The sequence below is a fragment of the Myxocyprinus asiaticus genome, chromosome 31, assembly GCF_019703515.2.
Source record: "Myxocyprinus asiaticus isolate MX2 ecotype Aquarium Trade chromosome 31, UBuf_Myxa_2, whole genome shotgun sequence".
NCBI classification, from domain to species: Eukaryota; Metazoa; Chordata; class Actinopteri; order Cypriniformes; family Catostomidae; genus Myxocyprinus; species Myxocyprinus asiaticus.
In genome coordinates, this window is record NC_059374.1 from 2,957,730 (window position 1) to 3,101,908 (window position 144,179).

A 144,179-nucleotide genomic window follows, 5' to 3' on the forward strand; every position below is an offset into this window, starting at 1 on the left:
ACTCGGTATGGACAAAAGTGTCCATAGTGTTTAATTCGGACATTTATTTAAAGGTTGCCTTGAGCATATGGCTGAACCCAAAGTTATGTATTAAAAAGTCCCCCTTCTGCTGGTCAGAGTGGATTGTGAGGGAGGTTAATACACTCGGTGACCTATATGAGAGTGGAGTGTTGAGATCCTTTGATAATATGGTTAAACATTTTGGTATTCCCAGATCTCAGTTCTTTAGGTATTTACAGCTGTGGCACCTGCTTTGTACTATTTTTGGGAGTAGCATACACCCCTCTAAAACGGCAGACACTCAGGGAGTGGTGATTACTGCTTTTGAAAAAGGTCATGAGGCATCAGTGTATTACTCCCTGCTAATTCAGAGTCTGGGGGACGGAGCTATAACTTCCCTCAAGAGATTATGGGAGAAAGATTTAAACTTGGTATTGGAGGAGGGAGTGTGGGCTAGGATTCTAAAAAACTAGAGATGCAAGGATGCGCCTTATGCAATTTATGATTTTACATAGATTCTATTGGACTCCCTCTAGATTGTATAGGCTTGGTCTTAAAGACACACCCATCTGCTGGCGATGCAAATCAGAAGATGGGGACAGAACCCATGTTTTTTGGTGTTGTGTTAAGATCCAAGAATTTTGGTTGAGGGTTCAGAGTTTTATGTGTGACATATTGGTGCACTCAAATTTCATTGTGCCCCATACTCTGTATTTTAGGCGACGGGGCGGTCATTGATGTAGGGGATAAATTGTAATGAACTCAGACTGGAGATTGGGTTAGAATCCATTTTGCAGAAGAGTTTAATGAACAAATCCAAATCAGAAGTCTCAGATGTGGTCAGTATAACAGGCAGAGGTTGATAACAGGCAAACAATCCAATCAGACAAACAATATAGAAGGGGTAATCCAGGAATGTAATTCCAATAAACAGGCAGAAGATCATAACATGAGGCAAGACGAGAATACACTGGTAAAACGCTCGGTAAGGCAGGTGAACTGGCAATACTTCACAATGTGCGTATGGAAGCACATGGCTTTTAAAACTACAAACAGGAAGTAACTGTAGCAGGAACAGAGTGGAGTCAATATTCGGGAGAGGGCTCCCTCTGGTGGTGGGATGAATGAGTCTCTGGTTTTGGCCTTACAGAATCTTCCCTCTACGAACACCTCCCGGTGTTCTTCTCCTATGGCGTCCCTTTGGTCTAGGTGCTGGGTGATTGGGGTGTGTTAGATGGAACTTGTGGGTCAATGAGGGGTCTAAGATGTCTCTGGTGGCTACCCATGATCTCTCCTCTGGTCCATATCCCTCCCAGTCCACCAAATATTGCATCTGGCCCCTTCTCCTTCTTGAGTCTAGGATTTCTCTGACCAGGTATGCTGGAGCTCCATCAATCTCCAAAGGCAGTGGAAGTTCCATTTCCGTGGTTTCAGGGTCAGAAGCAGGGTGGACCGGTTTTAACAAAGATACATGAAAGGAAGGAGAGATACGGTAGTTAGCAGGAAGCTCCAGCATGTAAGTCACAGGATTAATTTGTCTTAGGATACGAAATGGACCTAAGTACCTGGGGCTGAGCTTCCTGCAGGGTAGCTGCAGTCGAAGATCCCTTGAAAACAACCAGACCTTCTGGCCTTGCTGGTAGTTGGGGTGGGGACCTCCCCTACGGTCAGCTTGAATTCGTTGAGCCCGGATGGCACATTGGAGCCTGATATGAGCGCTGTCCCACACCCTCTCACTTCTCCTGACACAATCATCCACTGCTGGTACCATTGACGGTTCACCTGTCCAAGGGAACCTGGGTGGTTGGTAGCCCAGAACACATTGGAAGGGAGTGAGTCCTGTGGAGGAATGGGTGAGGGAATTCTGGGCATACTCGGCCCATGGAAGAAAATAACTCATTATTTCCTGTTTACGGCTGCAGTACGATCTGAGATAGTGACCAGTCTTCTGATTGAGTCTCTCCACCTGTCCATTAGCCTGTGGGTGGTAGCCTGAGGTGAGACTGACTTTAATGTCTTGCTGTTTGCAGAATGCCTGCCATACTCGTGAAGTAAACTGGGGACCCGGTCTGACACAATGTCCTCTGGTATTCCGTAAACTCTGAAAACATGATGAAACAAGGTGTTAGCGGTTTCCATGGCTGTAGGGAGACCTTTAAGGGGAACCAGACGACATGACTTGGAAAATCTGTCTATAATAACCAAAACAGTAGTGAAACCATTAGAACTAGGTAGATCCGTGACAAAATCCACAGATAGATGGGACCATGGTCTCTGAGGAATGGGGAGTGGTTCAAGTAGTCCAGCAGGGAGTTCTCTGGGGTTATTTGACTGTGCACAGATGGAGCAAGACTTGACAAAGTTAGGAACATCTTGAGTTAAACTTGGCCACCAGAATGAATTATGTACTAGCAGTATAGTTTGTTGGATACCTGGGTGTCCAGTGCTGAGAGACATATGGACCCACTGGGTGATGCGTTGTCTGAGAGTACGTGGTATGTATTGTTTGGTAGGAGGACATGCTGTTGGGGTTGGATCTGTTTGTTGTTCACGCTGAATCTCTTCCATGATGTCCCATTGGATGGGGGCGATAATGACGGATGGTGGTATAATGGAGTCTTAGTGACTTGGGGCGTGTGAAGGGTCATACCTCCTGGAGAGGGCGTCTGCTTTGCTGTTTTTGCTGCTGGGTCGATACATGACTGTGAACTGAAATCTTGAGAAGAATAATGACCATCGTGCTTGTCTTGGGTTCAGATGTTTCGCACTCTTAATGTATTCTAAATTCTTGTGGTCTGTTATTACCTGGAATGGGTGAGCCGCCCCCTCCAGCCAGTGTCTCCACTCTTCTAATGCCACTTTGATGGAGAGAAGCTCTTTGTTGCCCACATCATAGTTCTACTCTGCAGTGGTCAGCTTTATGGAAAAGAAGGCACTTGGATACATTCTGCCTGGTGTGCCATGTCTTAACAGCTCCTATTCCACAGTCAGAAGCATCAACTTCTATAATGAATGGAAGGTTAGGGTCAGGGTGTTTGAGAATAGGGGCTGTTGTGAACTTGGTCTTGAGTGCTTTTCCAGTGAGTAGGGTCATAGTAAACGAACACTTAGTCCTTTCCAGACGAAAAACCTCAGGCTGATTGGTGAAACATATCTGACATTGGCGCAAAAACCCCTTGCATTTATCAGCTGAACCATCAGATTTGTCTGGTATGGCAAATCTTACTGATTCCGTTCTGTTCAGTGGAAGAGATTGAATATAATGAGTCATATGTTCGTTAGCAGCACGCAGACTGGCGAGTTGAGTTTGGAATCCTTGTAACACTTCATTCTGGTAGTTAAAGGCTGCTTGAATCTGTGACATTTCCGCTGGATTCAGATCTGGCTAAGTATATTGTAATGAACTCAGACTGGAGATTGAGTTAGAATCCATTTTGCAGAAGAATTTAATGAACAAATCCAAATTAGAAGTCTCAAACATGGTCAGTATAACAGGCAGAGGTTGATAACAGGCAAACAATCTAATCAGGCAAACAATACAGAAGGGGTAATCCAGGAACATAATTCCAATAAACAGGCAGAAGATCATAACATGAGGCAAGATGAGAATACACTGGTAAAACGCTCGGTAAGGCAGGTGAACTGGCTATACTTCGCAATGTGCATATGGAAGCACATGGCTTTTAAACCTACAAACAGGAAGTAACTGTAGAAGGAACAAAGTGGAGTCAATATTCATGAGGGCTCCCTCTGGTGGTGGGATGAGTGAGTCTCTGGTTGTGGCCTTACATAAATGCATAAAGAAGGTCCTGACCAGTGTTATGATCGGCAGACAGGTCATCCTTAGGGCATGGAAGTCGGCTGGAGCGCCCTTGTTTTGTGAGTGGTACGTGGAGATGGGCAGGGTAGTGGCATTTTAAGAGTTGTCATATAGAAGACTAGGCAACATAGATTTGTTCATGAAGAAATGGGGCAGCTATTTAGCATGCTCTCAGTGCGGACCAGTGTGGTCAATGTAATCCAATTCCCGAACAAATTAATCTTATGAGTCGTTCTTTTGAATCTACAGTGCGAAACAGTGCAAAACATGGATCAGTATAATCCAATACCCAAACAAATTAATCTTATGAGTCGTTCTTTTGAATCTACAGTGCGAAACAGTGCAAAACATGGATCAGTGTAATCCAATACCCAAACAAATTAATCTTATGAGTCGTTCTTTTGAATCTACAGTGCGAAACAGTGCAAAACATGGATCAGTGTAATCCAATACCCAAACAAATTAATCTTATGAGTCGTTCTTTTGAATCTTCAGCACAAAACATACAGCGTAATCAGTGTAATCCAATTCCCAAACAAATTAATCTTATGAGTCGTTATTTTGAATCTACAGTGTGAAACATTCAGCACAATCAGTGTAATCCAATTTCCAAGCAATTGAAACTTATGAGTCGTTCTTTTGAATCTACAGTGCAAAACATACAGTATGATAAGTGCTGTGCGGATCCAGAACAAATTAATCTTATGAATCAGTTCTTTAGAACCAACAGCGTGAAACATATAGAGAGTCCAGTGAATTCCAGTTCCCAAACAAATTAATCTTATGAGCTGTTCTTTTTAATCTACAGCTCAAAAACCTTCAGCTCGATCAGTAGCTACGTTTACATGGACACGTTTTGTTTTAATCGGAATGAAATTATTACGATCGATGATTCCGAACGTACTGTTTACATGAACTCCACATAAAGTGATCGGATTGTTGTAAATATTTATATGTATCAAGCATCAGATCGGATCTGCTATTGTGATGTGTGTACACTGCACGATTATACAGCATTCTCTCGCCGTTAGAAGGGGCAGTCACACTTGACTTTGAGCACACAAAATTCTTTCAGACTTCTCTACAAATGAGGATATGATGTAATGCGCGATGGCTTGTAGTTTTAATAATCAATAGTCCTCAGACCGCACTCTGCTTATGCTGCTGCCTATCTAGATGACACATTACAGTAATGACTGGCAGTGGCATATGCAGCATCTGTGGGCTGTTCTGAGATCGCTGCGATGGGCGGGACGGCAAACCCCAAGAAATGCGCAATTGGACAGGTGAAGTTAAGGTATCTGGGGTTCCACTTGGGTCAAGGGCAGGTACGTCCCCAAATTAATAAGCCTGCAGCGGTTGCAGCCTGCCCGAGTCCCAAGAGATAAAAGGAGGTGAGACAGTTCCTGGGGCTGGCTGGCTACTATAGAAGGTTTGTGCCTAATTATTTGGACATCACCAGCCCACTGACTGATCTCACAAGAAAGGGAGCCCCAGACCCGGTCCAGTGGACGAAGCAGTGTCAACAGGCTTTTATGCAGGTGAAAGTGGCGAAACTGTGCTTTGTGGCGAGCCATTGTTACATGCTACTGATTTTTCTCTCCCTTTTGTTGTACAGACTGACATGTCGGACAGGGAGTTGGGAGCCGTGTTGTCCCAGCTGGTCGAGGGGGAGGAGCACCCGGTGCTGTACATCAGCCGGAAGCTTTCGGCGAGAAAGGTAAGGTACAGCACCGTTGAGAAGGAGTGTCTGGGCATCAAGTGGATGGTCCTCACCCTTCGGTACTACCTCCTGGGATGGGCTTTTACCCTCTGTTCGGACCATGCCCCGCTCCAGTGGCTCCATCGCATGAAGGATACCAATGCGCGGATCACCCGTTGGTATCTGGCTCTTCAGCCTTTTAAGTTCGAGGTGGTCCACAGGCCGGGGCACAGATGGCTGTTGCGGAGTACTGGGCAGACCGGATGGCTCCCTGGCCTGATTTGGGCAGAAGGCGTGTGTGGTGGTGGGGGCATGGTTGAGCGCCGGCTTGTGAATGGAGAGTGAGATCAGGAGATGAGAATGGTAAGGATCATCACCTGACAATGCTTGTCTCCAACAGCTGTTTGTCATTACAGTGAGAGATGAGACGGGTGAGCCAGATGCCAGTGAAAGGGGAGAGAGCTGAGCTTCCAGCGTATGATTGAACCAGAAACGAGTTCTGCTGAAAAGCAAACGTTGAGTGTGTGTTAAATACTGAAAAGTATAAAAATAAAATTACCTTTTGAGTTGGATTTCGCCGTCTCCCGCCTCCTCTCTGCACCCCATCACAAACTTTGTTACAAATAGTTATATCCTTAACAACAAAATTGAGTAGATTTTATTTCAGTCATTTTTAAATAATTCTAATGCAAAAAACTGTCAAAAACCCAAGTGGTTGCTAAGCTGTTACAAGGTGATTGCTAAGCGTTAAGTGTTTTGGTGTTACTTGGTGGTTGCTCTGTGATTTCAAGTGGTTGCTAACGTATTTGTAAGTGGTTTGTAGGTTTATGGCAATCAGGGGCAGACCATAATAAGCAATACCTTGCCCATAGCAATCACAGGATAGACCATAATTACAGTGCAAAGCTCATAACAACCATAAGATCTCCCATAATAATCAATATCTACCATATAGAAACCAGAGAACATTCCATATTTATCAATACAGAGGTCTATAGCATGCACAAAATAAATGCTGCACATCAAATGAAATGACCTTAATTACTATTTCATCAATCTGTGGCCTTTACAAAGCAGATTTGCAGAGCAAGATGTGTGAATTAGCCTTTGATTCAAAGCAATGTCACAACCCTGTCTGTGGTAATTCTCACAATTTGTCACTGTATATATATATATATATAATTCAACTATTTAATAAAATCAATAATGGAAAAACAAAGTATTTTTTACAGGGTACCATGACACCTTGTCCCCCCTCCATAAATTACATAAATCCATAAAGTCAAGTTTCAGTAATTTTACATTAATTTCTTTATCACGAACAGGAAAAATCTGTAAAATATTACTTCACATTTTATGTAAAAGTACTAAACTATTTTTTGAGAGCATTTTCTATAATTTGGAGAAATTAATAAAACAAATTGAGAAGTGGGTATTCACTCTGTTTTTTGATATGCTGCTTCATTCATGTGCTATCTGCAGCCGGAACTCATTTACACTTGCGCCAAAAGTAAGATATGCCCAATATCAGCATTCTTTTGTCTGTATTCTGAGCATTGAGAATCTGGCACCCTTTTATACATTCATTTTTGCAGTAGATTTAGTCATAAAATACAACAACAGAAAACCTACTGTCTCCATGTCCTAATATTCATGTTCATCTGTCAGGCTTTATGTCCTGGTTTATATAATTATACTGTTGTTATATCTACAGTACAAAGGACAGCATTCAGATCAAAGCTGGCCATAAAACTATATTGTTGAGAAACAGCCTTGGCACAGTCTACCTGTCATTGACTATGTGAATTATTCAAAGAAGATAATGGCAAGAAAGAATCAGATCAGTGACGTTCCGACACATAGATCCATATATATAGCAGTATACAGGGACTCTGATGTTATTCAGCTAAAGCATTTAGGATGAAGGCAATGCTGATTGTTTTTGTGCTTCTGTCCAGAAGCCCGATATTCGCTCAGGATACCAGAGGTTTGAACTCCAACATAACAGAACCGGTTGTTTCTGAATCTGGTAGAACAGACACCTCTCTTCAGAATGAGGTCAACGGACTGACTTGTCCCTTGAACCTGTGTGCTGCACTGCTGAAGGAACAGGGGACAAATGAGGAAAAATTAAAGGCCACAGAGACACGACTGGTGGCACTTGAAACCAGTCTACAAGAGCTGATGACCAGACTTGCAATTAGTGAAGGTCAGATTGAGCAACTCAAAAGGGTAAACAGAGGTGAGATTGATGGTTTAGAAGACCCCTATTCATAAATACTACATAGGAGAAGTTGTGTTAACGAAGTACATTTTTATTTTGCCCTTCAGACAAACCAAAAGTTGCATTTTCAGCAGCAGTAGGAGGACATGGTTACATTGGACCATTTAACACACATACAACATTGGTTTACAAGAATGTCTTCATTAATATTGGTGGTGCCTACAACAATGCTACAGGTATTGTTAATCCTCACTCTTCACATGACTGAAAATAATATCAACTCACCTTTAGAATTGTTAAATGGAGAGCTATCTTACTCTTTAACAGGTATTTTCACAGCACCGGTAAAAGGAGTGTACTATTTCAGTATCTTCTATCATTGTGCAGTTCAGCATGCAACAACATTATCTATGTATAGAAATGGGCAGCTAGCAGCAACAACACATAATGATGCGGGTGAAGGTGTTCAAGAGAACGGAGGCATCGGACTCACGCTTCTGTTAGAGAGAGGGGAGCATGTCTATATTGTGCTCGGGGCAAACACATGGATCTGGGATGGAGTAAATATCAACACTGTATTCACTGGCTTTCTTCTAAATGAACTGTAAACTAAAAGACACTGAGAGCAACACAACAGTTATAGAGGGTTTACTCTACATGTTAACCATATAAAGCCTGACAGTTTTTTTTTTTAGCTTATTTATGGAACCAACAGACAAAAATATCAAAATTAAAAACATGCTTTTTTATATATTTGATCTTGTAGTATCATATTTGATACATCAGGCTTTATTCATTTATATTAAATTCTTACTATGTCAATTTAATTTGCAATAACAAAATGTGTCAACCCCACTTGAGTGAATGCCATTATTTTTTGAATGCTAATAAATAAAGACATTGATCCTCAAAAAACTGTGGCCACAACCATTAATGGTGACAATGCGGTATCTGTACACTGTAAAAAATGTCTGTAATTTTAACGGTAAAAGACTGTAAAAATGCTAATTGGTAAACGGGCAGTTACCTGGTAAAAAGTACAATATATTTAAAAAGATACAGTACAATGTTGCAAAAATTTCATTTTTTACATGTATAAAGTATGATTAATGGTAGAACTGATAAGACAACCAATGCAACGATAGGACAGAACTAATAAACAAGATAACAAAACAATAAACAAATGAACCAATGAAAAGACAAGACTAATTAAACCAAAGACAAACAACATTTTACGGTTTACTACTTTAAACATCACACTTCAGAAGCTTATTCTTCAGTGACTTCACTCTTGCAGTTCACTGAGAGCCAAGGTGCATGAATCAATTCTGAAAAACCTCAAAGGTGTATTTAGCTCTTTGAGGTACTCAATGCAATGTTAAGCGCATAAATCAGACCAAAGAGTAAGGCATTTGGCAGATCATCAGCATCATCAAGCACAATTTGCTCTTCCACCACAACAGATATGCTCCTTATGTTTGGCTTGGAGTTTACTGTTGCCACATCATCTTCATACCAACTTTGAGCCCCTTCGTTCAGGTTTCCTCCTGATCTGTCTCGTATATACACAACAAATTGTTCTAAATAGGCAAAAAAATCATATTTATCCTACTCATTTTGTTCCCATGTTTGTGACCAACAGCGTGGGGAAAACAATGGCAGTGAATGGAACAAAAACCCATGAAACGATAAAAAAAAATGTCAATAATTGCTTTTGATCCATGCCAAGTCTCAGGAAACATTTATACTGGTATGAAGTCAGCACAAATAGTGCCAAATTGGACTTTCGCTGACATTTACATATATTTTTCAGGGTTTGTTCAACAGATGATGTGAGACTGATGTCTGACTGGTGAGTAAACAACAAGTATTCCAACTACTGTTTTACTTTTGTCATGCATTAAAATCTTTCTCTTTTAGGTGGTGTGAATAAGGTATATGCTTCATTTGTGTATGACATGATTATTGACTAACAATTGTATGAACACATTAAATATATACTCTATATTGAGTTATTTTATGTTTATTACAATGTTATAATTATCTCATACCTTATCACTTTAAAGATGGAACTTTGGCTGAGGTAAGCAAACAGCAGTATTACTTTATAAAGCTTTATGTAAATAAATATATTATTCTTTTTGCTTAAAAAACAAAAAAACAAAAAAACAAAAAACAAAAACAAACAAACAGCAACACTTCTGGGCCATAGGAAATGAACGGGAAATACTAAAATAGTATTTTTATTTTATTTTTCAAATAAAAATCAATAAATCAGGCATAATGCAGAACACAACCACACATAAATGAAGCAGTGAGACTATAAAACATCCACAATGTATAATGTTTTTTAGTGTCAGTAGAAAGGTCTCTTTAGTGTCCTAAGTTTTTATAACTGTGACCTTAATTACCTACCATCTGTAAGTTGTTGGTGTCTTAACGACCGTTCCACAGGTGCATGTGAATTAATTGTTTATGGTTCATTGAATAAGCATGGAAAACATTTTAAACCCTTTACAATAAAGATCTGTAAAGTTATTTGGATTTTTACAAAATTATCTTTAAAATACAGTGTCCTGAAAAAGAGACATTTCTTTTTTTACTGAGTTTATGATGACACAGTGTTGTTAAAGATAGGCCTGCACTTTACGAGTTTCGCTGTAATCAGTGGAATGGTTACAAAAATGAAATGTGTTACATTTGTTTTGGTTTGTTTAGAAATCTTATTATGTGTAGGACCAGTTACTGGGCAAATAAACTCTGGCAGCTGTAAACCTTAACTGTGTTTGAAAAAGTGGCCTACTTTATGGGTATTACCATGTGTGTGAACATAACCTGCTACAGGTGAAATGTAATGCTGTGTTGCTCTACTACAGGTAAACTCCAAGAATATTTGCAGTTTTTTACATTGTGACAATAGCTGTACTGCCATAACCAAATAACTATCTACTGGTTATTGTTTTAAAGAAAAGTTTAGTTCATACATTATTAAGCTCTACAATACAATTTCTGACACAGACACTATTCATGAAAATAAAACTTTACTTAAAATAATACACAAAAATACAAATAAAAGTGCTTGACAATGTAAAATTAAATTTGATCCTAAAAACAGTTTAAAAACTTTAAATTATGAGTGAAAGAACATCATCTTTTTTGCTTGGCCCTCAGTTTTTCCAGTGTTTTCTGTAAAAAAAAAAATAAAATAAAAAAAAAAAAGAGAGAAAAGATGTCCATCACTAATCTTATATTGATATATCTTATATTAAATCTTACAGCCAAAGTAGCAATTCACATGAAAACATTTTTAAAAATGTGAAGCATACAGAATAATCAGGACAACAGGGCAAATACTTCAGCGAAGAAAAAAGCTGATAATATCAAAGTGAAAAAAGATAAGGTCATATCCATGCTGGATGAATTTCACAAGGAACGTGACCTATTTCACCCCAAAATAAAATAAATTATATTTTCTGCACAAATTCTCATTACTGTAATGGGACAGGATGATTTATTACTATTTGAGCATGCACATCAGCACAAATTATATTCAGTACAACAAATACTAACATGTTATAAATACTGTATGTGTGAATAATACTGTAAAAAGTGCTTAATTGTCATGACAATAATGTCACAATGCAAACAAATCTTAATGGATCTAAAAAGGCTTCATTCTATATAAAATATTTCTTTCTTTCGATTTTGTGGGGAAACAGATGTAAGCCAGTATGATCACTGTATTATCAACAGTGTGTGGCAACAGGAAATGCTCCATCATCATTCATCTCACCCTCTGGAAGTCTTTGGCTTTCTCTCGGTTTTTTGCGTACGCCTCCTGACGACCGTAAAACTCCTTCCGCTGTTTGACTTCCTCTAACTGATTGTACAACCTGCAAACAAGACAGGACATTTCAATATTTTTCAAAAGGAATCTCGATATTTTTCAGCCTTTTGACGATATTCAATATACAGTGATGAGCCAAAACATTATGACCACCTGCATAATATGCTGTTGGTCCTCCAAGGCATGGACTCTACAAGACCCCTGAAGTTATCCTGTGGTATCTGGCACCAAGACATTAGCAGCAGATCTTTCAAGTACTGTAAGTTGCGAGGTGGAGCCACCATGGATCAAACTTGTTGGTCAGGCACATCCCACAGATGCTCAATCGGACTGAGATCTGGGGAATTTGGAGGCCAGAGCAACACCTTGAACTCTTCATCATGTTCTTCAAACCATTCCCGAACAATGTGTGCAGTGTGGCAGGGTACATTATCCTGAAAGAGGCCACTGCCATCAGGGAATACCATTGCCATGAAGAGGTGTACCTGGTCTGCAACAATGTTTAGGTAGGTGGCATGTGTCAAATTGACATCCACATGAATGGCCGGACCCAGGGTTTCCCAGCAGAACACTGCCCAGAGCATCACACTCCCTCCACCGGCTTGTCATCTTCCCACAGTACATCCTGGTGCCATCACTTACCCAGGTAAACGGCGTACATGTACACAGCCATCCACGTGATGTAAAAGAAAACAGGACTCATCGGACCAGGCGACCTTCTTCCACTGCTCCAGTACAGTTCTGATGTTTGTGTGCCCATTGTTGGCACTTTTGATGGTGGACAGGGGTCATCATGGGCTATCTGACAGGTCTGCGGCTATGCAGCCCCATACACAGCAGGGTGTGATGCACTGTGTGTTGTGACACATTCCTCCCGTAACCATTAACATTTTCTGTGACTTGTGCCACAGTAGACCTTCTGTCAATTCAGACCAGATGGGATAGCCTTCGTTGCCCTTTCACACTGATGAGCCTTGGGCGCCCAACACCGTGTCACCGGTTTGGGGTTGGTCCCTCCTCAGACCACTGTCGGTAGGTACTCCCCACCGCTGACCGGGAGCACCCCACAAGCCTTACCATTTCAGAGATGCTCTGACCCAGTCATCTGGCCATAACAGTTTGGCCCTTGCCAAAATCACTCGGGTCTTTACTCCTGCATTCAACACACTGACTACGAGAACTGATTGTTCGCTTACCATCTAATCTTCCCAGACCTTGACATGTGACCTTGTTAGGAGATGATCAATGTTATTCACGTCACCTGTGAATGGTCATAATGTTTTGGCTCATCTCAATATGTATTTGCAATTGGGTGATTTATTTTTCCCAATCAGAGGAACCATCATTTCAACCAACCAGCCATTGTTGCCTAGTAGTTTTAAAATGTATTGTAAAGTAAAATACAGCAAAACCCAAGTTGATAAGAACACAAAGTGTGAGGACACAAACAAATTATTAAATCAGAATCATGAATTCACTGAATCAGTTGAACAGATTCACAGAAATGATCTGAATTTATCAACTTTAACACCATTCCTGCTACTGAAATTTAAAAAAAAAGAAAAAAAAAGGTCTTAAACACTCATTTTTGCGAGATAAGTACTGAAATCACAGTCTTTACTGTGAAACTAAACAGCTATATAAAATGCACAACGTTGCTTAATTTTAATATCAGCAGCACATTCATCACTAATATAAAATATTTGATGCATCACCTAGCCCTACTTGTATTATATTATATTTGTACCAGTTATTTTGTGAAAACAGCTTTACCTCTCTGTGCGCTGGTACATCTCTGTCTCATCCAATCGTCTCTGCTCAGGTGTGCAAATCTTGACCTCAACAACACTCTTCAATCTACAAACTGGCAGTGAAACAAAGGATTGCTTGATTTATGCATTCATTTCCAATCAGCCTAATCATGGGGGGCTTTTCCTTCACTATAAATGCTCCAAGCTGTAGACTCCTTATGTATGCGTTTACCCGTTTCTGATTTCTGGACGGCACATCCTGTCAAAGTGGGTTTGGACACATTCTGCACGACCCTTGTGATTTTTCCGGACTCTGCTCTTTTAGCTTTGACCTCTGCAGCCCTGCGCGCTGACCTCTGAGCAAGATGATGTTGTCGCCGCAGTAACGCCTCCTGCAGTTGAGCGGTTGGAGACTGAAACTCCAGCTGCATCACTACAGCACAAACCATGACATTACACAAGACATTCACACTACAGAAACTGATCTCTCTCTCTCTGCATTGATTTGGGGCTTTCTTAACTTAGCATCTCATGCACAATCATTGGTAGCTCTGGTTACTATGGAGATCATTACAAAACACAGAACTAAAAACTTCTTTAATGGTCTTTTGTAAATTACTGTTCACTAAAAGTGTGAATAATAGCATGTGTGCTGGGGGTTTAAGCCTATGATTTTGTTATGAACACTACTTTAAAAGGCTTTAGTTTATCAGTGTTTCTAACCTGCATGAGGACATGGCAGTTCTGGGTCCTTTGACTGATTGTTGCCCTCCACTGTAGCGGTCGACACTTTGCCCTAACACACAAAAGTGTGAGTGAGATGTGATTAATGTATGAATATAAAACGATTGACATTTTATAACGACATATAAATGACAATAACGTTTTGAGTCAAGAATATTAAGTTTTCTCAGAGTTACACCAAATGACCTAAACAAAATGTGCCTTTTCATAAATGTCAAAATATTGATATTTAATATAGAAAAAAATTATATATATATTATATATATAAATAAATAAAAAGTCACACAGTCATGAGGGTCTAAAGAGGTCCTCTTTTTTTTTTTTTTTTTTTTTTTTTTACAACAAAATACATTTCAAATATAAATCATATTTTAAATAAAATAGTTTCATTGCTTATAATATAATAATAAAATATTATTCTGCACCAATCATGCCAACATATCTTTTTTTTTTTTTTACCCCATAAAAAATATAAAAATGACTGAGGTGTATTCCAGTAATTGTTTTGTGTGAATTGCATTTGTAATGTATTTTTGAATAATTTAAAACATATGGACAAAAAAAAAAAAAAAATCACATCATTGTTCCAACTACAAAAGTTGCCATGGTAAAATTTTACTACAGGAACCATATTTTAACCATGATATTCATTGTAAAATCACAGTAATAAAACAGGTTAACCAAAACTATGGTTATAAAAAAATCAATCCCTAAACATTTTCTACTTTACTATAGTAACACCACCGTTAATTTGTGGTAGAAGTATGGTTTTTAAACCATGGTGTCCATTAGAGGTAGACCGATATATCTGTGCCGATAGCTGCTTTCTGGAACTATCAGTTATCTGCAAAAATCTATGTCGATAGTTACCGTCATTTCAAAATAAGAGTCCCTGGTGTGTTTCAGGCTTATTATTAAAAGCCCCGCGTTATGTTCCAAATCTTTTTTCTGGTTTTTATTGGGATTTTGGTTGAACAAAAAACTGCATCTGGGATTTTATTCATTTTGGACTCGGCCTTTGACCGCCATAGTAAAGAGAGAATTTATAAATATTTTTTTACATTTTAAAAAACTATTGGCTGATTAATCAGTTATCAGACTTTCCCACCACCTTAGTTATTGGCAAAATCCACTATCGGTCGACCTCTAATTTCCACAAATAAATTAATAAATAACATGCTCTTATGAAAATTAACAATGGCTTCACTATAGTAACCATGTACCATTATTTTGCGGTAAGAACCATGGTTTTAAAAACGAGAGAGAGCGCAAAATTATTTCAGGAAATAACATTTTCTTCCTGACCCCTAAGGGGCTCTGTAACTGTTTAATAAAAGCTAAAATGTGATTAAGAAATTGTGAAAAACTTAAATGCCAACCAGTTACTTTGCTTTATACATTTTTACTTAAAATCATGAAGTAAAAAAAAATAGTTAATGTCCATGTTAGTTGTCAACAGCAATCAGTTTCCACGCAGACACTAACACAGTGTCCTAACCAGACACGACACACGATGAGCAACAGGGCTTTCTATTTTTTAAATGGTTTCCATTTCTGGGACGTTGCGCCAGGCAGCACTGTCAACAAATGGGTCTAAAATGATTCTTATCGCAGTATATTAAAGCTGGCATCTCACTAGCTGGTTCACAACAACTTGATTTTGGCCGAGGGTGTCTCACACCTACCAAATGTTGTGCTTGAGGTCTCGCTCTCTTCGGCAGGAGCTCTCACTCACTCACAGACTCACACACACACTCACTCACTCACACACTGTTTCAGAATGGCAGAGGGGAGACATACCGGCTCATTCCGCTTTCCTGTCATGTGAAGATCAGTGAAATAACAACAGCAGTACCACATGAACAAACAATTGTACAGACTGAATAAGGATTCATTCATAACGTAACTTTGCCATGTGTATGTGTGTGATTGTGTATTTATCCCCTCGGGGCTTACAATAGAGAGCGTTATGGAGCTTATCTGAAAAAATTAGTTGCGTTCAATGAACACACTGTTTTGTCTGTAATTGCTCAATTATCTACAATTTATTGTTAATTATCCTTATTTTAGTGTTTTAATATCACTGTGTCGCATCACACCTGGTGTGGACAGACAGATTGCTTGTCACTGGAATCTTATTGTGTCGCATCTGGTTAGGACAACGTGTAAGAGACTCACCACACTGTAATCAGATTCTCCTTCCAGTTCTTTTATTGGCCTATTTTCTTCAGTCTGTCTGTCTGCACACTCCTCTGTGATAGTGATGTCAGGATCTTGTAGTGTTGACTCTGGTAAACTGATAAATGAGATTGTAGACTCCTCTAGAATGCCCTTTACATCACCATCCTGCTGATGAGAGCAACAACTCAAAATAAGACAAACTTTACAAATTACCGTGCACAGGGAAATGAGGAAAAGCTTGTTAGAGCTGAAATTAAACTCAATGTCCTTTTTTAGTGGGTTTTCACTTTTCCATAAACATATGTGTTCAAACTTTTTTTAATTTTTTTTTTATTGCTCACCCCTAGTAACCAGAACTGTACCTGCACTCTTTCCCAAAGCCTGGCCAGTGTGTTTTCTTCAACAGCTGACTGGTGCACTGGTGTCTCAGTGCTGACCGAGTCTGGTTCTGAGCTCACTTCCTTTGAGGGTGACTGGGGTTTGAGTGTAGGGCTTTCTTCCTGTGGCATGCAGCTGAAGTCCATAGCAGTGGGAGGAGCCACAATGTCTGACTGACAGAGGGACTCATGGGTCAGAGAGAGCTGCTCCATTGATATGTGCAGGTCTGGTTGAGACTCCATCAGTGTTTCCGCTCGGAGATGCTGGAAAGATGCGTCTAGACCGAATGATGTCAAAGAAGGGTCTGAGGGTTCCAGCCAATCAGAAGCAAAGGCATCAGGGGCACAGACACTCATATTTGTGCCACACATTTCTGCTTGTAGAGGCATGTGAACACCCACTGAACACTCCATAGTTTCATTATGAGTGACCTCAGTGGGCAGAGGAAGAAACAAATCTGAGGCATCACCTAAGGAGACAGACGTAAGAGAAAAAAAAACATCAAGTTTCATACAGCACAAGCAAGTTCCATAAAATAATAAAGCTATAACTAGATTCAGATTTCCTGCAGAAAATAGCAGTGCTTGCAAGGCAGTACAAGAAAAATAGAGTAGGTTTTAGGCTTTGGTTTGCTGTAAATGATATGCTGCAGAGCTGCTTTGCCGTTGTTGTGACACTCAGGATGCGTTTGTTTTCTGTCAGCTGCATTCAGGAAATAGATACGGTGCAGTGTAAAGATGACTACAAATTATTAAATATGCAAGAAAGACCAATCACAATTCAGTATGCAAAGATTCAAATGACATAACTGGTGGTTAGATTTAAAATGGCAAACAAAGTCAATGGGAGACATTAAAATAAATATAAAAAGACTTAAAAAAAAAAACTACAAAGTATACAAAGAAAAGCACACCAGAGACTGAAATCTTTAAGATAGCATTTTAAGCTGACTTGATCACAGACAATTGTGAAGCAACAGTGGCAACAAAAAGAAACAAAAGAAACATTAACACAAAAAAGCAGCAATGAAAAGAAACAATAAGCGAATACAAGAAACGGCGTACCAACACAGAAGCAGAAATGAAAATAAACTATGCACTAACAAAGCAGCAGAAATAGAAAGAAATTAAGCAGCACTAACGAGAAAGCAGCAACAAAAATTAGCAATGCACTAGCAAAGCAGCAACAAATAGAAAGGAAGCAGCACTGACGAACAAGCAACAAAAATGAACAAAGCAGCACTAATGAAGCAGCAATTCAAAAAGCTTAAACAAGCAGCAAATACAAGAAACGACATACTAATGCAGAAGCAGCAACAAAAAAATATGAAGCAGCACTAACAAGGAAGCACCAATAAAATAAGCAATGCACAAACGCACTAACAAAGAAGCAACAAATAGAAAGGAAAAAGTATTGATGAACAAGCAACAAAGAAAAAGCATCATTTAAAAGAAAAGCAGCAATGAAAAAAAAGCTCAAACAAGCAGCAAATACAAAAAAATGGAATACCAGCACTGAAGCAGCAACGAAAAGAAAAAGCACTAACAAGCAGCAAATAAAAGAAATGGAATACTAATGCAGAAGCAGCAACAAGAAGAAATTAAGAACCACTAAAGCAGAAATGAAAATAAATGAAGCAGCACTAACAAAGCAGCAGCAACAAAAATAACGAAGAGGTACTTAAAGCAATGTAAAGAAATGAAGCAGCAATAAAGCATCAGCAACGAAAAGACACTATCGAATCAGCAGAGTAACAAAGCAGCAGAAACAAAAAGAAAATATAGCCGCAAGTGTCAATCATCAACGGCCAATTGACCTTATTCACAGTAGTACCAAGATGAAAATGTGTGTCAGGGACAGACTTACAGTTTCTTCAATGGGTTGTGCTGTTGTTTAAAGCATTTTGGATCATTATGCGGACAAAACATTGAAAAAATAATCTTTCCAACAAAAAAAAAAAAAATCAGTAGTCAAGAAACTCCACAAAGCACAAGTTGTGAATATTAAATGTGACCAAAAACCTTTAAATGGCTTCATACTGTGCATGCAGTGTATATCACAGCCTTGTTTTCATTCCCATCAAAAATCAAATATACCGCTACTGTGAATAAGGTCTATGGCTAATACAGGCTATTTTGTCTGATTTTTCTGATTCACAATGACTGGCTGTGGCTAGATGTTATTTCTGTTATCATTTATGCACACACTAACAGATTACGCACAGCAGAGTAAAGGGAACTCTTTGACAGGTTTAAAGACTCAAGGATTACCTATCTTGTGTCTCCCACTAGTGGACAAAATTAGTACTACATCCTGAATTATCCTTTAGTGTTGAACTACCTGATCATCATTGTGTTGCTGAAAACAGAAATTGGTGAAATTTGTCACATCATCAGACTTTCCTGGTGAGCATGACTTCTTTCGGCTGCTCCCGTTTGGGGTCGCCACAGCAGACCATCCGCAATCCACATATTTGACAGGTTTTACGCCAGATGCCCTTCTGGTGAGCATGACTAAAATGACCAGATTTGACAGAACAGATCCTGTGGATGCCGTGGACACATTTGTTTTGGTGTCAAATTTTTTATCACTGTTCAAAAACAGTATTTTCTCAAGTTATAGTGACTTCTAGCATCATAAACTAATCAAATGTTGTACATGACGGGCTGATCCAACCCAGAAAGCAATAAAACGTATACCCGGGCCTTAACTCAAACCCTAACAGCCTTCAGAGGTCTGATGGCATATTCACTGTTCTCTTACAAAGACATTCATTTTTTATTTTATGTCAATTTAATATTTAAACCACCTCAGCTGCAAGTTTAAAGTTAATTCATAACTGAGATTTAAATCAGAGTTTAAAGGAATGGAGCAACAGGATTAAAGTTAATTCAGATTTACTGTGAAATTTAAATCAGGATGAAAACAATTATTTAAATGTAACCCTGATTATCTTTTTAAAAAGTTTAAAGTTTGGTGCAACAGAATTATCAGATAACCCTTGATTTAATCTAAATTTAAGATTAATCCTGGTTGGTGCAACCCACACTTAGTCTACCTTTAGTTACTCTTTGAAGACCATTTGAATGATTTATAGTTATATGGCTCTAGTCATTATAGACCATGCCCCAAAACATATTTGCTTATATCTTCAGAACGATATGATGTATCAAAATTATTTTGATAACTTTTTGTCAGGAATAATGTATACCATGTTTCGTGAGAATCGCAAACGGCCTAGGATGAGTCCGAAAAAGTAGGTTTTTCGTATAAATAGAATTTGGAGAAAACGTTTCTTGCGCAAATGGAAATTCAAGTGATTATGATTTGGGGGCACTGGTGGATTCAGAGAAGCTACATTTTTTTTTTATTGTAGCCTATACGGTTCTGGAGTTATGAGCAAAAACACAAATTAGCTAATTGTAGCGCCAACGTGTGGCCGATTGTCACAAAATGTTATATGCGGCTTTGTGTAGATGCCCTGCTTGTTTATAGTAATTTCCATAAACCTTGGTCATTCCCAATTCGAGTTATAAGGTGCTGAAATTTGATTGGCCGTTGGCGGCCATTTTTGTTAATTTGTCGAATCTATTTTTTAAGAATGTTAGCATTTGAACCAAATCAGATGTTTATTTAAATTGAACTGTCACTCAAACGGCTGCAAAGTGTCCCCAAGGTGTGGAACTGTACGAAACTTTGCTGACATCTTCTAAACATCCTGTTGACTATGTGTACTGAGTTTGCGTTGAGTAGATTTTGATCAATTACTCAAATCACGTTAAACCGAAGGAATTGTATCGTTAATATCTTCGGAACTATGTGACGTATCAAAATTGGTGTGACATGTTTTCTCAGGAGGGTTTGTAGATGATCTATACAATTTTTCGTGCCGAACGGACAAACGGTCTAGGTGGAGTCCAAAAAAGCATTTTTTGCAAAAAATTCAAAATGGCGGAAAACAATTATAGACGGAAATGAAATTGATATAGACGTGCTTGACTCAAGGGATCAGAGGAAAAACATATTTTGATTCTAGCCCTTACGGTTGCAGAGATAAGAGCCAAAACGTAAAAGTGTTTATTATAGCGCCACCTAGGGTCAGATGGGTGTGCGTTTGTGCGCCTGAGTAGTGGGGGGAGGGGGGGGATTTGGGACCATCCAGCCAAGTTTGGTGTCTCGACGACTTATGGTCTCTGATGCCCAGACACTTTTAGGGCAGAAAGAAGAAAATCAGTACAAATACAATGGGGTTCCAGCAGCTTCGCCTCCTAATGATGCAGCACATAAGCAACGCACTAACGAAGCAGCAAAGAAAAGAAACGACACACTAGCAAAGCAGCAACGAATAGAAAGCAGCACTGACGAACAAGCAACGAAAAGAAACAAAAATGCACTAACAAAAAGGAACAAAGACTACAAAGAAAGATCTGAGAAATTGCCTGAGAAATAGCAATGCACCGCTTTTCAGAAGCGGTTTTTCTGCTTTCACGTACCATGTGGGGCCTCACTAAAAGCATTCCTGTCCCCTTCTGGGTGCTGTAGGGCAGGTGATATCGTTTCTGATGGCACCATCTCATAAGCCCCCTCTGGACTTAAGTTCAGATTTGGGCCTCCACCACCTACACTAGAGATGGTGCTAACTTCTGCAGATAAAGCAAAGATAATGACAAGTCTTGAGGAATGACACATACAACCACTGTTACATACAAAACACATTCCACATGCCATAGTTTATTACCCGTGTTATGAATCTGCAGAGTAGTTTCCTCCAGTTCATCAGCGAGTGCGCTACTTTCATCAAGTACCTGAGATGAATCAATATTTGAAGCTATGCCAATCAACTGGCTCAAAACGTGGACTGCGACACTTGAATTTGATTCGTTGCTGTTATTGGGATGTGGGGAGGCTGAATTATTTGAGATTTGACTGACACTGCTCTGAGGGCCAATCGAATTCTGCCTCACACTCAAAATCGAAGAGGACTGTGATGATTCGTTTGTGAGGCAACCAATCAGGTGGCTAAAATTGGAGGCTTGCTCCTGGTTGCTACACATTGAGGACGATGCACTAGATGGTTCCACAGTCAGCTGGTTCCGTGTGGACACTTGGACTTGATAGGACCGTCTGATGGATAACTGATCTGAGAGGCGCTCCATAATCCGGTTTACTGCCTCATTCCACCCCTGAAATGATAAAGCAAAGATGTTACCATGGAATTGTCAAGGACAATTAAATAAATATTAAAAACAGTTGCAAGAACATTACCTGTGTTCTGCTACTTGGATCATTTCTCACTAAATTTCTAGAGGAAGAAGAGGAGGATGAGTCAATGTCTGGAAGGGGCTGTAAAGGCAGGAAGTCACCTAAAAATAATGAAAGAAACAGTTGAAATTGTTGTTTCACACTCAGGGTGCTTTCAAACTAGAGCTTTTGGTGCAAAACCAAGTCTGTTTAATTGGTTGGTGTGAAAGTTGTTTGTGCCCACCCGAATTGGTTCACAATTGGTATGAATAAAAGGCGGTCGAGGACGAGAAGCGCCACACTGCATCACAGGTAGGACATGGCATGACTATCAAACACAGGGCACGTCAATGCGGTTCAGGTGACAGACAGTACACACAAAAGTTACCACGGTTTTTCCCTTCTTCAAGAATGAACAAGGTGACATTGAGGAGTTTGCAGGTTAGTGAACGAAACTGGTGTAAATGCACAAACTGACTACACATTGTGTAGGCTATATGAAAGAAACATATGTACACAATATATCATCCAGTGATGGCTAGAGTAAATAATATATGCCCTTTGATAATGATTTGGGTAGAATTTAATGGAAAACTATGCGAGTTGTGCTCAGTGGCGCGGCAGAAATTTGAGCAGCCTCCGGAGTCATAGCTGGACGCTGTGACGGGTGAAGAGCGGCGGCGTGTGTACATCTTGTGGCTCTATTTTTCAAAACAATGTGGGCTGAATTCACTAAACAGTTGCACCACTTTCAGGCATGGTATTTCAGTCTTATTCACTAAACACCCACAATGTAGTTTAAGCAGACGCAATCAGTGCTGAAATTGTGCGGCTTCGAGTATTTAAGCATTCATTTGTATGTAAAATAGGCTTATTATAGAATGTGCTTCATTCACAAAAAATGCCCGGTGCAATTTACATTGCAATATTACTGCCAGATGAAAGCAGGCAGTAAAATGTATCTCATTTAAGAATTGTTTGTGTACATTTTCAATCGATCACATCAGCAATAATTCCTAAAATGATGGAGTATTATATTTTCAAATATTCTGTGTAGTCAAGCGCACTATCGGCATGTCTGGATCATAGTAGACAGAAGTGACGTTCAGTCCTGCCGAAGTGTGTCAGAAAATGGTGGTCTGCTGCATCCTCCTCTGTATTATATTAGGTCGACCGATATATTGGATTTACAGATTAATCGAGGCCGAAAGTTGCGTTTAACTACCATTTCATTTATTAATTTATATTATAAATTTGAAAAACTATCGGCCGATTAATAGGCTATCAGCCTGTTTTCCCACCTTAGTTATCGGTATCGGCAAAACCCACTATCGGTCAACCTCTACTCTATATAGCGCTCAAAACAGGACAGCAAGATTGCAAAAAACTGTTGCTTTTACTGGCCGCAAATTATTCTTAGTAAATTCCCCCCGGTGTATTTTAATATTTCTGGACTGCCCCTATTCACTTAATGTTTCCAGGCTTTCTATTACCTATATCTAATACTCCTGGTATTTCCAGGTTTTCCATGACTGTGGTAACTCTGATTGAATGCAATTCAATCTAACTAGCGGAAACGAACTGCTATTTATGATGTAAAATTGTTATGGATCATGATATAAAAATTTGAATGGATCAACTGGCCAGTGATGTATTTAAATTGCCAATTTTTACTAACTACAACCCCAATTCCGAAAAAGTTGAGACAGTACGGAAAATGCTAATAAAAACAAAAAAGGAGTATGTTAATTATATTCACCCTGTGCTATTTTGAAAGTACTGCAACAACACATTATTTGATGTTTTACAGTGAATTCGCGAACGCGGAAGTGTGAAAAGGGTCCATTTGTCTTTGGGGAACATTGCTCTCAAAGCGTAGGATTATTTGTGGACCCATCCATTAAAACTTGCAAATGTAACTAGAATTAAAAGCAACAAACGTACCTTTCATCAACTCCGGTGAACAGCTAACTAAAAGAGCAGTCACATTAACCTTTGCACAGTGAAATTCTTCACCTGCAAAATGTCTCCATGCTAAGGTAAATGTGAGTGTGCATTTAAGGAGCTAGAGCTCAAAGGGGCTTTTTGAGGAAATGGTCTGACCTGAGTGCTCTGTGCTGGACACATCTACAGCAGAGTTCAGTGAGCTTCTGTGCTCAGCTGCGTCTCCATGATGCAGTGAAGACTGATTTACTTCTACACCCTGTTGAAGGACACTGGACCAGGATGGAGACCCAGAACTCGTGCTGCCCGCCGCACCTGGACAGAGCAGAGGAGACTGTGTGTGCGGTTTCTGCACACTTATAACACATCTTTGCTGCATATTGTGGGTATGCTGCATATTTACCTGAGTGCCTTCCTACAGTTCTGAGAGAAACATCCAGATCTCTAGTGTATTTATCAATGATCTGCTGGACCGAATCCCTCATTTCCTGTGACGTGTTACCAGTCACATGACAGGAAGTGGATTTGGGTGATGGGCTGCACACAGAGCTCTCTATTCCACTAACAGGCTCCATACAGATCAGAGAGACATCTGTAAAATAGAGACAGAGAGTGTGTCCCGCTGAATATCCCACATGAGTGTGGTCACAGTTGTTGTAGATCTTACTCTGTGGCATCTCAGTGTGTTTTTCAATTTATTGAAGATATTTTTACCACTCATGTTTCACGGTGACTTCATTAGCTTGGATAGTTCCAAAGAGAAAAAAGGGTCCATAAAATGTAGTCAATCCGATTAATGTGCATAATCAAACCTGGCGCATCATGATCAGCGCGAAACGTGTAAAAACAATGACGTACTAGGTTTCTAAATGTCTCCAACACATGTCCAGATATTCTAGAATAAATGCTGAAGACAGTCTATGAAAAAGACATGGATTACGGAGGACCATTACAGACGTGTGCCAAAGGATGTGATGTGTCACTGGGACTATGAAAGGAAGCACTAAAACACCTGTAACAGTGTGATTGGGCTCGTGTTCACTTGTTGAGTAGCTTCCTGTTGAGATGGTTGTAGAGGACAAATAGTCTGGATCAACTGATGGGTCAGACGGCAAACCCATGCCAAACCGCTAGAGCAAATAACAAAAAACAACAATCAGAATATTGCAAGTTTTTTTTACATTTAATCATGTGCAAGATATGAATAAAAGATATCATCAATGCAATTTTCACTAGATAAAATGCTATTTCGTGATGTCAGTAATATGGTTTGCACTAGTAAAAAAACATTCATCCTTAATAAAAAAAAAAGAAAAAAAAAAAAGTATAGTAATAACTTGCGAAAATAACCATTACGTCTCATTCAACTAGTAAAAACAAGATCTGTAACTCCATTTTCACTAGTAGAATTTCACAATTATCTGTCTCACTGCTGTGTAATTGTGTGAACAATTATAGAATGATATCTATAATTTTGTACTAATTGAAATTCCAATTTCACATATCAGCAATTTTACTAGTAAAAATAATAATTTTGTATATGAATAATTAGTTACTTGTGCAAATATCCATTCCTGAGGTCAACAATTGAACTACAACTAGTAAAAATGCTAATTTTTAATTTTATCTGGAAATAGATTTCAGATAGCATTAAATTAAAGAGTAAACTAAACTTTCTTACCAATTACAATCACATGACAGATACCAGAAATGAGCATTTTTACTAGTAAGAAGTACATTGCTGACATGTGAAATTGGAATTTCAACGTAAGAAATGATATATATCTGTAAATGCATTTTGAACAGGAGTGAATGACAGATCATTGTGAGATTCTACTAGTGAAAATTCAGTTCCATACATCAAGAATTACACCATTACGTCATTTACCTCATCAATGCTTTTACTAGTACAAATTACTTGGATCAAAAATCAACATTTCACTAGTAACAATTCCCTTCCTGATATGAAGACTTTGCACTTTAAGTAGTGAAAACTGAATCGTTGATATGAACATAATGAAATGTCGAAAGGGCTTGTGATACATAGGAAAGTGTAAGTATTTACAACACAAATTCAAACACACTCTGAAATCATCGTCAGAGCTCAGTTCAAGTGTAGAGACCTTCATGAACATACATGAATACTAATGAAACATGTACTTCAGGCACTAAACACTTTCATCACTGCTCAGACATGCACAAACGCACGACAAATGACACGCACGACAAACGACACACACGACAAATGACACGCACACACGCACGCACGCACGCACGCACACACACACACACACACACACACACAGCTTCTCTAGCATAATCACTGGTGTGGCATATTGACCTCACACTCAGATTTGGCTAGTTTTCATCACTGATCCAAAAAAACTATGGATCTCAGAAGGAACGAGACACTGAAGCTATGTTAGGTTCAATGAGTTTGAAGTCTTACCTCTTGCTGGTGGTTTATGCTGGAAAGACCTGAGAACAGGATGAGAAGTGTTAGCAGCTTAATTAACATACAGAAATATTAAACGTAACAATAAGCAGACTCACAGGGTATATTCACACAGTAAGTGTCAATAACGTGACACTCATTTGTTTTGTCCAGATCAAGTAAGTTATTCAAAAATACATTCAAATCCAATTCACACAACCATTACTTACATCTCTACTATGATGAACATGCATTCATTTTGATATTTTATCTTGGGCTTAAATTAAAAAAATAATAATAAATGTCTTAGTGGTATAGCCGTCTGAAGACAGTAAAAATAAATAAATAAAAGTGGTCTCATTAAAAGCTGAAATTCTTAAAATAAACATAAGAAGTTTGGAATAATCTTATTATAATATTGTTAGAAACAATATTGTTTAAGCATGATTCATATTTGAAAAATTGTGTGCACCAAGTCAGTCGTGTGGTGTAACTGACACGCAGAAGGCCATTCTGTTGTTATGTGACAAGAAAGCCAAAAAACAGAGGAGCCCTTTAGAACCTCATGACTGTGAAGTTTAATAAAAAAAAGATACTTTTTTTTTGTTGTTACATTTTCAGGTAAAATGGAGTAACCCTAAGAACACTTCTTGATATTAGTAAGAGAAAACAAAAACATGTTTGAAATCAGGAAAAATGGTTAAGAAATGAAAACAATGAAAGTATTATCACCTTTTACTCGTCATTAAATATTTTATTGTAGTAAATGTATGAAATCAACATGGACACAAAATGTACATTTCTAAGAATGTGATCCATGTGTTTAAACTATTTTAAAAGATTGCTAACTTTTATCATCTCAAAAACCTTATCTGTCAACGAACCATTTCCAAACAGGTGTGACTTCTAAAATGATTCAGTTCATTCAACACTTTACAGGAACAGATCAAAAAGCCTACTGTCTGTGTGAACAGGTCAATCCACTTCAATACCACAATACCTCTATTTTCTGCCATTTCTCTTAACAGCAGTTGTGTAAACATAAGGGCTGTCAATCAATACATTAAAAAAAAAAAAAAATCTAACTCATGGCATGATATGCCGACTGATTAATCCAATCTCAATTAATTGCATATTAATTTGCTGGAAAAGGTCCCCAAATATAGATAATTCACTATTTAATAATAATAATCAAAATAAATAATATGCTAGTGTTCCATCTCTACACATGCATCAGACTGAAACTTTTGGTGTGGTCTCACTGTGGTTGTATCATGTCAAGTAAAGTCATTTTTATCTGTACAGCGCTTTGACACATATCATTTTAAAGCAGCTTTACAGAAAATTATGCTGTAATGTCTTAACCCTCCAATAGTCATTTTGGACAAAAATAATTTCCAAAATAAAGTTTCCTTTATCTGAGCGGTACAAGACTTGGTGACTTTTCCTCCATTTGCCACCTGAAGGAAAAAAAAAAAAATATATATATATATATAATAATAATAATAATAATTGGGCTTGATTCAATAAGACTAAGTGGTCGTAAAAATAAAAAGCAACACATTTGGTATTCAAATTGACCGACCATTGAAAATGAATGGGAAAGACCAAAAAAGAGCAAATTACAATCAAGAAATCAGCCACAATGCAGAAAAAACAGACAGAAATTACAGGGTGAGACTCTAAACCATCCTCAGCACAAAACATACACACCCTCTCACACACTTACACAAAAACAAGTATGAACTGGTGAGATTTTAACACAATTAGGGCTGCCCCCGAACAAAGATTTTCCTAGTCGACTTGTATTTGTTAGTTTAAGCCATTAGTCGACTAGTTGTCGCATGTTTATGATATTCATACGATATGCAATTACTTAAATATATATACAGTATGTTGGAGGGCATCAGAAAATGGTTTGAGTTCCAGGGCTGAGAAAGAATGTTATAAGTAATATTGCTAACACTGTTCTACATTACAGAGAAATACTAAACCGTAATAATGAGCCTTTAAAATATACATTTTACAAGCGCATGTATGAAGTGAGCCACAGCGACACCGGCAAAAGCGGTAATGATTCTGAATGTGTCAGAAAACCAGCAAGGAGACTGTCTGAACATTGTTAATTTATAGAGAGAAATGCACATTAGGACTGTGCCGACAGACGATGATCTCGGGGATCGACGATGGTCAGAGTGATCACCAATAGCTGATGCCTTTGACCATGTCAAGATGATATTTGGCTCGTTTTCCCATTAAATTATTATTAGGCTATTATCAAATTAATATTACAAATAATTTGCCCGTAGACACACAGACACGCGCTTGAAGAAACACTTTATTATATTAAGAACAGATGACAGAAAAGCCGTCTATGCGCGTGTATGTTTGTACTGCGCCGTGCAGTCTCGTGAAACACGCTTGTGAACGGTTCTCACTCTCTTTGTTTGTCTTCTGAATTATTTTTTTGCAAGAACGTCTATGAGCGCTGCAAATGACCTCAGGAGGTGTTTTGAGTTCAGTTCACTTTATTTCCACAGAGCAGTTCATTGTGAACGCAACTCTGCAGCCTATATATCTGTGATTAAAACATAAAATAATACAAAAACACGTTCACCTCCAACCATGATTTATATTTCAGTGATTATTATCATCATTATAATTATGTTTACATTTAGAATTGTTTTTATGTCTTCATTTGTGTAATTTACACAAATTTCTCTACCGACCGGTAGAGAATGCACAGATGAAGTAGGTTCTTTGCCAAAGAGATGTTGCCCTTCACAACTGTTGTAAAGCCATCTTTCAAAAAGTTGAACACCACACATTTTAATTGCACTTAATTTTTTTCCAGTTTCATTTGAATTTTTAGTTAAAATAAATAAAGTTCAAAGTTTGAAATCAAGGTGTCTTGCTTTATTGTGTAGGCTTAACCCTAAACCTTCTTAACGCAAATTATCCCATAGTACAACCTAGTGTCCAACCAGCGGTGTTTGTCGGTTTCCTGTGGAGTTTTTTTTTTTTTTCTGCAACCAACTGACCAATCAAAACTTGGTCGACCAAGACTCTTCTCATCGACTAACGTTTGGTCGACTATCAGGGGGCAGCCCTAAACACAATGCTCGTTTACATTTGTAAAAAAAAAAAAAAGAAAATCAGCCATAATACTTAAACACTCAGAAATGAAACTGATAACAGCAATCTGACACACACACATACAAAATACATTTACTTTTCTGTTTTATACTCTAATTGAATTTTCATTTCTTGATGTTAATTTTCTTGACATTATTACCCATTTACTTTGAGTTATTAAATTATGTTTGAAATTATTGGTAGAGTAATGCTTATTCTGTGTCTTCTCTTTGTAACACCATGGTCAGGTTTGATTGCAAGCAAAATGACATTAACTGCAAAAACTGACACTTCAAATCAATTTTAAAATGCTAAACTTTGACAAATAATAAATCATGTCTGATGTCTAAATATATATCCAAATGCATATCTTGTGATAAATTATAAAATTAGATTCAAACAAACCATCAGACTAGTATGTGAATATAGCCATCTACTGGCTGTTACTGGCGTGACATGGTTTTCAGGTCATGTTATTTATATTTTGTTCACCAGATGGCAGCAATCTGCCTCCAATTTATGTCACATTCTCATATTTTCTTTGTTTCAACTTATAGAAGTGTAGGTTCTCAATTGTATTTTTTTTTTTGCAAAAATTTGCTTATTTGTATTAGCGATGTGTAGAACGACTAATTTCACTGACGTTTAAAAGAAATGTTTAAGTCGACTAGTCTAAAAAAACAAAAAACAAATAACCTTCAAAAAGTCAAAAAAATTTGTTTAGCTAGCAGCATCAGAACCGTTTAGTCGACTAGTCTCGCATATCCCTAATTTTGATATGCAAATTAATGGTACAATTTAGAAATTTACATGTAAATAAGATCAAAATAGCATAAAATCCCAAAAGAAATGCATAGTTTTATTGTTCTTTCTTCAGGGAAGAAGAAATGACTGAATGCCAAAGGGAGGTGCCCTTTTCCAATACCATAGGAGGATTAAATGTCCACGTTTCACTGGTTTTCGGAGTCTCTAGTCATAAACGCAGCGTTTTTTAGGATGCTGTGTCCATTTAAATGTAGTTTGAAACTTAAAAAAATATAAAATGTCTGGAGACCCCTGCACTTGTCTTTAAACAGCTGTAATTTGCTGCCTGTACAGCTGGAGCTGCGATGACTGCCCCCTGCTGACTGACACCCAAAAACACAGAGGTTGCTTCATTGGTGAAAAACAAAACAAAGCACTTCTTTTTACAGTGGCATGACAAATTGCGTTAATTTTCAACGCATTATTTCTTATATAATTAATAGTACTGAAATAATGCATTAAAACAACAGCCTTTGCAAAAATATATATATTCAACATCAACAAACGGGTTGCCTGAACAACTAGTCAACTAATCGGTCTATCGGCAGCCCTGTATGACTTGTTTCTTCAGGGGCGTTTACATAAGATGCACTCTTCTGTATAAAAACAGCTAGATGGCTAGTAGCTACTGCAACAGAACGGAACAGAATGCAGAGGTTTCAAGATACGTCTATAGAAGTAATCAACCATCGTGACCTTGAACCTTAGTGATTAACAGGACAGTATAAAGCGAAGCATGCATTTATGTTAAAGTATGGTAATGATGTGAAAGACATTAGTTCTGTACAAACAGCACATATCAACTGATCTACCTCTCAAAATTCAGTTCAGAGTCACTTGTTCATAGCTGAGCTCTATGTGAACAGAAGCGTGTTTAGCACTCCAAACATGACTATTATAACAAACATCTGATCAAGAGGTCTGAACCGTAAGAAAACATGTAGCTACTGTCAATATTTGTAGGTTTCTTACTTTGTGTGTCTGCAGAATGGAGCAGCAGTGCTTCTCTCCAGGACATTCTGCTGACCCTGCCCATGACCTCTGACCTTTCACTCACACTGTGACTGGCTTCAGAGCTGACAGCAGGCAGTGACACACTGCTGGAGTCACTCACATCTGAAAGAGCCAATCACACATCACAGACAGGTCATGTGTCATCAGAACACCTACAGATTTACTCATAATTGTCTGCTTGTCTGAATAACTAATTTTTTTTAGGGTTTAAAAGCAGAAATGTGAAGCTTATAATTTAATAAAATCGCTTACATTAATTCTTCTGTTAAAAATGATGTATTATTTGAGCTGTAGAGTTGTTTAAATCATTGTATTTATGCAATTGTGTCATCATGGCAACGAAGTTGTAAAATTGTCTCTAAGTTTACACAGAAAAGGACAGTAAGCGATTTTATAATAATACAATTATGTTATCACGCATACTGTTTATGTCTTGTGGCTATACTTTTGAAACAGTGAGTATTTTAACATTTGCGGATTGGTCCCATTCATTTCCATTGTAAGTGCCTCACTGGAACCCAGCTTTTTTTCAACCACGGTGACCCCGCGTCCACATGCGTGTACGTTGCATATTGTGAAGCCAAAATACAACGCATAATTTAAATGAATTTAAACTGACTGAATACTGTTCACAACAATTTAGACTGTTATTTAAAGGGTTAAACTTCTGATGCACCGAGTCATTTGACAACAGCATGACGTCGATTTCCGTGAAGCGCTTCTACGGGTGCAGTGGCAACAAAAGTGTCTCTGGTTAGAAACCTCAACGTTTTTCCATTGAAACCTGTTTAGTTGTAAAGAGTAGTGTTTCTAGTAATGTTTAATATGCTGCTTTAAAAACGTCATTTATTTTTCATGCGTCAGCATGCTGATAAACATGATGTCCACATATGTGTATCGTGGGACATTATTGAAAAAAAAAGTTATTTTTAACAACTTTCCACATGAACAAATCTGTGGGTTATTTCAATTAATTTAAAAAAAAATATATAGCAAAATTTATATTATCACTGTACAATATGGTTCCATTCATTAAGATTAGTAAATGCATTCCTATATTTACTGTATATTATTTACTGTATATTTTCACAAAAACTGGAAAATGTTGCTTTCAGAGGCTTTATATGGAGTTAGGATGAAAATAAGGTGCATTTCAAACTGTTCTGAGACCAGTGCAGACAGACAGCACACTGGAGGTTAAGTCATTCACTAAATAGGGAGCAAGGGAGCATCCTATAGCTCTCTATGCAGCTAAGTGCATTCAATCCAAATATCCTATTTAAAGTTCAGTTTCAGGCTGCAGATGATGTTTGGATCACTCAACATGTTTGACAGACATGGGACAATGATAATCAGTACATAGATTCAGAATTTATAATGTATCATTTTATTTTAACATGGTTGGCAGTGATTGGATGATGCTGGCCATTAATTTGAATCAGAATTAATTATTCAGCTTTATAGAAAATCAGCTGTAATGTCTGTAACGTCTCAAAACATGAATAACTAACAGTCCTGTAAACAAACAAATTGATTAAAATAATCTGGCTTTCTATAGCTTGGTATTATGTACAATTTCACAACTTAAGTCCTTAGGAAAACTATTTGCTCTACAAAATAATTATAATTATTTGACATGTTTATTAGGTGCTACTAGTTACAAATCAAAAAAGGAAATGGAAAATTCACATAGCAGTCACGCTCGGGTCTCAGGAGGATAAAGAAGTGACAAGTGAGTGATGAGTCGATATTAATTTTTTGGTAATCAATATTATGCCACAAAAGTTGTCAATTGAACTTAACTTGTATTGAACCCGGAAATTCCTTAAATGATTTAATAAAGCTTTACATATCAACAAATAATGAAAGTCATATTCGTTCATTTATTATTATAATGTGGAATTGCTCCAACATGTCTCACAACACATGAAATGACCCGCATTAGGACAGCATCAGTTGTTATGAGTTATAGCACCAATACTGCACACCTGAGTGTACCGGACATGAAAATCATGTATTCGAGCCAATCTGTTGAACCTAACATCAGTTTGTGTACCTGCATCCAGGCTGATGTTGATAGGAGTGTCCACTTCCTGTATAGCACTGAGTTCATGCTGTTCCATCTGCCGTAGAAACGCCAGACGAGTGGGTGGACGAGACACTGGCGGCTTCACTCTCCCACGATGCACTAGGGCCTGGTCATATACACTGCCTTGAAGATAATCAAGCAGTATTAGTGTGCGAGTGCATGTATGAGTCTTTCAGAAAATTACTTTAAGCATCAGTTTACCATTTGTGTTAGGCAGAGAGGTGGTCGTGGTATCATTGCTCTGGTGGGGTGTGATGGGGGGTTTGGTGTGACCGTCAGACTCCTCAATGGCTTTCAGCAAAGTGTTCAGAGTCAACTGATCTGACTGAACACCACTAGTGCTCGACACTGGATCCTGAGATAAACATGTACTATTTAATGGATAGTTTACACACAAATGGTCATCATTACAGGAAAAAAAAAAAAAAAGAGGGAAACTGCATGCACATCCAACATTTCTTCAACAGGTGCCAGATCAAAGCAAAAAGGCAAAGCAAGGCATTAAAATATAATAGATCTGCACACTATTCTACTATTGCCCTTTATTGATTAAAAACAACAGCAACATTGATCAAACTGATCATGTTCAGGCACACAACAAAGCGCTGACCTAACAAAATGATTGAGAAAGAGTGCTGTTAGGAGATTTGACATCACATGTCAGGAGGCATGCCAAACAACAAAACGGGTTAAATCTGAAAATAATAAAGTCGGTTGTTCTTTTCAATACTCCCCTTCATGTAAAGGCTTAAAGAAAATTGTCAACAAACTCTAGTAAATTTTAAAATCGGATCCCCTTCTCAGTGATGTTTTTAAAGTCACCTAGATTTTTGTCAGGTCCCTTTAATTTGAAAAAAACAATCTTTAAACTCCTAGATTTACTGGCATTGAACATGCTAAATCACCAAGAAGAGGGGGTAATGTTACTAAACTTTTACTAAAAAGGCAGATTATATTTACATACTTGCAGAGGCAAGAAAAAGAATGTGAACCCTTTGGAATGAGCTGCTTTTCTGCATTAATTGGTCAAATTGTGATCTCATCTTCGAGTCAAAAGCATAGACAAACACAATGTGCTTAAGCTAACAACACACAAACAATTATAATCATCATGACTTTATTGAAAACATCCCATTAAACATTCACAGTGCTGTGGAAAAAGTAAGTGAATCTCTAGGATTTAATAACTGGTCGATCCTCCTTTGGCAGCAATAACCTCAACCGAGTGTTTCTGGTAGCTGCGGATTAGACCTGCACAACATTCAGAAGGAATTTTGGACCATTCTTCCTTACAGAACTGCTTCAGTTCAGCCATATTCTTAGGATGTCTGGTGTGAACGGCTCTCGAGGTCATTCCACAGCATCTCTATTGGGTTAAGATCTGGGCTCTGACTAGGACACTCCAAAAGGTGGATTTTCTTTTTTTTAAGCCATTCTGTAGTGGATTTTCTTCAATGTTTAGGGTCATTGTCCTGCTCCATCACCCAACTTCTACTGAGCTTCAGCTGGTGCACAGCCACCCTGACATTATCCTGTAGGATATCTTGATAAACTTGGAAATTCATTCTTCCCTCGATGATGGCAAATGGTCCAGGCCCAAAGCAACAAAGCAGCCCCAAATCATGATGTCCTGCCATGAACACCATGCCTGTTTAATGATTTCCGTATAGTAAACTCATGAACAGAGATGTTAACCAGTTCCAATGATTCCTTCAAGTCTTTATCTGTCACTCTAGGGTTATTTTTTACATCATTGATCATTCTGCGGTGTGCCCTTTGAGTCATCTTGGCTGGATGGTCACTTCTAGGGAGAGTAGCCACAGTACTTAATTATCTCCGTTTATAGACAGTTTGTCTAACTGTGGACAGATGAACACCGAAGCTCTTCTAGATAACTTTGTAACCCTTTCCAGCTTTATTCAAAGCAACAATTCTTGATCGTAGGTCTTCTGAGATCTCTTTTTTGCAATGCATGGTCCACGTCAGCAGATGCTTCTTGTGAATAGCAAACTGAAAATGTTTGAGTGCTTTTTATAAGTCAAAGTATCTGTAACCCACACCTCAATCTTGTTTCATTAATTGGTTGCCAGGTTTGCCGACTCCTGACTCTAATTAGCATTTGTTGATGTCATTAGCCTAGGGGTTTTTTCCAACCTATACTGTGAATGTTTAAATGATGTATTCAATACGTACAATAATTTGTACATTATTAGTTAAAACAGATTGTGTTTGTTTATTATTGTAACTTAGATGAAGATCAAAGGAGATTTTAAGACAAATTTATACATAAATGTAAGTAATTCCAAAGGGTTCAAATACCTTTTCTTGCCACTGTAATACTGTCTCCTAATGGTCTTAACATTTATCCATTCTTGTGAATGACTAACATTTTGGGGTATGTTTATTATTGTATTTGTATGACACTGATCATTGGTCTGTCATTAGCTACTTAGTCTCCTAAAGGTTTTAACTTGAATTTTGACTGCCTCATTCCAGTGATTTACTGATGTTTTTGGGCAATGTCTGTAATTGTATGACTTTGATGTGTATTTTGTTAAGGCTCAGTATATTATTGTTTATTTTCTCTTAATTGTTCCTATTAAGTGATCATGGCATAATTGATCCTGGTCACCAAACGGTGAGAATGATGTGACTGGTTGTGACTAAGAATGGGTAAATATATAAATTTTCCGATACATCGCAATCTTCGTTTGAACGATCTGGATACTGATTCTTAAATCCCATTAAAATATAATAGATCTGCACACTATTCTACTATTGCCCTTTATTGATTAAAAACAAAAGCAACATTGATCAAACTGATCATGTTCAGGCACACAACAAAGCGCTGACCTAACAAAAGATCACTTTTTCTCTATGTGCAACCCTCTAATACAATGAGCGGAAATCACTTGCATTTGCAACCAAATTTTGCACTGAGACTAAAAAAAATATATATTTGGGAACTGTCTGGTAAATTTTTTTATTTCGCTCACCAGTGATTGTGTATTATAGTGGTGGATTACTCAGCAGCGAGATCTTTTCATTGCGTGTTGAGAGTAAAAGTTGTTCCGTGTCCAAAGACAAGATCCACGCAACCTATTTGTCATTGAATGTCTCTTTTAATACTGTTCTGTTCTTTACAGTTAGTTGTTGATCAAAAACAACAAAACAAATATTTAATTCTAATTGCGCATGGCACAGATGAGAGAAACATTCGAGTCCTCTCTTGTTAATATGTGCTCATTTACAGACACTCTTTATAGAAATGCTGATTTTCTTCAAGAGACAGTAACAGTTTTTACCACGTGTTCAACAAATCAATGTAAATACTTGTAAATAGTACAAATTATGCAATTCAACAAACATGTAACAAAATATATTGTAGGCAATACAACGTAACATATATTTATTGATTAAATACATTGATTTGTTCATTTTTAAAAAGTTAGTGACCAAAATGATGAAAAACAAATAAAATATAATTAGTAAAAATAATATTGTCGTAATGTACCCAGTTAGAAGGTCCCATGTATAATTAACAGCAATAGATGGCAAGCAATAGGGACATTAACTGAAAAATACCCATATGAAAGTTGCTGTTGTTTTTAATCAATCAATAAAGTGAATACTCTCTCTTCATTTACATCACTAAACCTCACATCGTTCCAAACCTGCATGACATTTCAACACAAAAGGAGATGATTAGCAGAATGTTTATGCTGTTCTTTTCCATACGATAAAAATGGAGACAGACACTGTCGAGTTTCAAAAAGAACAAAAGGCACCATAAATAGTCGAGATGCATTGCACCAGTTTTGACGTCAATGAGAGCAGGGATGCGCACCCCTGACCAGAGTATTGATCAATTGGGGGGGAAAACATTTTAAATGCAGAACTGATTTTATCAATACAAATCATAACATTTCATTTTGAATATTGTGAATGCCTCTTTTTTACGGTACCCCTTTTATATATATATAAAAAACCAACAACAACTTGCTTCAGCCCCGTGCACATTCTTAATTCTCTAAACAACAAAGAACTTTTTGATTTCATCATTGATAGAGAAGTCAAAAAAAGATATTGATAATCAAAAAAATTTAATCGGAAGATAATGTTTTACATTCAGTCATTTAGCAAGATACTGTCGAAGACAATATGACAAGAAAAAACAATACTGCACCACATTAATGCACTTAGGAAATCTTTAAAACGTAGCTATATCCACAACATACACTGCCTGGCCAAAAAAAAGTCACTGTTTGGATATAAATAAGCAGACTCTTAAGAGCCTATGATTGGATCATTATTGCAGTGATTCATATGTTTCAGCTGGCAACAACTCTTTTAACCCTAACTGATACAGTGTGTAGCTTCTCATTTCTTAAACCACCATGTTGGAAGATGTATCCCGTGGTCGTGGAAAAGATGTTACTGTGTTTCAGAAGGGGCAAATTATTGGCCTGCATCAAGCAAAGAAAACATCTAAGGAGAATTGGGTTAAGAACTGTCCAACGCATTATTAAAACCTGGAAGGATAGTGGTGAACCATCAGCTTCGCGGAAGAAATGCGGTCAGAAAAAAAATCTTGAATGATCGTGATCGGAGATCACTAAAATGCTTGAAGTCACATCATAAAAAAAAATAAAAAAAAATCGACAGTAGAACTCACGACTATGTTTAATAGTGAAAGTAAGAGCATTTCCACACGCACAATGCGACGAGAACTTACAGGATTGAGACTAAACAGCTGTGTGGCCACAAGAAAACCATTTGTTAGTGAAGCTAATCAGAAAAAAAACTACTTCAATGTGCTAGGGAGCATAAAGATTGGACTGTGGAGCAATGGAAAAAGGTCATGTGGTGGGCGCATCAGAGTAATAAGGGAAGTGCATGAAGCGATGTACCAGTCATGCATAGTGCCCACTGTACAAGCCTCTGGAGGCAGTGTTATGATCTGGGGTTGGTTCAATTGGTCAGGTCTAGGCACAGCAACGTTATGCGGCAATAAAATGAAGTCAGCTGACTACCTGAATGTACTGAATGACCAGGTTATCCCATCAATGGATATTTTATTCCCTGACGGGACAGGCATATTCTAGGACGACAATGACAAGATTTCACAAATTGTGAAAGTGCGTTTCAGAGAGCATGAGGAATCATTTTCACACATGAACTGGCCACCACAGAGTCCTGACCTTAACCCCACTGAAAGTCTTTGGGATGTGCTGGAGAAGACTTTAGGGAGTGGCTCGACTCTCCCGTCATCAATACAAGATCTCGGCTAAAATTTAAGCAACTCTGGATGGAAATAAATGTTGTGACATTGCATAAGGTTGTCGAAACAGTGCCATGAAGAATGTGTGCCGTAACCAAAGCTAAAGGTGGTCCAACGAAATATTAGAGTATGCGACTTTTTTTTGGCCAGGCAGTGTACACGTATTATTTATGTGAATGAAGCGAAATAAACAAGTGAAATTAAGTTGACCTTTATATCGGTTTTACCAATTAATCGGTGCCGATAGAAGCTTTTTGGAACTATTGGTTACCAGCAAAAATCGGCTGAAAGTTGCCAATAGTTTTTTCATCATTTCAAAATAAGAGTCCCTTGTGTGTTTCGGGCTTGTTTATACTTAAAAGTCCTGCGTTATGCACCAAACCTAACTTTTTCTGGTTACTATTAGGATTTTGTTTTGATCATTTTGGACTCTTTGTCTTTGCCCTTCATAGTAAAGAAAAATAATTTGACATTCTATAAATCGATTTTATAAAAACTATCAGCTGATTAATCCATTATCGGCCTTTCCCACCACCTTCGTTATCGGTATCTGCAAAATCCGCTATCGGTCGACCTCTAAAGTGAACTTCAAGTAATGCAGTAGTTAGAATGCGTAGCTTGCATTGTGAATACGCCTTTTCCATAAAAACCACATCTAAAATCTAAACCATGAAGAATCCACAACATAGTAACTCCTAAAAAGTAGCTAATACTTCAGTATACTTATATGCTATAATTTCAGGACCTCACATTTCTAAAAGAGTTTGTTATTTATGTTGATAAATCATTAATAGGTTTGATACATGATTAAATAATTGTTTACATATATTTCAAAATGTTGGAATATCTGGTTAAAGTCTAGGCTGTTGCAGTTTGACACATTTTTGTCATAAGTTACCAACTAAAATTATTTGCCAACTTAGAGTAAAATGTATCAAAATTTATGAATATGACAAGATGAAATATTGACAAAATGTAGAATTTATAATAAAATTCTGACTAAAATATCTGTATAAAAATTGTGAATAATGACTACATTTGGACCTGTACCTCACACAAAGCTATCGAGTGACATTGATTACTTTAGGATACTTATTTTAGGATTTATTTTTGTAGCTCGACAAGCATGATGACAAAAAAAAAAAAAAAAGAAAATGGCTGAATGGAAAAGAGCTTCATGATCCTTCTACTAAATATCTCATTTTGAGTTCCACAGACAAAAAGACAGTGATATGGTTTTGGAACAACATGATGGTGAGTAAATGATGAAAAGTTTTTCCTTTTTTGGATGAAGTATCCTTCTTCCTACAGTACAACGGACTTCATCAGACTATGTTTACCTGGACATGTCCTGTTCTGAGCAGTGCCTGTAGGGTGTCTCTCTGTCTCCTCATGTGCTGTCTCACCAGCTCTTGTCTGTCTGCCTGCCTGGACATTTGTTCTCTTTCGGTCACCGCCAGGACTGAGCCAGTCGGATCAGAGGATGGCACCGACATGGACCTGCTGGTGTCAGCAGACTGCACGACTACACGTGGCGCCTGATGCTGCCGGCTGCGCAGAAGTTCCAGAACCACAGCAGGGGAAGGCAGAGGAATCTGACCCGGCTCAGAAGCACTGAACACACGAGTATCACACGGTGAGCCATCAGACAAGACTGAGGGGCGAGTCAAATCAGATCCATTGGGTTCTGGTAGGCTAACAAAAGGCAGCTGTAAAAACAAGCACTGGGATTACCTCAGAGGTGGAGGTTCTGCCCTGTCACATGACAGCACTCCTTAATACATTGGGAGCCACAACAATAACGGAATGTTGTGGCTGATCGGTGTATACGAGTGACCCGTCTCACCCAGCTGGTAGTAACAGATTGCAAGTAATCTGGATTATGTAATGATTATAAAATCAAGTAATTGTAATTGGATTACATTACATTTTGTAATGTGCCTAATCCGATTATAGTTACCATTTTACTGATTACATGATTACATACTTGATTACATTACCAATCAGCCAATAGCTATTGTGTAATTTACAGATTATGCACCTTAAATCAGAAGTGAGTAACATTTTCAGTGTTAAAATACTTTCTTCTATCCCATTCCCATCTTAATATGCAAAGACAGCCATAAGTAAGCCATTTATAAGAATTTTCTTAAACTATAAACGGTGTCGTTATGAAATTTCATCTGTTGTTTTGAGCGACCCGTCTTTGAGACAATAGCATTATAAATTTTTCATAACATCTGCGTTTTACTTAGTGACTGAAAAAGCAAGTTTCTGTTTGATTTTATGTTTACTAATGTTTAAAGGAGTGTTACCTGTTACTTAATATGTTTAAAATCAATGATTAGATTTATCAAAATATGCAATGAGTATTCCAAAAGTAATCTGATTAGATTACTGTAAAGTATAATCTAAAATTACATTACTGATTACAATTTAAATAGTACAATTTGTAACAAGTACCAGATTACATTTCAAAAGTAACTTACCCAGCACTGCTTCTAACGCCTCTGGTTGAAGCCTTGATGCAAGTCATGTGACTAATAATTGATTACTAACCTGTGACTGAGTTACAGGAGGAGTTGAGCTAGTGTCTCTTGTGGGAGCGAGGCCTGACCGGTGATCAGGTGGTGTTGTGTCTTTAGCAAGGTGTAAAGGGCAAACAGTCTCTAAGGCAACAGATGAGGGTTGTAGTATTTGTGGAACTGTTGCGCTTCTTATGGCATATCGTAATTTCAGAGTATGTTGATATTCCTCCAGTCGCCGACGAGCATCCTCAACACACTTCTTATGACGCCTATGAAAAAAACAAACTATAACAATGTCTAACAAACTTGAGAGCCTTAAAACACCAGCTCTGTTCTTAAACCTAGTAAGCTCGTCAACTGGTCTACAGAGGCAGCTGTCTTTTAAGGCAGCATTCCATAGAAGCGACTCATTCAACATAGGCTGCATCACATATAGTGAGTCACAACTGATTTCAATAGAGTTTGATGTTAGCATGTTGTTAAGCTAACAATGCCAATAAATACTCTGAAGTTTAAATACACAACACACTCAAATATGGGGTAATATCGGTAAATAACTATATTTATAGTGAATACTTTCAATGAGCTTGTCGCAATGCAAGAATCTTATATGGCTGCACCATACCTGTTGGAAAAGCCTTCATGTCTATGATGCCAAAAAATGCTGTCTAGAAGGGCAGCTTAACTGGTTTTGGAAAAGAACTATATAGCACACTATATGCACTTCAGAGTCATTGATGATTTCCACACACACAAACACACCTGTTCTGCTCCAAGAGCCGCTGCTGGTACTGATGGAGTCTCTGGGTGCGCAGGTCATCGGGCGTAACCTTTATACAGGAAACAAGAGCTGATGAGTTTTCTGCCATGATCAACTTCTTACTCATGAAAATCAGTTTTGAAAAGAATAACCGATGACAGACTGTTGAAATATTCAAATTAAATGCACAACCAACTTGGTTATGCGTTCCAAAATTGCTGTTTTGTAGATCTACTTCCTTATGCTGCGTTCACGTCGAGTTGGAATTACTGTGATTACGTGATGGCAACTCAGGAATTCTACTCAAGAGCTGTTCACGTACTTAGACTCAAGCCCCATACACCGCCAGCGACACGTGGCGACAGACACAATATAATTTATTTTCTTAGAGCGACTTCCGACGACATGAGCTACAGCTGGCGACAAGTTGTGGCCGTGGTGAGTTTAACTTTATGCAAATGACGTGTGACATTTGGAAGCAACTACTAATGAGAGAAGACAGCGGAGCTCACGTCATCCATCTCCTGTGAGATACTGGAGTTGAGTGCAGGCAAGACGGAGAAATTAAGTTACTGTGAGCCATTTCACTGTTTTATATGATTTGTCTGTAACCACATACATGTTGGCATAAGATGCATGCAAGAAACTGTCTGCGTTCTAAATAAGTTTGATTCATGCATTGATATATACGCCAAAACAGCACCAACCCACATCTCAGAATAGCATGATATTCTTCTCACCACAATTGTACAGAGCGGTTATCTGAGTTACCATAGACTTTGTCAGTTCAAACCAGTCTGGCCATTCTCTGTTGACCTCTCTCATCAACAAGGCATTTCCATCCACAGAACTGCCACTCACTGGATGTTTTTTGATGAAATACTATTACAATTAAAAAAATAAAATAAATAAATGCAAAAAAGTTCAGAACTTCTTAAACTACTTCAAAGAGATCATCAAAAAATCCTTCACGTGCAGCAATGACAGCTTTGCAGATCCTTGGCATTCTAACTGAGTTTGTCCAGATACTCAGGTGACATTTCACCCCACACTTCCTGTAGCACTTGCCATAGATGTGGCTGTCTTGTCGGGCACTTCTCATGCACCTTACAGTCTAGCTGATCCCACAAAAGCTCAATGGGGTTAAGATCCAGAACACTCTTTTCCAATTATCTGTTGTCCAATGTCTGTTTCTTTGCCCACTCTAACCTTTTCCTTTTCAAAAGTGGCTTTTTCTTTGCAATTCTTCCCATAAGGCCTGCACCCCTGAGTCTTCTCTTTACTGTTGTACATGAAACTGGTGTTGAGCGGGTAGAATTCAATGAAGCTGTCAGCTGAGGACATGTGAGGTGTCTATTTCTCAAACTAGAGACTCTGATGTACTTATCCTCTTGTTTAGTTGTACATCTGGCCTTCTACATCTCTTTCTGACCTTGTTAGAGCCAGTTGTCTTTTGTCTTTGAAGACTGTAGTGTACACCTTTGTATGAAATCTTCAGTTTTTTGGCAATTTCAGTATTGTATAGCCTTCATTCCTCAAAACAATGATTGACTGATGAATTTCTAGAGAAAGTTTTTTCTTTTTTGCCATTTTTGACCTAATATTGACCTTAAGACATGCCAGTCTATAGCATACTGTGGCAACTCAAAAACAAACACAAAAACAATGTTAAGCTTCATTTAACGAACCAAATAGCTTTCAACTGTGTTTGATATAATGACAAGTGATTTTCTAGTACCAATTGATCAATTTAACATGATTACTCAAGGATAAGGTGTTGGAGTGATGGCTGCTGTCTAGATTTGATCAAAAATAACTTTTTTTCAAATAGTGATGGTGCTGTTTTTTACATCAGTAATGTCCTGACTATACTTTGTGATCAGTTGAATACCACTTTGGTGCATTAAAGTACCAATTTCTTCCAAAACAGCAAAATCTGTACATTATCCCAAACTTTTGGCAGCCAGTGTGTGTGTGTGTGTATACATGTATATATACACACACACACACTGGCTGCCAAAAGTTTGGTACACACACACACACACACACACCAGTATATAACCTATATATGAGCCTAATAAGCTATATCATCAACATTAATATAATATTAAAACTTAAATCTGTGAATCAATGAAGTCAGCAAATGCACAACGGAGCTTGAGTTCTAGATAGAGTGCGTAAACGGACGCGAGCCCTTTTTTACAGTCGTTTGTTGATGTTCATGTTCACGTATATACTCTCCTGTGAGTGAGTTTGTGAAAGGATTGAGATTGTAAGTTCAGTCGGGTACGAATGGACGTGTAGTTCTTACACCTAGTCATGGTGTGTTTGGCTTGAGTTGCGCACTAAATGTGTATCTTGTGAATACGCCGTTACCACAACCACAACAAAGACAGCTGTAACTGGGTACAAACTGTTTTAAGATTTGTCCACTTCAAATAATTTCAGACATTAGGCTCGTAGTGTCACAGCAGCGGAGCGCCACCTAATGAAAGACTTTAAACTTTTCCGGTTATGTACAGATTTAAAGGGACATAACTGTCCGGTCTGAAAATTTTAATAAGCAAATGCATGTATGAATGCATTCTTCAGTGTGTCTGAAATCAACATGCAAGGACACAGATATGAGAAGCACGCACATTAGAAGCTCCCTTACAGGTACTGCACCAAAATAACTCAGAATTCTGCAATAAACATCACGATTCCACTATGAAAAGCAAGTATAATTTAGAGAAACCATGCGCTGGTTTTAAATGCTCTCTTTTTACTTTTCTGCGTTTTATTATCATTCAGTAAAACACTGATCAGAGACCCTCCCCTCGAAATCTGAACACAAGTGGTCAAAAGAGACGACCTGAGGCCTATACCATCAAGCAAGTTGAACAAACAGGGTTGCAGGATTTGTTTTGAGTTGACAAAACCAAACCAATCAGGCTTAATTGGTACCACAAATCTGCTCATTAACTTCCTCTGTCAACTCAGGCTTTGATCCTGAGTTTAAGATCCAGGGCGCCGACTGCAAGTCGTGTAGTGTACGCTGTGCTTGCAGGCCAAAGTATAGTTCGTTCGTCAGTGTTGCTGATTGCTCCCTGCACAGTATGCGTGACACAAATCTCATCATTAGCATAGTCCGCGCGGCCCAGATTTCATCGACATGTGGAGTCCTCGTCAGTGCACATCGGTGCATGCGCTTGCTGTTTACTGTACTAAAAGATTATCACAAAACAGTTGTAGTGCGCATAAGTCGAATGCAAAAGTGAAAAACGAAGTATACCCGGGCCTTAAGGGGGACAGAGCTAGAGCACATGCGTTACTATGCGTTGTCTAGTGTGCACGTTCCTCCATCTTTATAACTTTTCCATGTGGATCTACAAGATGTTTTTCTTAAGGTGTCTGTTGAACCAAGTGTCGATAAACCTGATCTTCGGCACAGTCCAAGTTTGTAAAACTCAACTGCAAACTCAACACAGGCTTTGACTCCGGTACTTCAGAATGACCAGAGACAACATTTGAGATGTTATGTGATGATATCGGTCAGCTAGTTAGTCAAGATACGAGCAAGTTATTTAATCACATGTCTTTTTTAATGCTCATCTAGGAATTATTCGGTAAATGCATTTCCATCATGGTTTATAAGCATATCCCAAAATTTGCACAAAAATGCAAATGGGCACCCAGCAACTGATGCATCCCAGTGCTGTGTTACTAAATATCAGCACTCTTGGAACACTGCTCGTCTAATCAGATTTGAGGACCAGGACAAACACGCACCTCTGGAGTGGGCTCAGGAAGAGCTCCAACCTCTTGAAGCCCAGAATGTCTCTGTGCGGCTTCCTCCAGCGTTTGTCTCTGCAGTTGAGTGTCTCTCAAGCGCAGCTCCAGATCACGCCGTTTCTCCTCCAGCTCCTCCAGTAGAGCGAGCTGCTCCTGCTGCTGTCTTAAGAGCGACACCTCCTGTAAAGGAAGTGAAATGCAGGGCATTACAGAAGGAGTTGGCGCAACCGCACAAAGTCAAGGAACCAAAAATGGAATGCATCTGAGCTCAGTTCAAGTGTAGATGCCATCATGGAATACATGTCTGTGTTTCACAAACACTTCAAGAACAGTAGAATTACATCATAGCTCAGCATCAGCCCAAGATCATAAACCCAGCACTGCGTTTGCATCCCTCAAACATTAATGCAGGCAGTGATACCAAACTTACATGTGTTTGTTGGCTCATGTCTGTCTTGGTCTCAGAAGATGTGGGCTTTACATGAGCTTGTTCCACTGGCAGCAGCACCGTTCCTGCCACTATGGGTTCATCGCTAACCTCAGGACCTGACAAAATATGATTGAAGGGAGAAATGATCTTGCATTTCAAATGCAGTCATACTAGAGCGAGTGCTTTGGACAGAAAGAGTAAAAATGGTCTTACCTTTGTCAGCGTGCGTTACGCTGGGCGTCCGCTCGTCTACTTCACCTGCTCGCTCGTGTTCCTGGCTGCTTAAAGATCCTGTTTCAATACTCAAAACATCTGGGACAGCGTCTTCTTCAGATGTCGTTGTTGTAGCAGTTCTCTGCCGCTGACTGGCAGCATCTCTTTGGCTCCTGATGCGGTCAAGCAGTCTTCTCAGAGCATGTCTACCTGGATCTCCTACAGAAGATTCTAAAAAATAATATTCAAGATGTTTTATTCCAAGCACATTTATCTACCACTTACAAGCACCATGGAAACAGTCACCACAGTATCTAATAACCCCTTTTCACCAAAATGGTGCAGCTGCTCAGCTGAGGATCTGAACCGGCCCGTGTTTCTACTGACTTGATAGGTACACAATGACATGACTGACTATGTTACTACATAACTAGTTCTTTCAGTTAGTCAGACTCTCACTTACGCTTTGGCAAACATTTAATGTTACTTGAATTGGTGATATTTTAGTGCATTTCTATCTTTATTTTGTGGAAGCATTTTATTGTTACATATTGATTTGTTTTCTTTCCTAAGAAAGAAATAAGTGCATTTTGATGGGAAAAGGAGTATATATAGAGTCAAATTTAAGCACTTTCAAAATCTGCGATTAACTACATAAAGTTAAAGACTTTCCTTCTTCAGCAGAACAGAAGTGAAGATTTTTATAAGCACATTTCAGCCCTGTTTGTCCATACAATGAAAGTGAATGGGTGCTGTGAGGCTGCTGGCTGTTTGACGGTCCAAAAGTCATATTTAGGCAGCATAAAAGTAATCCACATGACTCCAGTCGATCACTTAATGTCTTCTGAAGCAAACCGATAGGTTGGTGTAAAAAATAAATAGATTATTAAAACTTTATTAAAGGAATACTCCGCATTTGTAGCATAATATTGATTACCACAAAAATGTTTTGAATTGTCCCTTCTTTTCTTTAAAAAAAAGCAAAAATCTGGGTTAAAGCGAGGCACTTCCATTGTAAGTGAATGGGGAATTTTTTTGTGTGTTAAAATACTGTTTCAAAAATATAGCCAGAAGATGTAAACATGATTTTAGTGAGAGAAAATTTCTTACTAACCTAGTAAGGTTACTTACTATTTGGAATGCCCAAATCCCAATGTGCTCTAAGTCCTCGTGGTTGCGTAGTGATTTGCCTCAGTCCAGGTGGCGGAGGACGAATCCCAGTTGCCTCCGCGTCTGAGATAGTCAACCCACGCATCTTATCACGTGGCTTGTTGAGTGCGTTGCCACGGAGACATAGCGTGTGTGGAGGCTTCATGCCACCCACCGCGGCAACCACGCTCAACTCACAACGCGCCCCACCGAGAACGAACCACACTACAGTGATCACGAGGAGGTTACCCCACGTGACTCTACCCTCCCTAGCAACCGGGCCAATTTGGTTGCTTAGGAGAACTGGCTGGAGTCACTCAGCATGCCCTGGGATTCAAACTCGCGACTCCAGGTGTGGTAGTCAGCGTCTTTTACCACTGATCTACCCAGGCCCCCCTAACCTAGTAAGGTTTTAGTTATAGCCCATTTTACAACTTTGTTGCCATGACGATGTAATGTCAACAAAACCTAAAACAACTGTAAAAATTACGATTTAAACAACTTTACAGCTCAAATAATCCACAAGTTTTAACAGAAGAATTAATGCAAGTGCTTTTATAAAGTATAAGCTTCACATTTCTGTCTTTAAACCCTCCAAAAATTGGCTACATTCACTTTCATTGTAAGTGTCTCACTGTAACCATGATATTTGCTTTTTTTTTTTTTTTTAAAAGGAGGGACGAGTCAAAATACATTTTTGTGGTAATAAACATTACGCTACAAATGCTGTAGATTGAGCTTAACTTGTATTGAACCCGGAATATTCCTTTAATAAAGAATCTATTTATTTATTAATTGATCAACTGGAGTCATGTTACTTTTATGCTGCCTAAATATGACTTTTGGAATGTCAAACAGCCATCAGCCTGATGACACAGATGATAGCACAGATGCAATAAAGAAACGCATCCTCTCTTGTTATGCGCTCGCTGACTGATGCCGGTAGTCTTAAAGAGACAGTACCGATTTAGCATGTGTTCTACAAATCAATGTATATACTTGTAAACAGTACAAATTACACATGTAGACAACACAAATGTAACAAAATACTGTATATGCACAATATATGCAATTTCAAGATATTTATTGATGGAATGCACTGCATTTGAAAAAGTTTCAAAAGCTAAAATGTGACCAATATCGTTGGTAAAATTAATATTTTCTAATTGTACCTAGAAGGGTTAACTAGAAGGTAAAAAGGTTCCCTGTATCCTTAACAGCATTAGCTGAGAGAGAATTTATTTCATATTAAGCAAAATGGACATTGTTACCGGAATACGCCCATATGAATCGATATCGAATTGAAATCGGAATCGAAAGCATGTAAATCGGATTATAATCGAATCAGCAAATCTGTATCAATACCCAGCCCTAATGGAATACATCACATCCAGTCAGATGATCACATACGGTCTTGGTCGCACGAGTTGAAATATTTAAAATCTAAAAGCTAAAATCGGATCGGAACTCCACGCTTCCCTTACTTGTCTGACTTAGACTATCGTCCATTGTTTGTTGGATGCAGTGAAATCATCACTGTAATAATCGTCATCATAATCTTACTCAGGATTTACCTTAACCTTATCACAGGCTGCTTTGACGTCAGCCAATCACCAGCACAAAGCTGGTGTTAAAGGGGTCTGATTGGCTGCCCACCTGGTGTTTCAGTCTCTGGGGTATCAGGAGTGTCCCCTGTCTCAGCTGCAGGTGTACATTCAGGGTCAAGGGTCACATCCAGGTCCGCATCACAACTAGCAGCAGAGGGAAGAGGCTCTGGTACCAGCTGAAGAACCAAGTCACCTTTGACCTCTGGAGGAGATCAGAAGATGAAATCACAGTCAATGAAGAACGGCAATGCTGAAAAGTCCTTTGACACCTCATCACATCCTGAGGGAACTAAACTGAAGAGCTGTTAAAGGCAAAGCATGTCATTATTACGGCGCCACCCTTAATGCAAGTCTATGGGATTTTTCACCTGTTTTATTGTCCAACAGGCAAAATTGCAAGTCTGATTGCAGGGATGCCACGGTTTGAGTTTTAGACGGTTAGATTACCGTCTGAGAAAAAAAAAAAAAAAACACGGTTAAACGATTTTACGATTATTTGCATTTTCTTATTATGCAACAAATGCGTATCATATAACAATTGAACATCTAAGTGGATGTATTTCTTGGGGATATATCTGATGCTAAGGGCAGCTCTACAATAAGAAAACTGATAAATACACAAAAAAATGAATAAATAGGAGGTATATAATTAGAGATGCTCCAATCTAGGGCACGACACCGCTTATGCACATCCTGAGCTCAGTGATGTGCCAGAGTGCTTCGAATGTGCGTAACTGTAAGATTATTGTGGGTGCACAACATGTAGCCTAGTTCACGGCATTCAACAGTTTTTTCTTCTGCATCAGTTTATTAAAGCAATTGTAGGATGTGTATCTTTCTATGACTTCTGTCTGCTTGTTTTACATCAGTCGGTCATTTAAATGCTCTTATATGGATGGTGGATATGAGTCTGGTAGATTGAGTTACTCTGTTACATTTTGGAATTTGTGTGTTTAAGCTAAATTAAAAGTTCATGTTCAGTCCGGAACACCTGGCCATTAAAGCACCATGCGGCCACCGTCCGTAACCATAGCAACAGCTCCAGTACCCACACAGGCACAGGAGTTTTCACATTTATACTTACAAAAAACTCTTTTATATTATGTATTTATAACATTATATATAATAAAGTAAAGTTTTATAAAGTTATATATAATAAAGGAGGGTTTCACAGGAAATAACAGCACATACTCCTCTCTTCAGTGTACATGTCCTGGAAGGCGATCTCTAAATCTCGCTGCTGCTCGTCTCTGAGCTCCTGCTGTCTGAAGAGAGGCTGGTAGATCTGCGCTGGGATGCTGTTCACCGCCTGCCTGCGCCGTAGTAAATCAGCCTGCTGCAGACGCTCCAATTCACACAGCAGCCGCGCACGATCCTACACAAACACAAGACTGAAACACCTGCTCTGATTTGTTGATTCAACATCACTGAGAGAGCATTTCATAACCAAAACTTTAGCTGAAGTCCCTGTGAAATGGATGTGGGCTCTTACCTGCGTGTTCTGTTCTTTCCTGAGCGCGTGGTTTCCTCTCAGTCGTGCTTTCTCCAGTTTCTCTTGCCGATCTCGAGCTTCTTCTCGCCGCAGCTCTTCCAAACGCTGCCCCTCCACCTCCGCTGCTTGATGTGCATCCACATGCTGCAAGAGAAGAGCAGTTCCTTTAAAAGCAGTCACAATTTATTAGCTCTGTACGTGGACACTTTTAATCAAAATTATGGTTCCTCTGATTGAAGAAAAAACACAATTTCAAGCCATTTCAAAGCAAATACACATAAATATTGAAAACATTAGAAAGCCTGTAATTTAAGCCAGTAAATCCTGTCCGTGGAGCATCAATTCATTTATGTACCTGTTCAGTGTCGGTCTCTGTGTCCACTGCTATTTCTGTCATGTGATAGCGTGTGACAGAGAAGCGTTCTGCCGCTGCCGTCTTCAGTGGATGAGGGGTCTTCTTCACAATGCTCTGAGTGAATGACAAGACATGTGATACAGCTCTTTAATACTTCAACATTACAAACACATTAAAGACGAGAATCGCTGTACCTCCACGGGGTTTGGAGGCGGCGGCGGCAGACTGGCCACTTTTGCAGCTCTCTTCTTCTCCTGCACAAGAGCTTTCCTCCGAGCTTCAATGTGCCTGTGAAGTCAATGCATTCATAATATCACATCACATCAGCATGAAAAGCCTGCTTACATTTAAGTGTGTCATTTGCCATGTAAAGTACAAGCAAAAACAGTGATGGCTCTTCAAACATATGGAAGTCCACAGACTATACATTTGTAAATCATGTGTTTAAAGTTCTTAATTGCATATTTATAAGGTTTATAACACTGATTGGACAATGTTGTTTGTGTTTACCGTCACTGTTCAACATTTTTAACCGCTGAAACTAAACACTGCATGTAAAAAGTTTATGAAACTTCTTTAAGCATAGTTTCATCTTAATAGCTGAAGAATGCTAATTTGATCTAAAGTTTGTTTGTGTGCGTTCATATATAGAAATGTGTGTTTGCACTGACCGACAACGCTGCTGCTCTTGCTCATGTCTGCGTGCCGTGAGCTCTTTGAGTGCCTCTCGATGTCTCTCTGCTGCACGCTCCTGCTGTTCCACATTCTTCTGAGCCACAGCCTCTAAATCAGGCTCCTACACATAGACACACACACACAAAAAAAATACAACCTGAATACAACACATTTCCACACAGAGTGCATAGACAGCCTAAATCCTTGTGTTGTGTTTGTTTGTCAAAAATGACCGGCCCATTAAGACTGTTTATAACTCTCTCATATTGCATATATCATCACAAGATATTGCATTAGAACTTTTTATCAACTTCTTTAGCAATTATGGCACACACACATATATAAAACATTTTTAATAGATAGGATTAATGGAACTGAGCTCATACTGAGCTAGTGGGGGGCACTCCCTGCAGAAAACATTACAAATAATTATAATGACATAATACATTAATAACCACTTGTTTGATCTGAACAAAATGTGTCTGTCTTTGTCACGTTTTTCCTTATTTCTTCCTGAAACATGCATATAGACATTGACGTATTATAACTTACAGCAGACTTTCCCGATTCAAATGAGCCCAAATGCGACATACGACATACCTCAAAGAGTGTACGTGGAAAGATGGGCGCACAGCACATGATGTGTGAGTGTGTATTTGTATGTGTTTGTATTTTTTTTAGTCTGGAGCCCTGATGAGCTGTTTTTTATTTACAACAACACTTCATGAAGAATCATGAATGGAATCATTAAGGAACCAGAATCCTTGAGAGAAATCGAAATTGGAATCAGAATAATTAAATTCCTACGATTCCCATCCCCGGCGTTTCCATGCATACCAATATGCTCGTAACTACCAAAAAGCAAGAAAAACGCCGTAGCGTCATGGAACTCTAAACCAATCGGATTGGGTTCAGACTGGTCCAACCAGTGGTGATAGTCCTCCATATTTGGGCAGAGAGTCATGTGATCAATCACTGTAATTACATATGGCTACCAGGAGATGGTGCCAAGTACATGACACAGACTCAATGATGACTCGAATGTCACAGAATTAAACTCATTCTGTGAAATCTCATCTAAAATCATGACTGCATGCTATGCAAACCTTTAGTCATTGTTGTGTTTGCATGTGTAATTGGTTCTTATGTACAATTATTATTTTTTTATTTGTTTGGAGATGTTTTTGGACACTAGGATAAATAATATTTGTAATGCTATTACTTTTGATTGCTTTGTCGTATCAACACAAAATTGTACTCGGTTACAACTGACATGATTGGGAACAAAACAAAAGCAGTTTTTCTGAGCCTCCTTATTTGCACCCTGACATATGTCAAATCAGAAAAATAAGAAAAAGTACAATTTTGGCTCAAGTTTTTTTTCGCTGAGAGTCTCAGAATTTATCAAAATCTATATAAGCCGCCTCTTCTTCCTGAGACGGCTGAGGAAGTTTGGAATGAACCGCCACATCCTCACACGGTTCTACACCTGCACTGTGGAGAGCATCATGACTGGCAGCATCTCCGCCTGATACGGCAATAGCACCGCCCACAACCGCAAAGCACTGCAAAGGGTGGTGCGAACTGCCAAACACATCATCGGAGGTGAGCTTCCCTCCCTCCAGGAAATATATACAAGGCGGTGTGTGAAAAAAGCTCGGAGGATCATCAGAGACTCCAGCCACCCGAGCCATGGGCTGTTCTCACTGCTACCATCAAGTAGGCGGTATCGCAGCATCAGGACCCGCACCAGCCGACTCCATGATAGCTTCTTCCCCCAAGCAATCAGACTTCTGAACTCTTGATCTCTCATGATTAATATACATCAGCACTGCACTTTATTACTCTTACTCTTATATCTCACACTGGACTGTCATAAATTATATTATTATTATTATATTGTGTGTCTCTTAACAACTGACTATCAACCGACAGCCTGAATGTCAATACAGTACAATACTGTACATTCTATATATATATATATATATATATATATATATATATATATATATATATATATATATTTTAATTTTTAATTTTTATTGAATAATGTGTATCTATATAGTAAAAAAAACAAAAAAAAAAAGAAAAACAGCGTATTGTATACTGTACAGTGTATGTTATTATTTGTATGTTGTTGAGTGTAATTATGTGTATAACAGATGCTTAAATTGTGTTGTGTTAATTTGATGTTATTGTAAATTGGTATATGTCTCATCACTGTCATGACTGCTATGTTGATCGGAACTGCACCCAAGAATTTCACACACCATTGCACTTGTGTATATGGCTGTGTGACAATAAAGTGATTTGATCTGATATAATTAATTACGTTTTCTTTAAAATGATACCAAACACATTTTTTTTATTTATTTTTTTGTAGAGTTATAAGCCTTTAAATTCGGGCATGCCACTGAAACAGGAAATCTTTAAAAACACACTCAGAGCTTAAAGGGTTAAACAATCATGATTGTTTGCCAGCTTGAATGTACGCAAGTTCAGCAGAGCGTTTTCAGTGAAATTTCAGTCCTTTCTCTGCACAAAACTATAAAATTACTTTAGAAGACTTTGAGTATAGCACTCACGTCATATAGACAACTTTGATGGTGCTTTTTGGAGCTTTCAACGTATGCCTGCATTGCATAGAATAAAAAGTGAGAGTTGCATAAACATTCTGCAACATTTCTCCTTTTGTGATCATGGAAAAAAGTCAAAGGTTTGCAAAGGCATGCAGGTGAGAAAATGACAAATTTTTCATTATTGGATAAACCAATGCCCTAGCTGCCACATAATCTGTTCACTCACATTCTCTTGAGCGCTGCGGTGTGCGTGGCCGACAGATCTCAGGCTGTTCTCATAATGTTTCTCCAGCGTCTGGAGTTTCTCCATCTGCTGCGTCTGCCACTCCTGCTGTAGCACGTCAGCGAGCATCTGCAGCTCTCTCATTCTCCTCTCCTGCACCTCCCTGCGCACCTGCTGCGCGATATACCGCTCCTGCTCACGCACCTGTCACAACATACAGCCAATGACAAAGATTTTCAAAGTGAAGAATGACAAGTTTTCAAAAGTGTTGGATTGGATTCACGCATGTTTTTGCAAAACTTTTATCCCATTTACACCACAGATTTAATTGATCTAACAATGTCACATTTTCAGATTAATCAAGTAAAAAGTAATAACAAGGGACACACCAATGTTATCGGCCAATTATTTATGTTTTAGTGATTTTCTCCCCAATTTGAAATGCCCAATTCCCAATGCGCCCTAAGTTCTCGTGATGGCGTAGTGACTCGCCTCAATCCGGGTGGCGGAGGACGAATCTCAGTTGCCTCCGTGTCTGAGACCGTCAATCCACACATTTTATCACGTGGCTTGAGCGTGTTATGGCGGAGACAGAGCATGTGGAGGCTTCACGCTATTCTCCGCGGCATCCACACACAACTCACCACGCGCCCCACTGAGAGCGACCATGAGGAGGTTACCCCATGTGACTCTACCCGCCCTAGCAACCAGGCCAGTTTGGTTGCTTAGGAGACCTGGCTGGAGTCACTCAGCACGTCCTGGGATTCAAACTTGCGACTCCAGGTGTGATAGTCAGGGTCAATACTCAGCTACCCAGGCCCCCATTTTCAGCCAATTATTAACCAAACTAAAACCATCAGCTATTGATCAGAAGCATGGACACACAGATATGAAGTTTATAAGCTAGCTTAAGTTTTTAGTGTAATATATACAGAAAAAGAGATCCAAAACAGGTAAAGAATGTCAAATTGACATCCATAATTATGAATTTGTAATGTTCTGTTATAATATGACGATCTCTTTTTTTTTTTTTCCAAGATCTATTGAATAATTCAAAAATACATAAAAATGCAATTCACACAAAACAATTACTTGAATATTACCTCCACATATTTACATATTTATTTATTCTGGGCCTTAATCTAAAAATTGTCATGTGGTGACCAGACACAGAACATTTTTGAATAAAATGTATATAAAGCTGAAATTCCTAAAAATGCAGAATAATCTCTTTTCTCTTCAATAATTTCATCCTTTCAAGGAGACATTTTCTTCAATATGATCTTAGGATGGTTACAACACCTAAAACAAGAATGAATTTTAATTGCGAAATTGAAGAGGTGTATTTACAGTTCAGTTATTACTATAATGAAATAATCTGCTCTTGCTTTATAACCAGATTTAAAGGTGACCTGCTGTAATCGGAGTTTCCTCCTCCTGTCCAGCTCTTCTCTCAGCAGCTGCGTCTCTTCATTCGGACTGAGCTTCAGTCGACTCACTTTATTCATGTTTGTGCAGTTCAGCTCGAAACTCCTCAGATCAAACACGCTGTGTGTTCAGGGAAAATATCACAGCAAACAGCGCCATACTTCATAACACATCCATTTAACTGACTGATACTCTAGAGAATAATGAGCTACGCCCAGCTGAATTTGACCAGATAACACAATAACATCCAAGTTATTAAAGTGCTTTACGCGGACAACGCGAAGCACTTTTGTTTGATTTGCTCCATATCAACAGACTCCAAACGGCTCTTTCAAACGTGCCGTTGCGTCACTTCCTCTATCCAAAACACCCGCTGGAGCATTTTTTTTTTTTTTTTTTTTTGTCTTACTGGATACATTTGTTCATTTAAAGAAATATATTTGTTTAAACCTATTAATTTCAAGCACTGGTATCTGACAATGAAATTAAAATCCGCTATCTCAATCTGTACAAAATGGTTAAATAAAAATCCATGTCAAGTAATCACAAATGACTGTGATTGGTCCACCCTCATCAGCGCTGAGGACGGGGAAGTCATGTGACAACAACATGTGGAGCTGCTTCAGCAAATACAAATTTACACATGAACAATGACACTGAGAAACTTTAATAAGCATTTAATTGAAATTAAACAGCAACCAATTTAAAATAGGACAATTGTTTTATTTAATTATTAAGTCCATGCAGCTACGAAATAGACTCATCACACTTGACAATCAGAGACAAAGTTTGTGTCGATAACCCCGCCCATTTTACTCACTTTTGATGAATTCTATTCATTTGTACTTTGAATGACACACACACACACACACACACACATATATATATATATATATATATAGCTGGAGCTGTAACAAAAGTATCAAACACGCTTATAAAATAAATAAAACAAAATCTCCTTTAGTCTCATTTCAACTTTGACCTTCTCGCTCACAGCGCCAGTTCTCGCGTGATTTGAGCAGCTATCGTTCAGTAGCAGTGGGCACAGTAGTGTTAGCTCAAAAACTACAACAAATACAAACAGAAGATCACTGCATAGATGTAAGTATACTGCAGAACACTTCATCTTTCATATCACCTCCTAGAATAATAACATGAGCGTTACAGTTTAGTGTGTGAGATTCAGAGAGCTGCACAAAGCTTATTTAACAGCTTTGAATCAATTGATGTGTCTCTAAACCCAGTTGAGCTCTCTCTCTAGACAGCAATTTGGGGCATCCTCGTCTCGAACCCTAGTGAGATGCCTATCTTGACAGCGTTTTGGGGCTTCCTCGTCTTAAACCCTAGTGAGATGCCTATCTAGACAGAATTTTGGAGCATTAAAGTCTTAAACCCTACTAAGCTGTCTGTATAGACGACATTTGTTGCTATCGTATTTATCAAATGTAATGAGCTGTCACAGTGTCCAAAAATAGTGAGCTGCCTATCTAGATAACATCTTTGGGTATCACAGGTTCAAAATTTAGTGAACTACTTATCTAAATGTAATTTGTTGGGCACTGTAGTCTTAAAGCCTAGTGAGCTGCCTAAATGGACCACATTTTGGGGCATCATAGAGTCCAAAGCTATTGAGCTTCCTGCCTAGACTAGTTTTGTGGGTATGGTAGTCCAAAAATCTAGTGAGCTTCCTATCTAGACAGCATTTTGTGGCATCCTAGTCTTAAACCCTAGTGAGATGCCTATCTAGACAGCATTTGTGGGTATCATAATCTAGTGTGCTTCCAATCTAGATGACATTTGTGTGTATCGTAGTCTTAAAATCTAGTGCGCTGCCTATCTAGACAGCATTTTGGAGCATCAAAAGTTTTAAACCCTACTAAGCTGTCTATATAGATGACATTTGTGGGTATTGTATTCATCAAATTTAATGAGCTGCCTATCTAGACTACTTTTGTGGGTATGGCAGTCCTAAAATCTAGTGAGCCTCCTATCTAGACAGCATTTTGGGGCATCATAGTGTCCAAATCTAGTGAGCTGCCTATCTAGATTTACATTTGTGGGCATCGTAGTCTTAAAACCTAGTGAGCTGCTTATTTAGACAGCATTTTGGGGTGTCGAAGTGCCAATTCTAGTAAGCTTCTAGACGGTATTACTGGGCATCATGGGCTTCCTACTTAAACTTGAAATTCCAAAACCTTATGAATTGCCTACCTAGACAGCCTATTTTGACATCATATTGGTCATTCTACCAAGAAAGCATTTTTGGGGATCATAGTTTCAAAATTAGTAAATCATCTACCTAGACAGCATTTAGGGTGACTGAATGTTTATTGTAATTTCTCAGTAGTAGACTTCAACATGATGTCGGGGGGTCCAGCGGTTCTTGTGAGTATTGAGTCGTCCTGTGAGCGTCAGGTACAGGAAGTGTCTCTGGATGGTTTGGAGACGTATGTCCCGCCGCTGTCTATGTCTCAGAATCTGGCTAAACTCGCTCAGAGGATCGACTTCGGCCAGAGTTCAGATTCAGATGATGAACGGCCTGAAGGAGAGAGCAGGGAAGAGTGGCGCAAACTGGAACCAGAGGAGGACGAGGGTATGTCTTTTAGACCTCATTGGTGCTTATTCTTCATACAGGCATAAAACATCACAGCTGCTTTCTGCTGACAGGTACAGTGAAGTTTCAGCCATCGCTGTGGCCATGGGACTCTGTGCGTAACAACCTGCGTAGTGCTCTAACAGAGATGTGTGTGCTGCATGATGTCCTCAACGTGGTCAAAGAGAAGAAGTACATGGCCCTCGACCCAGTGTCCCAGGATACAACTATGGCAAAGGTAATTCAAAACACAAACCACATCAACACAGAGCTTGTATTAAACTCACTATTATAAAAAGCAAGGTGGTGAGAGTAGCCCTCCACAATCCATTGCAAACTTGCATTCTGGTAAGAAACGGCCAGTTTTCATGATCCAATTAATTCCCGATTGATAAAATCAAGTTCCGTCCTACATTATTTTCTCGTTGAATATCCTGTTTTATGCTGAAATATGTTACATTGTGGAGGTAAAATGGGTTGCAAATGCTGTTTCATGTTGACACTAACCCTTAAAGCTCTCTCGGCGAGAAAAATATTGATCAAAATATTAATAACTACAGTCTTGACCAACACAAAATAGGTATTGTTTTAAAGCTTTAAAGCTCTTCTTTACAATGCATGTAGACATTATGACCAAAACTGAACAGGTGCTTTGAAATTTGTAGACAAATCAGAACTGTTCCATTTTAATAATTTGTTAAGAATTTTGCACATTACATTTTATTGTAATTGGTAAAAACATGGAACTGATCAAATAGCCATGTGTCACATGTCATTGGAAAGCTCTCAAAGAGTAGAATACAACCAGCCTATTGGTTTTACTTGCCGATAAAAATATAGCGAGTAAAAGCTAAGTATATGTATACATTTTAAACTAATCGTATTAGGATTCAGATCGCTGCAACCAGAGGTGAAAATCATTCAAATATGGGCAGAGAGGATCATCCACTATAATTACATATGGCCACCAGGAGGTGGTGCCAGGTACATGACACAGACACAATGATGACTCACATGACACAGAATGAAACTGAATGAGATCTCGTTACTCATGCCTTCATGCTTTGAAGAGAGAGCATACCTTTAGTCATTGTTGTGTAATTAGTTCTTATGTACAGTTATTATGTTTATTTGTTTGGAGACGTTTTTGGACACTATGATAAATTATTTTTGTAGTGCTCTAACTTTTGATTGCTTTGTTGTATCAACACAACATTTTGACAGCATTGGGAACAAAACAAAAGCAATTTGTCGGCGCTACCTTATTTAAACCCTGAGATATATAATGTCAAATCAGAAAAAGAAGAAAAAAGTACATTTTTAGCTCAAGTTTTGTGATTTATTTATTTTTTATTTTTTATTTTTTTAAGCTGTTTCTTAGGCTGAGAGTCTCAGAATTGATCATAATCTATATCATTCAAATTTTGTAAAAGTTTTCGTTAAAATGATGCCAAACACTTGTTTGTGTTTTTTTTTTTTTTTTTGTCGAGTTATAAGCCTTTAATTTTGGATATGCCATTGAAACAGGAAATCTTTGAAAACACTCTCAGAGCTTAAAGGGTTAAAACGTGTGTGTGGGTGTGTGTGTGTGTGTGTTTAGACTCCGCAGGTTTTCCAGTTGATCAGTAAGAAAAAGTCTTTGGCCACTGCAGCCCAGCTGCTTCTTAAAGGTGCAGAGAAACTGACCAAGTCAGTAACAGAGAACCAGGAGCACCGCAGACAGAGAGACTTTAACTCAGAGCTGCTGCGTTTGCGCTCACAGTGGAAGCTACGGAAAGTCGGAGACAAAATCCTGGGAGATCTCAGTTACCGCAGCGCTGGTAATACACTGATTTTAGTAGTTCACCAATGTGTCTGTGACATCAGGGAGCATGCCAGTTGGTCTTACACCAAAGGCCTTTTCACACCAAATGTGAATTTTCACTGCGAATTCTTAAAAAGAATCAATGTATTCCTATGAAGCCATTCACACAGGGAGCGAACATTTGCACGCCGACAAAGCAAGATTTTTTTTTTTTCGCCAGGCGATGAAATACTGCGACCAATAAAATATGTGCTTTGGGTCTCGTGTCATGAGCCGCTGCAGTTACCAAAACCAAAACCTGTGCACTAAAGCACAGAAAGCTGTTTTTACCACCGACAAGGGGTAACTCGAGGAAGACAATCTAAACCAGCAGTGAGGATCCTTTTTATAAAAAAAAAAAAAACTCTCTGATCTTACGTGGATTGTCTTCATCATGTGTTTCATATTGCTTCCTTCTTGCCTTCGCATTAAATCTTACGTGAGCACCGAAAAAATTGTTGTTTCTCCACAAAATTTTGTAATCTTTATTGCTGTGCTGTTGTTACCCTTATAGAAGTATCTAATAATGGGTCAGATTGAAGATTAGTGTTTTATTGCTTGCATTATACAGACTCTTGTAGTAAGACTGTCAAATTAAAATTCAAATAGTTGTCGAATTTAAGATAAAAATGCACATTTGAATGCTAAAATGAGCATTACGAATTTTGGATGTTTGCCAATCACTGATGATGACTTAAAGCAGGCGCAGTGCAACGGATAAAACACAATGCAGATGTCTCGAGATGTGTTTTAAAGTTGAATTTCCTTTTGAATTGACACCGCATCTAAAAAAAGGCATCTTTACTGCACAAGATGCTGAAAAAATTGCGAGACACGACGCAAAGTTCGAAGACATCTGTTTAGCGCATGCTTGCATAGAAAAAGACGCACGTGTTCGTAGTGAACGGCCCCCAGAGGTGGAGGTCTTTGGCCGTTGTGTCTTGCTCTCTTATTAGCGTCTCGCTGTATTATAAAGTTCGAGTCCATGGTAGGACTATGCTGAAGAGCCACTAAGAAGTCAGTTTTTTCTTGTAAATATAAAACAATGTAAATGTCAACATCATCATACACTGTATATCTAAAGGAGTGTCCCGATAGCATTTTTTTGAGAATGAGAATGAGTACGATACTTTAAATAAATGATTTAATTAAAACTTTAATCAAATGAAAAATAACAATTATTTTCAACATAATGTTGTACTATTTTTTTATCAAATGAAGTGCTTATATACAGACCCTCACAGCACAATCCAGAATACAACACTGGAGTCAACTAAAGTGCTGCATAACAGAGCATCACAGATATGAGATATTGCTTAAATATAATACAGTTACCTCTGATTTATTATTATTGGTAGTAGTAGTACAGTGAATATTACATAACTTTACAATAGTGATATAGAGTTTCTGTCATACTCGCTTTTATTCTGAAGTGTTTCTGTGTGATGACGGTAGCTTTTCAGTCTGAAACTACGTGACTCAAAGTGATTATTAAACTGCAAAAGTCGGGGTGTGCAGCAAAGCCATTATCTGTATTTGCATTTGTTCATATGACAAAATGATCTATATCTGTCTCTGCATTCGGATAGAACCGTGTGTGGGCGGGGCTTAAACTGAAAGTGCATTAAAACGAAACGCCCATTTTTAAATGTTACACTTACGTTTATAGTTACTATTAATAAAATATGCCTTGTATATGCCTTTTCATAATAATAGCCTAATAATAATTAATAATAGTATTATTTAATAATAATACTTATTATTTTACAATTATTAATTAATTAAATGATAATTATTATTTTTTTCATACCAGATGAAGCTGAATTTGTTGGCCACATTAACTGTGGAATATGTTGTTATCTGTGGTTTCTCCTGGTGTCTCTGATATTAATATCTGCATGAAACAGAATTTTCGTTCATCTGTTCATGTATAACAGCATTATTCTGGAGGCATTTTGCGGTGAATAATAAATACAAATTGAAGCATTAAAAGTAATATAATAAATCAATATAGCCTACAAACAGGTGAAATTATTATGATGTTTTGGTCTGCATGAATAAAAATAACAAGCATCAGTTACAGGGCCAAGCAAACCATCAGCATTTAAGGAAATGTGATTGGACATTTCTGATGATGATTTTAAGAAAAGCTGTAAAAAATGAAATAGAAATGGTTATAAAGCAAAACATTTCATGATAACTTTTGACCAGTAGTTGACTCTGTCACTGAATTTGTGTGGTGCTTTCAGAGTTTGATACCAATGAGAAACACAAAATTCCATGTCAATACAGCAAAGCATCACCAAGATATAGCCGCTGATGCTTTTTGGCATCTTGCCATCTAATTTGTTGGAAATGCTGTTCAAGAACCATTTAGTCTATCAAAAAGCTTTTGATAACTTTTTGTTATGAATGTCTCTAGATGACACATGACAAATTTTGAATGAATTGGACTTGCGGCCTAGGAGGTGTTCGAAAATGTAGGCTTTCAATGAAATTCATAATGGCACACAGGAAGTATGGCTACTTGTGGCAAATTGAGGATCAGCATGCTCTGCATGACCGAAGGAATCTTACGACAGCAGTCGCAGAAATATAGGCACAACTATTAAATGACACCAATACCATGAACATCAGAAAATATGTCTGTAACAGTATAAGGATGGGCAAGGAGGAGGCGGGAACTGGCTGAACAGTAAACATAAAGTTTTAATGTCAAACCTAACTTAAAACCAACATAAACAAACATGCAGCGTGGCCGCGTGCATCTCTCTTTCTCGAACCGGCGTCTCCGGCTGCCCCTTATCTCACTCTCCCACTGATTCAGCGCCGGCCATGCTCCATCACGGCCTGGCCACGCCCTCCTGCCTGTCACACTTCTCCCCTGCCCGATTCAGGCTGGAGCGCCACCAGTCTGACTAACCCCACATCTCTGAACAGTAAACAAAGTTTTAATGTCAAACCTATCTTAAAACCAACATAAATAAACATGCAACGCGGCCGTGTGCGTCTCTCTCTCTCTCAAACTGGCAATACAAATATTTTAAATGGTCTCTTTTGATAAATAGTCATGGATGTCAAATAAATAAAAAATGAGGGGAACAGATTATATCAAATAAAGTTAATATTTATTGCACCAATAGATGAAAATCATGTGGAGGCTAAAAGATCCATGGGTCATGCATGACAAACAATCTTTGGCCACATTCACACAGCAGCAGAATACGGTTGTCAGACCTGGTTTGGGTGCTTAATACAGTCACATTCACAAACAGGACGGTTATTTATGGGTGTGACAACCGCATTCTGTAACCGAACTGACGCATATTTTCAGTTCTCACAACTGCATTCTTGGCAAACCTGTGCAGTGTGAATGGAACCGTACTGGACAACTAGTTGTTAGCTACGTCATGTACAGTGAGAGACCCGCTGCACTGTTCACCCATGTGTCTCATGTGTTTCATGTGGGGTTTTGTTAACTCATGAAACGAGCTGCGCGTCATCTGAAGATTCAGCCACTGCCTTCCACCGGCTGCTCACGGGTGTGAGCCGCGTGACACAAAAGCTGCACTCTGCATGCGATTAAAGCATTTAAAGCCGCTGTCGGTTGGGGGGCCTGGGTAGCTCAGTGGTAAAATACGCTGGCTACCACCCCTGGATATTGCTAGCTAGTTCGAATCCCAGGGTGTGCTGAGTGACTCCAGCCAGGTCTCCTAAGCTACCAAATTGGCCCGGTTGCTAGGCAGGGTACAGTCACATGGGGTAAACTCCTCGTGGTCACTATAATATAGTTTGTTCTCGGTGGGGCGCGTGATGAGTTGAGCGTGGGTGCTATGTCTCCGTGGCAACGTGCTCAACAAGCCACGTGATAAGATGTACGGGTTGTCGGTCTCAGACGCAGCGGCAACTGGGATTTGTCCTCCGCCACCCGGACTGAGGCGAATCACTACGCGACCACGAGGACTTAAAAGCACATTGGGAATTGGGCATTCCAAACTGGGAGAAAATGTATTATGATGTAATGGATGAACTCGCGCCTCGATTGGACTCATTTATTAACGCGGCGGCAATTGTGATATGACATGCCGGTGTTATGGAGGGAAATCTGGCCCAAATGTTGTTGGGGGTGTCGCTGTCCTTTTCTGCATATTGCTACCCCTTTCAGTATATCGTGCTGCCATTTTGTGGCCCGTTCTGCATAACATGGCGGCCCATTTCAACTTATCGCGGCCCATTCGGCCCATTTTCGAGGGCGGCCCTTTGGGAAAAGTCCCAGTTCTCCTGATGGCCAGACCGCGCCTGGCCAAAATGGTAAATTCTCTCATCATTTACTCACCCGCTCCGTTGGTGCGATCCACACCTGCTGTGCACGCAATGATAAACGCATCAGTCTGGTTCACAAATGTATTAATCTTCAGTTCATTTAATGAATTGGTCAGAAAGACTCTGAGTCATTCTAGCAAATTCTTCACTGAACCACAGAGTGGTTAAACATGATCTGACTCTGACTTTAAAAAAAATGTCAAGTTATCATTACTTTCCTAAGATGTCTAACTTGAAATGAACAGCGATGAGTATGTGCACTTGAGGTACGTGAGACTTATTTAAGAAACATAGAAACATAGTTAAGAGCTTACATTTTGTTGCAATTACAAGCGACGATCACCTGTTACTTGAAACTGCTCTCATTAAGTGCCGAATTAATGCTGTTTTCTAATTTCTTCTCGTGTGAACAGTTTTTGTTCCGTGTCCCTGCATACAGGGAAGCTGTAATCACGCCGACACTGAGATGAGCCATCGCACTCGCGCCCTGGATTTGAAAGCATACATTGCGGCAGATGGCCAAAAATTTCAGGCCTTAATAAATATAAATAATATGATCAATGTTTCTCAAGGGCTGACGGTATCTTCACTGTTCTCTTACAAAGTTATTCATGTTTAATTGTAGGTCAAATTAATATTGAAACCACCTCAGCTGCAAGTTTAAAGTTCATCCATAACTGAGATTTAAATCAGAATTTAAAGGAATGGAGCAATGGGATTAAAGTTCATTCAGATTTACTGTGGAATTTAAATCAGGATCAAAATAATGATTTAAATGTAACCCTGATTATTTTTAAACAATGTTTTGTGCAACAGAATTATCAGATAAACCTTGATTTAATCTAAATTTAAGATTAATCCTGTTTGATGCAATCCACACTTGGTCTACCTTTAAATACTCTGAAGACTCTTTGAATGATTTATAGTTGTCTGGCTTCCTCTGGTGGACAAACAGTACAACAGCCTTTTCAGCCTATTTCCAGAAATACAGTTGATAAATTAATTATTTCTTATGTTAAAACCTCAAAATGTTCTTTTGTGCATGAATTTTTAAGCTGTTTTGTTCAGCTTAAAAATTGTGCTCACAAGATATGAGTCAATTAGCCATAACAGGCCACATGCAAAAACCTATCGGCTAATATCTTCTGAACGATTTGACATATCAAAATTATTTTGATAACATTTGGTCAGGAATGTCTGTAGATAATGTATATGAAGTTTCGTGCAAATCGGGCAAACAAATAGTGATAGTACTGTTTTTCACATCTGTAATGTCCTGACTATACATTGTGATCAGCTGAATGCCACTTTGGTGAATAAAAGTACTAATTTCTTTCCATAAGAGCAAAGTCTGTACATTATTCCAAACTTTTGGCTGCCAGTATATAAGGTGCTGAGATTTGATTGGCCATTGGAGGATATTTTTCTTAATTTGTCAAATCGATTGTTTTAAGAATATGTTAGCATTTGAACCAAAGAAGATGCATATTTAATTTGAACATTGTTGCTCAAACTGCTGCAAAGTTATGACAGTTTTTATTTTGTAGCACCCCCTAAGGGCAGAATTGTACGAGGCTCTCTGGACATCTTCTAAACATCCTGTTGACTATGTATACCGAGATTGGTCAAGTTTGGAGTTTGCGTTGAGTAGATATTGATCAATTACTCAAATTGCATTAAACCGTAGGAATTGTATCATTAATATCTTTGGGACAATTTTAGGTATTGAAATTCTGTTGATAACTTTATGTCAGGGGGTCTGTAGATGATGTATACCAAATGTTATGCTGATTGGACTAACGGTCATGGAGGAGTTTGGAAAAAGTAGGTTTTAAAAAAAAAATCTAAATGGCAGAAAACATTTATAGATGGAAATGAAATCGGAGATATATGTTGTGCAGCAACAGCTTGTGGAGAAATCTGTTTTCTTTTTCCGATTGGTTCGCTAGAAAACTTTTTATTTCATACTGTGATTTTATGGTTGTTATGCAGACTTGTCAAGTAGTTCTTCTCGTCCGTGACCGGTGAAGGGCAGACCAGCTGAAAGTTGTGTTGCACCATTTAATGGGCATTTGATGGTGATTTGTCTCTCATAATTGCGTCGCCTCTGGTGTAAAAGGACTTTTATTCATAAAACTTCATGGAGTTTTTTTTTTTTTTTTTTTTTACACACTCAGTGATAGCCTATCTGATTAATCTGATTGTGGAATATTTAAGGGCGTTTCTTCAACTTTTTCCATTGCATGTTCCATGGGTGGATTGTCATCAAAATGAACAGATTTCAGCTTTTTTTTTTCTTTTACCAGGCCTTCATCATTTATTTTTGGTACTTTTCAAATGCATGATTATTTAACAAAGAGTGAAATAAACATAAACCATTTCAATATTTATTGTGTGAAAATAGTTTCTATTAAAATTAAAAAAATGACAACACACAGTTGTGGTGTCATTTCCACCACACCAAAAAAATGTTGTCCCTAAAAATAATGTTTTAACAAAAGTTAGTATACTTGTTAACCAAGTGGACAAAAGTGTCAGTGTAGAGCATGCTTGAGATGAAATTTGAGACAAAACAAAGAAAAATCAAGGGAAATACAAATTGTGAGCAGAATATTTTATTGGGCGTCATTTCCAATCAAGCTGTAATTATGGCAAATTTAGCAAAAAGTGTAAAACGTATTACTTCATTGTGTGTATTTAGGATACATCAAATGTTAGCTATGAAATTAGCATTAGCAAGACAAAGGAGTCTGTCATTTTATTTGAAAAACGTTAAAAATGTAATTTCCATCAGCATCATTTCCACCACAGAATTCGATTAAACATGATAAAGAATTTGATATGCGCTGGAAATTTTCATGACTTTCAGTAAAAAATTACAAAAATGATAAAATCTCCTGTGATGCTTGTACATACACTGTTGAACATTGTTAGCAAACAAATTTAAGAAACTGCGTGTGTGAAAAATGTTTTAACAAGAATTTAGTTTCTAGAAATTCACAGTGATAAGTGTCCAAAGATGAAGAAACGACCTTAAATTTATTAAAGTGATATTTTTATCAAAAGGATGCCACACATAATTTTTACATGGTTAAAATGCCCTCAAAATGGTAAAAAAAAAATAAAAAAAAATGTATAAATAAAAAAAACTCCTGGGAACAAATATTGACCCTTAATGGAGAGGTTAATGGAGATCGGTCTAAATTAAAGTTTACACATTGATGAAATTTTTGTAAAGTATTTAATATTTTGTGTTCACATGCAGGGTCACTGTTCCCCCATCATGGCACATTTGAGGTCATAAAGAACACAGATATTGACCTGGATAAGAAAATTCCAGATGATTATTGTCCTCTCAATGTGCAGATCCCCAGTGATCTGGAAGGTTCTGCTTATATCAAGGTAAAATTTAAAAATGTCTGACTCGCCTATGAGGACATGTTTCACAAGAATGAGCAGAAAACATCAGTGTTTCTCTGTATGTCTGCAGGTGTCCATTCAGAAACAGTCTCCTGATATAGGAGATCTCGGCACAGTGAATCTCTTCAGAAGACAACCCAAAGCCAAACCAGGTATGCCCAGCTAGTTAGTCAGATGTTTCACTGAAAAAATGTACTTTTGAAATCAGATTTTACCTAGTAAGCGAATAGCTGAATGTCCATGTACTAGTTAAATAAACAGCCATTAGGTTCAAACAATATGCAAATTGTTCACTCAGAAATTGTTATATTCACCATTTTCACCATTGTCCAGCTGTAGTAACTCTGTGTTCATGTCTCTTTTTCTCTATCAGGTTCTCAGATGTGGCATTTAAAGCTAGAAGCCGCTCAAAACGTGCTGCTCTGTAAGGAGATTTTTGCTCAGCTGTCACGAGAAGCTGTTCAGATCAAATCACAGATTCCTCACATTGTCGTCAAGAATCAGATCATCTCACATCCATTTCCTGGTATGCACACACACATTGTTCATGTAAAACATTCAAAATCAATTGAAACATGCTTCAGAAATCATGCCTTTTACATTTTTGTGCCACTAGCGGCACCAAATGGAATTACAATCTGTTCGATTAAACAGCCAGACAAGAGAACATGCCTCCAGAAGACCTAGAATTTTGGAGGTGTGTTCTGTAGGGGAATACAGCTTGGGCCCATAGACCAGTAGGCTTGGACTGAAGACCAGGAGTCCAGGTTTCAATCAATTAGTTGAAGTATTTACTGAAGAAAGTTGTTTGCAAAATCAAATGGCAGAAGTCAGCAGTACAAAAGAGTTCGTAGACAGGAGAAACCCATGCAAAATTACGAACTGAACTCAGGTCCAAAAACATCAATACTTATAGTCAGATACAGCATCTAGCTGACGTCAATGTTATAGTCTTCTAGGATTCTGATTGGTTACAAGCATAGATAACTATAGAACACTTCTGAACATAGTCATCCTGTACATCGTTTATCTCACTGACTGTTTGCATGATGCTTTAGTTCTGTATATCAGCTCCAATGGTCCGAATCGGGTCATAGGCCATGGACAGTCCTCTCTTTATGGTCATCCATAGGTCTCTGATGTTCAGTTGTCCACCTCTAGACTGCTATTCTAACTCCACTGGACTCCTGAAACAGAAATACTTGGAGAAACACACACACACACACACACACACACACAGCTTCTCCTATTCAAGGTCATATACCACAAAGCTTCTGTTGGATACTGGTCTTATCCTGTTGGAACTTAAAATATAGAGATAATTGTACTTTCTCTCAGGAGAGCTGAAGTAGTATTCTTGTTAAATTGGCAGAAACATTTATAATCAAATATATGTCGTTGGGTCATGAAGGCACTAGAGAAGCGGCCTACGTGACCTAGGCCTTTTAGTCAGCAGACACAGTGTCGCCTAAGACAGATACGGAATGGTCTCAAACGGCTTGTACGAGCATGAAACCACAGAGAACGTATATTAAGAGACTATAATAATGAATAATTTGCTCACAAGAATAGGATATGTGTTTTATAATGTTGTATACGTAACTCATAAGAATACTGATTAGTTCCACTTAAATCATTCAGTTAATCACATTAGGTTAAATGCTGATCAATTTAGATTGAGTGAATTCAAAGGAGATATATGTATTGTAGAAGAGGAGGTGGTGATTCAGACACGTGTGTGTGTGTGTAGATACAAACACCGATCAGCCACAGCATTAAAACCACCTGCCTAATATTGTTGGTCCCCCATGTGCCGCCAAAACAGTGCCAACCCCTATACTTCTCACCACAATTGTACAGAGCGGTTATCTGAGTTACCATAGACTTTGTCAGGTCGAACCAGTCTGGCCATTCTCTATTGACCTCTCTCATCAACAAGGCGTTTCCGTCCACAGAACTGCCACTCACTGGATGTTTTTTGTTTTTGACACCATTCGGAGTAAATTCTAGAGACTGTTGTGTGTGAAAATCCCAGGAGATCAGCAGTTACAGAAATACTCAGACCTGCCCATCTGGCACCAACAATTGATTTTTGCGATTTTTATCGAACTTATGGGCAATTCACGATTTTATTTTTTTCAACTTTTAAATGTACTCCAACATGATTCAAATTGTATGTTCTTTATTAGAATGCAAGGCAACCTGGTTAGAGAAATCCAAGTTTGCTTCAGTATAGGAAACAAAGGGGGGGGGAGGTGTCAACAGAGTGTAAATGTAAAATACATTTAAATCTAAAAACCCAGATGTTCAGAAATAATAGAATAAGAAAACTACAAAATAATCCTTAGCCAGCGTAAACCAAGTCTATCTAGGAAATTATCTAGAAATCAATATGTATAAATGATCAAGTTTATCTAGAAAGTACTCATTGTATATCAAACAATTTGTGTGTATATTCATAAACCCCTGCAGATAGAGACGTGCCCTCTAGCGGTTGATGCTGAGCAGCGCAGCAGTTTGAAATAATTTATCATTACAATTCAACTAGCAAAGTTTGTCAAAATGATCGCTTGCCAAATGTTGGCTATAGATGCAGTACACTTTAAAACATGTCACAGAACAAAGCAATAATTAACGATGTATCTGAATCATCATGGCAAAAGGAGTGACGGATGTTTGATTCTCCCATATGTATCCTTTCCATGATTTGAAATGAAGCGCAATAATTGTCATGTAACTAACGCTTTTTTATGGGTAAAAACAAAAGAAAGGAGACCGTTCATCAACATGCGCACTCCGAGGCCAGTTAAAGTCTTAAGCTGGTGTATACCTGCATGATGGATGAAGCTGAGCTACGGTCACACTGTGTACAATCGTACTGGGAATATTACCGCTGTCTTTTATATCAGTCTCCATGTTGTTATCCTGTCACATTCATTTGGAGTGCGCCACACGTGTGCAGCTGATCAGATCGGGAGCGGCATTAAGACAAGTGCTGTGATTTCTTTTTCTCTTTTTCATCCTTTGGTGGATTTACAACGTATCTAACTGTAGCGTTTGCAATATTTTTGGCAAAATCTAGATTTCTTGATTAAAAAAAATTTAAAAATCGTGTTAGTACTTATTCCTTTGCTTCTAGTGATTATTCCAGTAGTATAGTGACTAGAAGTATTCTACTGTTACTGGTAACAAATTGCTAAGTTTTGCCATTTGATATTAACTGTTCACTTCTGACTAGTAAGTATTCCAATTGTGAATATTTTATATATATAATTAAATTTTATTAGCAACTATTCGTTAGATATTAGTACTTATTCATAAGATACTAGTACTTATAGGTGCAGTATGTAAGATTCAGAAACCCTTGTTATTAATGACACCTGTGGCCGTTAAGTGAACTGCAGCCAGCTACCTGTTGCTCGTGCTCGTGCACATACTCCATACGGACGCGAGCATCGGCCAAAACAATGACGTAACGTACAAAGAGACAGCGTGATTCGCCGGCATCATGCTGAGAGATGAGGTAGCATAATTAAAATGACACAGTTATGATTGTTTTACTACAAACTTTGAGACTGCATATTATATTTGACTCTCCAGTGCTGGAACAGGGCTAAAACAAAGTGTGGATATAGGTCTGACTATGCGAGACTGTAGTTTGAAGTAATCACTTTTCTTTGCGTGATACATTGACTGCATTTATACGATAGCCTATGTCGGCATTAGCTAGCTAGCCAGTTTTATCAGTAGCTGTTAGCTAAATTTGGTTGATGATGACAGTAGCTGTTTATAAAATAGACTGTACATTATAAATATGTTGACACAATTCAGTATTGATGTGATTCCATCACAACTGTCATTTTGATATATCGATGCACTATTGTTTTATAATAATAGAATGTATATATTTTCTGTATAACCAAGTTACATTACACTAATGAATGGAGCTTTTCGCATTATCTTGAACATTGTCTAGCATTCATTTCATGTGTTATTGTAGTTTACCTTGCTGAATAATTACAGATTAACATTGTTTATGACAGTTACTGTGCAGGCAAGATCAAGTTAGCTAAAATTACACGGATCAATCCTTGTGGCACTATATTTCACATGCTTTGCAGTGTATGTAAGTTTACCTGTCCATTAAGAAGAACGCCAATTCAGGGTCCGTTTTGATCCTCAAAACCGAACGAAGGTCCCTCCAGGAATCAAATGTCCTGCCGATGTTCACTCTAGTTTTCGCTCGACCACGATCACATTCGGTAGATAAATGTTTTTTTGTTTTTTTGTTTTTTTTTGGCTTACTCGGAGTTTGTTTAGAAGTCGGTGTTTGCTGGATTCCACCTCTAAGATAACATTACTTAGTGTTGCAGACTGTTTGTTGTCGCTGTTGAATAGCGGAAGAGAAGCTATTACTGTCTGAGGCAAGGCTCTCGGGAGCACACATAAACATCACATCCTTTGGATTTTCCTGGCAAAAGCGACCCGCTCCCTTCACATGAAAATCAGTCTACAGGCTTTAATAGGCAACCTAGGAAGTCCGGGAAGGGCAAATTTTTTTAAGTTGCGTTACAAGCCGTTCACACATTGGCAAAAAAAGGCAAATATTACATGAAAATTGTTACATATTGCACCTTTAAATAGTGATTATACTTATTTATTACATAATTAAAAATTCAATAAAAAATCCTACCAGTAAAATGTTTTATGTTACTAGAAATATTGGAATAAGTACTAGTATCTAATTAATAAGTACTAATATAATTGAATAAGATTTGGAATACTTAATAGTTATTAAAAAAAAGTATATATTTATCTCACTAGCTTTTTAACTTGTCAGTTGTAATGACTAGTTTGAATGGCTACTGTACTGTATAGTTCAATTAAAAATCTTACTAGTAACATAAAAACTGCAAATGAGTACTAGTAAAACTGGAAGAGATACTAGTGTCTATTGGAATTAGTACTAGGATCTAATTAATAAGTAACAGTAAAATTTTATAAGATACTTGTCACAATTGGAATACTTAATAGTTATTAAAAAGGTACTGTCAAAAGATAATAGTACTTATTCCAACAATCGCTAGTACTATTCCGATTTTTACCAGCAACATTTATCTCACTAGTTACAACTGCTTTTTTACTTGTCAAATGTAATGACTAGTTAGAATGGCTACTGTACAGTTCAATTAAAAATCTTACTTGTAACAGTTGGAATAGACACTAGTGTCTAATAAAGTAGTACAGTACAACTGGAATAGATTAGTGTCTGTTGGAATATGTATTGAATAAGTACTAGTAAAACTGAAAAAGATACTACTCACAATTGGATTACTTACTAGTAACTAAAAAATGCTTTGTCATAAGGTGATTAGTACTTATTCTAAAAGTGACTAGTATCTACTCTGGTTTACTAGTACTTATTTATTAAATAATAGTGTCTATTCTAATTGTTACTAGTAACATTTAAAATTCTACTAGTTACAACTGCTTTTTTACTTAGAATGGTTACTGTATAATCCAATTACAAAAATCGTACTAGTAAATTTAAAATGTTACTAGTAACAATTGGAATAGATACTAGTGTCTAATAAATGAGCACTAGTCAAACTAAAAGAGATATTAGTGTCTATTGGAATACGTACTGAATAAGTACTAGTAAAATTGAAAAAGATACTACTCACAATTGGAATACTATGTCATAAGGTGATGGTATTTATTCTAATAGTGAATAGTATCTATTCCAGTTTACTAGTACTTATTTATTAGATACTAATGTCTATTCCAATTGTTACTAGTAACATTTAAAATGTAACTTTTAAGGAATAAATGTTAAAAGTGCTTGCCATATAAATTGAAATGTTTGGCCATAATGATCAGCACTATATATGTATGGAGGGAAAAGGGTGAGGCCTTTTTTGAGGAATTAAAAGGCAATGCCCCCAAATACTAACATAGTGAATGTAAACCATTGACCTACTGAAAATCTGATATAAATAAAAGCTGATATTTCAAAGAAGGATTATTGCAAGACGTGGTGGTTTATAGAAAGAGGATTTCTAATATAGATAGGTGCTACAGTGTATGTTTATGTTCACTCTTCAGGTCTACAGCTCTCCATCTCTCTCTGTCACTCCACTGGAGAAAAAAAACACCAAAGAACATCACCAGACAAGAGCAAACCAGACGACCACCTGTATGTGTTAGAACACAACTTGCACCAGCTCATACGAGAGGTACTAGCACACATCACAGACAGACATGGGCTTGTGGACAGCCACTCAGTGTCTGAGTGATGTGTTTTGTCTTTGTATGATGGGTTATGTGTTGTTGTAGTTCCACAAACATACGTTGAGTTCAGTGGTGATGCCTCATCCAGCCAGCGCTCCATTCGGACACAAGCACTTGCGCTTAGCAGGACCGATGGCGTATGATAAAGCTGAGATCACCTCATTGCAGCAGAGTGAAGGACTGCTGGAGAAGATCATCAAACAAGCCAAACACATTTTTCTCAGAAGCAGGTACATTATGCACTTGACTGAACTGATGTTTCTCATGATCTTAAAAAAAAAAAAAAAAGTTTTGTGGACAAATATAAATTAAATGGATGAATTGGAGTGGATAGTGAAGGAAAAGCAGCATACATCTGAACTCCTTCAATACTGTTTCAAAAGCATCTCAGGATGAACCTCATGAAGTTGGCTGAGAGAATCATTAGAGTGTGCAGAGCTGTAATGTAGGCAAAGAATGGCTGATTTGAAGAAGCTCATATAAGAAAGATCAGATTTTTAACATGTTTTGGACAGTGCATAATTACACTTCCATTTCCATCTCATAAATAACAAAAGAGTTGGTGTGCCCAAACTACTAGAGGGCAGACAAGCAGAATTAAGCCAAATTAATGTGTAAAAGTCTCTCTTTGCTCCTTGTCTTTGATTGTCAGGACTGCACGGACCATTGACAGTTTGGCAAGTCGTATTGAGGACCCTCAGATTCAGGCTCACTGGTCCAACATTAACCATGTGTACGAGTCCAGCGTCAAAGTGCTCATCACTTCGCAAGGATACGAGCAGATCTGCAAGTATGACTGGAGTCTGATATTTTAACCTCTGCCACTGCTATTAGCCCTTACAGATGAACATCATATTATTATCACACCAGCAAAATATCTGTGGAGAAACACACAAAATAAGAAATTTGCCCCATACTCCCCCATGAAGCGAGTGGTGGAATAACCAGTTCCCAAATTGTAGCTTGCGTTAATATGTTGTCCCTTTTTGTCTTTGTTTTGAAAAAACCAAATTGGTAATTTTTCTCAGATTTACTGCTTTACTATTTTTAGTGAGAATTACTACTTTAAGACTTTAGAAAAAGATAAGTCTAGTTAACATTAAAGTCCTCTGTCTTTCGAGTTTCGAGTTTTTTGTAAACAAACTTTGTGTTATTAGAAGACACCTTCTAACCTAAAGAACAAACAAAAAACACGCACAAATCGTGAAAGGTGTACTCTGTGTTGAACAAAATGTGTAAAATCATGTATACTTTCATGACCAGTCAAATACAAATTGCTTTATCTCAGTATTATCGAAGACTTTCAATCATGTAGTAAATTAATTCAAGAGTGGCTGCGAATATTGCATTTCTACAATGGCATCAGTCACCGCAATCTATTCCTTTACAAAATGCTGCATCTACACTGCTAGATGCAAGTGTAAGTCTAAAGCGCTATTCGGATGGCAGTTGTTTCTCAGTGTGATGTCTGTAAAAGTACATTTTCATGGCTCCTCTGATAAAACTCATGCGTTTGGATGACAGTTAAATCACTGGGGACGAGTGAGACTATTTGTGGATCACATGATTGCAGTTGCACTTGTTATATGGAAAATTCCTTAATCCACAAACTGTGTCCTCTGTATTTGCTTTCAAATATGTTTGGAATTACGCTGAAGTTAAAATAAAATTTTCAAAGCATGTATGAGGAAGCCACGCTCTAAAACACTGCGGACATTTACATTATTTTTCACATACAGCACAAGCCAAAATGATTTTGCAAAGAGCAATTAAACTAATCAAGAAACAGTAGGGACAAGACTGTTTCACAATGTAAGCCAAATAAATATGTCAATTGGGGTACGCATGCTTCGTCTCTCACCTGCATCACCTCAAGCGCATGCAGGGAGAGAGAGAAAATGCACATATCACTGACAGTAAAGATAGTTAAAATGAAATTTGAGGCGCTGTGGTTAAAATGGTTTTCTTATGTTTTATCTATAAAAATTATAGACATCATTTGGAATTATCCGCCAGTGTTTCAAAAGTTGCTGTGGAAGTTAAACCTTTTAAATAAGGTAAACAATCGGCTTAAACCCTTTTGCTGCTCAAACTGACACAGACTTCTACAAAAGATCATAGTTCTTGAAACAGTTACTTGCTGTACCGCCAACCCTGAAGGAATACACAGGAGAGCGACACCGTTGACTCCCTCAGCCTACAGTCCTTTTGAATCTAACGTTCCTCAACTGGCTATACTGAGCCTAGATAAACCAGCAGTACAGGTGCCAAAAGTAACTGGTGAAAGTGAGAGCACAAACCGATGGCATAAACCGGGAGCTAGACCCAAAGGTGCTCGAGACATCAGACTGTCACGAGTAATGCATATTGCAGCATTAGTATCATCCACCCCAGATACGGCTATGAACCTACTAGCCAATACTGGTATTCTTCCACCCCCAATATGTCTTGAAAATAGATTTGAACCACTGATGAATGTGGATGAAGAAACCCAGAACGTGGTTTGACAAAGATCTCATCAGTCAGCAGCTAACAGTGCAGCTGACAGGTGCTCAAGGTTGAGCAGGCAGCAGCATTCTGCTGAGATCATAGCCAAACCCAGCACTCTGATAGTGGGTGACTCCATTATCAGAAACATTGGTAACAGGGCTACCACCACTTGCTGCCTTCCTTGAGCTACAGTTTCTGATGTGAATAAGGAAGTTCGGAATATTCTGATTAATCATAAGACTGTAAATCGGGTTATTATACATGTGGAGAAAAATGATATTCGGAAGGAGCAGTCAGAACACCTCGAGGGATTTCAATGGACTCTTTGAAACACTTGGGAGATTGAAAGTTAAGTCGTTCATCAGTGTACTGCTCCCAGCCCCTGGAACAAATATGTTTTCTCGGTTGCTTAGTCTAAACACTTGGCTGCACAAAACCTGCCACATGAGAGGACTGAACTACATTGATAACTTCAATCTTTTCTGGAGTCAAAGACAACTGTATAAATCAGATGGCCTCCATCTCAACAAGCTTGGTGCAAAAGTGCTGAAGAACAATATCTACTTCCCCCTCCTTCATCCACCTGCAACGTACACAAATCCACTAAACCTGGATGGCACACAAACATCACCGCAGTGTCAGGATGACCAGAGGATCGCATTTCAGCAACTAGATGGACATTTGATTGACAAATCCCACAATAACACAGCGCAACCACAACATTCACTGCTCAGGGACACAATCCAGTCTGAGCACTACTCACAGAGCATAATACAGTCAGATTGTGATGACTTAGAACTGCTCCAAGATACAGGACCCAAGGAAGATTTCCTGAAAAAAAGCCAAGGGAGCCAAGATAACATACCTCCAGAGAAACACGAGAGCAACATCCCCTCTCACCACACACTATCTTCCTCTCGCCAACATCCCCACTTCTGAGTTTTTCAGAGAAAATGGAGGAATTAGTGTATGCTGGAAGAAAGCTCTCAAACTCCATTGCTGCGAGCCCCCAGATACCAACCACAAAATGGCGGGCCCCTCGACAACCAAAGCCTGTGGGCCCAGCTCACCCTCCCCCTCCCTCAGAGAGAGCTCTCCGGCCACTGCCACAACCTCAGGGCTCACATTGTCCTTTTTCTGCTCTTGATGAACAACAAACAACGGATAACAACTCTCAGTAACATGTATCTGGTCCCCGCTACGGTGGAGGCAGCATTTACAAATGTTTATAGAACAAGCAGGAACCCGATGTTCCTGTAGCTTTTACTATATCTGTTATGTTAAGTGATAGAAGACTAAGGCCTTCTCGAAACGTATGGCAAACCTGTCTAATCTGTTGCCTATTAAACATCAATCCGAGATTGCTGTGGGGTCAAAAACAGATATTGTCAAGTTGGCACTTTTAAACACCCGCTCTCTTAAGAACAAGTCATTTTAGTCAATGACCTCATCACCATAACATAAATGAAACTTGGTTAGATAACAGCTGCAGTGCAACAGTCTTCAATGAATCAGCCCCTCCAAACTTTACTTTTATGAGTGTCTATAGAGCTGTTAGTAGAGGTGGAGGATTTGCTGCAATATTTAAAGATGTCTTTCAATGCAAGCGTCACTTGGTGATTACTTGACCTTTGAATATCTAAGTATTGTGCTAAAAGGTGATCCACACATTCAATTTATAATTATTTATAGGCCTCCAAAATACTCTCCAGCCTTTGTTGATGATTTTACAGAACTGTTATCAGCAACTTGCTCTGAATTTGACTGTTTTGTTATTGCTGGGGATTTCAGCATTCATAAAGATAATCCTGAACACAACACTGCAAAAGAACTCACAACAGTTTTAAACAATTTTGATGTGACTCAGCATGTAGACGGACCCACACACAATCGTGGACACTCTGGATCTGCTCATTAGCAAGGGTCTGATCATTTCATCGACTCTTATTAAGGACATAGCTCTATCTGACCATTTCTGCATTTTCTTTGAAATAATTGATTTCTCTGGCCACTGAAGTTACATCTGTCTCTGTCAAAAAGAGATACATGCTGTAAATGAGAATGTTCTCCTCGATAACTTTAACTCCGAAGTTAAAAATGCTATTGATGGCATTGCTTCTGTAAAGGTCAGGAAGATTACTGGCAGACATAAAGCACCATGGAGAAACACAATAGCAGTACAAAACATTAAAAGAAAATGCAGGGAAGCAGAACGAATGTGGCGGGGAAAAAATAAAGTCCATTATAACATAGATAAAGACAGCCATCATGCTTTCAATTTAGAATTAGGTACAGCTAGGCAGACTTTCTTCACAAACATTATAAACAGCAACATAAACAACACCCGCACTCTTTTTGCTACTGTAGATAGACTAACTAATCCCCCAAAACAGGTTCTCTGTGAAATGCTGTCTGACAGCAAATGCAACAAATCAATCAAGATCAATGATATTAAAATGGCGATCAGCTCGTCCTCATGTTGCACTGAGGTCAAACAGAAAACTTCAGAAATTAGTCACTATGTCTGATTTTGAGGCAGAAATAGTACAGCATCTTGAAACGTCAACCTGCTATCTTAACACACTCCACACATCATTTTTCAAAAATGTGTTTAACTGTCTGGAAAAAGATCTGAGCATATTACTCCAGTCCTCTTGTCTTTACACTGGCTTTCAGTTACATTTAGAATTGATTTTAAAGTACTATTATATAAGTACTACATGATGCTCATATACATCATGATGGTGCCGCGGATGGCTGCCTTGATGTGGAGCGCTCCTATTGTTTTGTTGTTTGTTTGTTTGTCCTGTGTTTAGTAATCTTTTTCCAGTCAGTTTTACCAGAGATGAACTGCTGAACATTCAACAGCTTATACAAGACAGTCTTTTCCAGGTTTTTGAATATTCAGATGTTTTGCTAGACATTTTAGTTGGAGGCGTGGCTTTGTTGTTCAGGAGACGCAGGCGAGGAAGACGAGCCGGTGCGCTGGTCAAACTCCGTCGGCTGGGCTTTCGAACAACGCTGCCGAACATTCATCTTGCGAATCTCTGCTGCCTTCCTAACAAAATGGACGAACTGCATCTCCTCACCCACACAAACAAGGACTTTTCAACCTCTGCTGCCTTGTGCTTCACAGAAACCTGGCTGAGTGAAGCCATTCCGGACAACGCGTTACATCTGCCGGATTTCCAGATGTTCAGAGTGGATCGCATCGCGGCGTTAACAGGGAAAACGATTGGCGCTGGAACATGCTTTTACATCAATGAAAGTTGGTGTACAGATGTAACAACATTAAAGAGTATGTGCTGTCCTAAATTGGAAGCGCTCTTTATTAACTGTAAGCCTTTCTACTCGCCACGGGAGTTTTCCTCGTTTATTCCGGTGAGTGTGTATATCACGCCAAATGCGTGTTTGAATGCGCCGCTGCAACAGCTGGCTGATCAAATCACAGACGCGGAACAACAACACCCGGACTCGGTTATTATTATTCTTGGGGATTTAAAAAAAGCAAATCTCACATGTGAACTGCCCAAATACAAACAGCACATTACATGCCCCACCAGAGACAGGAACATACTGGATCATTGCTACACAACAATAAAGGATGCATATCGCTCTGTCCCTAGAGCAGTTTTGGGACTCTCTGATCACTGTCTGGTTCATCATCTTCCAACCTACAGGCAGAAATTAAAATCAACCAAGCCAGTAGTAAGGACTGTAAAGAGATGGACCAATGAAGCAGAGCGGGAATTACAAGCCTGCTTTGATTGCACAGATTGGAGTGTTTTTGAGGCTGCAGCCACAGACCTGGACAAGCTCACAGATACTGTTACATCATATATAAGTTTCTGTGAGGATGTGTGCATTCCTACTAGAACTTATTTAACATTTAACAATGACAAACCATGGTTTACAGCAGAGCTCAGGCAGCTTCGTCATGCCAAAGAGGATGCTTACAGGGGTGGGGATAAAGTCTTGTACAATCAGGCCAGGAACACACTGAACAAGGAAATCAGAGTGGCTAAAAGAAGATACTCTGAGAAGCTGAAAAACAAGTTTTCAGCTAACGACCCTGCATCAGTGTGGAGTGGCATGAAACAACTCACAAATTACAGGACTCCTACCACCAACCCTGTGGTGGACCAACAACTGGCTGACGACCTGAATGTGTTCTACTGCAGATTTGAAAGGCCCATCCTCACACCCCACACCCACTCTGACCTTCACGTCACACGTCACACAAACACCAACACCTCCTGCAACCCCCCTCCTACCCCCTCCTGCTACTCAACCTGCACTTAAGATCTGTGAAGATGATGTGAGCCGCGTCTTTCGGAAACAAAAGATGAGGAAAGCTTCAGGCCCAGATGGCGTCTCGCCAACGTGTCTTTGATCATGTGCTAACCAGCTGGCCCACATCTTCACACAGATCTTCAATAGATCACTGGAGCAGTGTGAAGTCCCATGCTGCTTCAAACGCTCAATCAATATTCCTGTCCCAAAGAAACCATAAATCAAAGGACTTAATGACTACAGACCTGTCGCCCTGATGTCTGTGGTCATGAAATCATTTGAGAGACTGGTGTTGGCCCACCTGAAGAACATCACTGGACCCTTTCTAGATCCCCTTCAATTTGCTTATCGAGCAAACAGGTCTGTGGATGATGCAGTCAACATGGGATTGCATCATATCCTGCAACATCTGGACAGACCAGGGGCATATGCAAGGATCCTTTTTTGTGGACTTCAGTTCAGCTTTCAACACCATCATCCCAGCTATACTCCAGAATAAATTACACCAACTCTCTGTTCCCATGTCTGTCTGTCAGTGGATTACCAGCTTTCTGACGGACAGGCAGCAGCTTGTGAAACAGGGGAAACTCACTTCCAGCACCTGTACAATTAGCACTGGTGCCCCCCAGGAATGTGTGCTCTCCCCACTACTCTTCTCCCTCTACACCAATGACTGCATCGCCAAGGACCCCTCTGTCAAGCTCCTGAAGTTTGCAGACGACACCACTGTCATCGGCCTCATCCGAGATGACGATGAGTCTGCATACAGAAGGGAGGTTGAACAGTTGGCTGTCTGATGCAGTCAAAACAACCTTGAGCTGAACACCCTCAAAACAGTGGAGATGATTGTGGACTTTAGGAGGAACACCCCAACACTGACCCCCCTCACCATTCTAAACAGCACTGTGGCAGCAGTGGAGTCATTCAGGTTCCTGGACACTACCATCTCACAGGAACTGAAGTGGGAGACACACATTGACTCCATTGTGAAAAAGGCCCAGCAGAGGTTGTACTTCCTTCACCAGCTGAGGAAGTTCAACCTGCCACAGGCGCTGCTGATACAGTTCTACTCAGCGGTCATTGAGTCTGTCCTCTGTACTTCAATAACTGTCTGGTTTGGTTCAGCTATGAAATCAGACATCAGAAGACTACAAAGGACAGTTCGGACTGCTGAGAGGATTATTGGTTGCCCCTGCCCCCCTTCAAGAACTATACACTTCCAGAGTGAGGAAAAAGGCTGGAAAAATCACTCTGGACCCCACTCACCCTGCCCACTACCTTTTTGAACTGTTGCCTTCTGGCCGACGATTCAGAGCTCTGAGCACCAGAACCGTCAGGCACAGGAACAGTTTTTTCCCTCAGGCTATCCATCTCATGAACAGTTAAACTGCCCCATTGAGCAATAACTATGTGCAATACACAGTTTAGTCTTTTTTTATATTTATCCAACACATCCAACCTCTTCTGCCATTTCATTCCTCTGAAAAAAAAACAACAAAAAAAAACATTTGCACTGTACATAACAGATTTGTATTTGCACTCTACATAACAGATAACAGATTGTATTAGATTGCACTACGTATGTGTATGTGTGTCTGTGTGTATGTATGTATGTGTATAACTATTTTTTATTTTTTATTATCTATGTCTTGCTGCTGTTTTTTTATCGTTGTACACTGGAAGCTCCTGTCACCAAGACAAATTCCTTGTATGTGTAAGCATACATGGCAATAAAGCTGATTCTGATTCTATTACTCGTTTATATATCACTCAGTGGCGTATGACCTAAATATATTGCAGATATGCTTGTTGAATATAAACCTAACAGACCTCTCAGATCATTAGGATCAAGTCATTTAGAAATACCAAGAGTTCACTCAACACAAAGTGAGGCAGCGTTTAGCTATTATGCCACCCGCAGCTGAAACCAGCTTCCAGAAGAGGTCAGGTGTGCACCAACAGTAGTCACATTTAAGTCTAGACTGAAAACACATCTGTTTAGCTGTGCGTTTATTCACTGAGCACTGAGCTGCACTTATTGATTTCACTGAATCATTTTATTTCTGTATTCCTTTTCTTTTTTTTATTCATTTTATTAATATTAACTTTTTTAATATTTATGAAATTACATTTTATTCTTATTTTATGTTCTTAATTGGTTCTTTATTATTATTATTATTATTATTTAATTTTTGTAAAGCACTTTGAATTGCCATTGTATATGAAATGTGCTATATAAATAAACTTGCCTTGCATTACATTTTGTGGAACAAATTATGAATTTCTATGTAAAACGCTCAAAAACCGTTCTTATTTAAATTGTTTAGTGCATCAATTTACGAATTTTAGCGTAAATCAATTGCAAAGCCATTCTTGGGCAAATTCCCTAGGGCAAATCAAATATTTATAAGGAAAACATTCAGAAAATCATTCTTGCATAAATTGGTGCATTCAGTTTAGTGCATTGATTTAGGAATTTCAGTGTAAATGTTCAGTAAAACCATTCTTTCGGATTGGGGCTTAAAACAAAATGTTTTTCATTTCAGTTCGTTTTGAGCAAAAACTCTATTTTTTCGTTCCGGTTCTGCAGCCTCCTTCCCAAAAGGTTACCAGTTAGAACAAAATAAAAGAATGGTTAATAACGTTCATTTTAAAATGACATTACTCTGCGCTAAGGGGTAGGTGAAATACCAATTGCAGCATTGCCAGATCTCACAACTGAAAAAAAAGCAGCCTGGTCTGGAAAAACAAAAAATTATTTCCGGTGTGGTGGATTTATCAGCATAGAAATCATAACAAGCATACAGTTAATTAACAGTTAAATATCATTTTTATTACAGAGCTGCTTCTGAGTCAAAACCCGTCAGCATCAAATCTGTATTATTGCATCATATCTGACAATAATTCACTGAAGACTTAGAAACAACTGAGAAATGTACTTTTTACATCTACTAATGTTTTCCTTGTATCTGGATTAGCCGTGCATGTATATGTAGTAATTATACGTAGTTGATAAAAAGGTCTTCATTCAGAGAATGCGACATCCACAACGGGCAATTAGCAAAGAAATGTGTGATGCAGCAGTTTCCTTCTGGATCAAAGCACGTTTAATTTTTTTGGGCAACATGAAGTGGTGTAGTTCCAGAAATGTACTGTGTTAAACCCTTTGGCCTTTAGTTTCATGAAAAAATTATTGGAGGAAATTAACTTGTTACCAGCATTTAACAATATTGTTTTCACTCTGGAACAACTGAAAATCATTTTGTTCTGGTTTTCGGTTACATTCTGCTAAAATTTTTGTTTGTTTTCGATTTTCGTTCCTTGAGCCGTTTTGTAGTCCCTGCTTAAATTGTTGGATTCGATTCCATGGCATTCATTACGAGTTTCTATTTAAAACGTTTGGAAATCAATTATTTCGTAAATTACAATCAGTTCAGCGCATCAATTTTTTTTGTTGTGATTTACATTTTTTTTATTGATTCATCTATTATACAATTAAAAGCAAAACATGTACAAACAGAATCAATATTTAACCCTCACAATTGCCCCCCAATCCCCAACCCGACCCCCAACAACACCCCAGTGGTCACATAAATATAGACACAAAAAAATAAAAATAAAAATAAAATAAAAATATATATAAAAATCACACACATCCACTACACCTCTCTCTCCACTGTCCCTCCCTGAGTCCCTGGTCTGCAGCCCTGTCTGGGGTATCAGCTTGAGCACGTAAGTGTCTTTTAATGTCTCCAGAGCCCGAGGATTTTGATTTATTTGGCATATTGTCTTCATAGAACTGTTATGAAACAGTGTATCGAATCTCACCAGTTTATGACACAAAAATAATTAAAAACTTGCAAAGTGCACAGAGCTCGCCTTTTACACGTCCGACCCTCGCATGGTGCCACGCGACCCCCAGTTTACAAATTTTTGTGTTAATAATTGGATTCAGTTCCATGGAACACATTATGAATTTATATGTAAAACCTTCGGAAACCATTTTTGCGTAAATTGTTGCATTCAATTCCATGGAACAAATTACGAATTTCTATGTTAAACGTTCAGAAAACCTTTCTTACGAAAATTGTTGCATTCAGTACGTCAATTGTAAAGCCATTTTTGCGTAAATTGTTGGATTTAATTATATTGAACAAATAAAAGATTTCTAAGGAAAACTTTCAGAAAACCATTCTTGTGTAAACTGGTACATTCAGTTTACTGCATCAAGTTACGAATTTCAGTGTAAATCATTCGTAAAGCCATTCTTACATAAATTGTTGGATTCAATTCTGGCGTTATGATTTATTATGTAAAAGGTTTGGATGCCATTCTTGTGTAAATTGGTGGATTCAATTCCATGGGACAAATGAAATTTTTTTTATGTAAAATGTTCAGAAAACCATTCTAACATAAATTTTTATATTCAATTCCATAGGACACATTATGAATTTATTTGAAAAACATTGGTAAAAGCATTTTTGCATAACTTGGTGCATTCAGTTCAGTGCATCAATTTACGCATTTCAGTGCAAATCATCCATAAAGCCATTCTTACGGAAATTGTTGGATTTAATTCTGACATTATGAATTTCTGTGTAAAACGTTCGAATACCACTCGTGTAAGTTGTTACAAATTACAAATTTCTATGTAAAATGTTCAGAAAATCGTTCTAACATAAATTGTTGCATCCACCTCTATGGGACACATTATGAATTTCTATGTAAAACATTTGGTAACCATTGTTGCGTAAAATGTTGCATTCAGTTCAGTAAATCAGTGTATGAATTTCAGCGTAAATCATTCGTAAAGCCATTCTTACTTTAATGGTTGGATTCAATTTCATGGGGCAAATTACAAATTTACATGTAAAAAGTTGCATATAATTATTTTGCATTAAATATAAGAGTTTATGAATTTCTTCTTAAATTGTTCCTAAAACCATTCAATATGACAGTTTAGGAATGTAGTAAACATTTGAATAACCATTATTACATATATTGTTGCATTTAATTAAGTGTGGCAATTTACGTAAGAATGGTTTTATGAATGATGTACTCACAAAATTGTTTTGCTCGCTTTTTATGAGTGAGATCCAATGATAGGCAAAACCTCTTCTTCCTCATCTTCCTCTTCAGATCAATCCAGCTGCAGTTAAATGTTGGCGTGGAGCAGATCAGAGTAGTGCACAGAGACGGACGCGTCATCACGCTATCACACCAAGAACAGGAGCTGCAGGACTTCCTGCTGTCACAGGTACTGACGCCCTTCCACACGCACTTCAGTTTCAAATTCAAAGAGGAAAGAGAAGTTGTACTGAGTGTGTGTGTTTGTGCAGATGTCACAGCATCAGGTGCATGCCGTGCAGCAGTTGGCTAAAGTCATGGGTTGGCATGTGTTGAGTTTTAGTAATCACGTGGGTCTCGGTCCCATCGAGAGCATCGGAAACGCCTCGGCCATCACTGTCGCATCACCAAATGGCGAATACGCCATCTCAGGTACACATATACACACAAACACACACGTCTGGTAACGAAGTCCTCTCAGACCTATAGACACACACTTCTTGATTTAACCCTTGTGCTGTGTTCCTCATTGGCTACCACTCCTTGTGTTCCCGGGGTCAAAATGACCAACCCATTTAAATGGTTTATGAGTCTCACATAATCCATTTTTTATCACTAAATATTGAATTTGAATTGAAAATTGAAATATTTTGTTTTTAACTTTTTATCTAGTAACTAGAACAGGTTTTGTACCTCTTTTTGGAACTTTATTTTAAAAAAGAAAGTGGGCTTTATTGAAATGACCTTATACAACTTTTTTTTTCCGAGTTAAAAAAAAAAGCATTATTTATTATTTTGTATATTAAAAAACATTAACAAATTTTCTGTGCTATTTATCACACAATTTTATTTTAATGTTGTTTTAGTATTTATCAAAGAAGTTTGCTTTGACACACATTTATTTTCTCAAAAATTGCACATACCTGTAGTGTTACTGGTCAAAATTGATGACATACAAGAAAGAACATCAGCCTATGAATCAAGGGGTGTGTGTTTTTGTTTGAATACTGCATGTGTGCAAGTACACATCAGGCTCCGGAACACTCATTTTTTATTTTTGTAGCCCTGCCCATTATTTTCTAATGGCTGGTCATTTTTGACCTGAAACACAACAGCTGTTACAAAGTGAAATAAAACCAATAAAATGTATAGAAATGGTCAATGTTTTTTTTTTGAGTGTTTTTAGATACCATATGTGAACAAAGTCAAGAAATTTTATTCCATTTGGATTTAGTAAAAAAAACAAAACAAAAACAATACATAAATGACTGGAACACAACGTATGGGTTAAGGAATGTTCCTGGGTTAAATGCAACTTAAGTTCTGTGTACAGCATCTGTGGCCTTCTGTCAATTACCACAGAAAATAATTTCCGCTCGTCCCTCAGTAAAAACAAAGTAATAATATTTGCAGTAGATTAGTGGTTCTCCACCTTTTTGACTCCCATTGTCCAGGACAATTTTCAAAGCCACAGAATCTAGAATTGTCAATAAAATACTTATCACGATTAATTTTGTGATTCCAGACATTTCAGGAACTGTATGTTGATATGTTGTAGGCCTACCTCATGATTTTAACTAATTTCAGCATTTAAAGGAAGTTTTTAATTTTAAATAATTTCAAGACACCTTGAGGTCCCCTTGGAAGATTGTTGAGGCCCCCTAGTGGGTTCCGGTCCCCTGGTTGAGAACCACTGCAGTAAATAATGTGTAATTTGTTATGTTTACATTAGTGTTTATGGCACTAATGCGCTAACACGCTATACACGGCCATAATATGTGCCGATTACACTCTGTTATTGTAATTTATGATGACTGATACTACTGCAAATATTAGTGTATAAAAGAGTGTTAATGAGAAAGATACAGACAAAAGAATGATGACAAGAGGCATATCTTACTTTGGGCAGATGTGTGAATGGCTTTTGATGCAGATGGCACATGAGTGAATGGGCTCTTAAGAGTATTTGAGTAGATTTGATTCCATTTGTAGACTAATTAAACAAAATTGTCTTTGAAAATGTCTCTATGCGAACGATTGTACAAATGTGGGTTAGTTTGCACCAGCTCGCTAATAACTCTGCACACCAGTGTGTTCATGTTGGCTGACCTTGACTGACTGGGGACATGAACCTGGAGCAAATGTCAGCCTCAAAGTAGGTGGCGCTCCAGGTTACACCCACCGATGATGTGGACCAGTGGCAGTAAGAAGGTGTTTAGCAGCAGATATGAAGTTTTCTTGAGAGTTCACGCTGGCGAGCTGTTTCGAACCACCGAAACAAACTCAAAAACACAAACTAAATTTTTTTGTCGATATTTTTTTCTGTGATAATCAACAACATGTCACAGATGCTGTATATAGAGTTCTAAGATGTATTAAACCTTGAACATTGCTGTAATATAGAGCAACACTCTGGTTCCGGAAGTAAAAGTCCCATTCATTTTTCCCATTTTCCCATATTGCAAAATATCCCGATATGTACAAATATAAGTAGTGATTTTAGGTTGTACTTATAATCAACAACCTAAAATCAATAGTTTGATATATTCCCATCATTTTTTATACAATTACATAATTCACAATGCTTTATGGGATTGTAGTTTGTGCCCTCGTGAAAGAAGGGCATGTCTTTATGTCCGATTACTTTTTTGCCTTTTTTTTTTTTTTTTTGATGATGTGATGCTTCTTTGGAGCTGGTTGGTTTGGTTCATGGCTCACAACCCTTTAAGTATTTTATAAAAAGGCTATGGAAAAAAAGAATGAGGAAAATACTTCCGGAACCCAGACAGCTGAAAAAGTGTTGCGCTCTATGCTTCAGTTTAGTCATCATGTCAAATTAACCAATCTGCTGTCAGAATATGACCTGTCTTTCTTCCTGTCTGCCTGTAGTGCGTAACGGTCCAGAGAGCGGCTGTAAGGTTCTGGTCCAGTTTTCTCAAAGTCAGGCTAAAGATCTGTCAAAGAGTGATGTGGTGCAGGATGCTAAATGGACTCATTTGAGGGGCCCTTATAAAGAAGTGCACTGGGGCCGAATGGAGGGAAAAAACTTTGTTTATAAAATGGAGCTGCTCATGGCTGCACTGACACCGTGTCCCTAGAGCACATTATATAACTGTTTTATACAGATGGTCCTGTTGTTTGATCTCTTCTCTCAGTGTTTCTCACTCTTTTTACATTTTCCGAATTAATCATTTGACCCCAGCACTGCTAATGCTGAGTGATTTCATCTGTAAATGATTCCTGAAATGCTCCTCTGCTTCAGTCATGGAATTGTTATGTCATTTTTCTAGGAAAGACCAACTTTGGTCACAGACTTGTGTTGGAAATAAAATATTTGTAATTTCAACTTTGTATTTTCTCTTTTTTTTTTAGATGGCAAGCATGCAAGTATAGAAAGGTTGTCCAAACACATATGTAGTTCTAAAGGATGAATCTAGATAAATAGAAAATCAAGGACAATAAATCAGAATTTAATGAGTAATCCTTTACAATCAAGAAGGACAAGCATACATTGGCCAAAATAAACATTGTGTACACATTTATACAAAGTTCCCTTGGCTATGGAAAGCCTGGGGAATTTGTAAAATATCAAAATTCATAAATATACATTTGTCTAGATATATTCTGCTCAAAAATATTTTATTGGCTAGATATATTGCTTTTACCCAGTTGAGCCACATTTGAGCCAAATTAATTTTTTGTCTTCTAGATGTGTGTACACTAAAATCATAAATGGGCAAATCAAATCTAGATTCACCCCAGCAAAATCGACAAAACTCATCCAGTAATCACAAACTGTAAATGTCATAAGTCAAACTTGGGTAAATGATAAATGTCCAAATATTTTAACTACTCAAACACTTGTTTCTTATAGACGCTTTGACAGTGTCGGTGTACAGCACGCCAAACATTATAAAGCCATAAAAGCAACTTCAAAACATTCTTCACACACAATCCCTAAAAATCCAATTTACAGGAATTTCTGCAGAGGCTGTTGATGATATTGTAGTGGTGTTCATTTTCTGCTGTAGTGGAGTAAATATGCCACATCATTTTCATACACTTGAACAAAACTCTGATCTGACTCAGAACTGAACTGTCCTGTAGCTAGAATCCTTTATGTGTCAGCTGTAATTAAGTGTGCCATAAAAAATTAGGAATTCAAATAAATTAACTTTGCATCTGTACTGTGTTCTTGATTGGATTATGTTATTTTTTTAGCATATGAAAAAATCAGCAGCTAAATTATTTGCAGCAACAACAAAAACCCTGATCGGGCTATTGTTCAAATAAATGAATGGATTGACTTTCTTATTTAAATCAATGATCAGACAGTTTTCAGAGTTCGCCGTTGTCATCACGGCTCCTTCAATATCACCCGTCATGTCTTTCTGATCGTATGCTGTTCAAACACATTCAGAGCCTGATCAAAAGAACATGGGGCCCAAACACTCTTAAAGGATTAGTTCACCCAAAAATGATAATTCTCTCATGATTGACTCACCTTTAAGCCATCCCAGATGTGTATGACTTTCCTTCATCAGCAGAACCGAAGTGAAGATTTTTATAAGCACATTTCAGCCCTGTTTGTCCATACAATGAAAGCAAATGGGTGCTGTGAGGCTGCTGGCTGTTTGATGGTCCAAAAGTCATATTTAGGCAGCATAAAAGTTATCCACATGACTCCAGTCGATCAATTAATGTCTTCAGAAGCAAACCGATAGGTTTGTGTAAGAAACAAATCGATAATTAAAATGTTTTTAACTTTAAATCGTTGCTTCCAGCCAGCGCTGTTGTAACTCTTGTGTGACGTTCTTTCCTCTGTTGTATACAAAGCATAAGATTCTGACTTCTCGCATGAATGTGCCATTGCGCTTAGGTCACTGATGCGTCGACTGCTGGCAGGAAGCGATTTAAAAAACATTTTTTTTTAAAAAGTTAATAGTTTTAATTATCGATTTATTTTTTACACAAGCCTAAATAAGACGTTTGGACCATCAAACAGCCAGCAGCCTGATGGCACCCGCCGGTTCTGCTGAAGAAGGAAAGTTATACACATTTGGGATGGCTTAAAGGTGAGTCAGTCATGAGAGGATTTTCATTATTGGGTGAACTAACCCTTTAAGGGTGATATTGACAATGCATGTTAATTGGCCCCTGTGCTGGAGGATGGGGCCTTCATAGCATGTGGTTGGTTTTAGAAATCAGGTTAGTATTAGATAGTGATGAATGGATTGGGTCGTCCATTGTGTGTTTTGTTTCCTGCTCTGTTTGACTCAAATGTGATCAGGAAACAACAATGGAAGTTCAAGAGTCCAAGACTGGGGCCCGGAGCATGTGCCTCACATGCCTGGTTACTAATCCTGTACTGAACACATTGATCCACAATGAGTATTATTCTTGTCATCAAGATGTGTCCACATGCATTGATATCATGTGGAATGTTAGAGAGTGATGCAGTTCGGACTTTATGATGTGAATGTAAGAAATTCATCACTGTTGTCCTCTGAGCACAAGTACTTCCTTCTCAAACGCTCATCTTTGCTTTAGAGATGGACTGTTTCGTGTATATAAGCTGCTATGTTCATGTTTGTGCTCTTCACAGCAGCTGCAGTTCAGTCCCATTGTGCTCTAAAATATAATAAAAGAAAAGAAATGCCCAGTCAGTAAATTCAGATTACAAATGACAACTTAATATACTGTATATGGGTGATTCTCGGATTACAGGCACATTTCTGTCCACGGGTTGTATTTCTAGGAAAAAACACATTTCACACAACTATTTTAAATGTCCATAGTCAGTTTAGACAAAGACAGATCTAGACTTTTTTTATTGTGTCTCAAGATAATTATTTGAATACATTTTATTTTAGTTTTTGGTAGAAAATGCATGTTTTGGTGTTGTCCCCAACCCTGAGTTTTAAATATAATGTCATATTTAAAGTAATTAATTTTTATTACTTACTTTCCTACAAATTAAAAAGTGTATTTTAATTTTACATTGTTTAAGCTTGCATATTATTAGCTAATTTTAAGCATACATCTGGATTTTGTTCTTTATTTCCTTTAATTTATACCTGTCCCTTAATGTATCAGTCAGTACCAACACACTACATAATGCACTGAAAGTTTTTTCAACATTAAGTTTACTTGGATCTTAGTGGAGCACATGTCTGTCAAGAAAGGTAAGGAAATGTACTCTTTATTCTTAGTGATAGACATGTACACTTATTACGTGTCATAACCAAAAAGGTTTGTTTTTAAATTATTTTGATGACTTTTTACTTCTATTTAATTTAATGTACTTTACATGTAGCTATCCAGCTAGACTTGCTAGTCATCCATGAGGATAATTTTTTTTTTTTTTTTTAAATGGCAAAGATGTAATCACCAGCACGTCACAGCTTGTGATAGTGATTACAGGTCATGGTGGTAATGATGACACCCAAAATTCCAGCAACCCAATTCTGTCTCTATTCTGAGAAGTACCCATATACAGTATGTATATACATTTACACTACCCTTCAAAAGTTTGGGGTCACTTGTCTGAAATGTTTCTCATGATCTTAAAAACCTTTTGATCTGAAGGCGTATGCTTAAATGTTTGAAATTAGATTTGTAGACAAAATGTGTGCCAACATATTAATTTATTTAATTACAAAACTAAAATTTTATTTAAAATTAGTATTATTTTTTTTAAATGGATGACTTGGACTGAATAATTAAGAAAAGCAGTCACTAAGTGCCCAATATACAGGTGCATCTCAATAAATTAGAATGTCGTGGAAAAGTTCATTTATTTCAGTAATTCAACTCAAATTGTGAAACTCGTGTATTAAATAAATTCAATGCACACAGACTGAAGTAGTTTAAGTCTTTGGTTCTTTTAATTGTGATGATTTTGGCTCACATTTAACAAAAACCCACCAATTCACTATCTCAAAAAATTAGAATATGGTGACATGCCAATCAGCTAATCAACTCAAAACACCTGCAAAGGTTTCCTGAGCCTTCAAAATGGTCTCTCAGTTTGGTTCACTAGGCTACACAATCATGGGGAAGACTGCTGATCTGACAGTTGTCCAGAAGACAATCATTGACACCCTTCACAAGGAGGGTAAGCCACAAACATTCATTGCCAAAGAAGCTGGCTGTTCACAGAGTGCTGTATCCAAGCATGTTAACAGAAAGTTGAGTGGAAGGAAAAAGTGTGGAAGAAAAAGATGCACAACCAACCGAGAGAACCACAGCCTTATGAGGATTGTCAAGCAAAATCGATTCAAGAATTTGGGTGAACTTCACAAGGAATGGACTGAGGCTGGGGTCAAGGCATCAAGAGCCACCACACACAGACATGTCAAGGAATTTGGCTACAGTTGTCGTATTCCTCTTGTTAAGCCACTCCTGAACCACAGACAACGTCAGAGGCGTCTTACCTGGGCTAAGGAGAAGAAGAACTGGACTGTTGCCCAGTGGTCCAAACTCCTCTTTTCAGATGAGAGCAAGTTTTGTATTTCATTTGGAAACCAAGGTCCTAGAGTCTGGAGGAAGGGTGGAGAAGCTCATAGCCTAAGTTGCTTGAAGTCCAGTGTTAAGTTTCCACAGTCTGTGATGATTTGGGATGCAATGTCATCTGCTGGTGTTGGTCCATTGTGTTTTTTGAAAACCAAAGTCACTGCACCCGTTTACCAAGAAATTTTGGAGCACTTCATGCTTCCTTCTGCTGACCAGCATTTTAAAGATGCTGATTTCATTTTCCAGCAGGATTTGGCACCTGCCCACACTGCCAAAAGCACCAAAAGTTGGTTAAATGACCATGGTGTTGGTGTGCTTGACTGGCCAGCAAACTCACCAGACCTGAACCCCATAGAGAATCTATGGGGTATTGTCAAGAGGAAAATGAGAAACAAGAGACCAAAAAATGCAGATGAGCTGAAGGCCACTGTCAAAGAAACCTGGGCTTCCATACCACCTCAGCAGTGCCACAAACTGATCACCTCCATGCCACGCCGAATTGAGGCAGTAATTAAAGCAAAAGGAGCCCCTACCAAGTATTGAGTACATATACAGTAAATTAACATACTTTCCAGAAGGCCAACAATTCACTAAAAATGTTTTTTTTATTGGTCTTATGATGTATTCTAATTTTTTGAGATTGTGAATTGGTGGGTTTTTGTTAAATGTGAGCCAAAATCATCACAATTAAAAGAACCAAAGACTTAAACTACTTCAGTCTGTGTGCATTGAATTTATTTAATACACGAGTTTCACAATTTGAGTTGAATTACTGAAATAAATGAACTTTTCCACGACATTCTAATTTATTGAGATGCACCTGTAGATGGGAACTCCTTCAGTACTGTTTAAAAATCATCCCAGGGTGATACCTCAAGAAGTTGGTTGAGAAAATGTCAAAATCTAGGCAAAGTGTGACTACTTTGAAGATGCTAAAATATAACACAGTTTTGATTTATTTGGGTTTTTGTTTTAGTCACAACATAATTCCCATATTTCCATTTCTATTATTCCATAGTTGTGATGACTTTACTATTATTCTAAAATGTGAAAAAAATAAAGAATGAGAAATGACCCTAAACTTTTGAACGGTAGTGTATGTTAAGCAATAAGCCACTCAAGGACGCTTCACATCGTGTCTAACAACACCCTTAAGCCGTGACTTTATTCACAATATAGCACGGTATTGAGTGCCTTATTGCTTTTATAAAAGGGTCACCACATGATAAGAATATTAAGGACACAAATGTTCATGTTATATTTTGTGAGTAAAATCATTAAATACCATCCTCCAGAAAATATAGTACTGGTAGTAAACAGTAAACAACATTGCTAAGCAACAAGTATAACCATCAGATATGGGTGCTGTGGAGTGATACAAATAGAAGTTCCATGAAGAGGTCAGAGCTGTGATTTATCATGAATAAAACACAGCCATTGACCAATCAGTATCCAGGACCGGAACTATCCGTTTTATCCACAGTTTCCCTGAGTAACCACTGGGCAGCGGCATGATGATTCTAATTGCCTGTTTTGTTTTTCTGGTCTCGAGATGCCAAGGAAAAACTACCAAAACGAGCGATCCAGAGGAGAACAACCATTTAAGTGTTATTTGGAGTAAAAATGAATTGTGCAACTTGTGCAGTTGTTGGCTGTCATAACAGCTCAGAATAATTAATGATATCAATGTAACTAACCTCTGATCATCGCTTCATGTCATCTACACACTCAGGTGAGGCAATGTCTATAAAAATAATGGTCATCTTGACTCTGTGAAGTATCAGCATGTTTTTTGACATTTTTTACAAATGTAATACCTTAAACAATCCTTTACCCGCTAAGAATATACACCGATGCGAGTGAAAACACTGGAGACTGGAAATTGAAAACAGTCGAATCGTGGAACACTTCCGCGTTCAGGAAAAAGATGAATAAATAGTAATAAAGGATAGTTAGAAATCCATATATAAAACTAAATCTGAATATATCATTATAAATCCAAATCTCTATTTATAAATCCTGAATAAATAGTTATAAATCCTAAATATGGTATACAGTTATAAATCCAAAAATATAGTTGTAAATCCGAATACACAGTTATAAATCTTGATTATGTAGGTGTTAATCTGAATATAAAGTTATAAATCTTGATAATGTAGTTATAAATCCGAATAAATAGGTAAATCTTGAATATATACTATAGTTATATATCTGAATATATAAATCCAATTATATATAAATCTGAATTTATAGTTGTTAAGCCGGCAACATAGTTATAAATCTGAATATATAAATCAGAATATATACTGTAGTTGTAAATCCGAATATATATTTACAAATCTGAATATATAATTATAAATCTGATTATATAGTTATAAATCCTGAATATAATAATTGGAATATATAGTTGTAAATCAGAATATATATATATATATTTATAAATCCTGAAAATATCTGTTGGTGGACTCTCCTCTTCAGTTCACCCCACAAATTTTCTATGGGGTTCAGGTCAGGGGACTGGAATGGCCATGGCAGAACCTTGATTTTGTGGTCGGTGAACCATTTTTGTGTTGATTTTGATGTTTGTTTTGGATCATGTCCTGATGGAATATCCAACCAGGGCCCATTGTAAGCTTTCTGACAGAGGCAGTCAGGTTTTTATTTTTTATTTGTTGATATTTGATAGAGTCCATGATGCCATGTATCCGAACAACATGTCCAGGACCTCTGGCAGAAAAACAGCCCCACAACATTAAAGATCCAGCACCACATTTAACCACGGGCATTTGGTACTTCTTCATCTCTGTGTGCGCCAAACCCATCTCTGGTGTTTGCTGCCAAAAAGCTCTTTTTTTTAGTTTCATCTGACCATAGAACCCGGTCCCATTTGAAGTTCTAGTTGTGTCTGGCAAACTGAAGACGCTTGAGTTTGTTGTTGGATGAGAGCAGAGGCTTTTTTTCTTTAAACCCTCCCAAATAACTTGTGGTGATGTAGGTGATGTCTGATATTTATTGATTTATTTATTTATTTTAGACTTTCTGTCCCCAAGACCCCACTAATTTTTGCAATTCTCCAGCTGTGTTCCTTGGAGATTCTTTGTCCACTTGAACCATCCTCCTCACTGTGCGTTGAGACAATATAGACACATGTCCTTTTCCAGGCCGATTCTTAAGATCTCCAGCTGAATGGAACTTGTTAATTATTGCGCTGATGCTGGAAATGGGTATTTTCAATGCTTTAGCTATTTACTTCTTCCCATTTTGTGAAGCTCAACAACCTTTTGCCACACATCAGAACTATATTCTTTAGTGTAACCCACTGTGATTGATGATTAAGGGAATTTGGCTTGTATGCTACCTCATATTTATACCCCTCTGAAACAGGAAGTCATGGCTGAACAATTTCATGTTCCTAGTCACCCAGGTGCACTAAAAAATGTAAAATATTAAGGGGAATACACTTAAGATATATTTTACTCATAAGAATTTCTAGGAGTGCCAGTAATTGTGACCAACGTGTTTTGGAGAAAAATATTTAATAATGAGATATTTCCCCTCTTTCAATTGTTCTTCTTCAATTAAAGGTTTGATTTTTGTACATTTTTTGAATGAAAGATCAAAAGGATAAACAATGCAAAAAAAAAAATTTGCTCATATTTACCATGGGTGCCAATATTTTTGGCCACTACTGTATATATTCAAACATACAGTTGTAAATCTGAATGTATATTTATAAATCCTGAATATATAAATCTGAATATATAGTTGTAAATCTCTATATTTATATATCTAAATATATACAGTATTTGTGTCCATGAGGGGACCCTCTCTGTGTAGAATAAAACTGCTTTATAAAATTGTCTCATGATTTATACAGTACTGTGAAAAAGTCTTAGGCACATTAGATGTTTCAGAAAACATTTGTCTTAAGATGGTTATTTATATATTCAGCTTTAGTATATCAATATGAAATATCAATTTTAGATTCCCAAACATTCCTTTTTGAAATAGAATAGAAGTAAAACGAGGATCTCAACATCATTGGGTCAGTCTGGGATTACATGAACTGTGGCATGATCTCCAAGATGCTTAGAACAACTTTGACAAACTGTGTGCGAGTGTACATATTGGTGCTGTTTTAATGGCGTAGGGTGGTCACACCAAATATTACATTTGTTTCTCTCTTATGTTTATGCACTTTGTATGAAGTTAATTGATAAATACAAATTCTGGCATTATTTTTGAAAACATCTTCACTATACAATATTTTTTCACAACTGCCTAAAACTTTTGCACAGTAGTGTACACATCTTTCAAAATTACAATTTATTTCTGAGGAGTAAATATTTTTTAATGAGGAAAAAAATTACTGAGTGCACCTTTAAGATAAGAAATAAAAAGAACAAAACAGATTTTGGGATTTATTCATTTACGTCTTTACTTTTTGTCATTAACAATTTTTATTGATTCCACATTCAAACCAACATAAACAGCACATGAAAACACAGAAATTTTCAACAAAATATACCCCACTCCATCCCTCCTTCCCCCCCCACCCACCCACCCAACACACAACCCAGTGGTCAGACACCGAATAATAACAGACACACATACAAGCAAACAGTCCAAAAAAAAAATAAAAAAATACATATAAAAAAACGAAAAAGGGTTCCACACATCAATTAATTACATACACACCATTTAAACTGTCCCTCTCCATTGTTCCTCCCTGGCACCCTCCAAGAAGGCCAAATAAGTGCCCCACTTCTTCTCAAAGGCACCCAAGCCGCCCAGCCGCCCATGCGACATCTTTTAAAAGGCCGCCACTGTGCCCAATTCGGTGCACCACTCATGAAATGAGGGTGCATCAGCCGACTTCCATCCACCAAGGATCACTTTCCTGCCAATCATCACACTGGTAAGGACCCAGTTTTTAATGTGTGTGTTCGCTAAGTTAACCCCTGCCCCATCACCCAAAATACAAAGTCTGGGGCAGAATGAAATCTGAGTGCTCAGGATCTCACAGACCTAACTCTAAACCCTCGACCAAAACTCTTGAATCTTAGTACAATACCAAAAAACTTGGGCTATGTCCCCATCCTCTGATTGGCATCGCCAACAGGTGGGTGTATCTTTAAGACCAAGCCTATGCAATCTAGAGGGAGTCCAATAAAAACAATGTATAATCTTAAATTGAATGAGGTGCATCCTTGCATCCCTAGACATAGACTTGACATTTTTTAAAATCCTACCCCACTCTTCATCCTCCAATACTAAATTCAAGACTTTCTCCCATAACTTCTTGAGAGATGTCAAAACCCCATCCCCTAGACTCTGAATTAGCCAGGAATAGTACGCTGAAGCCTCGTGACCCTTTCCAAAAGCCGCTAGTACCATCTCAAGAGTGTCTGCAGCTTTAGGGGGCTGTGTACAAAGTAGATGGCGCAGCTGTAAGTACCTGAAGAATTGAGATCTGGGAATCCCAAACCAGTCTGTAATATTTTCAAAGGATCTCAATGCTCCATTTTCATACAGGTCACCCAGCATAGCAACTCCCTTCTCAATCCATTCTGTCCAGCAAAAAGGGGACTTGTTAATACACAGTTTAGGGTTTATCCAAATACTTGCGGCAACGTTCAGGTAAACATCCGAATTGAGCACGCGGGAAACCCTTGTCCACACTAACTGCACATGTGAGATAACGGGAAGTGTCTTTAGTTCTCCGGGCAGCTTGGTAGAAAGACATTGCAATGGCAAGATAGGGGCAAGAAGTTCTTGTTCAATGCAGAACCAGGGAGGGGCTCTTTCAGGTGGAAGTGACCAATGAGCCAAATGTCTGAGAACGAATGCATAATAATAAAATGAAATCTTGGGTAAGCCTAGCCCACCTTTGTCAATCGGCCTATGTAACTTATTGAATTGTAATCTGGGATGTTTACCATTCCAAATGAAGGACTTCGCTATGCTTTCAAATTGTTTGAAATAAGAGAGGGGGACATCTACCGGGAGAGATTGTAGCAGGTAGTTAAATTTGGAATACAAAAAATATATTAAGGGGTCAAAATTAACTCTAACTAAATCAGACAAATTTGTGGGGAATAAAATGCCCAAATACTTAATGCCCTGTTTGGGCCACTGGAAGGTGCCTGGCTGGAAGGCCATTACTGGACAGTACACTGTCAGAGCCAAAGCTTCAGATTTAGACCAGTTGACTTTGTATCCTAAGAAATTGGAAAAGGAATTAATAATTCTGTGGAGGCAAGGCATATATTTACTAGGGTCAGAGACAAACAATAAAATATCATCTGCATAAAGCAGAAGCTTATGCGCCACGCCTCCTGCCACCACCCCTGGAAAATCATCCTCCTTTCTTATCATTTACATCTTTACTTACTTTTGTTTGTTCATATATTTGTTTATTTATTTATTCATTAAAAATCATTTGTTTTGGTTTCCCCTCTAAGTAGTAAGTTACCTGGCCTATGTCTACTTGGTCTCCAGTCCTTGTGGTACAGTTTATTTAAGACCCACATACACAGCATAAGAAATGCAGCCAGGATCCCCAACACAATGACAGATACAACACAATATTGTATATCCTCATACAGCACCTCTGAAACATACATGGAACATATTTTTAATGCAAGAATTAGAGAGATGTACTGTATACAGTTGTCACACTTTTTACTACAGTAAATATTAGGTTCAGTTATGAAAGCCAATTTCTGTATAGAGACAAAGTTCTTGGCTACCAAAAAGCTATTAAACATTTCCATCATTATTGCCCCGGAAAAAAAGATGCAGTTCATTGAGCAAACTTTGACCAATAGCAGGGCATGTTGTCAACATGTGCAGGTGACCAGCTATGGTGGTCTTTGCAACAGGGTAACTGAAATGGACATTACAAACTACTCACCTGTTACATTCAGTGCCAGACCTGCATCTTTGCTGTTCCCAGATGGTTCTGCTTGCCTACAGACCTGAAGATCCATGTGACTGTTGGAATCCCAATGCATGTGATATTCACAGAGAAATGGACACTGCCCTGAACTGGTGCCTGGGAACCTGTCTGAACATTGCCATTATTTTTGTAACATATTTTTTTTTGCTGCTAATGACAATGACATTATATACATCACCTTTAAGGGATGTCATGAATCAGATGAATTTTGGCACTTGCAAGGGTGTTGATCCACTGAACATTGGGACATTCTAAAAAGTGGTATACATTTAGCCTTTTATGCATATTAGAACCATTTTTATGTCCGTCTGCACTATTTTCCCATTGTTTATCTACTGTATGTAAATGAGCTAGACCATCATGATTTTAGATGCTGGGCAAGGTAAAAAAGAAAATGAGTCAACTTTTAAAAGCACATCCCAAGACCCCTGCGTTTTATTATACTGTAATACATCGATGTGCCAAAACATTATGACCACTCACAGGTGAAGCAAAAAATGCTGATCATCTCCTAACAAGGCCACATGTCAAGGTCTGGGTAGATTAGATAGTAAGCGAACAAGCAGTTCTCAAAGTCAACGTGTTGAATGCAGTAGAAATGGGCAGGAGTAAAGATCTAAGTGACTTTGACAAGGGCCAAATTGTTATGGCCAGATGACTGGGTCTGAGCATCTCCGTAATGGAAAGGCTTGTGGGGTGCTCCCGGTCAGCAGTGGTGAGTACCTACCGACAGTGATCTGAGGAGGGACCAACCACAAACCGGCGACAGGGTGTTGGGCGCCCAAGGCTCATCAATGCGCGAGGGCAACAAAGGATATCCCGTCTGGTCCGAACTGACAGAAGGTCTACTGTGGCACAAGTCACAGAAAATTGTAATAATGGTTACGAGAGGAATGTGTCACAACACACAGTGCATCACACCCTTCTGCGTATGGGGCTGCGTAGCCACAGACCAGTCAGAGTGCCCGTGATGACCCCTGTCCACCATCTAAAGCACCTACAATCGGCACGCAAGCATCGGAACTGGACCTTGAAGCTGTGGAAGAAGGTCATCTGGTCTGATGAGTCCCATTTTCTTTTACATCACATGGACGGCTGTGTACATGTGCGCAGTTTACCTGGGGATGTGATGGCACCAGGATGCACTGTTGGAAGATGACAAGCTGGTAGAGGGAGTGTGATGCTCTGGGCAATGTACTGCTGGGAAACTCTGGGTCCGGCCATTCATGTGGATGTCAATTTACATGTGCCACCTACCTAAACATTGTTGCAGACCAGGTACACCCCTTCATGGCAATGGTATTCCCTGATGGCAGTAGCCTCTTTCAGCAGGGTAATGCACCCTGCCACACTGCACACATTGTTCGGGAATGGTTTGAGGAACATGATGAAGAGTTCAAGGTGTTGCCCTTGCCTTGAAATTACCCAGATCTTAATCTGATTGAGCATCTTTGGGATGTGCTGGACCAACAAATCTGATCTACGGCAGCTCCACCTTGGAACTTACAGGACTTGCTGTTAATGTCTTGGTGTCAGATACCACAGAACACCTTCAGGGGTCTTGTAGAGTTCGTGCCTCGGCAGGTTAGCGCTTTTTTGGTGGCACGGGGAGGAACAACAGCATATTAGGCAGGTGGTCATAATGTTTTGGCTCATCGGTGTACGTGTTGCGCTGCATCTAGCATACCACTAGTGAATACCACTACTATTTGGGAATATTAAATCTGTACATAAATCTGTAATTAATGAAAAACATGGTATTAAGGGAAAAACGGTATACCGTACAATACTGTTAAAACAGAACTGTCTACCAAAGCTTTTTTTTTCTTGTTTTACTTTTTAATATTTGAGAATATGAATTGGCTCAAAATCTTTTGATTTCATAATTTTATGCACTTTAGGTATGTTCTTTGCAATAAATAATTTAACACTGTGCTGTATGTATTCGTTGTGCCCTCTTGTGGGCCTAGGAGACAATGTCGTTTTAAAAATCTGCTGATCACTTAACATAATCACACGGGATGTCAGCATGTGTTTCCGATAGTTCTGCTATCCTAGGATCGGCCACATTATGCCATCTAACTGACAAGTGTCATCACCCATTAAACTTTTTTGGCACCTGCTCCAGCATTATTATCTTCCCTTATGGCGCGACTGGAAGTGCGTTGCGTCAGCAGTGTGGGAGACCTGGGTTCGCATTCTGCACTAAAACAAGGAAGTAATCACATTCGCATAATCAGTGACAAATGTAATTTGGAGGTTGCATTTACCCCCTAACATTAAATTTTTACTCCACTGATGGTTAGGCTTACGTTGGGGTTTCGTTTATAAAATATGCATTCCTCTTTACTGTATTACAGGCTGTACAGCTGAAAACAACTCGCTTCACAACTCAGTTAAAGCGCACCTCCGTGGACATTTCACCCGGAAAATGGAGCTCACACATGCCCATACACCCAACAACACTTACCACTTTGGCCACTGGGGGCAGTGATTCGAATTTCAGTAAGCACACACTGATTTTAGCTAAACAAAAGTCAACCTACTGTTTCTGATTTTACTGTGAGATCAGTCTGGATAAAAGGTTCACTCAAAAATGAAATTCTCTTATCATTTACTCTCATCATGACTTTCTTCTGCTGAACACAAACTGAGATTTTTAGAATACAATGCAAGTAAACAGGGTCTGAAACTTTGAAGCTCACAAAGCACATAAAGGCAGCATAAAAGTAATCTACACAACTCCAGTGGTTAAATCCATGTCTTCAGAAGCGATATGATAGGTGTGGGTGAAAAACAGATCAATATTCAAGACTGTTTTTAATATAAATTCTCCGTCCTGTCCAGTAGGTGGCGATATACACGAAGAATGCAAATTACCAAAAACAAAGTAAAAGAATGAGGAAGTGAAAGTGGAGATTTATAGTAAAAAATGACCTAATATTGACCTGTTTCTCACCCACACCTATCACATCGCTTCTAAAGACATGGATTTAACCACTGGAGTCGTATGGATCACTTTTTTGCTGCCTTTATGTGCTTCAGAGTTTCAAAGTTCTGGCCACCATGCACTTACGTTTACATTTATGCATTTGGCAGACGATTTTATCCAAAGCAACTTACAGTGCCTGATTACAGGGACAATCCCCCTGGAGCAACCTGGAGTTAAGTGCCTTGCTCAAGGACACAATGGTGGTGGCTGTGGGGATTGAACCAACAACCTTCTGCTTGCCAGTTCAGTGCTTTACCACTGTGAATAATATTCTACAAAAACATTGAAATACTGATTCTCTTATTCCTTAGGCAAGAACATCAAAGAATAAAAACATGCTGTGGTTAAACTGTCGCTCATATGCCAGTACTTGTAAGGCTAGTTAATAATTACATTCTTTCTATCCAAGAACAAGCTGGTGGAGTTTAATACCAGCTGACATGATAAATAAGAGCCTTTCACAGGCTGCTCTCATGACTAACTGACCATGCTTAAATGTGTCCCAGAAACACCTGATTTAATCTTTCACTTTAGGGGTTTGGTATCAGGATCAATGGATCATTTAAATATTCTACACAAGAACAATAAAATTATTATGACCAAGGCCAGAAACATATTGTAATCTGCTTGAGTTAACGTGACTACACTGCTCATTCCATATCAAACATTGCTTTAAAATAGTCTTTAAAATACAATTAAAATTGTCATTCTGATAGCTGAAGAAAGAAAATGAAGCAGAAATGGGTTTGTCCTGAACTGACTTCAGGATTCAAGAACTGTAAGTCACATACGTGGCAGTTTATTAGTTGTTCATCATGTTTACATGTTACGTTTTCACATAACATGAGATATCCATCTGTTTTAATGTTAAAAAAGTTTTAAAAATGCACCTACTGTAAACTTAAAAGTTTAGACATAACACTGCAATAAGGATTAACAATAATAATATGCATTAATATGATTCCTCGTGTGCACAAATGTTTACATGACTCTCTCTATGAGAATATACCACAGGCTTCTATTGCTAAAAAGTACTGAATTATTTTTTATGTATGCATCAGTTTTCAAATTGAGGACATTCCAAGATGTCAACAAATGTAGATTTTATCAGATTTAGCTCACTTCTGGGGACAATTTTGTCTGAAACTATAGCTAAACCCACATACAGACACACTAACACACTTACTGTAATAACAGAGACAAGATCAAGAGAAGTATTTGTGTGTTCTGAGACAAACAGATCCATACAGACAACATTAGAAGAAACTAATAACTCTACACTTTCACTCTATCTTTCCATCTTTTTCCTTGTCTGTATCTGATCTGTTCATTCAACAGAGACACGTTGCACTTGATACTGATCAGACTAGTTCAACACACACACATCCTCATAAAGGCATGGAATACTGGCGTACTACATACCGTGCAGTATACTGTATATCATATACTGTCTACTATTTAAAAAAGCAGGGCCGTTTCTAGGTGTAAGTGGTATAAGCGGCTGCTTTGTGCCCTGTATGCATAGTTTTAACTTATTACGTTAATATGGTAATATTGCATTTTTAATTCATTTTTGTGTAATAATGTCTAGGATCCTAGGAGATTAAATCAAGTGAGAAAATTAGGAGAAAATGAAATAAAAAATTACATTTTTTTTTTTGTTTTTTTTTTTACAGACGAATGTTATGCTAAATGTCTGAAGTTCAGACATGTACGGTAACTCTATGTGACCCAAGCTGATAGCTTCTTTGAACTTGTGACATGTTAAGTCAATCAGCTCGCATGGTGTAAGCTGACTGGTCCTTTGAGTTGTTATCTGGTAGCCAATTAACTTGTGTCTCTCTCTATGTCTAATATTTAAACTGCTCAGTTTTGTAGATAAGCCCGTTTTACTGTAGCCCGCTGCGAGTTTTTTTCTGAAACCCACCTCCACCCCAGCTCCAAAGTCTAGATCTGCTACAGGGGGATTTTATATACACTCACTAAGCACTTTATTAGGAACACTATGGTGCTAATAAAGTTCCCGACGTGGTCTTCTGCTGTTGTAGCCCATCCGCCTCAAGGCTCGACATGTTGTGCATTCTGAGATGCTGTTTTGCTCACTACAATTGTACAGAGGAGTTATCTGAGTTACAGTAGACTTTCTATCAGCTTGAACCAGTCTGACCAATCTATGTAGACCTCTCTCATTAACAAGGTGTTTCTGTCTGCAGAACTGCTGCTCACTGGATGGTTTTTGTTTTTGGCACCATTCTGAGTAAATTCTAGAGACTGTTGTGTATGAAAATCCCAGGAGATCAGCAGTTACAGAAATACTCAAACCAGCCCATCTGGCACAAAAAGTCTTGACATGGTTGAAATCACTGAAATCACAATTTTTTCCCAATTCTGATGAATGATATAAACATTAACTGAAGCTACTGACCCATATCTGCGTGATTTTATGCATTGCACTGCTGCCACATGATTGGCTGATTAGATAATCGCATGAATAAGTCGGTTTAAAGGGGTTCCTAATAAAGTACTAAGTGAGTGTATGTCTATTTGTGCAGCAGCATGTCCTACATGCTCGATGCAGCATGTCTAGCATTTGTCTAATTGAGCAATTGGTTTATGAAAATACATGTTGCTTACTCATTTCTGCCATCCACACATTGTAAAATTGTATTCCATCACTAGTGTTATCACCTGCTCCTCTGTTATTTACTTGATTTGTTGACGTTGGTCTTGGTTATGTTCATTTTCAGAAAAAAAGTACTAAACTGTACCTTTTAAGGTATAAGGGCTGTCACTTGGGCAGGGTACCCCTCAAGTGTTCCTTTTTTCTACCTTTTGGGTAAATAATTGTAAAACTGTGCTGGTACATTTTTGTTCCAATTTTTGTTTTTGTGTATAGTCTCTTATAGTCTGTTATCTTTTTATGGATTGGTCTTACACTTCTTACTGTAGATCCTTTCCTGTTTTTGTTGTAAAAAAAAAAAAAAAAAAAAAAGTTGATATGTTTTTTTTGTTTTTTCATGTATACACGTGAGTGTTCCCATGTGAGTGTTATAGGTTAAGTTTTAGAAAAATGACAACTAAAAACAAACAGATCAGAGGACAGAAATGATGAATGTGTTAAAAAAAGATTACATAAAAGTACTGGAAGCAACTGTGTAGTACACAGTTTCCCATGACATTCTAGTCTCCCTTTAGCCTTTTAAAGGTGCACTCAGTAATTTTTTCCTCATTAAAAAAGTTGAACTCCTAAAGACATGAATTGTAATTTTGCAATATATGTATAAAATCATGATCACACATTAAAATGAAGACTCCAGTCATATCAGTAACCTTATAAAAGATGTTTTATTCTACATGGAGAGGGTCCGCACATGGGGGCTGCCATGTTAGAATCACATGACCAGCCGAATACTACTCGCTTAATTTCAGTAACCGTCCTGTTATTGGACACTTTCACTCAGTGATTAAAGTAATCATGGCTGACTGTGAATAATACATTTCTACAATGACATCTGAAACTGAAAACTATTGATTTTAAATGATGCTGCATCCAAGCCACTAGGTGTCAGTGTACGTCCAAGATGACACAAAGACAAAAGTTACTGAGTGCACTTTTAAATCTATAAACATTTAATATTATCTATAAATATTTTATTTTCAAAACTCCTTAGGTATCAAATAAATAGGTATCAAGTATAAGCAGCTTAAAAAAAAATGGGTAATACTATATGATCTGTGTAATATTATATTATTTTCTAATTGTAAATCTAACCCATTTACAAATCCTACTTGGAATGTCCTGCTCACGCTCTTTGAATGCAACATTCACTTAAATATAACATGTATTTATTGATGCTATTAATTGGTTCTTATGTCAATAGCAGAATATACTGTAATAAAAAACAGAACAATTGTACATATCATTTGATTCTGAACAAATTACAGAAACAGCTAAACACTTTTATTTGAAATAATAACAAATAATTTTAAAAGTCACTTCTACACAACTATGTCAAAATTGAAATATTTGAGGCAATATTTTGATGCATTTCAAATTAAAGCTATCAAAAACAAAAAACATAGAATTTTTGAATGTCATGTCTCCGAGTTATTTTGATCTTCTATAGTTTCATTATCTAACAAAGGTTGCATTTATAGAAAAAAAAAAAAAAAAACATAATTCACAAAAATTCTAAATGATGTCAATGTGAAGATTTTATTGGCATGGAGTGGGCAGCTTCGATTATTGAGCAGATCCCACATACTGGAGTGTGCCGGTTGGTGTTCATTCCATCGGTGCATGCTGAAACATAAGCAACAATGAGCCATTTAGTGTGCCTATGTGTATTCAGGGTGAATCTTATGAAACCTGTCAAGAAAATGTCCAGGTCATATTTCACCCCAAGATCAAGGGACCAAAATGATTTAATTATAGTCATGACAATTAACCTCCCACCCCTTGCCCCACCCCCTTACATTTAAATGAAAAAAGTTACAGTATTTATTTAGATTTAAATTTAGCAATTTAGCAGTAGTAGCGGCTCATGACCAGAGATATAGGTGGGGCAGATCTCTCCTCAACAATTTGTTTGATGGTATTTTTTTTCTTGAATTTGTAATAGAAACAACACACTGTTACATAATTTCAATGATAGTGCTCGCCATATTCGCGATCTGTCACACTGTAAGCACGCACTAATACTAAAGTTACCTTTGGTTTGGCACTATGTTTATGAGCAGATTTATTTCTGCCCCAAAGGGTCTCAATAGCCACTTTTCCACTATCGGGCCAGTGCGAGCCAGGGTTATCAACTGGCTAGCCAGGGTCTGTAGCCTCAGACCTTGAGCCGCAAGACCAAAATCGATCTGCGTTCCCACCATTGGGCCAAAAGCCCCGCAGTGTTGACCTAAAACCCGCCCTTAATACGCCGCCCTGGTACCAACATCACACACCTCCCCCATTTCACAAGCGAGAGGGAAGCCCAAGCTGAGATATCATGTTATCTAGAATATCGAGTTTATATAGAATGTAAACATTAGCTAGCTAGCAAGATAAATTAGAGATAACAACTCATTGTCTGTAACTGCCATGGTGTCCTGAGTGGTCTCTCCACTAACAGTGGAACAATGTCCCAGCGCACCGCCTGTGAAAGTTCACCAAACCATGGAAAGTTTTTTTTTCTTTGGGCACCACTTTGTCCATTGTGTGTTTTAAAGGATTTGTACTGTGCCCGCATTTTTTAAATGAATTTTTTCCTGAACCTGTACCATTGTGTGCTGGATACATATCCTGACAAGTTTGGCGAAACTCCGACTTTTTCATTGAACCCACCTCAATCCCTGGTTGACCATGTTTGGCCCAAGTGTAATCGGTGGGCCAAAGGCCATTGACCGTTTGCCCCAAGAAAGCCCAGAGGAGGCACGATAAAGCCCTGGAAGAGACAGTGAGAATGCAACTGGCCCTGGCATGCACTAGCACACCCTCATTTGGACCGATAGTGGAAACGTGGCTAAGGGCTCGTTGCAGTACCATATTTGACCACAGATTTCCATTGAAAAAACTGAGGGGAGCTGTGGAGTTTGGGATGGAAGCAGACTCTCTCTTTTTTTTTTTATAATAATTGTCTTTATTTATCACACATTTTACATTTGCACATATACAGTGAAATTCTTCTTTTTCACATATCCCAGCTAGGTGTGAGAGCGCAGGGTCAGCCATGATACAGCACCCCTGGAGCAGATAGGGTCAAGGGCCTTGCTCAAGGGGCCAACAGTGGCATCTTGGCAGTGCTGGGGCTTGAACCCCTGACCTTCTGATCAGTGACCCAGAGCCTTAACCGCTGAGCTACCACTGCCCCTTTTTCTCTGCCCCTGTGTAACAGAGCTTTAAGCTACTTTACAACTTAAAAATAGGATAAAAACTTAAATATAAAAGGCCTGCTTTTAAATACATATGTCAGCATTTTGAACACATTTATGGGCAAACAAATTACATTATTGGCAGTTTATAGTATGGGTATATGTTTTCAAGTGGATGAATATTTAGGTGGGGCTCTGCCTTAATTGCCCATATAGATGAGCCGCACCTGTTTAGCAGATGCTTTTTTCCAAAGCCACTTGCAAAATGAGGAAGGATACAACATAAGGGATTCTAAAAGCAAATCACCATTTAGAAGAATGAATTAATTATAGAAAAACAACCCAAAGGTAAAATATCTAGGCACATTGCAGCAATGAGAATTTTGAAATTTGCTTAATTGTCATGAACATAATTCAAAAGATTGTAAGTGGCCTTAAAAAAAGCCACATTTTCTTAATGCAAAATAAATGGCAAATGGTCTGCATTTATATAGTACTTAACAGTTCCAAAGCACTTTACACTTTGACTCATTCATCCATTCACACACACACACTCACACACCAATGATGGCAGATGCAAGGCACTAACCTGCCATTGGGAGCAACTTGGGGTTCATTGTCTTGCCCAAGGACACTTCAGCACATGGAGTCATGTGGGCTGGGAATTGAACTGCCAACCCTGTGATTAATGGCCAACCTGCTCTACCACCTGAGCCACAGTATAATGTCTTATAAGTCTTTTTATTGATTATGGGGTGAAATGTGACCTTGACATGTTTTTATTCGATCAATCCATTATCTTGATGTTGGTTATCTTGGTGCTATGCCTGTCTAGAAAATTAAAAAAATATTATGCTGCCCTCTTAATGATCTGCAGGTCACATACAAACAAATGTAAGTTTATTAAGTATAGAGTAAACCTGATTCAGACATACCTGATTCTTGTTCATGCATGTTCCACACAGACATCCGATTAGTCCGTTAACTACCTGTGCCAGTAACAGCACAGCCTCCACAGTACCGATGCTTAGCTGAATTGAAAACAGAACCACGTTCCACATCACCACATTCTGCGGTCTCTCACACTCGATCCATATTGTCTGATTAAACAGGTAACTCTCTCTGAACAGAGGAAAACAAAAAACAAATCCTCATTATATCCTCACACACCTCTTTTAAATTCATGAGATTAAATTTTAGGTTGTATAGATTCCTATTATACAAATCTATGCCCCCTGGAGATGTTTGTCAGCTGCATTTATCTTTATGAGGGCATATTTTTTTGTTAACACCACATTTTCACATTACCAGGTTCATTAATGACTAATAAGTAATTTACAAATGCATTATAAATCAATAATATACAGTTAATACAACAAGAATAAAAAGGGTGACTTTCATGAAATACTTGCAGAATAGTGAGCATTTTATCTTACATGTTATAAATGTTTAATAAATATACTTATTTATATTAATCAGAAACATAAAATGACCATATTCATGGTTTATGTCACAATGCAGCAAAAACAGACTATTATAGTCAGATTAAAGGAGGGATTATGTCATTTTGCTACAGTCCACTTTGTGTTTATGTTCATTGCTGTAATGTCTTGACTTGTGTTGTCACTTTCCTTGTCACGTTGATGTCAAAAGAATGTTTTTACCTAGTCCTAGTTACCTAAAGTCCTCTGCAAAAAAACTTTTCAGGTCTTCATTCTCATTCACTGCATGGACAGTACCTGATAACCATTAAACCATTCTGGACTTTATGTACATAGGTTTCTAATTTTTGGAAACTCCTGATTTAATGCTTCATAAGTGTTGACTTTACATTTAGGTACATTTTCATAGGTTAATAATGTTGAATAAGTGTTATTAAGCATTTATAACATGTGAGGTAAAAACTCTTTGGCAAGTATTGCATGAAAGTCAAAATTTGTATGCATGTTGTTATAACTGCATATGATTTATAATGCATTTGTAAACAAATGATTAGTCATTAATAAACACCTTTATAAAGACTTAACAAAGAGAAAATTAGGCTCCCAGTGAAGGTCACGTGACGCCATGCGAGGTTCGGACGTGTGAGCTGTGAGCTCTGCGCACTTTGCTAGTTTTAACACTTTTAATGACATAAACTGGTGAGATTCGATACACTTTGTTCCATAACTGTTCTAGGAGGACAATATGTCAAAGAATTCAAAATCCTCAGGCTCTGGAGACATTAAAAGACACTTACGTGCTCAAGCGGATGCCCCCAAGCAGGCCACGAGCCTGGGAGTCAATTTACTCGAGGAAGTGCGGGACATGTGGCGAGAAATGCTGAACATGTCGGCAATGCTGACGAAGGTCGTTGCTGACTTGGAGGATCTCGCTGTGATACGTCGATCGATCACTGCCATGGAGGCGAAGTTCACTGAGGTGGTTACAAGAGTGGGGGATGTCGAGAAACAGATTGATTATTTGGAGTCATTGGAGAGGAATTATCTGCTATCCGCTAGCGACCAAGGTGGATTTGGAGCGTGTCTGGGAGAAGTTGGAGGACATGGAGAACTGTCCGTATCGTCAGAATTCCAGAGGGTGAAGAGGGATAGGATATGGTGAAATTCCTGGATGGACTCCTTCTGAATCTGCTTGACGTAGCAGGCCATAAGCTGGAAATCGAGCGAGCTCACAGGGTTCCTGCTCGGTGATCTGCAGAGGGAGGCAGTCCCCGATCAATTCTGGACAAATTTCTGAGATCATCCGATAAAGATCTTGTGTTATGTGAGGCGAGGAGTAAAGGAAGGCTTTCTTGGAAAAACCACAGCATTTTCTTGTTCCCAGACTTTGCGAATTCGACAAGAGAGAAACGTGATCGATTCAAGGCATGCAAGAAACTTTTACATCAACGGAAGGTCGCTTTTGCACTGATATTCCTGGCCAAATTGAGAACAGATGCTAAGGATAGATGTAAAATATTCACATGCCCACAGCAAGCGATGTCCTTCATAAAGTCAATTGAGTATGTCATCTTGTGGTAATCATGTTGCAGCCGAGTGGACCGGTTCACTGAACATTCACTTGACTGTTTGAGGAAACTGAGCACTTTTTTTGTGCTGGTTTCACCTAGCGGCTGGAGTTTATTTTGTGGAGTAACACACCTTCAGGACAGTTTTATGGATGAATCTACACATCCATAAGTTTGTATTGTGGAGTATTTCTTGCAAAGACATTGGAATGATTAGGTCATTTGTTTGCACTCATGTTGCAGCCTAGTGGACTGGCTCACTGAACATTCGTTTGACTGTTTGACAAATCTGCATACTTTTTTTGTGCTGGTTCCGACTAGCGGCTGGAGTTTATTTTGTAGAATAACACACCTTCAGGACAGTTTTATGGATGAATCTACATGCTCTTTGTGTTTTTTCCGCTTATTGGCTGGAGTTTGTTTTATAGATTATCTTTTGGCGTGTAATTCTGTCTCACAAAATCTTTATAGAAACACCTGATTGAGTAATCCAACGGCAAAGCTGTCATGGGGGTTCTCGTAGGCGTGTATGGACTGTTTGAGTTCAGAGGGAAGGACGCCAGTTGGCGCTGTTGTGCGCGGGGTTACTGAGCACGTTTTTCTTTTTTCTGTTTGTTTGGTTCTGGGGGATGTTCGGGTTCTGATAGTTGCACTAATATTGGAATGGGGTCTTTATAATCTTGTTTTTGACACACGATCTATATTTTATTATATGTCAAAATGTCAAATGTTAATATGAGTGGATTGTCTCTCTCTACGTGGAACGTGAATGGGTTGGGGCACCCCATAAAAAGAAGGAAGGTTATTTCTCTTCTTAAGCATAAGGAATATGATATAGTGTTTCTTCAAGAAATGCACCTTTCTCTGCAGGAAGCTGAAACATTTTGAAAGATATGGGGTGGGCACTTTTTTTTATAGTGCTGGCTCGAGTAAGAGCAGGGGAGTCATTACACTGATAAGTAAACATCTACAATTAAAATGTCACAAACAGAGTAAAGATAAATTAGGAAGAGTCATGATTGTTTTAGCTGACATTCAGGGACAAAGTCTTATTTTGGCTAATATTTATGCAACTAACGTTGATGATCAGTGCTTTTTTATAGATCTTGAAGGGATGTTGCACACCTCATGATATAATATTGGGAGGAGACATTAATCTTTTGATGGACTCAGTCCTTGATCATAGTGAAGCAAATGTGTGCAAGACCCTAGAGCAACATTGATGCTTCACAGGATGTGTAAATATCTTGGTCTTACAGATATTTGGAGACTTTTGAACCCATCTGGGAGGGACTATAAATTTTTATGATCAGTTTATAAGATTTACTCTAGAATAGATTTTTTTTCCCTCAAGTCCCTCATTTAATCTGTTGTTGATTGCTCAACTGGAAACATTTTAGTCTCAGATCACGCCCTGGTGTGTTTAGAGGTGTTGCCATATATGGAGAAAAAGAAATCATATAGTTGGTGCTTTAATGTATTCCTTTTGCAAAATCCTGAATTCCAATAAATGCTAAAGGCTGAAATCAGTGTCTATATGGAGACCAACTGGTCCTCAGTATCCTCTGTGGGTGTGGCTTGGGAGGCACTTAAGGCGGTTCTTAGGGGCCGGATCATATAGTATGCCTCATTCACCAAAAAATCCAAAGCACAAGAACTCCTGGAATTGGAAGGGAATGTTAAAAGTGCCGAGGCAAGCTGAAGCACCAAATGTCATCTAAAGGCCTCAGGGAATTGAACCGATTGAAATACAGATATAATACTATTTTGTCGTGGAAGGTGGAGTTTTGGCTATTCATGGCAAGACAGTCATACTTTGAGTTGGGGGACAAGGCAGGAAAACTCCTGACTAGATATATAAAACAGAGAGAGCTTTTTCTACCATTCCCTCAGTGAAATCTGCTGGTGGTGAAATATTTACCTCGGCCATAGATATTAATAATGCTTTTAAAGAATTCTATCTTTATCTCTATAGTTCCACGTCTTCGTCTACTGATGAGGATATTAGAAACTTTGTGGAACTATTAGAACTTCCTAAACTGATGACTGAGCAAAAAATTCTCATGATTCTGAGATAACTTTGGAGGAGCTTGTCGAGGTAATTAAGGCCTTGCCTACAGGCAAGTCTCAGGGGTCAGATGGCTTTGCCGCTGAATTTTTTAGATCTTATGCTACAGAACTGGCTCTACTTTTGCTAGAAGTTTATACGGAATCATTAAAGAATGCAAAGCTTCCGCCAACCATGACACAAGCCCGGATCAGTCTGATTCTTAAAAGGACAAAGATCCAAGGGAGTGTAAGAGTTACCATCCAATTTCCCTGATCCAGCTAGACGTAAAGGACATCTTTTATACATATAGATCAGGTGGGGTTTATTCGGGGACATAGCTCTTCTGATAACATTAGGCGTTTCATCAATATCATGTGGTCAGTGGTGAATTATCAGACTGCGGTCGCTGCCGTCTTTCTTGACACCGAAAAGGCATTTGATATGGTACAATGGGATTATCTTTTTAAGACTTTGGAAATGTACAGGTTCGGGAATAATTTTATTGGATGGATTAAGTTCCTTTATAGAAACCCGGTAGCGGTGGTACAAACAAATGGATTAATTTCAGAATATTTTACTCTGGATAGGGGCACATGGCAGGGTTGCCCTCTTTCCCCATTATTGTTCTGTTTTGCCCTGGAACCATTAGCAGCCACGATAAGAAAGGAGGATGATTTTCCAGGGCTGATGGTGGGATGTGTGGCGCAGAAGCTTTTACTTAACGCAGATGATATTTTATTATTCGTCTCAGACCCTACTAGATCTATGCCTTGCCTCTACAGAATTATTAATTCCTTTTCTAAGTTCTCAGGATACAGAGTTAATTGGTCTAAATCCAAAGCTTTGGCTCTGACAACATACTGCCCGGTAATGGCTTTTCAGACGGGCACCTTCCAGCGGTCCAAACAGGGCATTAAGTATTTGGGTATTTTATTCCCAGCAAATTTGTGTTTTAGTTTTGACCCTTTAATAAAAAGGTTTTTGAGCAATGTGGGCAGGTGGGTTTAAATAAATCATTAATCTATGATTGGGAAGGTTAATGTTATTAAAATGAATTGAATTCCAAAATTCAACTACCTGCTACAATCTCTCCCTATAGATGTTCCACTCTCTTATTTCAAGCAATTTGATAGCACAGCAAAGTCCTCCATTTGGAATGGTAAATGTCCCAGGTTACACTTCACTAAGTTTAATAGGCTGATTGACAAAGGTGGGCTAGGCCTACCCAAGATTTTGTTTTATTATTATGCATTCGTTCTCAGACATTTGGCTCATTGGTCGCTTCCACCTGGGAGAGCCCTCTCTGGTTTTGTATTGAACAGGAAGTTCTTGCCCATATTGTCGCATAGCAAAGCCTTTTATCAAAATAACCGGAGAAGTAAAGTTACACCCCGTTATCTCGCATTTGCACACGGAATGGACAAAAGTGTTTAATTAACAAGAGTGTTTAATTCAGATTTATTTAAATGTTGCTTCAAGCATATGGCTGAACCCAAAATGAAGTCCCCTTTCTGCTGGACAGAGTGGATTGTGAGGGAGGTTAATATGCTCGGTGACCTATATGAGAGTGGAGTGTTGAGATCCTTTGAAAATATGGTTCAACTTTTTGGGATTCCCAGGTCTTAATTCTTTAGGTATTTACAGCTGCACCACCTGCTCTGTACTATTTTTGGGAGTAGCATACACCCCCCTAGAGCAGCAGATACTCTGGGAGTGGTGATTACTGCTTTTGGAAAAGGCCATGAGGCATCTGTGTATTACTCCCTGCTAATTCAGAGTCTGGGGGAAGGAGCTTCAACTTCTCTCATGAGATTATTGGAGAAAGATTTAAACTTGGTATTGGAGGAGGGAGTGTGGGCTAGGATTCTGAAAAACGTCAAGTCTATATCTAGAGATGCAAGGGTGTGCCTTATACAATTTAAGATTTAACATTGATTCTATTGGACTCCCTCTAGATTGTATAGGCTTGGTCTTAAAGACACACCAACCAGCTGGCGATGCCAATCAGAAGATGGGGACACAACCCATGTTTTTTGTGGAGTGTTAAGATCCAAGATTTTTGGTTTAGGGTTCAGAGTTTTATGTGTGACATATTGACCACTCAAATTTCATTTTGCCCCAGACTCTGTATTTTAGGTGATGGGGCGGTCATTAATATAGGGGATAAATACATAAAAAATTGGGTCCTAGCCAGTGTTATGTTCAGCAGACAGGTCATCCTTAGGGGATGGAAGTCGGCTGGAGCACCCTTAGTGTGGGATTATTATTATTATTTTATATAAATATATATATATATATATATATATTCTTGTCTTTTTGTGTGTATTCTCACGTTTGACCACAGGGATATTTGTTAGGGTCAGGGTGGGGTTGGATATTGGGAGGGGGAAAGGGAATAATGGGGGTTAAAAGTTGATTCGGTGTACATATGTTTGCTTTTCTGTTTCATTTGTCTGAATCAATAAAAAGTGTTAATCGGAAAAAACAAAGAGTAAATTAATGTAAAGTAACTATTTAAACGCATATTGTGAGTCATTGTATATGAAATACTTCAGTTTAATAATTAATTAAAATAAACTAGGTCTAGAATAGAAAATAAATGGAAGAACTATATCAGTGGTATTTTTGCCATAAGCCCTGGTTAATTTCTGACCCTGCATTAAATGGATAGTTCAGGCTCTAAATTCTGACAAATTATTGTGGCAATTATTAGTTCATAAAATGATCTTACATCGTTTTACACTGCCTGGCCAAAAAAATAAACAAAAATAATAATAAAAAAAAAGAAAAAAAAAAGAAAATGCGGTTTGGATTTAAATAAGCAGACTCTTAAGAGCCTATGATTGGATCATTATTGCAGTGATTCATATGTTTCAGCTGGCAACAACTCTTTTAACCCTAACTGATACAGTGTGTAGCTTCTCATTTCTTAAACAACCATGTTGGAAGATGTATCCCGTGGTTATGGAAAAGATGTTGCTGTGTTTCAGAAGGGGCAAATTATTGGCCTGCATCAAGCAAAGAAAACAACTAAGGAGAATTGGGTTAAGAACTGTCCAACACATTATTAAAACCTGGAAGGATAGTGGTGAACCGTCAGCTTCGCGGAAGAAATGTAGTTGGAAATAATCTTGAATGATCGTGATCGGATATCACTAAAACACTTGAAGTCACATCGTAAAAAATCAACAGTAGATCTCACAGCTACACAGCTATGTTTAATAGTGAAAGTAAGAGCATTTCCACACGCACAATGTGATGAGAACTTACAGGATTGGGACTAAACAGCTGTGTGGCCACAAGAAAGCCACTTTTTAGTGAGGCTAATCAGAAAAAAAAACATTCATCGGACTCAAATTGTGAAAGAGTGGTTCAAGGAGCATGAGGAATCATTTTCACACATGAATTGGCCATCACAGAGTCCTGAATTTAACCACATTGAAAGTGTTTGGGATGTGCTGGAGAAGACTTTACAGAGGTGTTCGACACTCCCGTCATCAATACAAGATCTCGGCCAAAAATTAATGCAACTCTGGATGGAAATAAATGTTGTGACATTGCATAAGGTTGTCGAAACAGTGCCATGAAGAATGTGTGCCGTAACCAAAGCTAAAGGCAGTCCAACAAAATATTAGAGTATGCAACTTTTTGTTTTGGCCAGGCAGTGTGTGTGTACATACCGTATACAGGTGCATCTCAATAAATTAGAATGTCGTGGAAAAGTTCATTTATTTCAGTAATTCAACTCAAATTGTGAAACTCGTGTATTAAATAAATTCAATGCACACAGACTGAAGTAGTTTAAGTCTTTGGTTCTTTTAATTGTGATGATTTTGGCTCACATTTAACAAAAACCCACCAATTCACTATCTCAAAAAATTAGAATATGGTGGCATGCCAATCAGCTAATCAGCTCAAAACACCTGCAAAAGTTTCCTGAGCCTTCAAAATGGTCTCTCAGTTTGGTTCACTAGGCTACACAATCATGGGGAAGACTGCTGATCTGACAGTTGTCCAGAAGACAATCACTGACACCCTTCACAAGGAGGGTAAGCCACAAACATTCATTGCCAAAGAAGCTGGCTGTTCACAGAGTGCTGTATCCAAGCATGTTAACAGAAAAAGATGCACAACCAACCGAGAGAACCGCAGCCTTATGAGGATTGTCAAGCAAAATCGATTCAAGAATTTGGGTGAACTTCACAAGGAATGGACTGAGGCTGGGGTCAAGGCATCAAGAGCCACCACACACAGACGTGTCAAGGAATTTGGCTACAGTTGTCATATTCTTCTTGTTAAGCCACTCCTGAACCACAGACAACATCAGAGGCATCTTACCTGTGCTAAGGAGAAGAAGAACTGGACTGTTGCCCAGTGGTCCAAAGTCCTCTTATCTCAGATGAGAGCAAGTTTTGTATTTCATTTGGAAACCAAGGTCCTAGAGTCTGGAGGAAGGGTGGAGAAGCTCATAGCCCAAGTTGCTTGAAGTCCAGTGTTAAGTTTCCACAGTCTGTGATGATTTGGGGTGCAATGTCATCTGCTGGTGTTGGTCCATTGTGTTTTTTGAAAACCAAAGTCACTGCACCCGTTTACCAAGAAATTTTGGAGCACTTCATGCTTCCTTCTGCTGACCTGCTTTTTAAAGATGCTGATTTCATTTTCCAGCAGGATTTGGCACCTGCCCACACTGCCAAAAGCACCAAAAGTTGGTTAAATGACCATGGTGTTGGTGTGCTTGACTGGCCAGCAAACTCACCAGACCTGAACCCCATAGAGAATCTGTGGGGTATTGTCAAGAGGAAAATGAGAAACAAGAGACCAAAAAATGCAGATGAGCTGAAGGCCACTGTCAAAGAAACCTGGGCTTCCATACCACCTCAGCAGCGCCACAAACTGATCACCTCCATGCCACGCCGAACTGAGGCAGTAATTAAAGCAAAAGGAGCCCCTACCAAGTATTGAGTACATATACAGTAAATTAACATACTTTCCAGAAGGCCAACAATTCACTAAAAATGTTTTTTTTTATTGGTCTTATGATGTATTCTAATTTTTTGAGATAGTGAATTGGTGGGTTTTTGTTAAATGTGAGCCGAAATCATCACAATTAAAAGAACCAAAGACTTAAACTACTTCAGTCTGTGTGCACTGAATTTATTTAATACACGAGTTTCACAATTTGAGTTGAATTACTGAAATAAATGAACTTTTCCACGACATTCTAATTTATTGAGATGCACCTGTATATATATATATATATATATATATATATATATATATACACACCGCCACAACACATATACATCAGCCACAATATTAAAACCACCTGCCTAATATTGTGTAGGTCCCCTTCATGCCGCCAAAACAGCACCAACCTGCATCTTAGAATAGCATTCTGAGATTATAAATTCTCATCACAATTGTACAGAGCGGTTATCTGAGTTACCATAGACTTTGTCAGTTCAAACCAGTCAGGCCATTCTCTGTTGAACTCTCTCATCAACAAGGCATTTCTGTCCACAGAACTGCCACTCACTGGATGTTTTTTTGTTTTTGGCACCATTCAGAGTAAATTCTAGAGACTGTTGTGTGTGAAAATCACAGGAGATCAGCAGTTACAGAAATACTCAAACCAGCACGTCTGGAACCAACAATCATCCATGCGATTATACCATGGTCCAAATCACTGAGATCACATTTTTTCCCCATTCTTATTGTTGATGTGAACATTAACTGAAGGTCCTGACCTGTATCTGCATGTTTTTATGCACTGCATGCTGCCACATGATTGGCTGATTAAATAATCTCATGGATGATTGTTGGTGCCAGACGGGCTGGTTTGAGTATTTCTGTAACTGCTGATCTCCTGGGATTTTCACACACAACAGTCTCTAGAATTTACTCAGAATGGTGCCAAAAACAAAAAACATCCAGTGAGTGGCAGTTCTGTGGATGGAAACACCTTGTTGATGAGAGAGGTCAACAGAGAATGGCCAGACTGGTTTGAACTGACAAAGTCTATGGTAACTCGGATAACCACTCTGTACAATTGTAGTGAGCAGAACAGCATCTCAGAATAGCAAGTTGGCTCTGTTTTGGCAGCACGAGGAGGATCTACACAATATTAGGCAAGTGGTTTTAATGTTGTGGTTGATCAGTGTGTGTGTGTGTGTATATATATGTATGTCTCCAATGTGTCATCTGTATGGCACATGTGGTGCTACAGTTCCTGGATTCATATCCCATAGAGCCCTCAAATTTCTTTTATTTTTGATATGACTCAAAAGCATAAAGAAGGCATGAATTTGAATGTTACTCTGTAGTCCGGTTTAAGAAGGGGTAGATAAAGTTCCCGTCTCCTGTATCACACAGAGGACCATCCTGCAAGCCAACGGCGGAAATGATCATACAGTACAGCGCTCCAGCTGCACCCAATACAGACATCAGCATAGACAGCATCATCTGAAACACATAAACACACATGCAGTAACACATGTACACACAAACACCAGTAAAATTACATAAAGCTTTCAATCTAGTAGCTTAAGGCCAATTTATACTTCAACACCAAACCTACGTTAGTCTGCGTCGTGTCTTCGCAGACAACAACAGCTGTGACTGGTCCGCTTTGTAACCAGAGACCATCCCCCAGGATGATTAAAAAGATATCTGAGGTAGCTTTGCATTTTATTTAAGATTATTTTAAGATCCATGCATTATTTGGGAGCATCTTCTGTTTTTATATTCTGTTTACATTTCATTAAGTTACAATCTAAAAAAAAAAATCATCCCAGAATGGATTTGAAACAACAACATTCCATTCTAGAGTTCAGTATGCTCTCCACTATATTACACAGCCACAGCATTGCCAGGCAACAAAGGGACATACCGAATTTAGTGGAATTATGGTCGAGCACAGCTGTTACCATGATCAGTTTATATTCATGTACATTTTCAACAAAGGAGAAGATAAAAATGTGCTTGGGGAAAAGTACAGCAACCATTCAGTAAACAGAATTCAAAATCTCTGATATGGCAAGCATTACACCATAGTAAGCACAACACACTGCATGAATTTGACATACAAAGCAACCCCACAATACTTCACAAGTCACCAAAAAAGTGAAAACAGAAAAGTTTCACAGGTGTTAAAGAGACATACCCAGCTGAGAGTCAGCAGGTTTTGAATAAAAAAAATATATTTAAAATAGTGGTGTGCTGATATGACTGATATCAAACACAACAGAAAGAAAGAACAGACCAGTCATAATGTATCTTGCAAATTGCCCCAAGCTGGTCTTGAACCAGCAATCTTTTGATCTCCAGAACAGACAGGCATGGCACACTGTGCCACATGTTTTCCAAGGGCTTAAGAAATATATCAAGATAAGAGTCTGCATTTTTTAAATTTAAATTATATTCAAAATGGTGGAAAGTCAAAATGGCTGATATCAAACACAGCAGAAAGAAAGAACAGACTGGTCATGATGTATTTAACTGATTAGCATGCTAGCTGATTAGCATGTTAAACTAATGTTGCCTAGGGATAGCATTTTGATCAAATAGCCTTACAAATGTGTTGGTTAGCATGCTAACTGATTAGCATGCTAACCTATTAGCATGATAAGCTAATGTTGCCTTATGGATAGCATTGTGATCAAATAGCCTTATAAGACAGAAAACCCAACAGTTAGCATGCTAACCAATTATCATGCTAAGCTATCATAGCATGTAGCATGATAACCTTGCTAAACAGACCATGTTCTTTTGAACTACATGTGATGCTGTCTCCAAACTTCTCAATCCTTTCAAAAGATATCACTCCCATATATATCAGAAGAACAACACTAAGACACGAAGAACAAGAAGTATATCTTTAAACAGAAATAATCTGTGATAAAACCTGCAACTATTCAATAAACAATACAAAGATCTTCAGTAACATCAACTCTAACACTGGTCCAGCTGTGAATCAGACCCACAACTTTTCAAATTACAAATTAGTGCTTTAACATTCTGAGCTACTCAGATGACATGCCCATTGAGTGGCAAAGAGACCTCCTGACATTAGAGTCAGCACACACGCGTGGGTTATGTTTTTAACTATAGGTGGTGCTGTTCCCAAACTGCTAAAATACGGACATGATGTCGATGCATACCAATTTTCTTTGAAATCCGACAATGTATTTAAAAGATATATAATTTTTTTAATAAATGTTAATATGGTGGAGAGGCAGTAAAGCCGATATGGGAAAAACTGGTGTCGTTGAAATCCGCAGACACCAACCCCATGATTTTAGGACATACAGAGTTATGGGCAAAAACAGCTATTTTTTTTTTTACATATTTTGACAAATAGGTGGTGCTGTCTCCAAACCTTTCATGTAACCTCATATCATGGTCCTGATGAAGCATACCAAGTTTTGTTTAGATAGGACAAACTGTTGCCGACATACGGCCACACATCCAGTTTTACATCGGCCTCGTTAACTTTGCACTGCCGTAACTTTTAAACAAAGGCAATTCATTTCTGTGTGGCTCGGTCTTGAGATTATTTTGAGCCATTGTTTGGACAAATTGGACCAAGTTTGAAAGATGTGAAACTTTTAAACTGTAAACATAATTATCCAAGATGGCAGTTACTGTAATGGGCGGAGTTATAATGTATGGGGGTTCATTTGAAACATTAAGAGGAGTGTAATCAGACATAAAATGATTTTTTGTCATTGTTGATTTTTTGTTTCTAGGACAAACAGTTCAAAAGATATATACAAAAGAAAATTGTATATTTGGACTGGTGGTGGCGCTATGGAGTTTGTCCTAGAGGTCCCAAATTTGCTATGGGGAATATTCATGACCATCCCTATCAGTGTGCCAAATTTCATCATTTTCCTAAGAACAGTTTTGTGGGCTGCCATAGACTCCCATTGGGGAGGAATAATAATACTAATGGATAGAAAAGCGGCTATGCACCTTTAGTGCTTTGCCCCTAATAATAATAATAATAATAATAATAATAATAATAATGAAAACAATAGGTGCCACAACACCTTCGTTGCGTGGCCTCTAATAATAATAATAGTAATACTAATGAAAACAATAGGTGCCACAGCACCTTCAGTGCTTGTCCCCTAATAATAATACTAACAGATACCATAGATGCCACAGCACTTTAAGTGCCTGGCCTCTAAATGTAGCTGCAAGCAGCAATTATGGGGCCAAGCACCAGCATGGCAACCACTGCACAACCCAAAGGTATCACAAAGCAAGCATAGATAACATTGCCCCCAGACAGATTTGAACCCACAACTTTCCATTCCATAGTTCAGCATCATATTCACTGCCCCAGTATTGACAGTCAACAAATGGACAGAGGAATCACAGCTGATCACAGCTTTTACCATGATCAACTTTATTTTCATGTAACTTTTCAACAAAGATGCAAATTAACTTTTGATTGGGAAAAGCCCAGCCTCCATTCAGTAAGCACAGATCTCCAGAACTACACACATTTCTAATGCATGACTTGCTGAGGTGGGTATAAAACCAGGAACCTTCCATTTGACAAAATGGCTCTAGCCACTGCTCCACTTTGCCACTGGGTTGCCCACCATCAAAAGGAACATACTATGGTAAGATTTTTTTTAAGTGAAGCACAAAAGCCACCATGATCAACTTTATAGTGATGTAACTTTTGAAGATGTAATGGGCAGAGTTTTAATGGAAGGGGTCCTTTGCAGTCATCAAAAGGAGTGTAATCAGACAAAAAAAGAATTGTGTCTCTACGACAAACAGTTCAAAAGATACACACAAACGAAAAGTGGATTTTTGACATGGTAGTGGCCTTATAGAGTTTGCCCTAGAGACCCCAACTTTTGTGTGGTGTCCATTCATGCCCATCCCTATCAATGTGCCAAATGTAATAATTTTCCTACTTACGGTTCTATGGGCTGCCATAGACTCCCATTAGGAAGAAGAAGCATAATAATAATAATAATAATAATAATAATGGATACAATAGGGGCTACTGCACCTTCGGTGCTTGGCCCCTTATTAACATTAACAAAGATTATTACATTCTAACAGATCAATTATAGTGAATTACAGTGCTCTCAATGTCATCACTTAAACTCTGAAGAATGGTTGCTTGTTGTGTAACATCGCTAATTTGTCATTACATTTTGCCACTCATTTGAACTGAAGTTTGTGAAGTCAAAACTAGAGCTGTTGATTTAACGCGTTAATTTTGTGCGATTGATTATATATTTAAAAACAAATTACGGTTTAAATAAAATAACACAATTAATCATGTCCCTGGACCGTAATAAGGAATATTCTTGCCATCGGAGCACTTCAAGCTTGAAGTACCAAGTTTTCAGCAGGGGGCAGTAAGCGAAACTCCAGCTGAACAGACAACACGCAGTTGTACAGAGAACAAACCACACTCAGGCTTGCTTTACACTAGCGACAGCGCAAGATGAGGATGCGTTCTTGCATTTAAACACTGCTGGACGGAGTGCAATTCCAAATGCCGGGATCTCGAGATGTGTTTTTCTGAGTTTCAAACTACTTTTAACTTGACACAGCGACCTAAAAATGCTTTGTTCATGACATGACTCAACCGAAGTGGGACGCTCCAAAAGCATCCGTCTGATGCATGTGTACATTGACTCGTCCTTAGAAAAGCCCTTATAATAAATCTATCTTGAACTGACTGATGAATTCAATTACAAAAATGGATTGTTGTGGACTGTAGGCAAATTATAAGCTTTTGTTAAATAATATGAAAATAAATGATATATTGCCTTCTAAAGCCACTTTTTGTATTGTCTTCAATGCTTTACTCATCTGCCACAATAATGTAATGCATTTTAATTATCTGAATTATTATTTTGCCTATTTGAATAATTGTATTAATTAATTGGCATTTCATGTAATTGATTCGATTACAAATTTTAATTGATTGACAGCCCTAGTCCAAGCGTCAGAGATGATTAAAGCTGAAACTACATAGTAGTAAAAAAGGCGATAAAGCAACAGAATCAATCCCACAGACATGAAAAAAATGTCCTTCCTATAGCTCAACACAACTGAACTTTGGGCATGTACACTCATGCAGAGAGCGGTTACTCACCCCCCATCTGTTTGCACAGCAGCTCCTCTCCAACCCTGCTGCTCGTATCACTGAAGCAGGCAGAAACACCTGACACATGCACATAAAGAATGCAAATCACACATATGCTCAAAATGGAGAAAATGGATGAAAAATTTTCTGTCAAAACTTCAAACCAGGCCAGGTGGAATCTACATTTGCATGTTCTGTGCTGATTTTGTGGGACAATTGCTGTGGAATGGATTTAATCATGGTAAAATGTGTTACACAAAACAAAGAGTAGTACACTGTTATTGATAGCTGAAAACAGTGCTTGTGATCTGATGGGTCACAGGTAATGTAGGTTCTGGGTTGCGGGACAGGAGGTAAAAACAATGCTTAAGATAGAAAAATAAATAGGATTATCAATATATAAAAGGTAGGAGAAAAGGCAATGCGTCCAATCAAAAATTATGCAAATTCATCTGTCAACAGAGTGCAACATTTCCAGAAGTATTTTTCCTTTAATTTAGTTTGAGACTGTAGGGAGAGCGACTCAATTGCTCACAGTGGGTCATTGGAGTGGGCGGTCACTGCAGAGCTCTTTTGGCGAGCTTTGTTAGCTGTGATTCTCTGATTGGTGGATCTTTCTCAGTTGGATCATGGGTAGTGTAGTCCTTCACCAGGAATTCCACTATTAAATATGATTTTTTAAAACCGAAGTTTTAACAACACGAATGGCTTCAACAGAAGCATATACCATCGATTAACATTCTTGGAGCTCACGGTAGGCCTGTCTTAAACTGTTTATAAGTCATTGTCAATTAATTCACCTATGAAACAATGAATGGGATTTTTACTTCCGGAATCAGACTGTTGTGCTCTATTAATTAAAGCTTGTCAAATTAGGAAGATTCCATCATGGACAGGTTGAAATCATTTAAATAATAATACATTTCAATGTTTGACCAAAGACTGTATGAAATTTTTGTCGGGTTGCCTTGATGTCCAATGTAAAATCTCGGTCCTGAACCAAAACCAGTCCAGAACAACTGTCTGAAAAAAATTATCAAATTAGCCAAATTCTTTAATAAATTAACATTAAAGGGACAAAGAGCATCCGGTGGAAATCTTCAGAGCTCTGTGGGAGCAGATTCGGTGTGGACCTGCTTAAAACCCACCAATATTCCTCCTCCGACGACCCCGGGAAAGTACCAGATATTTTCTGTGATTTCCTCAGTCCTCCACACCTCACCGTTGGGAAAGAACAGTAAGATGTTTGCAACGATGGCTAAAAGCCCAAGTGGAAACAGAAGATCGCCGGTGCATTTAGCACATTTTCCTGTACACATGATGAACTCTTACACAAATGTTCCTTTACCTGGGAGAGGAGAAGTTTCTTGGTTGGCATATTTGGTAAATTAATTCTTACATTATACAAGTAACTTTGAGCACTGCATAAAACATTCTTACATACAAAACATTTACCTGTTAAACACAAATGATATTAAAAGGCAAAAAACCAAAAGATATTAATACTTTGCTATGGTTTATGTGGCACTGGCAGATTTTCTAAATGTGTTCTAAAACAAACAAGACAAAAATACTTCTTATGGATATTATTTATTTATTTATTTATTTTTAGATTTAATTTAATCTAGTTAAAATTCTGCCCATTTTTTAACTGCTTCTATAAAAATGACAACAATTACAGTAATAACACAAAATGTACCTGTTTTCTAGAGATCAAAAAAGGGCAAATAACTTGTGGAGTTCAGTGTGGAGCACAGAGCTGTACAGAGTGCCTAGAGAGCCGATAGTTGCTAAGCAGATGTGAGGAGTTTCGTCAAAACTGGTGACAACCAGAAGAGTGTTTAGTATCATGAGACCGCTAAGGTAATGTAAGCGGACATGAGTATTTGTCCCTACGGTCAGTGACCCCGCTTTCAGAAAACAGTCAATAACATAAAGGCCACTCTAAATATGTGCTTAAACTACAGATGGACTGAAACTGAAACAAAACTAACCTAAATTTGTATAGTTTTTAAGAGTGATTTATTCATGTAATTTTCTTTGCGTGTGTTCCTAAATTAAATGTACAAACAAAAATGTCAAAACTTAAGCATGTACTGGCTGCATTGGTCACAGATATTTCCATCTTTGACTTTTGTAAGGAGGTAACTTGGCTAGAAAAGATTAAGAACCATTCTGACTTTTTTTTTTACTTGTATCACAAACCAAATCTTTATAAGATTTATAAGTCTTTGGTGTTTTGGTTGTTCTTATACTGTATGTGATGCACGTATCTAGGCACAGGTCTACCATTTGGGGGCCCCAAGCAAAGTCTGGATTTGAGGCACAAAGAACAATTCGTCAGATTATGTGCCACAGATAATGCTTCTCCATCCTTCTTTTGCTGCATGTTCACCAAGTACAGTTAAGGCCTTGACGGTTTCCAATGCTTATACACTGTTAACTGACATTCCCATCTTGTTATTGATAGAGTTTGACAGTGAGCTACACATGGCTTTGCAGGATTTACCAACGTTGTACTGATGAGCTAAACCTGTTATACAGATGCTGAAGAATGTCAAAAAAATATCACAGAAAGTATACATGATTGAGCAGCATCAGCCACAACCGGGTTCAGTGAATGACTGCTGCCGGTAACACACAGAGCTGTTGATCTCCAGCAGTCTTTTCTGGACTTCCTGCTTGTGTCCCATCAAACTTAGGACTCTATTAGGTTATTAACCTTGTGCGACACCGCGTCCACTTGTGTGGATGTTGTATTTTGGCTTCGCTATATGCAACACATAATTTAATTTCATTTAAACTAACTGATCTCAGTTCAGGAGACTCTGTGCTGTCAGGAAATGGTTAAACTTTTGACACACTGAGTCATGTGACCAAACAACACGGTAGCGATCGCAGGTTTCTTACCAGATGTAGTTTTGTTGGCGTTTCAACCAAACACCAACTACATCTGGTAAGAAACCTCATTAAGTTTTTACATTAAAACCTGTTTGAGTCAAAAGATTAGAGTCTCTAGTTTAATCCGATATACCATTTTACAAATTTGAACGAATTATCGCGAAAACGCTACGCTGTTAAATACAATGGCCACATATGTGGACTGTATGCTCATTTTCAGTTAAAATATCCTATATTCACTGTGCATCACATAGATAATTAACGGATGTATCCAAAAACTGGAACATTTTGCTTTCAGAGGCTTTATATGGAGTTAGGCCAGTGCAGACAGACAGATGGAGGTTAAGTCATCACTAAATAGGGAGCAAGGGAGCATCCTATAGCTCTCTATGCAGTTAAGTGCATTCACTCCTAACATCTGAACAAAAGTTCAGTTTCAGGCTGCAGATGATGTTTGGATCAACTCAACATGTTTGACAGACATGGGACAATGATAATCAGTACATAGATTCAGAATTTATAATGTATCATTTTATTTTAACATAGTTAGCAGTGATTGGATGATGCTGGACATTACTTTGAATCAGAATTATTTAGGCTAATTTCTGTAACGTCTCAAAAACATGAATAACCAACACTCCTAGAAACATAATAAACAATTTGATTAAAAAAATCTGACTGTCTATAGCTTGGTATTATTTAAAATTTCACAACTTAGTCCCGCTGTCCACATAAGTGGACATCAGTTTTTAGGAAAAATGATGTCATTCACATTGACAAACCCAACAATGAGCTCTGCAATGTTTGTTCCCACTAACAGCTCACAATTAACAATGCAATGCACCAGAGTCAGTTATTATTACAGACTTGGCCTTCTTGACTTTCTGAAGAAGTGCATGTTTTCTCTCCATCTAATGCAATGAGCTAATTTTGGATCATATTACTGAAATAGTGATCCTTGTTCTCAATTCTATTAAATTCTCAGGTAAGTTTGTGGCAAATTTGCCATGAACTCTCGATTTTCGTGAGAGTGGATCTTGCAGTGGGGTCTTGGGGTAAATGTTATCATTACCATTGGCAAACGTGGCAACAGGTGCAGCTTGTTCAGCGGGTGACCTGTCTAGGTCTTCCTCATCAGACGTTTCATTTTTAAGGAAAAAAAAAAGAAACGTTTTTTCATTTTTTCATTTTTGAGCATCGCTAGGATACGTGCGTTTCATTGCTCTTTCTTACTTGCCTCTAAGCCCTAAAGGACTACTTGCACTGAGCTTCATGACATACTTCCCCTTTAAAATAATTCGGCTCACTAGTTTCCTGTTATATGTGTTTACAATGTGCAGTTTACAATGTGCAGTAGCTGCCTAGTTTCAAAAACTCATAAAATAAGTGTTAAAAAAAGTTTTTTAAGTTGTTTTCAGGGACAGGTGAAGAAATATTCTGAACATTACTGTATACAGCATCTTCAAAACTTTTCAAAGCTTTAATTCAACTCAAGCCAATTTAAGAAAGCAAAGAACAGTAAACACTCCAAGGGCATTTTAACCATTTCATCTGCAATGCTCCATATGTTTTTATTAAATTGATGTTCGTGCCATTGTTTCATTGATAAGTATTGCTTTATGTTGAAATGTAAATGCCTATGTTTTGCATAGCTATATGTATAAAGTTGTAGAGCTGCTAAAGATAACGAGTTATCATGTTTGACATTAATTAAATGTTTAATGCTGTTAAATATATTTTAGCACAGTTAACGTATTTAAGACGTCATATGCCCAAAGTCAGTGGGCATGGCCATGAAGTTTTGATATTTTCGTGCAAGCATGCGCTAATTCTAGGTGCAATTCAGTAGTTCGTATGTTAATGTAATCTTGTGTTGAAGCAGTAAACGTATTTGGCTTGCTGTCCTTATACTGGAGGGCTCGGAGCTCGAGGCTCAACTCGAGTCCTGATTACCCCACCGGACTTTACTTATTTAGATAATGGATCTAGAGAATAGGTGGAGATGTGGTGGAGGTGGGATGTCAGGAGAGTTGTCACAGGAAGCAGGTAAGCAGCGGTTTATACACTCCTGCTCGTGGGCTGTGATTTGTCAGATTAAAATTAACATGCTCCTCCCAAACCTCTGTTAATTAACTCCATATGTTATGGTGAAGTTGCAAGTGCAAAACGCTAATAGGGTGGGTCAAGTGCAATTTAATTCAGAGTTTCTTCTCCGGTTTTTGCACCATCTGCGTCCTATTATATGTTCCATTGCCTATCAAGCCACATGGAATATAAATGAAGACAGCCCATCCATAATGTTACAGCCCTGGGTGTTGATGCTATTTTTGTCCAGCAGAAGGCGTTGTCTCTTTTCCAGAGTGGAGTCTGGAAACAGGTGCAATGAGTTACCTGATGAGTTCTGGATTGAGCAGACTTATAAAAAGGCCCTTCTCCCCAGAGTTGTTACCTCCTCTCACCAGCACCTGGATCTGCTTTTTTGTTGGATTATTATGCTATTTTATTTTTATAATAAACAACTTTATTTTTGTTCAGTTATACCCAGGTGTGGCCTTCCTTTCATGTTACTCTACCTTGAGCTGTGTGGTTTGTAACAATAAGAATTTGGTAGTGTAGAAGGGCTGTATGCGTTATGTTCTTTTGTGCCCTTGCCGTGAACTCTCTCCTGTTTTGTCTGCAATAATTCCAGTGCAGAGGTGTTTAGCGGTGAAATACTACAAAGGAAGTGTTTCCTCCGGACTGTGATGCATGTTCTCTATTGGCCTGTCTCACCTGCGGTCTTGTCGGTGTTAAGGGATGCTTGAGGCTTTGCTGCTCCCACTGTTCATTGTTTTATAATGTATATTTGGTATATGTTTCTCCATTTTGTTTAAAGTCTGTACAGTGTCCTTGAGTTTCAGAAAGGTGCTATACAAAATAACTTATTACTATTAGACCTATTATTGATCTACTGACACAAATGATGGTTTTAAAAGTGATTGATAGCTCTTTGATATCATCTGCTGGTGGAATCCCCAAACTGCAAATGCAGGAATTTATTTTAGACTTTGAGCTGAGATTAAACATGCTTCTCAAACGTTTTAGCGCAATGACCTATTTCTCAGGAAAATGGCAAAATGCGCTTTGTGCCACTTCATTAACATACAATTCACCCACAGTTTGTGTGCATACACCCACAGATAGCACAAGCACTCCCATCCACGGCCACTTGCGCTTTGCCCTGGCACGGAAATTGCACTTCAATTAGTACTCTCACGAATATGGGATATGATGTCATTTGCGCTGCGCCTAGTGCGCTCACGAAAATAGAGCCCTTAAACTGCTTCATTCTGTCCTGTGTGATTCTTAAAGACTGGTCAGAGTAAGAGAATGGGTTATTTATTTATAAATCAACTCCATATGGGACATATAACAAAAGTAAAGTCATTTGCAATCGTTGTATTGTGGAACCTAATTATTGGTGAAGCTAATCGGTTATGAAATATCATCAGTAAATTAGAAAAAATCTGCCATGGATAAATCTTTGCATGTAGGTGAGCTGAAAGTTGTTGCTAGAAATACCTGAGCCACACTAAGCAGAACACGGAAGCAGCTGTGCAAGTAATCCATTAGCCGGTTACTGATTAGTAAGGGCAAAAGGATGTTGCAGAAGACACTGGTAGCCCATGCTTTTGCATGGTTTGGGTGGTGGTTATGCTTGAAAACGTAAATATTTTCAAGCATCCTTGAAAATCTACAGTATTATGTTACTAAATGTTTTTAGACTATTTTTAAGATTTAAGCATTTCAATTTCAGAAATTTCCATCAAATTGAATTGAGTAATTTTTAACAAAACTAAATTCATAATTTAATTGTATATATATATATATATATATATATATATATACAATCGTCTGCAACTTTATTAGGTACACCTGCTGGCTGTTCTCACTGCTACCATCAGGTAGGCGGTATCGCAGCATCAGGACCCGCACCAGCCGACTTCATGACAGCTTCTGCCCCCAAGCAATCAGACTTTTGAACTCTTGATCGCTTACAATACATATATCAGCACTGCACTTTATTAGCCTCAGACTGGACTCACATTTTATACTTCTCTTAATAACACACTGGCAACTGACCATCAACCAAAAGCTGAATGTCAACACAACACTTCATATTTATTTCCACTGATTACATCTGTACAGTGTATTTTTATTGTATACTGTCTTCTTACTTTGTGTATACTGTATATTGTATATTATTATTATTGTTTTTTTTGTTTTTTTTTTACTGCTATGTTGCTTGGAACCGCACCCAAGATTTTCACCCACTGTTGCTCTTGTGTATACGGTTGAGTGACAATAAAGGGATTTGATTTGATTTGATTTGATAAAATGTTGGTCGATTTTACCTCTGATTACTGTTAACATTATTCTGGCAAAGTGTATATAGGAAACTATGGAGACTAATTAAAAGTACTATCTGGATACAGTAGTGTTGGTCAGCCTGTCCAGATAGCATTAGTCACTCCTTCAGGCTGAGAGTAGTGTTATTTTAATTAAGTGTATGCAGATCTAGGGGGACTAAACAAAACTATTATTCAGATAAATGTATGCAGGCACCAACTTGTCTGAATAGTATTAGTCAATTACCTCTGGATAATGACCCAAAACTGGACAGTTTGTGGAATGATCACGTATATACCCGGCCAGTGCGTAGACTCGTGCTAACAGGAATGTAGGGATACACCGATACCAATTTTTCTCTTCTGATTCCGATATCGGAAATCTCAGTATCATGCTTTAAAATGTCCGATGATGATACCGATCCCAAGCTGATACCAGTGTTGTTTTTTTGCATAATCAGTTTAGAATATCTTTACATTATTGTGTGGAACTAATTGGGTGTGCTCTTTAATATGTAAAGAAACACAAACCTCTAACTGCACATTATTTCAATATAAATGTATAGCTTATTAAGAAACACTTTGTTAACTAGAATACTGGATAATGTAGCAGCAAAATTAACAGTAATTCCAGTCTTCAAGTCTTCAGAAGAAAAGACAGTGTTTTTTTTTTTTTTTTTTTTCCAAAAATGTTTCAACTTGTATCAGGAATTTAAAGGATTCAGATCTCTTTTTTGTTCAATTTAGTTGTAAGACATCAGTCCAATTTTCATTCACACAGTTATTTTTTGGAACCCATTGAACTTAAATATTGTTATAACTTGTAAACAAATACTAATGATGACAATAATAATAATAATAATAATAATAAATTGTTATTAATATTATTATTATTGACTTTTAATTTGAATTTTAAATACAACAGTAATATATTTAAATCTTGCACTTTTTAAACTATCACGCTTTTATTTTGACATTCTGAACTCTCCAGGAATTCCTGTATGTGTCTGTTTGTAGGCAAGTTTACAGTAGTTTAATTCTAAAAAACCTCCGGTGCCGTTCTATTGAGCTTCTACATCTGAGATGCTGTTCTTGAGTAGCGCTCAAATATTGCGCACCTCTGTGAAGGCTAAAAATAGCCGCGAGTGCATCACTAGCCTGTGCGTTTGTGTCTACGGAGCAGCACCATTCACTAACACGCTGGCACTGTGCATACTATGTATTTACACATTAAACACAGCCTTTTGTTATTCACAGAGCTATCGCACGTCTCCAAGTGGCTTTGAATAAAATGCACGAGTCATATGAACTGCTTTAATGGTGTTTTTATGGTTCTTTTATGTCATTTTTGGAGCTTGACAGTAACGAACATGACTAACACACAGTATCGGATTTGGATCGGGCTCGTCGGACTGATACCCCATCCAGGTATCGGATCGGTGCATCCTTAGTTCAAAGTACTTCAAAGTTTGTTTAACATAACTCTATTACTCAACAGACTTTCTCACCCAGTACTTGTGCAGAATAGACGCAGCCTCCCTCCGATCAGAAATAGACAGCCAGATGTTTGGGAAGGAATTAAGATTATAGCTCAAGCCTCGGCACATCTCAACCTGGATCGGCTCACAAGATTTAGCTGAGATAAAAAAGGCAAGTGAATGGAGTCCAAAACTTTAAAGCTCCAAAATGGAGATAAAGTCAGCATAAAAGTATTCCATACAACTCCAGTGGAATAATAATTCTTCTGAAGCTATCCAGTTGGTTTTGGTTGAGGACAGACATCTTGCTATTGCAGTCTCTAGGCACAGTCATGATTTCAAGCTCGATTACACTTCCGAGTGCTTGACACATTTGCAGAGCGCTAGATAGCGCTAGGAAATGTAATCGAGCTTGAAATCATGATCACCAAGGAGACGGTATATCATGAGTGCTGTCATGATATACAGTGAAAAAGAAGTTATATTTTGGTTTGTTCTCACCCAAAACTGATTAGATTGCTTCAGAAAACATGGATTAAACCACTGGAGTCATATGGATTACTTTAATGCTGCCTTTATATGCTTTTTGGAGCTTCAAAGTTTTGGCCACCATTCACTTGCATTGTACGGACCGACAGAGCTGAAATATTCCTCTAAAATTCTTTGTTTGCGTTCAGTAAAAGAAAGAAAGTCATACACATCTGGGATGGCATAAGGGTGAGTAAATAGGAGAACTATCTCTTTAAGAAAGTAAATAGAGTCGATTTTGTTGACTTTAAATTTAGATTTGCTGTTTATTCTTTATATGCATAAAATTGACCCTACTCTATCTGTACTTCATTTAACTTTATTTCTACACATCTAGGTACATTTTTTAATCATCTATCAATTTAACTGGTTGAAAAAATGTGTAAAGTAGAAGAGAATTAATAGAGTGACACTGCAAGAAATATAACCTCAAGCCAGACTCCAAAGAATAAAAAGTTCTTTTAATTTGATGTTGCATTGAAGCATTCTCTCTGACAGTAGGGTAAGCAGACTTAATGCAGTCCTGCTCATCTGCACCATCTGTGCAGTCACTCCATCCATAACACAGTCAGTCCTGGTGCAGACACTCCCCACTGCTACAGGCAAACTGTGATGGACTACATGTTCCTTAAAAGTACAAACACATTATGCAGTGAAGCCTTAACAACTAGCAGTCTTTGAAACATTATGAATTTCAGATAATAAAAGCTGAGTGTAACAATGCGCTTCTCACTTCTGAAAGAAATATGGCCTTATATGATGCATAAAAGCCACTGTCAGCAACACCACAAACAGAACAGTTATCACAGGTCCAGAAGAGGTCAGGTCAGGAGGCAGAGCTGACCCACAGTACCTAATGCAAAAAGTTTTACATGCATTACACTGTAGAATAAAAGTAAATGTCTAATCATGCATTAATACATGAAGACTAACCAGTGAAGTTATATTAAAAAAGGACAATGTGAAAACATGTCTAAAGTTTTTCTAAAAAGTCATAATAGTTTTGTTGCATGAAAGGATCAATCACATTTATTTGCATAGCACATTTATAAACAACACATGTTGACCAAAATGCTTTACACTAACAAAATGTAAAATACAGTCACAATTTAGCAGTGGTACAAACAAATGGATTAATTTCAGATTATCTTACTCTGGATAGGGGCACTCGACAGGGTTGCCCTCTTTCCCCATTATTGTTCTGTCTTGCCCTGGGACCATTAGCAGCTGCGATAAGAAAGGAGGATGATTTTCCAGGGGTGATGGCGAGAGGTGTGGCACATAAGCTTTTGCTTTACACAGATGATATTTTGTTATTCGTATCTGACCCCATTAGATCTACGCCTTGCCGCCACAGGATTATTAATTCCTTTTCTAAATTCTCAGGATACAGAGCCAGTTGGTCTAAATCTGAAGCTTTGGCTCTGATAGTTTCAACCAGGCACCTTCCAGTGGCCCAAACAGGGCATTAAGTATTTGGGCATTTTATTACTAGCAAATTTGTGTGATTTAGAGTTACTTTTGACCCTTTAATAGAAAGGTTTTTGAGCGATGTGGACAGGTGGGCTTCATTACATTTATCAATGATTGGGAAGGTTAATGTTATTAAAATGAATTGTATTCCAAAATTCAATTACCTGCTTCAGTCTCTCCCTGTAGATGTCCCCCTCTCTTATTTCAAGCAATTTGATAGCATAGCGAAATCCTTCATTTGGAATGGTATGCGTCATAGATTACATTTTAATAAGTTACATAGGCCAATTGATAAAGGTGGGCTAGGCTTACCCAAAATTTTGTTTTATTATTATGCGTTCGGTCTCAGATATTTGGGCTCATTGGTTGCTTCTACCTGAGAGAGCCGTCCCTGGTTTTGTATTGAACAGGAATTTCTTGCCCCTATTTCGCCATTACAAAGCCTCTCTATCAAACTAACCGGAGAAGTTAAGTCACACCCCGTTATCTCGCATTTGCGCTGGGTATGGACAAAAGTGTCCAGAGTGTTTAATTCGAACATTTATTTAAATGTTGCTTTGAGCATATGGCTGAACCCAAAATTATGTATTAATAAGTCCCCTTTCTGCTGATCAGAGTGGATTGTGAGGGAGGTTAATATGCTCAGTGACCTATATGAGAGTGGATTGTTGAGATCCTTTGATAATTTGGTTCAACATTTTGCAATTCCCAGATCTCAGTTTTTTAGGTATTTACAGTTGCACCACCTGCTCTGTACTATTTTTGGGAGTAGCACACACCCCCCTAAAGCGGCAGACACTCTGGGAGCTGTATTTGGAAAAGGTCATGAGGCGTCAGTGTATTATTCCCTGCTAGTTCAGAGTCTGGGGGATGAAGCTTTAATTTCTATCAAGAGATTATGGGAGAAAGATTTAAATTTTTTTTATTGTCATTTGTTTCATTTAATATTTAGTCCATTCAGATGGAAAACATTTATACATATAAATGATGCAATGCAAAGTGCATTTGAACAGCAGTGAAACACTTTCTTATGATGTGTTACATTCATACGAGCAGACAGAGAAGTAAGTTTGAAGTAAGTTTGGAGCAGAAGAAATAGAAATAAACCTTGTGTAAATTGTCAGCTTTATGCTAAGCTAAAATGCTATTTCTAACCATTTTACATGCACGTTACCAGGCACGATCATACTTTTTTATCAAGAATATTCATGTTGGATCATAATTTCTTTTTTTCTAGTAAGACTTTTGATATTAGGGCAAAAATCGTATACTTGATAATAATTTTGTTATTGTTTTCCTGTAAACATATCTAAAAATCCTTAAAACAAGATCAATTAGATTAATCTTGTTTTAGAAACAACACTGTATAAGATATTTAGGTTTTTCAGAGAATGTATTTTTAACATGTGGATTTTGTCTTACTGTACTGGCAGAGTTTTTATAGTCAAAACAAGTGAAAAAAATCTATCAGTGCTGAAGAAGTAATCCAAAGTATTTAGAATACATTACTGACTATGAGTAATCTAACGAAATACATTACAAATGACATTTTAAAGCATGTATTCTGTAATATGTTGTGGAATACATTTCAAAAGTAACCCTCCCAACCCTGATTACAAGGAATACCTCTTTTAAGAGCTTAGCTGGTATTGGATCTAACATACATGTTGTGGCTTTTGATGTTTTGATAAATTTTGTTAGCTCTTCATGACCTATGACAGCGAAGGATTGAAGTTGCACATGAGGAAAATTATGAGACACTGTTTTCTGAGGTACTTTGACAGATGATTGCATAATTCCAATTTTATTTCTGATTATTTCAATTTTATCAGTAAAGAAATTCATGAAGTCATTACTATTGTGCTGCAATGGAATATCTGGTTCAGTTGAGGTTTATTCCAAACCAATTTAGCCACAGTACTGAATAAACACCTAGGACTGTTGTGGTTATTTTCTATAAGTTTGCTAAAATATACTGACCTGGCAGCTTTTTGTGCCTGTCTGTAGCTACAGACACTATCCTTCCATGCAACGTGAAATACCTCTAATTTTGTATTCTTCCACTTACGCTCCATTTTCCGAGCTGCTTTCTTGAGAGTATGAGTGTGATCATTGTACCATGGTGTAAGGCTTTTTTCTTTAATTTTCTTTAATTGAAAGGGGGCGACACTAAAGTGCTAGAGAAGACTGTGTTTATATTTTCTGTTATTTCATCAAGTTCTACTAGACTTTCATGCCACTTGGTAAATGCTTCCTGTCGGAAGTGGGATTCAAACCCATTCCTCCAATTGGAGACCAGAATACCCTTTACATAAGAAGCTTCAAAGACCCTTGAGTCTGGCACCTTAGACCACTTGGCCATTCAAAACCAAAGACTCTTCTTGATCAACGCTATCATTGGAGATTTATGGGTGGAAAGAGGGTAATCGTAACCAGTACTGCAATTAAATTCATGCCACTTGGTAAACTTGTCCTGTCAGAAGTGGGATGTGAACCCAGGCCTCCATTTGGAGACCAGAAAACTCTGAACCTTCTCATGTAAAAAGATCCTTGAGTCTGGCACCTAAGAACACTCAGACATTCAGATGGTGCAACCAAGTGGAGATTAACGGAAAGAAAGAGAGAATCAACCACCGACAGAGCAAGGAAATGGCCTCAAGGAACAGAGTGGCAGTCAAACGACAGACGAACACACATTCTACCCGCATCTTCACGCGACTCAAGTAAGAGGTTTACATCTGGGCAGAGATAGATTATTATAGTGTGTTATTCTTGTGTTATTATAGTGTGTTATTCTTGTGTATCAAGGTTATTGCTTGTACAGTTTACGGACCGTCGAGTCCGCTCATTGCTACTAATAATACTCAAGGTATTACTGTAACTTACTTTTACCACGAATGAGATTTGCTGTGTTGTCGTCCAAACATGTTGGGCTGTTTGTGCATTCCCGCCATCGCAGGTGAAACTGGCACACTGAGTTTATCCATTAAAGAACCAAAGACAGCGGCGGACGGATTACGAGCCATTCACCTTGTCTCTGAGTGATAAAACTAACGGTTGCCATTTCTCCCATGCTTCGGTGCCATCACCCTGTTCTCTCTCTCTAGTACTAACCACAAACACACACGTCCCCTCACAAACATACCTGCACACACATTTGGCGAACAGATACACTTGGCAATTGAGCCCAGCTTTGTCCCTAAGTTATCGTACCAATGGAGACATGTGTTAAACGGGCAGATGCCATTAACCAGTCTCTCTGCCCACATTCGCAGCCACATTCAATGGCCAGAAACCTCAGGTGACACACTCTCCATGGAGCCACGCCCACCAGTTTGTGCACACCTTCTCTCCTTACACACACACACACACACACACACATACACACACACACATACACCCATTCACACACATCTGCCCTACTCTCATGTATTATAGGCTTATCTATTACCATATCTAATCACGTTACTGTTTAGTTTGTAGTTGGAAGTCGGAAGTTTATTGGCTGCATTGTATTTATTATTAATTGATATTACTGCATCAATAAACTTTGTTATACTTTAAAGAGAAGTGTTTTGGTATTGTTCTGCATGCACCTGTGCCAAGGGCTGGTAGGGGATGTCAGTGCTCGGATTCAAGACTTCATTGTTCCCTTTTTGAATGTCGATGTTCTCCAGGTGTCGACTTTTCTAAGAGAACAATCCTATATTGAGACTGCTATACTGTCTGGTTATTAGTCCCTTATTATCTTTGATAATTATTAATTATTGCTAAAAACCAAACCCGCTCCTGAACGAAACCCCAACATTAATGATGCCCTGTGTGAGGTGTCCTACATTCCAGTTTTGTCACAGTGTGTATGCATAAGAATCCAAAGCAATAACTTAATCATTAGTTCAAGGTTTGGATCTGTTTGACAATTGACTTATCTCACGACTTGCCAAGCATAAGCCATTGTGGTGTGAATGTGCTCTTAGAGTTTATTAGGGGTTGGTAAGTTTACAATAGTCTGCTCCAAGCCTGCTGTTGTTGTTATATAACTCCTAACGCTTTCGCCTAGATGTTAAGAGAGGTGTCAGGTCACCTTATTAACGTCCACCAAGGAGAGGTCGCAGTGAAATTCGCACATTACATAACAGTAACCCGTAAGCCACAGGTCGAAGTCTCTCACCTGTGCGTTCGTGTCAGCATTATAGCAACTGTATCACAACAAGCTATCAGAGCCACTGTGTCACAAGCATTTTTACTGCCCTGGTAAAATGAGTTGCTGTGGCATGGGGGGTTGTGGTCATGTGTCTGTCTGTGGGAGAGGGAAAGTGGTAAGGCTTGTCACCTGGGCTGTAATTACTCTAACACCTGTATCTCATTATAGTGATGGCAGAGGGAAACCTGATAATGCTCATCAGAGCATCAGAGGAGGAGAGAGAGAGTGGCCCAGAGCAGCGGTAGTAGGAGGAAAAACCCACAACTAAAGCCAGAGACTATTCATTCAAAGTGCTATTTTGAGTTGGCCACTAAGAGCCATTTCCTTTGTGTGTGTGAAACTAAAGTGAAACTAAACACGCTATTGTTTGTTGTCTCCTGACTCCTCCATTGCCCATGAACTTAACATTACCACAGTCGCCAGTCGCCTCACATGGCCGGAGCTGAAGCTCCTCAGAGGACAGATGACCCAGCTGCAAGATGTGGTTGCCGCTGTCCTCCGTCTCTCCGTAGAGGAGAGAGATAACCTCAACGGCTACGATGTTATTCGTTGTGATGAAGCATTGCAGGAACTAGTTGATTATGTCAACAGCCCGGTCAGGAACCCAGAGCACACAATCCCGGACCTTGTGGGACAAATTTTCCTTCTTCATCGTAGCAGAACCCAACTGCAAACCGCAGAGCACCAGGCCCAGCTCACCCAGCTGCAGAACAGCTACCAAGCGGTGCAGAGGGAAAATCACAGCCTGCGCCAAGAAGTTAGACACACCCAATCTGAGAGAGTCTGGACACAGGAAGACAATGCCCATATGCAGGAGGTAAATGAAACCCTGTGCAGGCAGCTCAAAATTGCCTAGCTAAGAGCAGAGTCAGATCAGGTAAGTGCAGCTGCTGACCTGGCCATCCAGGAAATGCACAGCACCACATTTGACATCGAAGAGGGTCCCCTCTTTAGCACAACCAGTAGAAATGTGCCCCTAGGGAACCCAGGGACACACGCTAGGAGCCGAGTTGCCCCTAGTGTTACAGTCTCTGACTTCGTCCTCCTAGACGCCTTTCAAGCTCCTCCAGTGGCCCGCTGGTTGGATGCAGGTGACCCTCCTTCCGGTTGCCCCCCTCAGTCCATTTTTAGTCATGCCACCTTGCGTTTCGACAATACTGATTCCACACCACAAAGGATGGAAAATTACTTCCAGGCCCATAGTGTTGTAAGAGACTCGAGGACCCCATTAGCCAGGCAACATGGGGCCCACCCCCACTCGTAGACAGGACTCCATCTCCAACACAGAGGGGAAGAAGTCATCCTCATCGCTATAATGATCTGAGTGACTATGGAGGTGACTCAGACGACCTGCGGTCATACCGACACCAAGGCTTGCACACTCGACAACTCAAGTCTCTCGCAAGTGACAGAGCACTCAGACCTGAGTAGTCGAGATTTAAACATTAATTGAGTGCTGCCTTGTTGACTTACCTCATGCTTCATCGCTTGAAAAACTCAAGCTCATATGGAAGACCACAATGAGGAGTGTTCATGTGTTCATGGAAACATTACCATCTGGTACCCGAATCCGCTACTCAGCTCTGTGTAAAGCCATATGTGAAGAGTATTCACCATATACTGACGAAGACTCAACTACCCTACGCACTTTCACCATCAGAGGCATGAGCCACTGCGTGAGTATTAAAGATGCCTGAGAACAGGTATACTTCCAAGGACATAACGCACCAGGTCAGGAGGAGGAACGGGCTTTCAAGTCTCTCTTCCTTCACAACCTCCACGAGAGTATGTGATATGACGTCATGATGCACTGCAGAACAGGCAACCCTGCCATGCAGTTAATCAGAAGGTACGCACAATTGGCATGGGAGACGTCCCTGCTCGAGGGCACGAAGTCGATGCCAGAGTCCTGGGGATCCAAGCCTCAGAAAACACAACCTAGCGCTTGAAGGCAACGAGATACCTCGTGTTAAGGTGAACATTAGAACAGGACCCAAGGGGGTGCCAACCACCTCGCCAGCAGGTTGGGAAACTGAACCAGGGGGATGGTGACCAGACACACCCCCAGGATCACGCCAGGCCAAACGCTCGCCGGCTGAAAGGAAAGGTACGGTTCGAATGGAAACCCAAACAAGAAGGTGAATGGGAAGACAAGGTTTCAAATCCCCCCGGAGGACAAGGTTTGAAACAGGAAATGGAGGGTATAATCAGGAGATGCCTGATGCTTGACATGCTCCGTTGTTCACTGGGGCCACCAAACTCCTCAAAGGAACATTGCGCTGACCCCCTGTCAGCATGACTAGACTAAGTACCCCCTCCTGTTAACGCCAAAGTTGACTTTATAGGTTGGGAAAGGGGAACAGGGGAGGCCAAGTTGCTCCCCAAAACAGTCACTCCTAACACACCACACCCTCCTTTTCTGACCTTCTTGGGTGATCTGGGCCGTAAGGGCAACGCCGACGCATATACACATCAGTAGTGGTAGGGAGGTGTATCAGCTCCCACACACTACTCGACACTGGTTCCGAAATAAGTCTGATGGGTTCCAACACCTTCGGAGAGGTGAATTAGGCAACGCTCTCCCTCCGCAAACCATTACAGATCGAGACCTGCAACGTAAGCATCACAAGCTACACGCAAGAGAGGTCGTCTATCACAAAACAGGTCATGGATCGACATTACCTTTCAAGGGATGATGCTGATACACTCCATTTGCATATGTCCCATTAATATGGAACCATTGTTAATTAGCCAGGACCTACTGGATGGACCGGCTCTGCTCATTGACTGTGGTCATGGACACTTGTGGGCTCAGGTTGACACACCAAGGCCACTTTGTCCAGAAAACAGTTCGCCAGCTTCAGATGGTCAAGTCGCCATCATCCAGGAGTCCAGAGGACCCCTACCAATGATCATGCCTCCTCCAGAGCCTGACCCTGGCACTGATCCTTCTATGCCACCTGCAGATTGATAGTTAAAACTCATTTCATGACCATGAGTCTTTCCTTTGTTCACTGAAGAACACGAACTTAACCCTGTACAGCCCCCACATAGTGGGAGGTGTGCACTTCAATGGTATAGTGATACCAGAAGCGCTTGTAGCTCTGGTCAGAAAAGACCACTATGAGCCTGGACCTATACGATGAGTTGTGTCGACACAGTCCTCCTCCATTCTTCACACCACAAAGTCACCGCATCCTTTTGGCAGGGTGACCATAAAGTCTCCTCAAAGTGACTGGGGTATGCGCCCTCTCCGTACAGATTGGGAAAAGGCAGGTTATGCATTTTGTGAGTGTAGTCCCTCAACTCCAACCCCCGTTCTTCATGGGGGCAGACCTTCTGGTCAGACTAGGCACTCAGTTGGACACAGTCAACCAGGTTCTGTGGTCCCAAGCCCGGGTCGAAAGGCATTCTCTGACCATTGAGGTAGAACACATGATATCCGGCCAGACCATTCCCCAGGCGTACCAGGTTGCTAGTGAGGTAGATATGACTATCCCGTGCGAACAGTAGGTGTTCCCATCTACCTGGTGATCTCTAAAGGAAAGAAGATTCCTGGCCCATAGGCGTTCA

General features: G+C 38.5%; 4 protein-coding genes across 7 annotated transcripts; 2 read left to right on the forward strand and 2 right to left on the reverse strand.

Annotated features, from left to right (window-relative positions):
- The first annotated feature begins 7,442 nt into the window (after positions 1-7,442).
- Positions 7,443-9,733, forward strand: LOC127422294 (complement C1q-like protein 2). Its single transcript, XM_051665716.1, has 3 exons — positions 7,443-7,764; positions 7,854-7,982; positions 8,074-9,733. Exons 1-3 carry the CDS (start codon positions 7,443-7,445, stop codon positions 8,352-8,354), a joined length of 732 nt encoding a protein of 243 aa, XP_051521676.1. The 3' UTR covers positions 8,355-9,733.
- A 269-nt stretch (positions 9,734-10,002) lies between these two features.
- Positions 10,003-56,138, reverse strand: cep295 (centrosomal protein 295). 2 transcript variants are annotated; one of them, XM_051665624.1, is made up of 31 exons: positions 55,787-56,138; positions 54,378-54,578; positions 51,569-51,693; positions 51,092-51,185; positions 50,898-51,011; positions 50,543-50,686; positions 50,242-50,425; positions 49,100-49,252; positions 46,295-46,525; positions 46,082-46,197; positions 45,649-45,831; positions 41,880-41,947; positions 41,149-41,386; positions 39,930-40,298; positions 33,510-33,663; positions 33,276-33,431; positions 31,178-31,321; positions 26,282-26,310; positions 24,845-24,962; positions 24,236-24,424; positions 23,992-24,147; positions 21,913-22,010; positions 21,386-21,830; positions 21,141-21,290; positions 16,632-17,116; positions 16,267-16,434; positions 14,068-14,140; positions 13,577-13,777; positions 13,367-13,457; positions 11,540-11,639; positions 10,003-10,932 (listed from the first exon to the last, which is right to left on the reverse strand). In XM_051665624.1, exons 1-31 carry the CDS (start codon positions 55,880-55,882, stop codon positions 10,894-10,896), a joined length of 5,112 nt encoding a protein of 1,703 aa, XP_051521584.1. In that variant the 5' UTR covers positions 55,883-56,138; the 3' UTR covers positions 10,003-10,893. The 2 variants fall into 2 exon arrangements, with proteins under 2 accessions (XP_051521584.1, XP_051521582.1); XM_051665622.1 differs by having other exon boundaries at positions 10,004-10,932; positions 16,267-16,437.
- Positions 56,139-56,808: 670 nt separating this feature from the next.
- On the forward strand, positions 56,809-89,468 carry LOC127422264 (mediator of RNA polymerase II transcription subunit 17-like). Of its 2 annotated transcripts, none has more exons than XM_051665661.1 (13): positions 56,809-56,903; positions 58,147-58,395; positions 58,470-58,633; positions 59,996-60,215; positions 67,827-67,963; positions 68,052-68,133; positions 68,355-68,507; positions 74,087-74,217; positions 74,318-74,502; positions 74,925-75,062; positions 86,195-86,312; positions 86,395-86,554; positions 89,012-89,468. In XM_051665661.1, the coding sequence occupies exons 2-13, from the start codon at positions 58,161-58,163 to the stop codon at positions 89,218-89,220; spliced, it is 1,932 nt and encodes a 643-aa protein (XP_051521621.1). In that variant the 5' UTR covers positions 56,809-56,903; positions 58,147-58,160; the 3' UTR covers positions 89,221-89,468. The 2 variants fall into 2 exon arrangements, with proteins under 2 accessions (XP_051521621.1, XP_051521622.1); XM_051665662.1 differs by having other exon boundaries at positions 56,831-56,903; positions 58,150-58,395.
- Positions 89,469-107,529: 18,061 nt separating this feature from the next.
- LOC127422304 (transmembrane 4 L6 family member 1) lies at positions 107,530-127,471 on the reverse strand. Of its 2 annotated transcripts, none has more exons than XM_051665730.1 (6): positions 127,334-127,471; positions 126,783-126,982; positions 125,644-125,712; positions 120,826-120,971; positions 110,385-110,571; positions 107,530-107,893 (listed from the first exon to the last, which is right to left on the reverse strand). In XM_051665730.1, the coding sequence occupies exons 2-6, from the start codon at positions 126,951-126,953 to the stop codon at positions 107,876-107,878; spliced, it is 591 nt and encodes a 196-aa protein (XP_051521690.1). In that variant the 5' UTR covers positions 126,954-126,982; positions 127,334-127,471; the 3' UTR covers positions 107,530-107,875. The 2 variants fall into 2 exon arrangements, with proteins under 2 accessions (XP_051521690.1, XP_051521689.1); XM_051665729.1 differs by lacking the exon at positions 107,530-107,893 and adding an exon at positions 110,039-110,158.
- Between the last annotated feature and the right edge of the window lie 16,708 nt (positions 127,472-144,179).

What these genes read in the sequence shown, in the direction of transcription:
- LOC127422294 (XM_051665716.1), top strand. Translation starts at nt 7,443, where the DNA reads ATGAAGGCAATGCTGATTGTTTTTGTGCTTCTGTCCAGAAGCCCGATA. An exon ending in ACTCAAAAGGGTAAACAGAG is followed by an intron (nt 7,765 to 7,853) that starts GTGAGATTGATG and finishes TTTGCCCTTCAG; the next exon opens with ACAAACCAAAAGTTGCATTT. An exon ending in TGCCTACAACAATGCTACAG is followed by an intron (nt 7,983 to 8,073) that starts GTATTGTTAATC and finishes ACTCTTTAACAG; the next exon opens with GTATTTTCACAGCACCGGTA.
- cep295 (XM_051665622.1), bottom strand. Translation starts at nt 55,882, where the DNA reads ATGAATAAAGTGAGTCGACTGAAGCTCAGTCCGAATGAAGAGACGCAG. An exon ending in CAAGAGCAGCAGCGTTGTCG is followed by an intron (nt 51,186 to 51,568) that starts GTCAGTGCAAAC and finishes TTGACTTCACAG; the next exon opens with GCACATTGAAGCTCGGAGGA. An exon ending in ATCCAAGTAGCAGAACACAG is followed by an intron (nt 21,831 to 21,912) that starts GTAATGTTCTTG and finishes TTATCATTTCAG; the next exon opens with GGGTGGAATGAGGCAGTAAA.
- LOC127422264 (XM_051665661.1), top strand. Translation starts at nt 58,161, where the DNA reads ATGATGTCGGGGGGTCCAGCGGTTCTTGTGAGTATTGAGTCGTCCTGT. An exon ending in CACATTTTTCTCAGAAGCAG is followed by an intron (nt 74,503 to 74,924) that starts GTACATTATGCA and finishes TTTGATTGTCAG; the next exon opens with GACTGCACGGACCATTGACA. An exon ending in TGGCGAATACGCCATCTCAG is followed by an intron (nt 86,555 to 89,011) that starts GTACACATATAC and finishes GTCTGCCTGTAG; the next exon opens with TGCGTAACGGTCCAGAGAGC.
- LOC127422304 (XM_051665729.1), bottom strand. Translation starts at nt 126,953, where the DNA reads ATGTGTACAGGAAAATGTGCTAAATGCACCGGCGATCTTCTGTTTCCA. An exon ending in TCGTCGGAGGAGGAATATTG is followed by an intron (nt 125,713 to 126,782) that starts GTGGGTTTTAAG and finishes TGCATGTGTCAG; the next exon opens with GTGTTTCTGCCTGCTTCAGT. An exon ending in GCTGTGCAAACAGATGGGGG is followed by an intron (nt 120,972 to 125,643) that starts GTGAGTAACCGC and finishes TATGTGTTTCAG; the next exon opens with ATGATGCTGTCTATGCTGAT.